General features: G+C 39.0%; 3 protein-coding genes and 1 non-coding gene across 15 annotated transcripts; 2 read left to right on the top strand and 2 right to left on the bottom strand.

Moving 5' to 3' along the window:
• The first annotated feature begins 276 nt into the window (after positions 1–276).
• Positions 277–33,559, top strand: SGCE (sarcoglycan epsilon). 9 transcript variants are annotated; one of them, XM_069006865.1, is made up of 12 exons: positions 277–460; positions 9,032–9,136; positions 12,957–13,079; positions 15,518–15,675; positions 18,615–18,687; positions 19,501–19,699; positions 21,346–21,508; positions 24,689–24,900; positions 25,638–25,664; positions 26,369–26,557; positions 28,176–28,219; positions 32,056–33,559. In XM_069006865.1, the coding sequence occupies exons 1-12, from the start codon at positions 352–354 to the stop codon at positions 32,109–32,111; spliced, it is 1,458 nt and encodes a 485-aa protein (XP_068862966.1). In that variant the 5' UTR covers positions 277–351; the 3' UTR covers positions 32,112–33,559. The 9 variants fall into 9 exon arrangements, with proteins under 9 accessions (XP_068862966.1, XP_068862959.1, XP_068862958.1 ...); XM_069006858.1 differs by lacking the exon at positions 9,032–9,136; XM_069006857.1 differs by lacking the exon at positions 9,032–9,136 and having other exon boundaries at positions 19,498–19,699.
• Positions 33,560–33,911: 352 nt separating this feature from the next.
• Positions 33,912–63,138, bottom strand: CASD1 (CAS1 domain containing 1). Of its 4 annotated transcripts, none has more exons than XM_069006852.1 (18): positions 62,794–63,138; positions 57,516–57,612; positions 56,919–57,039; positions 55,330–55,374; positions 53,051–53,113; positions 51,827–51,871; positions 49,017–49,140; positions 47,127–47,341; positions 45,734–46,159; positions 45,245–45,334; positions 44,559–44,678; positions 43,451–43,607; positions 41,846–41,925; positions 40,892–40,993; positions 39,505–39,645; positions 38,884–38,961; positions 37,805–37,897; positions 33,912–36,790 (listed from the first exon to the last, which is right to left on the bottom strand). In XM_069006852.1, exons 1-18 carry the CDS (start codon positions 62,924–62,926, stop codon positions 36,524–36,526), a joined length of 2,397 nt encoding a protein of 798 aa, XP_068862953.1. In that variant the 5' UTR covers positions 62,927–63,138; the 3' UTR covers positions 33,912–36,523. The 4 variants fall into 4 exon arrangements, with proteins under 4 accessions (XP_068862953.1, XP_068862956.1, XP_068862955.1 ...); XM_069006855.1 differs by lacking the exon at positions 62,794–63,138 and adding an exon at positions 62,416–62,436 and having other exon boundaries at positions 33,913–36,790; XM_069006854.1 differs by lacking the exon at positions 62,794–63,138 and adding an exon at positions 62,313–62,376 and having other exon boundaries at positions 33,913–36,790.
• Positions 63,139–69,563: 6,425 nt separating this feature from the next.
• Positions 69,564–69,637, top strand: TRNAN-GUU (transfer RNA asparagine (anticodon GUU)). Its single transcript has one exon. It is a non-coding gene; the product is annotated as a tRNA-Asn (tRNA).
• A 6,760-nt stretch (positions 69,638–76,397) lies between these two features.
• On the bottom strand, positions 76,398–115,472 carry COL1A2 (collagen type I alpha 2 chain). The gene is made up of 52 exons (XM_069006851.1): positions 115,286–115,472; positions 113,112–113,122; positions 112,461–112,478; positions 111,743–111,778; positions 109,995–110,078; positions 108,638–108,694; positions 106,471–106,515; positions 106,320–106,373; positions 105,979–106,032; positions 105,567–105,620; positions 104,984–105,037; positions 104,669–104,722; positions 102,914–102,958; positions 102,658–102,711; positions 102,507–102,551; positions 100,395–100,448; positions 98,888–98,986; positions 98,758–98,802; positions 98,551–98,649; positions 97,923–97,976; positions 97,716–97,823; positions 96,802–96,855; positions 96,602–96,700; positions 95,665–95,718; positions 95,194–95,292; positions 94,384–94,437; positions 93,685–93,738; positions 93,505–93,558; positions 93,352–93,405; positions 92,510–92,554; positions 90,291–90,389; positions 89,543–89,650; positions 88,668–88,721; positions 88,042–88,095; positions 87,440–87,493; positions 87,278–87,331; positions 87,069–87,176; positions 86,037–86,090; positions 85,890–85,943; positions 84,792–84,953; positions 83,974–84,081; positions 83,436–83,543; positions 82,464–82,517; positions 82,249–82,356; positions 81,985–82,038; positions 81,537–81,644; positions 80,810–80,863; positions 80,572–80,679; positions 79,916–80,162; positions 79,299–79,492; positions 77,403–77,645; positions 76,398–76,815 (listed from the first exon to the last, which is right to left on the bottom strand). Exons 1-52 carry the CDS (start codon positions 115,353–115,355, stop codon positions 76,669–76,671), a joined length of 4,095 nt encoding a protein of 1,364 aa, XP_068862952.1. The 5' UTR covers positions 115,356–115,472; the 3' UTR covers positions 76,398–76,668.
• Positions 115,473–121,896: the final 6,424 nt, after the last annotated feature.

Raw genomic sequence — 121,896 nt, 5'->3', positions numbered from 1 at the left:
CCGGGGCACCACGGCTTCGTCCCGCCACATCTGCACCACGGGGCAGGGCAGGGCAGCCCCCGCCAGGGGCCACAGCCGCTCTGCCCCCGCCCTCAGGGGAACCGTGTCCCGCGGAGCCCGCTCCCCACGGAGCCCGCACCGAGCAGCTCCGCTCCCCGCGCCCACCCTGCCATGGCGCGGAGAGGCTCCTCCCGGCATGCCCGGAATTTCCCGGCCGTGCTGCCTGGAGACGGCCGCCGGGGCGGGGCGGGGAGGAGCGGGGCGGGAAGGGGAGGATGCTGCGGCCGCCGCGGGGCGAGGCGGCGGTGGTGGCGGCAGCGGCAGGAGTAGCGGTATTTGGTGGCACAGAGGATGCGGCGGCGGTCGTGTCGGCAGCAGCAGGCGGAGGAGCGGGGAGCGATGCGGTGCTGCGCGGCGGGGCCGTGGCCGCACAGCGCCCTCACCACGCTCCTGCTGACAGGTTGGTCACAGCGCGGCTCCCCGCGGCGAGCGGTCGCGGGCCCCACCGGCAGCGGCCGGCCTGCGCCGCGGTACCCCCTCTGCTCGGGCTTCGCGTGCCCTCCCGGCGGCACCGGCCGCCGCCTCGCCCTCTGTCTGCGGCTCGCTGTGAGCCCCATTCCCGCTGCTCCGTGCCCCCTGTCAGGGCGGGGGCCGGGCTGTCCCAGCATCCCCCCATGCCGCGGCTCCGGCGGCTCCTGGAGGACGCTCCACAGGCGGCGCAGGGACGGCGGCCTGCGCGCCCCCGCCCTAGGACCGCCGCAGCCCCTCCCGGCACGACGGGCGCGCCCGAGCCCGGCGGGGCCCCGGGCTGAGGCAGTCCGGGGGCGGCGGGTGAGGCCGGGGCGAGACTGCCGGCGGGGCACGGGAGCCAGGCCTGGCTAAGAGCCGCTGGATGGCGCGGGAGGCTCCGCTCCCGGGGACTGGGCCGGGCCCGCTGCTCTTCTCTGCTCGCTCGACCTGGTGTCTGCCGCGAGAGACGGGCTGTTGTGAGTACGGAGGTGTCTTTTGCGTTGTCCTTTTTCTCCCTTCTCCCATCTTGACCACTTAATCCAACCGTGCCAGAATTAGGGGTTCAGAAAAATTCTTGATCCTGGTCCCAAATGCGTGAAAATAATAGCTTTCCTGCATTAGGCAGGCTTCACACCCGCAAGGTTCTTCACAGTGAAATACATCAAACAGCTAACACTTAACAGCAGCCCAGCCACAGGACTGCCTTTGTGAGACTTGTTGCACCAAGAGCAAGTTAAGAGCAAGAAATCTATTTAGGTTATTTTGAGTTCTGAGAGGTCAGTGGTATGTTATCTGCTAGCAGTTTGTTCTCTAGCCTCTTGAATAGTATCTAGGTACTCTGCTAAGACTTCTTTTACTTACGACCATACGACATGAGGCAGTGGATATATTAAAGATATGGTAAGAACTTAAGTGTGAAGTTGTTCAGTGTGACAATAAAACTTTGCATTTGTTAGATGCAAGACCCTGCTTTCCCCTTAAGTGGAAGTTTTTCCTGCCTCTTCTGCCTCTAACTCCATGACTGTTTGTGGAATAGCAACCAAGCAAGAACTAAGACAATTTAGAATAAGCTTTCAGTATCAACTGAAATAATGTATTTTAAAAAGGTCAACTAAAATGACATTCTAGAAGCTGAGTTGTGAGCTTACTCCACAAGTCCTTTCCAGGCTACATCGTAAGGGAAGAGGTCTTAAGGTTTTTTAGTGATAACTTTTCCACTTAAGGCTTTCTAAGGTTGGTTCAGTTAGATTTCATTGGTTAAAACAGAAGAATACATTGTTTGAAAGTGATGTAAAAAAGGAGAAATGAACTTTAATTCAATTACATTCTTTTAAGAGATATCTATACAAAATTTGTTCTTCGGCAAGGTAGAGATTTGTAGTATGTTCCTAATGTGAGTGAAACTGTCCCAGGAGCTCACCTGAGCTCCCCTCCATTCTCCCTAAGAAAAGAACTTCCAACCTCCAAGATGAGCCATAGCCCAGCATGAAGATCCATTTTTTTGAATCCTGATCGTAAGTAGACTTTACAGTACTGCAGCATTACTTAACAAGGGAAGAGACATCTTACAGACAAAAGGGCACGTGAGAAGTAGCATGGGATTTGTAAATAGATTTCTTTTAGTGTTCCTCAACTAATACAGATTAGTTTTTCCCATTTCTGTTGTAGCACTTGATCTACAGAAGAAAGCTGAGTTATGCTTTTTGCATTTCTTAAATTTGTATGAAAAAAGGCTTTTTGGAGAAGGACAGCTGCTGTCAGAAGGGTTGTCTGCCTCTCACTGTGCCTCTTACCCTGTCCTCCTTGAGGCAAAACATTATTTCAAAATCCAGGGATTTCAAGAGAATTAAGAATTTAAAGGGCGTAAGAGTGATTTCAGAAGTCCAACAGCTGCTCCTAGAGATCTAGTATAGTACTCAATTGAAGGTATTGACCCTCAAATGCAAGCTGATGATCTTCCACTGCTAGGAAAACATGGGACTTTGTTGTGAGAAGGGACATATAGGATTAAGCATTTCTAATACAAACTAGTTAGCTGTTCTCTGACTCTAGCTTCATAGTAACAGACTTCATAAAAGTTTGCTAAATTACACTAGTAGAGATGTCTCTCATATTAGTTTGACAAAGCAATGAATTGCCCCATATTGTGTATCTGCAGAGAGAGGGGTTATCAAAAGGTTATTTGAGTGACTGTGGCCAGTGGTTTTGCCATAAATTTCTGCACTTGAGGAGTTAGTTGTCAGTGTCCATGTTGTCCCTGAAACCCCTGTTTTATCACAAGAATAGGGAGTTGTAGAGCAATGGAGTCGTATTCTCCTTTCCCTATAAAGGGATCAAAATGGGGAAGAGCTCATTATTTCTCACTTTGCAAGCTGTGGTTATGTGGTCACATTAATTTGTGATAAGGCTGCACTGCTGCCAGAAAGCATTCTCCAGCCCTTGCACAGCTAGGGATTATTTGCTGCTTCCCTTGGTGATGAATAACTTGTACAGTGATGAATACAGGTACAGTGATACTGTGGATTGGGTCATCTGGCTGAAAACTAGTCCACCCACAGAAGTAGTTCACTGAAATATATGTGCTGACCAGGACTGGTATGGGATGGTTTCCACTGGTCTGTGCTAGGTGATGAAGAATGTGCTGGGAATGCCCCCTTTGAGCAGGGCTGCAGACATGCCTGTGTGAAACAGCTGTGAAATCACTGGCTGGAGCAGGGATCCAGGAGGCTGAACTAGATCCCTGCACTTGTCCTGCTGTTGACAGCAGAAGTGCTGTTGGCAACACTCCACTGCTAGGCCGCACCCTGCGCAGGGAGGCAGAACATTTCACAGATGGGCTGGTGTTTTCAGACTAACACCACAGCACACCTGCCCTTTTTCCTTTTGTGGGTGCAACCATAAGGGCGAAGAAGCAGGTTTCCTTCAGAGAGCCTCTGGATGTCTGTCTGCCTATGAAGATGCTGCCTGTACTAATCTGAGCCAGGTCAATACATAAAATCTACTGTCAACAGGTACTTACTTGAATAAGTAATTACATGAGGGGAAAAGCAACCATTCCATTAATATGCTTTTCATTACAGAAACATATTATTTATAGGCGGTACGTGGAGACATCTTAGAGGTCCTAAAGCCAGACAATAAGAAGTCAGCTTTATAGCAGAAGATGTAACTGTTCAATGTGTAGAGAGGCTTATTTTTGCTCCATGATGTTTTCAGATGTGGTTAGAAGTTCATTAAAGTACTTCAGGAGTTGCAGTCATGGAAGTAAAACCCTTTCTTTAGAAGAAAGATTATTTCCAATCAAACTAAGAAAAAATAATTTAAAATCTAGACAAGAGTATCTCTTTTTTCAGTATCTGAAGAGCTTTTGGACTCTTCCTGAATAGATAGGGATAAATTTATAGCAGTTACTATCAGTGTAGAGTGCCTTCCTTGGCAGACATCTAGAGGAAAGGAGGGAGTTGCTAGTTTTGATTACTTCCATAGGAATTTGAAAGACATGGAAGAGACTAGGAACCAGAGAATTCAAATATTAATTTCCCTCCTAATCAGCTGAACTGCTTTTGAAGCAACTAGTAGCAAGAAGTAGTAGAACTAAGAAGTGCTCTAACCTGAGAAGAGTTTTTGCATGAGTATCTTGCTGAAGTGTTTTCAATGTGAAACAAGGTGCTATGGATTGAGCTGAAGGCATGGATTTCAGTATTCACTGATGAGTATTGTTTGGTTGGAATTAACATGAACAAGTTACACAGGTTGAAATGATACATTGCTTTGTTAATAGCATGGTTATGGAGCTCATTATGTAATGACAAAAAGTATGGTTTATGTAAACATGGTCTGTGTCTAAATGTTGTTACATTAGCAGCACAAACAGCCAAAGTGTCTTTTAAATATAGCTTATTTTATTGACAGTCCAAGCCATGAAAATAAGAAGTTAGAACAACCTATTGAGCAGACAGAAATCTTAGCATCTTGAAATCAATGTCTTTTCTGAATTCTTTAGTCTTCCAGAACAATTTTCACCTCAGAAATTTGTAATGCAATTGCAGGGCTACCCTGATAATTCACATCAAAAGATGGTAGAAATGTAGGAGTCCTGGAATAGCAGGCTTACAGGGTGGCCTTCTCATGGGCCTTACGCTGGACCCACAGGAATTGACAATGTTTTCCTCACCTTCCTGGAAATGCTAACCTAATTTGGTTCTCTTTTCAGGCCTGCAGTAGGAGGGAGAATGGTGGCGGGTAAATGCTACTAGTAATAAATCATGAGGGTTTTTTTCTCCCAGTAGTTAATTTGTAGCATTCCCATGAATGCAAATGCTGAAGTTTAACAGTAAGACTGACAAATGTTTTATTTGGTTACTTTTCTTGAATGATTTAGGAGAAATGTTCAGATGTTACAGTAATTAATGGATAGCACAGGAACAGATGGAAAACCATTGCCTACTGAACAAGGATGAATAAGAACAGATCTGAGACACATTTCTGGGGTTGATTTGGACTTTTAAACAGTTTGAATGAATGGAATGTAGAGGAACCTGAGCAATCCGCGGTGGAGAACTAACACGAAATAATTCCTATTTCTTACGTAGTAGCTGTTGTTGTAGAGGGTTAGAAAATATCCAATCTCAATGTGAATTTCCACTGAGAGAATCCACTTTAATTCATAGTAAATTTCTGCCATGTACTACATAGTAGGTAAGAGGATGGTGCATGGAAGTTGGAAGAGGAGGGAGAGTAGGTGGGTGCTGCAACTTCTGCCTCCTTTAATGGATGATGTGACCAACTGGGCAAGTATCCAGTGCAGATACCAGTGGATCCTTAGTAACTGCCTGGCTACAAGCTCTGATTTCAGCTGTGGGCCAAGCACCTTGGTGCAGATGGTTCTCTCTTCACAGATGTTTTGTTTCAGCTTGCGGTGTCAGTTTCTAACTGTTCTGCTGTGTCATTCTCAGCAGCCCTTCAGAAAAATGTGCTGTGTATGGATCTGCACTTCCAGCTCTGAATTCAGGAAGGAGGACTGAGTCAGATGGGATATGCAGTAGAGGAGTGCAAGGGTAGCTTTTTGTAGCAGGGTTGTGCTGTAAGAGAGTAAGGGGCAGTGTAAGTGTGGCCCAAGGCCCTGGTCGGTGGCATCACAGTAACAAGCACGTGCTTATGTCAGGTCCCGGGGGAAGACAGAGCTGTAGGAGAGAGAGGAAGTGGTGGGGTTTGAGAGCTGGAGCTGTGGGCTCCTTTAATAGTGGGAGAGGTGGGCTTGAGATCCTACTTCAAAGGAGTAAGAGGATAGGTAAAGGTGCAGGATACTGTGTGGAGGTCAGAGTGCAGTAAAGGAATGGGGAAGGTGAAGTTGGCCCATGATACTTGGGTCCTTTTCTGATTGTTACATGGTCAGAAATTGTTGTGTGTGTCCTCTCTGTTAAACACTGAGTTGTTAAATATGATGCAAATGTACTTTAAAAAGGGAAAAAAAGTCTAAATTAATATAAAAATAATTTTTATTTATAAACCAACAAAATTGTAATTAAAGAATAATTAAAGGAAAATAGAATTGGAGTAAAGAAGAAAAAACTGTGATATGCTTCATCTGGGCATGTTTGAGTCCCAGGCACAGAGCTATGAATTGCTCCTGCTGTTGAAGGCAGTGGTGGGTTCTCCAGCAACTGTGGCAGCATGTGTAACAGACTGAAGAGCCTGACACTATTAACATTTTTTTCATCGTGAGTACAAGGCTGATTTAAATTAATTCTAAACTGTCTCTTTGATAAAATGCATGGTTTGAATCCCTGCATTCTGTAGTGTAAGGTCTCTTTTGTCATCCTTTAATCATATTCAGAGCTTCCAGGGCCTTCGTCATGTTGTCAGTGTGCTTGTTGAGGGCTCTGCTAGACAGAGCATTTGAACAGTGATCATATCCGTGTCAAGTACAAAAATAAAGTCTGCCTGTTCCTCCTTGATGTTGCTGTTTATGTATCAGCTGTTCTAGCCAGTGTTCTGGTGGAAACCTGCCTTACATCTCTAGGTTGTTACCCAAGCTGAGCATCCCTGAATTGTGTGCTCACAGTGTGTGTTTGGCATGCTGCTGCCTTTGTTCCTGGTGTGCAGCTTCATTTTATTCTATTGAACTGCACATCACTGATCATCTTTTCACCAGACAATGCAGACTGTTCTGTCATCTCTATTATTTGTCAGTCTCCTAGCCTTTGTTTTTACCTGCAAATTCTATCAGTAAATTTTATACATACAAGTCATTCTTTGCCTCCCTCCCCATCTCCCTCTCTGTCCCGCCTCTTCCCTCCACCCCAGTTGCATAAGGCTAATGCCAAAACTTTGTGAGACCCACTAGAAAGCTCATGTAAACAAATTAACTTTTTAGTAGCCCTATTCTCTTGCTTTTCATACCTGTCATTTGAAATCAAATCAATGGTGATATATATGAAAACATCACACGTAAACTCTAGGATCTGAAAACAGGCATACTGGTTGCTTTTCCCATTCCCTTGTGAAATGCAGCACAGCATGGAGAGGTGGACAGGTAACTTCTTCAATCCACACAGCTAAACCCAACACAATTTGGAACCCAAATCAAAGACACTTACTCGTCATTTATATTGAAAAACACATTGTGGAACTTGCCTTTTTTTTTTTTTAATGGATTTAAATATAAAATTTAGATAATTATGGATACTAAAATGATTTAGTATCTACTTTCTTGGTCAAAGTGTTAGGTGATAAGCTGTATAGCTAAGGGTGACATGTCATTATTACTGTCTTTATCAGAAAAATCTTGTGGGCTCACCAAAAGTGCCTAAAATGATGCATTAAATCCTTAATAAGGTTTAAATAAGGATTGTAATAAGTATAATAATTTTGACAAGAACTATGGTAACTCTAATACTATTCTCCATTTAATAATTCAGTAATCTAATCTTATATTAATTGTTTTGTCTGGTACTGGTGCTGGTTTGTAGCTGACAAGCCTCTGATTGCCCAGCTCATCCTGTTGAAATAATGGAGCAAGCTTGTTTGACTGTTTTAGGAATTTCTTGAGTTTTTCAAGAATTACTAAAATTTACATTTAAAGTCCTGTGCAGTACTAAATTTCATAATTGCTAGGATGGGTATTATAGTAAGACCTGCAATATAGGCAGGTCAGTTCAGCAGGGAAAAAAGTTGTTAGAAACACTATAGTGTTGGTATGGTAACTATTGCATTAACTAAATTATTAAATTTAAGTAATAAATTAAATTAAAAGTGCATTAAAAATGCAATTTTTTTTATTACACTTCATTCTCAATTCAGTTTTGGGTGTTTTCTGGTAATTATCAATAATAAATATCTGTCTTACATGCAAAGATTGAGTGTGGTGTATCTTTATTACTGCTTAAGTGAGATGTGTTTGGCCTCCTAAATTCTGTTTGGAAACTGTCTTGTCAGTAATTTAATAGCTGCCTGGTGTAACAGGTCAGAGGTTTCCACAGATGTTTAAGCTTCTTTCATGTACTGTGCATGTTTTCCAATAAGTGTTAATTTCTTCCTGCAAACTGGTGTATCTGTACACAAGTACTGCTACTTGATGTTACTGGTACTGCTGTTTTTACAAGGACATTAAGGTGCTAATCCAAAGCCATCTTTGATCCAGGGTTTGACATGAGTTCTCACTCCAAAACTATTTCAAAATAAAAATACATACTTATTATGGCCACTTACCCTTTCCTAGCGTCTGACTGCAGTGCCTTCCCTCTGCACTTTCAGTTGGCATGTAACTGTACAGACGGTATAGCTATTATTCATCACAGAAGAACAGGAACTAAAAGTGGGAAGTGAGGAGGGAGTTTTCTCAGGCACCTCTGCTGCTGGTGAGATGGAATCTTTCTGTCAGCTCCACAGCTGCTTTCTGTCTCCAGTAATCACTTGCTCCTCACTGCATTTAAAACTTCCACCTTCAGCTGCATGGATCCAGCTGATTTCAGGCTGTGTTCAAGTTGTGTGGGATGTAGACAGCCATTTTAATGGGTTCTTCTTTCAAAATTGATTATTGGTTATGCCTGCAAGGCATTCAGCCCCATGTGTCTTTATATAAGCATCATTATAAAAGCAGAGCTTGGTTATATTACTTTTCCTACTTTGACCGAAATACACTATTCTAGTGAAAGTGACTTTATATATGTTTTTGCCTGTTTGTGAGGTTCTGCCAGTGCAAATATACCTATTAGAGAATGCTCTTCCTCGTCTTTGTTATCTGTACAATTATGTTAGCAAAAGTGTCCACAGAGGTTTAAGCATTTAGCATGAACTTAGCTTATTTGGAAAAACGAGTGTCAAAGATGTTACTGTCAGAAAGATTATTATATGTTTATATATTCAAACCAAACACCTCTATTTTTTTAACCTGTGGTTCCTAAATTATGACTAAAACCAAAACATGGTGTAGAAGGCAGCTGATCCCATCTGATCAGATTGTTTGTGGAAGTCTGTTGATATGACTAATTTTTTTTTGCATTTGTTTTATTCTGGAAAGCTTTTTTGCTAAGCTCTGCTGATGGCAATAATGGAACTGTTAACTGGACGACTAAGCGAGCCCACAGTTATATTATCAGCAGAATAAAGGCTGTTCAGAAGAATGGTGAGTTTAGGTTGTAAATTTAAATCCCATGTTGGTTCAAGCAAACCTGCTTTTAATATTCTCTTGCTTTTCTAGTCATGTCCTTGTTTTAGGACTAGGGTGCTATTTTAAGGTAAGTAATTTGGAAAACTTTACATTTCTTCAATCTTCAAACATTCACAGACCTGTGTGTTCTTGTTAGTCTTCCCTGACTTTTCCTGTTCCTGTAGCTTTGCTTGAAATAATGGCTGTGTTTATACCTAATACTGCACATTTTCTTATCATGGCTGGTTCTTGAAGATCTTCTGCAGTTTGCTTAATACAGTAACTTCTCTGTAACAATTTGAAAAAGTCTTCTCACACATGAATGTAAAAAGACTATTTTACTGTCATTTATGCAAGTATACATCAAACATTGTAGCTAGTGCACACTGGCTGAGAAAAAGCTTTGCAGTGATTGCTCATCTAGGCAGGCAACTGGGATTGGCCTCCAGATCAAGTTTTTTCTGGGATTGTTCTTCATCTGGTAAATATAAGTGGGGAGAGAACCAACTGAAATTTCCAGAAACAAAAACTTCCGGGTGAATTCTTTCCTGAAGATCATCAACATACATGCTTCAACCAACATGGTGACTCTTCTAAAATTTATGGAGGTGGGGGTTTTCTGTTTCTGGTAACAGATGCACCTGGGATGCAGGCTGATAAAATCCTGTCTGAATTCCTGGCTGTGCCCATGTTCAAGACCTACAAGGAGATCTTGGGATCTATAGAAAGTCCTCTCAGTGATCTAGAAACAAGAAAGAGGAAAGCAGTGCTGTCAAGGTAGTTGATTCTAGCAGGAATCTGATGTGATCCTATGTAAGGAAGATTTTTAATTTCCCATGATTAGTTTTAAAGAAGCTTTTCACAGTCCCTGAGATTTTTATCTATCACAGGGAATTTGCTCAGATAATTCACAGCTGGCAGTCTGCTATTAGATTAGTATCAATTTGTTAAGTATATTCAGTTTCTTCCCTAGATCACCCAAGATGATGATTACACATTCATCTCCAGTCTCAGTCTTATGAAAATGATCGTGGGTTTTAAAAGCTTGCAAAGAAAGTAGCATTTCACTTATTTAATTTTTGAAAAGCTAGTGATAGCTGTAGTGGGCTGAAGACTCATAATTTTCCTTCTGATTCTGAAGAAACTTCATGGGGGAAAACAAGGAAGGCTTCTCTGACAAGGAGGGCAAGAACTTTTGAGTTCTTGATCGCCATACTTGTGTCATTATGATGTGTTTGTCATTACAAGATAAAACAGATTTCTGAGGTTTTTCCTTCTGAGAGATGTTTCTAGACTTCCACCAAGATCAGTGTTTATATCTGCATCAAATCCTTACTGGCATACATATTTCAGCAGCAGGGAATCTCATTGCTAGGAATGAGCAGGCATTTAGTGGTGGTAATAGGTTTCCTATAGCAGACAAAATAAGTATTACATGGTTTTTTTCGTAACTGCTGATTCTATTATGTTTTTTCTTTCTGAAAGAATTGCTTATGGAGAAAAAAATATGCATCACTTTTTCATTGTTTTTTGTGTTTGAAGTGGATTTTTGTTGTTGAGGAAAAGCATCAGAAATGGAAAACCAGACTTTTCTAGGTATTTAATATACTTCTAGCCAGCCACCATGTTTTTGTCAGCTCTTCTATTAATGTTATTGTACTTTCTCAGATTTTCTTGAAAATATTTTAAAGGAAATTAATTAACTTCCTTGTGCTGTTTCCAGTTCATTCATAGAATTGAGTGCAGAGGCTTTTTGGATAATTATTTGCTAATTTTAAGTAAATAAATCAACAATCTTACTGTGCCTAAGTCTACATAATGAAAATTACAGTAACTGGTTTATTAACCACACAGAACTGTAACAATTCAAATTTCAGGATAATTTTAGTTTTGTCACTAAGATAAAGTTATTAGAAAGGTATTCTGTTCAGTATTGTGTTAAAAGTGGTTTTCAAATATGGGAAAAAGCACATGCTGTGGAATGTGATCAATAGTATATCCAGAGCTATACATTCTGCAGTATCAAGCTTGAGGAGTGGGAAGTATCTAACTAAATGTGGAGGTCTACATTACAGATGTGTGCATCTCCTCTCAGCTGCCTCCTGCAGTCCATGGAGATCTAGTCAGTTTAGCCTGGAATCTAGGACATGATTCATCTCATTTTAAAGGAGAAATCAAATAAATCCACCCCTAGAAGAGTCTGTTTCTTCTTCACTGACTATAAAAGGAGCCTGACTAACTCAGTGGTGCATGTTGTTTCTGTAGGCATCTAAAATTAGGTGAGAGAGATTCCACTTAGAGTACGTGGTGCGAGGGCTGGAATGCCTGTGATTAATGCCTCATTAGTGGTGCCTTTTTAAGCAGATCTCAAGTAAGAAAGTTGGTATAATTATAAGCCTGGAGAAATTATACCAGGATTAAAAAATTACACCAGGATTAAAAAATTACATGAGCTTTATCCACATTTCAAATGTGTCCTGCTTATTGATCCAAGTGTTGAAGCCCCTCCAGGACCTACAAGCTTGTTCCTATGAGTTTGTTACAATGACTCTGAAGTGTCTTTTGGAGTCTGTCTTCCCAATGACAGCACCTCCATGCTGTATGGCCTATAATTCTTTTTGGAGATGTGATTTCTCATAAAGTTCCTTTCAGTTTGGCAAGCAAGGCTGGTAGCTGTGTGTGATTATCTGTGACTTACCATCTTTATCTACCACTTTTGTAAACCTCATCTCACTAACAAAATCTATTAGCAAAGATCAATTCTTTCAGGGCATTGACTTAAAATTCAGTTGTAATGAAATTAGTAATATGAGTGACTATCAGTCTTATTAAGACACCTGAGAAGCACCTATTAACTCAGTGTTCTCTGCTTATACTTACGTTTTGAAACTTGTTGATGAAGTGGTTTCTTATCCATCTAATTTATTGTAGTGATTTGTTTATTCTTCTAATTCATTAAAATATGTGTGTAGTTCTGCATCAGATGTGTTATACCTTAAAAAGATATGCTTATCAATTAATTTCGTGTTAAATAAAAAACAGCTTATTGCTTTCACGTGTGCTGATGGTTCTGAATTAAGTTTTCTTTAGGGTTTAATTCTTAGTCCTGTAAAACATGGCTTCATTTTTTTTTGTTTGGAATCAGTTTCACCTGACTGGCCTATAAATACCCATGTCCTTTTGTTTTATCCTTCAATACAAGCACAACATCTTCAGAAAAGAGCTCTCTAACCATAGCTTGAGATGTTTTTTTTCCTGAGCCTGGTGGTCTGAGAAAGCCTAGCTTTAAGAACTCATGAAAGTCAGCTGAAGTGCATTGCTATGTCCTTTTCTGCACAAAGCCTGAAACATCTGCCATTTCTGTTCAGTGGGGAATGAAAGCTGTCGATTGGTAAGGTTCCTCTGTATTCCTCTGTTGCTTTTTTAAGTGAAGTATCAGGAAAACATGATTGTATAATTCATTTAATGTATTTTTAATAATGTACCGTTTCAAATAAACCAACTATAAAATTACAATAGCCTTCCTCATTTTTTAAATTACAATTAAAATAAAGAGCTTATACAACTTTTGAAATCTTAGCATAGGCAGTTTTGTTTACTGCAGTCTTGGAAGGGATCCTGGACAAAGAAAGGGTTTGCTCTGTGTTCTGTTCTTAAATCTGTTAACCTTTTGTATCTAATATCTGTTGCTTCCTTCTCCCAGATGCCTGCATTGCTGTTGAAATGCATGAAGTTACCTACAGCATGTCTCATTTTTGCCTTTTTTCTGTCTCTTATCTCTCCTTCTGCTTTTCAGTGTACACAATTCTGTCTAAGGTGCACTCTGATCGGAATGTATACCCTTCTGCTGGAGTTCTGTTTGTTCATGTTTTGGAGAGAGAGTACTTTAAGGGGGAATTTCCTCCTTACCCAAAGCCTGGTATGAGATGCCAAGATCTTCCATATTATATAAAAATACAGAAAAAAATATTGTTTTAAAAAACTGAAGTCTATTTAGCATACCTTAGGTTCAATGTATAAGATAAACAGGACAAGTTTTAGTTTCTGTTGAAATATCTTCAAATTAAATAAAATGTGTAGTCCTACACTTTTAAAATATTCTAGTTTGTGATAATTTGTAAAAAGATGCATATAATTGTGTATTGTGACAAAATGTACTTAATTTGGGAAGGTGTAATAACACTATATATATCTGATATTAAGAAGTGTTTCTTTACTTTAGCATTAAATATGAAATAGTGGAAATTTAATAGTTGTCTGTTAAAAATGCTATTTATCTGATCACTGTTTCAGACATGGTATGTATCAGGCTATATGAAGGAGCAATTTGAAAGCATACAGTAAACATAAGACAAAACAGAAGATTCAATCAAATATGAGACTTCCTAATACTGGTTGTGACAGGTTAGGATATGTGTAAGCAATGTGGTAGGGGAAGAGAGAGAGCATTCAGCCACACATGCTTATTAACAATAAAAACAAATGAATGTATCCAATTTATGTGACTATTTTCCTATAAGAATAGGAAAAAACTGTGTACAGTGCACACATAATCTAAGCCTGTTTCATTATTTAACTTTTGAATTGATTTGAGAGTGCCATTATTAAGACTTCCTTTAAAGAAAAAATAAGCTTCTGTTAGCATTGGTTAAAATTTGAGTAAACATGAGTAAACCTAAATGTTTTAAAAATTTCTTCTCTTTGAAAAATGGATACCTGAGTTTTCATTTATGTTATATTGTGGTGATTGGCATAGTAAAGTTGGCCTTTGTCCCAGTTTTCTCCCAGTTTTGGCACATAGGTGAAAGGAATTTGGAAATTTTACTAATGATGGATTGTCTTTACAGCTGCAGCCTCTTGACATTTGTGTAATTCCAAGGCAATAGGAATCTGGCTTGAGATCCTGTTGAAATTGCTGTTCCCATAGACAATTGTGATTGTATGAGAAAGTCACTGTGAGGTCAGGTTTTGTCATGATCCTTTTATTTTTGTCTGCTGAGCTGGATCATTACCATGGCCTACCTTGACAAAGGAAGGGCAAACCAGAATGTCTCGCAGGTGGCTTTCAGAAGTTTGCCCAAATCATTTGTGCTGCTGGGAATTTGGTTTGAGCAGGGTGCTAATAATGCCAGGTTGTGGGTTCAAGCTCTGTACAAGCCATTCACTTAGGAGTTGGACTCCACGATCCTTGTGGGTCCCTTCCAACTCAGAATATTCTGTGATTCTGAATGCAATAGATTAGTTTACTGGGATGTCCTGAGAGAATTGTGAGGGAAGTTGTGTTACACCCAAGTACTGGTTTGGTGTGGTTCTGGTTCATTTTATCAGATGTGTAAATGCGTACCTGAAGAAAGACTTGTTACCCTTGGGCAACACGTCTCAGTCTCTTTGTCCCTCTCTGGAGGAGATGAGAGCTGTTCATTCTTCAGTGGGCTTGGTTTCTGCCTTCTGTGCCAGCCTGCCTGTTATCTTCTTTCATCACTTTTCCTACAATGCTGTTGCCATCTCAGAGCTGAGTTGAAGTGCAGGGCAGAGGCTTGGAATGGATTTGACTTGAGTTCTGTGCCTCAGATGCACACTGTCTTCGTGGTGAGGATTTGGTACTGGATCAGGCATGATTTCATTTACAAAAGCTAAAATAAACTGAAGTCAAATCCAGACATTTGTAAGAGTATCAATAAGAACCACGAGAACTGATGTACTGGTTTGACTTGAGGGGTTTTTACAGATTTCAGCTGGACCACTGTATTTGGTAGCCATCAGTGGATCCAGTTCACAGGAATGTCTGATCCTTTTTTGAAACAATTTGTTCTCTAAATTAAAATGACTGCCAGGCTGTTGGTGCCAAAGATCTGTATGTGTATCCTAATGCTAACAGAAGCTTTCAGGCATTATTGATTACACAGTCACTCTTTACAGTACACTGAGTACCTGAATCCATCATTAAAAACGTGAATAAAAGTAAGTTGGGAGGGGGAATTAAAGGACTGAAACCTTTGTGCTTTTGTCTGTAAGGAGGTTAGATGCTTCAATTTGAGGTGGAACTGAGCTCTAAAAATCAGACCCAGTAGTTACTGAACATGAGCACTCAGTTAGCCAAGATTCTAGGAAGTACCAGTACATTATCTCTGTAGTTGGTTACACTCTCCAGGTGTGAATTTCTTAATACCTATAAGTGCTAAGTAATAGTTCACCTATTTCTGATATGGTAAATGTTAGCAAATTTTAATTGTTTTTTTCTTTTTAGAAAGGTTCAGAAAACACGTGAAAGCAGAATTAGACTTCCTAGTTGAAAAATTAAAATCAAAGCATTTAGTGTTTTCTTGTAAATATTCTAATATAATTTTTCTTATCTAGGTGAAATAAGTAATGATCCTATAACATTTAATACCAATTTAATGGGTTACCCTGACAGACCTGGATGGCTACGCTATATACAAAGGACACCATACAGTGATGGAGTGCTGTATGGCTCACCAACTGTAGAAAATGTGGGCAAACCAACCATCATTGAGGTATTTTCTTTCAGAAGTTCAAAAATATGTATTTTGGTTTAGAGTGTAAGGTTCAGAACTGTCAGTAACTTCCCCCTTATTTTTGAATAGTTAATTGCAATATTAAAAAAGTTTATAAGCCATGGACACAGACTTGTGATATTAACATTTTCTCACAGGTAGCATTTTATCCTCCTTTGAGAGAAAGCCAGATTGTTTGACAGTTCATGTTTTACTTAAAAGGTACAGCTAATAAGAAGCAATAACTAGTTAAGCTGCATGCAGTACCTTTTCACTTTTGCCTTTGAACTTTCTAAGAGGCATTTCGTTTCAGTAAATTATGACTATACTGAAGTTTTACTCAAAATACAGAACAAAAAAAACCCCCTTTGTAAACAACTGTACTTGAAGAATAACTGAATTCGTAACTTCGTAACTTTCAACGTAAATATGGGCCAGACTTTTCCCCACTAAATTAGTGTTCAGTCAATAAGCAGTTGTGGGATTATTTTTCTTGTTTGTTTGTTGTTTGGTTGGGTTTTTTGATTTTGTTTGATTGGTTTGGGATTTTTTTCATTTTTTCTTCAAATATCCCCTTGTTCATTATTCATGTTTATTGGTAGGTTTCATTTTAGTTAGCAGTTTTGTGAATTTAGTTCTTATGAGTGTAACAGTGACCAAACTATATTTCTGAGAGTTAGTTATTCAAATGTTTAAAAACACTAATTATTCATTGAGCAGCAATTTAAAGGGAAAAGGGACAATATTTTCTATCATGTATTTCATAGACAGCAGACTGGATCAGACACTGTGTGGTTCACGGTGTTAAGAAATCTGCACATTAACTTGCTCCAACCATTTTGCTGCTTCAGCAGTGTATTTGTCTTAAACCCTTGATTTTTTTTTTCTAAATTGCATTTGATGTAGTTTTTCTTCCTCAAGAATGACAGCTCTGAATGTTAAGTTATACTGCAGATAGTTTCACCCATGCTTGATTTTGTATACATGATTCTGTTTTGATTTCTAATAACAATGGACAAATAACATTTGAGAATTGATCATGTGCAGAATTTCTTTCAGGCTTTGCTTAGTTTCATGTAGAGGAAACCATTATTTAAAATTGCCATGTTTTGCATGTGCTTTTAGATTCTAGGATCTATATCGAGACCTCCATTCTAAGCATGACCCCAAGCCATATTTGAAGTAAATCTTGCCTAGCATACAAATTAATTCCTTGCAGTTCCAGTCTTAGATGTGGCTTTTGAATTAATTCTATGGTACGTGAGGAGGGCAGATGGCATTTGATCCTCTTCTTAGTGCCCTCTGAGAGGAGTGATTGCATCTTCCTGGCCTGAATATAACTTCCATCATGGTATAATTCCTGAGGGGGTGTTGTGGGTAGGCCAGTTAACTGGAGGAGACCTGACCATTAGAATAGCCTAGCATTGTGCATAGCACTGCAGTAGAGCAGGTAACATTCTTGAGCTCAAGCTCCTTTGAAAGCTGTGCAAAGACAGTCTGTGTTTGAATGAATGTTCAGGACAGAGGCAATCTCTGCTATTCCTTGATGTGGTGCATGGGCTATGCTGGCAGCTCCCACTGCTGGAGTGGAGGCTCACAGTGAGTACTGCTCCTCTAGAGAGCCTGTACAACCAGGGGTTTGATTTTCTGAGTACTAGTGGTTCAACTGCTGTTGAAATGACCCTTTGAAAAATAACAGAATTGGGACTGGAGAAATCTCAAATTTATTTTCAGGTAATTTTATAATGAAATTGTAACATTAAATGAGATCTGATTATGTCGGTTAAGCTTTTCCCTCTCCACTTAAACAAACCTGCAGTAGATACTCCACAGCATTTTTCTTTTCATTCAAATCCTTTAAAAGAAGTGAACATCTGTTACTTTTATTTATTTAATAGTCAGTGTCACAGTGGTTTGTGGCTTGGTTTGCTGAGAAGCAACATAGTTCTGTCACTATTGTCACTCCTCTGCCTCTCTGTTCTTGAAATGAGTGAAGTCTAAAATTAGAAAGGAAATTAGTCTTTTTCAGTTTGTTTCATGAAAGATTTATCACCTTGCAGGGAAAAAAAAAGGTAGAGAAAATAATACATAATTATACTGCTATCCAACCTTGTTCTGTATTTCTTACGAATGAGCACTTAATTGTAGTACAACCTTGGAGTACAGTCACCACTGAGAAGTAGCCACTTGCATGCATTTCAAGTATCCTAGATATTTAAACTTTTAGATTAGTATCCTTGTATATTTTATTCATGAGGGTGTATGTTTCCAGAAATAAGAGTCACAAATGTTGCCTCTACCTCCTAATTTTCACTTCCCCTACAGTTACAGATTCTAGGATTTTTTAAAAACCAGTTGTGTTGGAGCATTATTTTGAATCCATTCATGGAGTGAGACTTCACTGTGGCTAAAGCTAGAACGAAACACCAGTTCCAAAGATGAGAATTTCTGGCATCCCACTTTTTCCTTTAAAAAACCTCTCCATGCAGTTTATTTCCCTAGGAGCTATTGATGAATTTAGATGTTACAGTATTGATGGAGGAGGATTGGAGGCTGCACAGGGAAACGGAGAAAACAATCTTTCCTTATGGTGGTTCTTAAAGGTAACAGAAGAGAAAAAATACACATGTGTAGCAGAACACTTCTATCAGGACCAAAATATATAATTTTCACATATATCCCTTTGGTAATTGTATTTGGCTATAGACTGGTCAAGAAAATTTCAATATTCTCTACTTGAAGGTAGTACTGCAATAAATAAATTGACTTTACCTTTTGAATTTTATATTAGTGAATAAATGTTCATACGCTTCAAAATAAGGGGCAAAGCACTTAAAAAACTGATAAGTATTTCTAAGTTATCAATTTAGCTTTCACTGATGTTTGATTTCTGTAATTTTCATTTTTCAATGTTTTGTAATCCTATCTTTTTCACTCAGATCACTGCGTATAACAGGCGTACCTTTGAAACAGCAAGACACAATTTGATCATTAATATAATGTCAGCAGAAGGTATGTGTTTTAAACTGAATAAGCAAAACCATCTTATGGGCTCCTGCTTTTGAAGATAAATACTGTAAAATAGTTGTCTGGTGTTCAAGCCAAACACAGGCACAGGGGAGAAGTAAGAGAATTTTTCCTGCTTTAATTAATTTTGGTTTTTAGTCCAGATTATTTCTGTCATTCAGGACTGTTTTTCTTCACTCACAGAAAGCTGTTTGCATCTTTGTTTTTCATTAAACTGTTTCTAATTTGAAATTTCCCCATCTTTTCAAATGGACCTTAGATAAAGGATTTCATTGTCTTTCTGCATATTGTTTCGTTTTCTTAGTCCTGCGTTTGCCTCATGCAACGAACAATTGTGTGGGCAGAATCAGAAAACAATAGGTTGTGGCAAATATGGACATATGGACCTTAAAATTAGTTATTTTTATCACATTTACCTATTTACATTCTGGAGTGTTGTGGGTTAGAATCCATTGTTGCTGCAGATCTGTTTTGACCCCCAAATTAGCATGAATATAATTATATCTGTTTAATGAAGTTTTACCAGCTGATACTCTTTTCCTCTAGTCTGCTTCTTCATCTCCCAGTTGTTTTATAAATAACTGAAGATTTTCAGCTCAAGTAGCAGCTAATGGTACTCACTATTGAATTAAACATAATCACATTAGGTTCAAAATGAGCTAATTCAAACACAAGATTTTTGGAAAAGTGTATCAGTCATAAAGTAGTATTGCATTAATCATTACTCCAGCTCTTTTGGAGATTTTTTTGATTTATGGAGCCTTTGTTTAATGCAGCACTCTTTTTCATCACAAGTAGATTTTCCTTTACCGTATCAAGCGGAATTCTTCATAAGGAATATGAATGTAGAAGAAATGTTAGCAAGTGAAGTTCTTGGTGACTTCCTCGGAGCAGTGAAAAATGTATGGCAGCCAGAACGCTTGAATGCTATAAACATTACTTCAGCCCTTGACAGGGGAGGGAGAGTTCCACTTCCCATTAATGACATGAAAGAGGGGTAAGCATGTGTCAGTATGATGTTTTTGCTTTACTTTTTGTTTTTTTCTTACTGAAAAGCCTAATATTTTTGCAGGTTTTCTAGAAACTTTGCAATTGCTGTTTCATATTTTGGAGTTAGTTTACCCATGTTTGGAAAAATTTACTCATGTTCGGAGCCCCAGTTATAATATGGATTTATTGTGTTAGATACCACTACAACAGGACACATCTCCTATATATTAATGTTATAATCCAAGAAATACTAATAAATTCCATTAATTATAAACCAGTTGGTAGTAAATACATTTTTTTTGTAATCCCAGTTTTACTTCTGAGCAGTCATTTGGCATGCTTTTCAAGTTTTTAACCATTCCCAATTCATGAAACTCAAAATTTTGAAGCAAAATATGATAGAGCTTCCAGAGACACTTCAATTTCTGAGAGCAGTTAGCATATAACATTGTAATTTTTAGCTGTACTCTTAGTGAGTTAGTTATGTGATTCAAGAGCACTGTTGACTTTCTTCTGAAAGTTGTAAGGTGTCTGGGGAGCTCAGGTTACTGAGTGTAGGAATGGACTGTTTCCAGTGGTGATTTGTAACCATAAATACTGTTCTGAAATACTGTACTTGGAAACTAGTAAGGATTTGGTTTTTTCAATGTGGTTCTGATAGTGCTTTTCCCTGGTGAAAGTAAAGATGCCTAGTTATGTTTAGATAATTTTAGATACTTCGGAGTCACATAGTATCTAAGAAAGGGGTGAAGGTTCAAAATACAAGTGGTGTGTGCAGAAAATACTGGTTTTTAGAGTCCTTTTGTGTCTCTGGAGTTTTTGAGTACATTTAAAGAAGGAAAGTGACTTCTGTACTAGCCAGAGTAATAGCAGAGTCACTTGTAGTAGGTGGCTACAGTTCAAATATTTAGTTAGATAATGCCTACTATGACAAGTGGCAACCAGGACCGAATTTCTGTTTCATTATTACCTGGTGCAGCAGACTGTATTTTACAGCAGTGTTCCATATATCTAAATATGCCAATGAATAATACAATTAGTGTAGTAGCTCTTATTGTATGTATGGTAATGCTAAATCAAGTATTAGGTTTACCTTCAGCTTTCAGTATTCTGAAGCAAATTTTGTTGGCAGTGCATAGCTACAGTTTGGAATCTTTCAGGAGAAGCTGGGGGTTTAGCATGTGCATATCTGTATTAGGTTTAGCAATAATCATTGTGAATTTAATTTGAAAACATGGGAAGAAACTCTTTTAAAATACTATGATGAGTAAGACTAAAGATTTTCTTAAGACAAAATGATGCTATTTTAGTACAATTCTCAAAAGTAGTACTGATTTACTTACATGAGGAAGCCACACTTGGAGCTCTCTGACTTTGTAGAAATTGACACCACTGATGGTAATGAAACATTTACACTAACAAGCAAACCAGAATATGTTGTAATAAAAAAATCCTTTTGATTTCAGTCTGTTACTTACATGCTTAAAAAGAGAAAAGTATACTATGAAGGAAAATATTTTTAAAAAGTAATTTCTATCTTTAAATAACAGCTGAATGCTACTGTGTACAGCAGTAATGTTTGGAAGAGTACATAATTGTCCTTTGGGGATTTTTGAGACATCCTGCTGGTCTGTCACTCATCTCTTTCTGCAGTGTGTATGTGATGGTTGGGGCAGATGTTCCTTTCTCTTCGTGTTTACGAGAAGTGGAAAACCCACAAAATCAGCTGAGGTGCAGTCAAGAAATGGAGCCTGTAATAACCTGTGATAAAAAATTTCGTACTCAATTCCATATTGACTGGTGTAAAATCTCTCTGGTGAGTTATTTTATTGTTGCATAAAGGCGATGTTTGTAGAAGTACAGCTGAGAGTTTTGCCAGTTTGGTCAGACAACGTTGCCAATTCCACTTTATTGTGACTGATTTTTTTTCACCTAGCAGACACTCTCAAGATTGTGAAAGGATTTTGCTATGTAGGCTAAATTCTATTAGAGTTGAGCCCCAGTGAAACCACTGTATTTGTTTTCACTAACAGGGTGTTCTATAAATGGCTAGAGAACTCCAGGGCTTAATGCTGATACTGCTGGTTGTGCTTGCTTCCCTATAAAGTGTGTGCATACATAACATATTTTCTCAGATACTGATTCTACACTGACCAGTTAATACTATGCTGTTAAAAAAATGTTTCTGAAAATTCTCTAAAACATATTTTGTATTAAAAATTAAATAGAAAAAGGAATGGAAGTAATGTTGATTAATGAAATAATAAATAGGAACGTTCTTCTCAGTCAAATGCAAGAAAAATGATAACTGAACACTAGAGTATTTGCCATGAAAGGAGACTAATTCCCAAAGAGGCTTTTTAAGGTGGTTTTTTTTTTTTAGTTCCTGCAAGGAAAATCAAGAAATAATACAGTATTGGAAGAGAATGTTGCATATAAATTTGAACAATGATGCTGAAGGTATAAAAAATAAATTTAGATGATTGTTGAGCTGCTTCAGACACTACCCAGGAGGAAGCTGAAAGGGAGATAATTAATGCTTTTTATAATGGAAAAAACATGTTGAGTATAAGGAAAGGTATTCATACACAAAATTGATTGGATAACTTCCAATCTTTTCTGCCTATACACTGTAAATTAGGAAAGCTTCTAGAAGGTTGGAAAATACTTGTTTCAAAAGAATACCCAGATTATTTGCTTTTTATTTGCTTTCTGTTGAGAAATTGTAAAAGGCACAAGTGTACACAGCAATACTCACCAGCACCTGAAAAATAGCAGAAGGCAGCTGGTCTTTGGCAAGAACATACTATGTCAAGTCTTCCATTTCCTTTTACAAGGAAGAAGTAGAAGCAAGGTGGAGCAGCAAATGTCATTCCTTTTCGGTGAGGTTTTTGATACTGTCTCACGAGCCCAGGAACATGGCCTTGATGAAGCTAGGACCTAGTGGAGAGCTGGTTGGTAGCCATAATCATAGCAGATTTAATAGTAATTCGTGGCTATTCCTCATTAATAGCTGGATGATGGGATGTGCTTATTAAATTAAATTTGTAGTTCCCCATGAAAGTGAAAGGATCTGCAGGTACATTGAAGGACACAACAGAATTCAGAAAGGTCTTCAGAAATTGGAGAAACAGTCTTGGAAAACAGGATGAATTTTAAAAGGAGCAGCAGAGGGATAGTGCACTAATGCAAGAACAGTCAGCAGTGCCCATGCAGAAAGAAAAGCAGCTGGTTAGGAGTACTTATTTAGAAAAAGATGCCTGATAGTGGCAGTGGCTCATAAACTAACCATAAAGCAGCATTGTCATGCTGGTTTGAGAAAAGCAGAGATCATCCTGGGATGTATAACAGGAACAGGCTTTTAGAGAAGTGTTATTTTCTGCAGCATCTGTAACACAGCCTTCTCCAATTCAGCACTTGTTTTGGCGGTGTGCCACAGTAACTGAATTTAAGCTGTCTTAGGGGTGTTCAGTGTTGCCAGCAGCATTTCTTCTGTAACCTGCTGCATCAAAGGGAAAAGGGAGCCAAGTTTCCCTCTATCTAATCACAGTCTGCTTTTCACAAGGCAAGCTGAGAGACAGAAATTCTCCCCAGATCTATGGGCTGGGAGGGAGTTGAGCTCTATTTCCCATATCCACAATGTAAACAAGTGATAGAAAATAGAGCCATCATATCCTTATCTTCCCACTGTTTATGAGGTGGCATTGGCAGTTAGCACCATATCAAAGAGTGGATTTAAGTTTGGGGGTCCCACACTCTGCAAGGATGGGCAATGTAATAAATACTCCACTTGAAGCTGCATTCTGACAGCTTGTTCTCACACTGACCTCTGTCAGTCACATCAGTAAGTACCTATTTTTTGTGCATTGTTAGGGTTTGAGATTCAGCTAAGCAGCCAGGTGGAACTCAGTGTACCTAACATAAAAGATACTGTGGAATTAATGAGCAGAGAATACATAAATTAATTTTTGTTTAACAAACACGTACATATATATATATAATGTGTGTGTGTGCATGTGTGTACATTTGAAGCTCAGAAGGATCTCTGGAAGTTCATAAAAATCTCTTCACCTATTGCCTAAGTTGTAATACAGCGTTTTATGACTTGAAGTGTAAATTATAAAGAAATTACCATCAGTTGCAAGATTTCTCAATGAACAGTCAGACAAAAGGTCAAGCATGTAAGGAAATATATTTTATTTGTATTAATGATCTGGAGATCAATGATCATAAAGCTAGCACTGATAAAAACTGACAGTAACATCTAACTGAAGATAAAAAAATGGATGCAGAAAATTAGGGCATCTGGGAATGGCAGTCAAAAGCAATAGGAAATTTAGCAGCAAAACAGGTTTGTATTTCTAGGATCATTGGGTACAGACACACACACACAAAAAATTGTGACCAGGAACGCAGCTTTTGGAAGCTAGTTGAATTTGTGTGAGGGAGACAATGAGCTGTCCTTGGCATCTCAGTTGATGCCTCTTGACCTTTTGAGCACTGGATGTAAAGCTCAATATGAAGGAGAAGGAGGAGGAAGAAAATTGTAGGTACGTGACTCTTCATTTTTGCCACCTTTATACAAGAGAGGACAGCATTATTATTTAGGAAGACTAAAGAAATGGATTAATTAATAAAAAAGAAATCAGAATCAGTTAATTAGTTTGCACTAAAGATGTTTACTGAACTTCTACTTAAATACTGTTTGTGTGAGATATACCTAAAATTAATCCGTAAAAGACATGTAGGCACAAAACAGAGTAGTAATATTACAACATTTACTTATCACACTGATCAGAAGCTTCATAAAATGTAAGCTTCTATTATTTAAAAAAAAGTGATTGGATGAAATTGTATAGAATTTATCAAATGTGTCATATGGATCTTTTTATATGTTATGGTTAGTTAAATACCCAACTGTTTTTACATTCTGTTGCTTTGTTATTTAATTGTCTTTTTTTTTTCTTCTTCTTCTTTTTTTTTCCCTGGGCATCAGGTTGACAATACAAAACAAGTTTCCACCTTTCAGGAAGTGATTCGTGGAGAGGGAATATTACCTGATGGTGGAGAATACAAGCCACCTTCTGATACACTGAAAAGCAGAGACTATTACTCGGATTTCCTAATTACACTGGCAGTGCCCTCGGCAATAGCACTGGTGCTTTTTCTAATACTTGCCTATATCATGTGCTGCCGACGGGAAGGAGTGTGAGTACTTTAACATGCTAATAAGTAACTAGACTTTTCTGAGATTATAATGCATAGAAGGTTATTTGTTAGACTATCTCCATTCAGTTCATTATAAACATTTAAAGCAGGCCAAAAGATATCTGCTTGTAATACTGAAATATTTCGCACTTAAGCATTAATTTCCAAGCAAGTGGATATAGGGCCTTTAGTTGTTCTAGAAAGGGTTAAAATACTCAACATATGCACAAAACTCCTCAAAATATCCACATGTGCACAGCTCTCCAAAATGACCCCCTAAAATACTAATAAAGGATCATTGGTTCAGGAGAATATTAAGTAATTTCTAAAATGCTAACTTTCATAACATAAACTGGGTTGAGGAGATTAACTGAATTTAGACATATTATAAAAGAAAAACACATAAAAGGAAAGCAGCAAGTAACGTGATTTCTGCCATTTCTTACACAAACTACAATTTCATTTTGTCACAGAATTTATTTTAGCCAGAAGCTTGTTCTTTAACCTGCATTTTTCATTTCCCTGTGTGTGTCTGTGTGTGTCTGTCACCACTATCACATCTCTCTACGTGCGTTCATCAAGGCCTCATCATAAACCCCATTGCAAATGCTGCCAAGTTGCATTTAGCAATAACCTTGTCAGCATTTCTACATCATATACTGTTTTCATCATCAGATAGATTAATGTTCCAACTATCAATGCTATTATTTAATTCATAAATTTTGTTTTGTTTTTAGGGAAAAGAGAAACATGCAAACACCAGAGTAAGTGTCTTCTTTCCTGTTATTTTTCTTTTACCATTTAATTTTCATTCTCAGTAGCTTGTCATGCTTCATACATGTGTGTCATAATCTTCTTTCATTCTCTCTAATTCATGGTTTAATTCATAAATGTGAAAGCTGCTTTTAAATCAGAGTCTTGGCAAGGATAGAAGAGCAGAATAAAAAGGGTTTGAAATTAAAGATTGTCAATTCAAAATAAAATAGTGCTGTTAGAATAAGTATGTTAATATGCAGTCAATACTCCTGGTTATTGGACTTTTCAGCCTGTCTTTTAAAGTGATTGAAATGATGAGAAGAAATATCCTGGAAAGTGTCCAGTGCCTATACTATGGAGCGTTTTAAAATTAATTTACAAGCTTTTATGAATCTACACAAGAATCAGGAGTTAACCAAAACTTTAACTGCAGCAAATAAATGGAACATCAGCCATAAGAATGCACAGTCTTGAATCCTATGAAAAATATCTATTCAGACAGAAAAATCTAATGGAATAATTACTACCTTAAAAATGGAATAAATCCAATATTTAGTAATTTAACTGTGCAAAGGTTGTAATTTTTGCACTGTAGTCTGTAGCATGCATCAGTCCTTGTACTTTAAGAATAATAATAATAATTGCAAAAGTCTCTCCATTTTGATAGAGCACTTAAAATAGATACTCACTGTTTTATTTCCTTCTGACACAGCATCCAGTTGGTCCACCACAGTGCTATCCAGAAATCAACCAAAGAGCTTCGTGACATGTCTAAGAACAGAGAGATCGCGTGGCCGCTTTCCACGCTGCCCGTGTTCCACCCTGTGACGGGCGAGATCGTCCCGCCCCTGCACACGGACAGCTACGACAACACCAGCATGCCTCTGATGCAGACACAGCAGTAAGTGCTCACACTTGGTTCTTAATGCTCACTGGGTTGCACAATCTAACTATAGATTCCAGTTTGTCCTCCGAAATGTGTTTCTTATGGAGGATTCAGTAGCTCTCTAGCTCAAGATTGCTCTGATGTTTGCATTTGCAGCAGAAAGAAAGGCCTTCTGTTATAAGATTAAATGGCTGGCTTTCAGTCTGAAGAAGCCAAGAAGCTTGGCGTGGAACAGCTAGATTTCTGCATGTTTTGGAGAAAAACTACATTTGACAGAGGAATCAATTAAAACTGTTCTATTTTAGACATCCTGTCTCTTGAGCCCTGTCTTTGGGGTTCTGGTATGAAACTACCACCAACTTGGTGGTAGTTTCATACCAGAAAATCCAGACTTTGTAAGTGGTTAATCATGTACCTGTCACACACGGTTTTGTGTTCGAAATGTTGACATTGAACAGAGGAACATATTCCATTACACAGATAATAAATTCAGACTTGCCAAGAAAAACGCTCATAGGTCTCTCCCATTTCCACTGTTGCCACTCTTTCCAAGACAGAAACCAGAAAAAGAATGAATTCTGGTTTTAGAGTTCATTTATCAGTAACTTAGTGAAACTAATTAGACAGACCCAGTGCTTTGCACATGTTCTAATTCAGACAAGTCCATAGAGCTGTAGCAAAGAGGCATTTCTGGAGAGGTTTGGTTGAAGTGCCTGAGGCTAAGCAGATCTGAGGCAGTGGTCTCAGAAGTGGCTGGCATTTTTCAGTGCTGTGCTGTAACACCAGCTCCAGCTGGTATCTCCTCTGATGGCAGGCCTGCATAGCTCCAGTGGTACTGGTCCCGTGCCAGCTCTAACTCAGCCCTAATTTACACATACTTGTCCTAAATTCCCTTCACTATGTAGATCCATGCTGCAGGCATGTTTTCTTCTCCCTGTCCCAAAGCTGAATTCTCCAGAAAGGACAGCTGTATAAATTATTCCTTATACAAGTGCTGCAAGGTGCCCTGCCCCATCTTTTACAGCTTCTCTATACAGAATAGCAGTTCTTATGACTGGGGTGCCAAATCTTGTACCAAAGGCTTTCTTGAATTGTACATAGGGTGGTATTTATCTGCTTCACCTACATTGTAACCCTTAATTCCTTTCTGTAAAAACACCTAAATATCTGGTAGCTGTTAAAATAGACACTTAAGCAGGGCACAAAATGCAGCTTTGCCTTGATGAATGTGTCAGACCAGTTCACTTAAGTGGCTGACTGTTCATTCATTCCACAGCCAATAATTAAGTTGCAAATGCTGTCACCTTTGCTGTATTCATGGAATATGGAATATTCATTTACAAAAACCAAACTTCGCTAAACATCAGAAACCCATGGTGATTCTTGTTATCTCTGGCATTTCACCAAGTCTGAGCCTTCTGAATGTAGCTGACAAGTGAAATAATAAGAACCACTTTAACACTAATTGTCTTTATTTCATGGTCTTTGCCAACCTTTGAATATCTGTATTTGCACAGTGAAAAAAGATTATTGCTTCATAAGCAAAAAATTGAAGTGTAAATACTGAGCTTTCATCATAATACACTTCAGACTTTGTATGGAAGCATTAAAGATATTAAATGATTTTTTATAGGAACCTGCCACATCAGACTCAGATTCCACAGCAGCAGAGTGCAGGTCAGTACTCAGAAAATACTGTAATTATTAAGTGACCAGTGTGGAGGAAATTCTAGTCAAATTGTATACAGTCTGAAGACAGTGGAAATTATTTTCAAATAAAGTGTTACAGCATTGTCATTCTAGATTTTTTTTTTTGATACATCAGTGAAAAATTTGGCATGGGATTGATTAGACAAGAAAGAAATGCTATGTTAGGACTCTGCATGAGAGGCTGGAATTTGGGTCAGCTAACTTAGAAACCTCATAGAAGTAATTTTCTGTTATGTGAAGCTACAGCCGGATTCCCAAATGTAGTTACATGGTTCGGATTCTGACACTTGATAGGAAATCCAAATTTCTAATTCCCACCAATATTAGTTAAGCTTTGAAGAATGAGCTCTTTATTGCAGTTACCAGACATAAAGAGTTGATACTGGGGAATCTGTGGTGAGGCACATCCATGTTTGAGGTTTCCTATGTCCTAAGTCATCACTTTTATATCATTCTCACAAATGCTCATGTACTGGCTGAGGTTAGGAATGACCCATCAGACTGTGGACCAAGGCTGACTCTACTTAGCATCTCAGGTTTGAGAAAAACCTACAGCCAAAGCCATGTGAGAGGGGATAAGGACCACACAGGGAAAAAGTAGAGGCCAAGTATAATTTTTAAATATTCAAAGAGGTATTTAATCAAAACTCTAGAGAGACACATATCTTTGGAACACAATGTGGGAAATACAGCTCCAAGTGGAAGATTTGTTTTAACTTAGGAGTTACATAAGCAACTCTTTCTTTTCATTGAAAATCCTTCTTCTTCATTACTGCTTTCGGGGATTAAAGGAGAATTTCGTATGACAACATTTCAAAGATTTGAGGCAAGTATATAATAGATGTTTCTGCCCATGTGGGTTGTTTTGTTATGTGGAAATTAAAAACATAGGTATAAAAAGTCTGACAGCAGTTCTGATAGCCTTGCTATTTGTGTGCTTCATTGTATGCTGGAAATGGTGGATGACCCTGGCAGTCAAAGCCTTGGTCCAGAGCCTCTAGCACTGGTTTGGGTTGACATTTAGCACAGCTCTTCACACTCAGTACTGCAGGAATTTAGAAGGCAGAATAAAAGTGTCACACTGCTGCTCTTCTGCTGTGACTGTTTCACGACAAGAATTTGAGTCTGTCTTGCAGCAAATAAGATGCAAAATCACCTGGTGATACTGTGACAGCAGTGAGGCATTTTTGCAAAGGTATGAAATACAAGCTAGCACAGGTCTGTCACTTGTGAGTCTCACTGAAAAACTGCCCTAAAATTAGATCTTAAGAATTCTCCCATGTCTGTTTTTTCTGTAGTACATTATTTTTGTAGAATACAACTGTTCTTTCTTATTCATCACAGACCCTGCCTGTGACAAGCTCTCAGAAATGCAGGGGGGCGGGAGGTGGAATGTATTTGGGACAGTGTTTCCTCCTCTTCCCTTAGTTTATAATGACACCTTGCTTTGTAGCTCAGATGTGCAGGTGATCCTGCAAGCACTTCCATGACATGATGGCATGTGCTTCGTGCAGCTTTTCTAAAAGGATATCCATAACTCTTGATCCCAGATTTTTAGAAAGTTACAATTTAAAACAAAATTCAGGCACTACTAAGAGTTTTTTAGGAGCATGAGTACAAGCTTAGCAATCGATTTTATTGATCTGTTCTGGTAAGAAATTTACAGAAATAGAACACCTAAGGCCAAAAAACCTGTAGAATGAGACATTCATTGTTAAATTTTCTTTCTTTCCTATAGAAAATACCCAGTAATATACTCAGGGAATTTAATATATTATCAGTCACAGCTATGAATAAGAAATTTCTATTTTAAATCTTCAGTAGACCATATTTAGTATTGAAGAGCAGACCATGGAGAATAACTGTTGTCCACTTTAGGAATTATCTGAATCCCCAGTAAGGAATAGTTTTATTTTAACCTTATATAAAAAAGCAGACTTAATAGCTCACATAATGCTTGACTATTTCACAAAGTTAAAAGTTAATTGGGAAAGAATTGTGTGAAAGGTGACCACTGGCATCTAATGTTTATTACACTGATGAAAATTGTTACTGCTCTCCAATATGAAAAGATACATTAGGTTTTATAATTGTCTCTCTGTCAATAGGCAGAATTCACGAGGACTGTTTAAATTGCTTAGATGGAAAACTTATAGGGTATTCCTGTAATGTGAAAAAGCAAATACTGCATGTACACCATGTCCCACCTTTTCTGTTTTGTGCCTCAGCCTCCCTATGAAGTCTCTTAGATCCCAAATAGAAAGATAAATTCCCCGTTAAACAACCTTTTCCCAGCGTTCTCCCTTCCCAGAAGAATGCTTTGTCATGTATATGGCATCTTTTGATCCAGGTTGTACTTGTAGTGTTTCTTGAATGTGGTTGGTGATAAAGGAATAATAAATACTATTTATGTGCTGTGCTTACATTTGACAGTTCAGTATTGTTGAAGTATCATCTGCCACTGATGGATTATATAAATTCTCATCTATTTGCAGGTAAATGGTATTCCTGAGGAAAGAAAACTAACAGAAGCAATGAATTTGTAATCTAAGAAGGCAGCAAATTGTCTCACTTCCTTATTTGTTCTGGTTGATGCATGAATCTTTCTGGTGTATATTGTGCATGCCCACAGTATTATGATGCTTTCAGTGCCAGGAGTACAATCACTTCCATATAACTGATGTACTGTATCCTTTTGTACTTTGGACATTTTTGACAATTTGTAAACACTGATAACTTTTTATATTTGTTACATTCAGAAAGTAATCTTTAATGTATATATATACATATATATATATGTATGTGTATATATATGTATTAATAAATATCAAGCTTTATTCTGTCTTGTGATCTCTCCTGAAAGTTTTAACAGGGAAATGAAAACTTCAGAGATTTCAGACTGTTAATGGGATGATATAATTGCCTAATATTTGCACAGAAAAAGCAGTAGTATACAAGCATGAAAACTTGCAACATGATGAGGCTGAGAAATAGTACTGCACATCTAATAGGTATTAATTTTTTAGAGATTACCAAATATAATGAGCAAAGTTATTTTTGAAAAATAAATAAAGAAATAACCCCCCCAAAGAAAATAACTAAAACTACTCATGATAAAATTCTTTTACCAGATATTTATGCTATTTGAAAGCTTGTAAGCAATAAAGCATTTAAAATCTGTCCATTCATTCATCTGGTTATGTTAGAAGAAACTGTTACAAACTATTGTAGGCAAAAATTAATGTCTGCAAATAAACAAGGGTTTAATTTGGTACAGTATACCTGGATTAACTCTTTAAAAACACTCTTTAACAGGTTTTTTTTGTGATATGCCAAATAAACAGCCCCAATGCTGTTTATTTTTTGTATCTTCTACATACTTTTTCTTTTTGGAGCAACAAACTGTTGCAGGAGAACTAGGTATCCAGTAAACCAGGGATTATATTTTCACATCTTTAACTAAGTTCTTTTTAAGGCATATTTTGCTGGGAGGTGGTTTCTTTGAGAGGCATTTGTCCATGCAGCTGAAAGCTTAATAATATATGGACTTTGCTAAAAGGATCTGAACTGGGGTTTCCATATTTTTCAATAGACAACTATAATTCATCTACTGACACTTTTCACCAGAGTTTAAATGAATTTCTGATGCTTCTTTAAATCTTCAAATGCAGCATAACACAGGACATCAGGGTCTGCAGCTGTGACAGCTGACACCAACAGTTGGGGTTTTACCTCAAAGCATCATATTGTTTTAAGCTGACACTTACGCTTTGTCTTTTTTTCTGTAATATTTTCTCTTTCAGAAGCTGTATGTTCATCAAGACATTGCATTGTAAGCAGAAAACTGCGTCTGCTTTAAAATTGCTAAATGCTGGCTACATTTCCTTAGCTGAGGTTCCTTCCTGAAGTCTCTGCTAAGAGAAATTTGAGTAATTTTGGAATTTAAGACTGAGGATAAGAGGAATCTGTAAAATGAGGCCATTTTGTAAAAAGATCGAAGTAGTTGCTCTCGGTTTTGTGGGTTTTGGTTTGCTTTTGTTTTTCTCTTTTTACAGTTATGACCCTGTTCTGTCACAACACTTTAATTTACATTCATTTTTAAGCATCAATGGAGTGTTTGTAGGCTCGGACCTGAATGCAGGATCTCCGCAGACAGAACGAGTCCTGAGCTGCTTTTTAGACTAATGCTGTGCAACAAGTGTGATAACTATGGCAGCAAAGTATATAAGCAGTGCTCAGTACATGGTACCTACTTGTATATTGTCAAACCTTCAGCATCAGTTTACAAAGCTGTCCAGCATGCTCAGCACAGCCCACAGAATGTGGCAGCAAATCCTGCTGGTGGTTGTTAGACCAGGAGAGGTGGCTCAAGGCACAGGCATTCAAGTTGAGAAATTAAAGGCAGTTCCTAAAACAGGTGGATTAAAGAGCCATTCCTACTCACTTTCCAAGTGGGATCCATCACGCCTTCCTACCTCATCCAAAAGATACCAGGGAAGAGACTTCACCAGTCAATCAGCCTCCTCAGACACCCCCCCCTTCTTTCCAGCAGCTTGGGTGGTTATCAGTGAAAAGTGAATTACAAAACTGCACACTGAGGTTTATAGTAAATTAAACATTTCATCTTTTACCCAAGCTGAAAAAAAATCAAGTACAATCAGCATTTGGCTTCTATTAGTTTATACTACTGTTTTCAAATGTATCAGCTGTCAGTGTTTTGAAACCAAAATGAATGGAATGGATTTTAAATAATGATTTTTAATGCAACTTAAGATTAAACTTTGTAAATAGTACTGGGTGTGGATCATAGCAATTTCTGATAACTCCAGGATGACATGACAATCAATGGATCTACCAGTTGAGCTGCTCCCACCTTATTTGTATTAAAGTAACAGTGCCAATATATTTAAAGAAATAAACTGTTACATACAGGCATAAAGAATCAGTTTGTAGCAGTGGAGGCTCCACCTATTTTGGAAAGAATCTAAGGATGTGGGGCACTCAGGTATTAAGAATACCTGAACTATTTTATGATTGAAAGCTTCATTTATCTGAGGTAAGTTTAATAACAAATTATTTATTTTTACTTATTAGAACAATTACTCTGAAAGCATAGATTTATAAAGCTGGTTGAAGAGACTTAATGGCTAAAGAATTAGTAATAACTAAGACAGTAAAGTCACAGCCTCTTTTAACATTATATGATGGCAATATGAATTGATAAAGTGTTAAGTTGCAACCAAATTAAACAGAAAGCCCTACAGCTGTCTTTGTACATACATGAAATGTATAATCTAATAAAATGGAAAACACAAAGTAGTGACATTGTTGCCTGGTTATTTTACAAAAGGGTGCCTGAACAACATTGTTACACCTTTTAACGTTGCAGACACAATACTGCATGGTCAGGTCTGAGAACTGGGGTGGAGCTAATGGTGCAGGGTTTAACTGGGGCCGATGCCTAAATAGATGTCCTAACTGGAAAGGATGGAGAGGATTTGCAGTACTTAATGTCTAATGTGGGCACTCCCTGATTCTAAAATCAGGATCACAATCACAGAATATGCTGATTTGGAAGGGACTCATCAAGGTCGCGTCCAGCTCCCAGCCCTGCAGAGGACCATCCCCAAGGGTCACACCATGTGCCTGAGAGCACTGTCCAAATGCTTCTTGAACTCTGGCAGCCTTGGTGCTGTTAGCACTTCCCCAGGGGAGCCTGTTCAACCACAATCTGGGTAAAGAACCTTTTCCTGATATTCAACATGAACCTCCTGACACAACTTTAAGCCATTTCCTTGTGTTTTGTCACTGGTCACAGGACTAAAGAGATTGGTACTTCCTTTGCTAAATGAGCCCCTTCTATTGAGAGTGGCATTTAAGTAGCTAAAGTAGAATCTAAATTCCTTAACTCAGGCAAGTCTTAAAGTTGGGTTTGGTTTCTTGATGTTGCCAGATCAAAGAAAAGCCAAGTCAGTTGCTCTGCTTTCCTGCAGAGCTCTGTTGCAGAGTTCCTGGCAGGGAAAGTATCCGACGCCTCCGCTGCGGAGTTCTGCTGAGGGCCCCCGAGCTCGCTTTGGCTACTGGAGCTGTAATTTCATCAGAGCAGGGACATGCAATTTACTGCAGAGCAATCTTCTGCATTTCATCTGCCTCGGTTTGTGATACAGTGAACTGCAGCGCAGCTGGAGTCAAGCAATAGAAAGTTTTTACTTAAATGATGCTGCTCCCATTACAAAAATAAGCATCCACAGCACATTTATTTAATGTTTAAATTACTTCATATTTTTACATAACCTGAAAAGAAAATATATTTATCCCACATACAGTAATAGTAAACAAGTGCATTATTTCAAACATTAAAAATAAATCTTTTAACCAAGTCTGTACAACAGATAAATAGAATTATATCTACAATACTTAAGTTGTGAAGAACATAACAAAAATAATCCCTCAAGCTCACAGTTCCCTGTTGCTCATAATACTGGCATAGATGAAGGTTATGCTTGCTATCCCCCACTACGGTGTCCACCTACACACTTTCCTTCAGTCAATCAAATTTATTGATCAAGGAGGTTAAATTCCCAAGCATTGGAAGTAATATGCACACAGAACAAACAGCTGAGTTTCTTTCCAGTATCTTGAAAACAGCTGGCAGGCTTAGTAAAACTGCTAAATTTGGGGCAAGTTAATGATTTCTTTTTTGTTTTTCATGATGAATGACTGGTCATTCTTTAACAGAAACTGTTCTCCACCACACAAAAAAATAGAAATTGAAGTCATTCTTTTCACAAATTTGTTTTGCATTCATTCATGGCTGTGAGATTGAATTCAATGTTTTACCTGGGATAAGAACAAAGACATGCATGTGACAGTATATATGGTACAAATTAGGATTCATGTTGCTTATAATCATACATAATTGCACATATGCTTGGAAAATAATATTGCGCTTATGTTTTTGACTGCTAACAAATAATAGCAGAAGAATAAAATGAAAAAGCAACTAGAGGTCGAACTATCACTTGGACCAAACCCACAACCAACCAAGAAATGTCCATAACTTCACTGATAAGTAGAACATAAATAACAGCTTGTCACTGCCACACTGAAGGACTATTTCTTTCAATTACAGGGTTTTTGCTAAAGGAAAGAATTAGTAAGAAAGACTGGGCACTACTAAAAAGGATGGGAAAAAAGTTTTCTCCAAACAGCTCCAATCTCATTTCACTTGTAATTCTGAGACTCAACCACTTGCATACAACAAAGCTGACCATCAATCCCTCCTCCTCATGATACCAACAGATTGACTTGCATCCTTTTAAATGTAAATATTATTACAGCATAGAGTATGGCACCAGTTCCACAATAAGACCTAATTCAAGGTCACCTACAAACACAGGGAGACGGTCAAAGATCACCGTTCCCCTAAGATCTGATGGAGTGGATATGACGGGATTCCATCTGACTGAAAAAGGTTGGAGGGACTTCCAAAAATTTTCCATCTTGAACTGAGTCTGAAAATTATTCGTTTGTTCACTGGGGTTGTATACAGAACTACATACAGTTAAATGAATTAGTGGAAAGTTTGTGAGAAAGCAAATAATTTAGGATAAAACCCCAAATTTTCTTTATAAAAAAATTTAATCTCAGAATTCGCCGTATTTGCTGAACACATCTTAAACTTCTAAAAAACCCTCCAAATATTATGTAAACTTGTATATAATCCTCAATCACTGAATTGATGATTACTTTTTACTTCCACATCTAAAGGGTTTCGTAGAACATGTACTACCACTTGCACCCAAAGCACTGATTCCTAAGCAGCCATTGCCGCTTTGTTCAGAGCAGTGCCCTGGTTTCGGTGGCTCAGCTCGGGCGCTGGCTCCGAAGGCTCCGCGTGTGCTGCGTTTGCTCCCTGCCGAGGATGGCAGCGCGTGCCCCGCGTCGCCGTGCGCTGGAACAGCCCCTCGCCGGCGGCTCCCCCAGTGCCAGCTGCAGCCTGTGACACGCCCGTGATACTGCTCAACGTGTCCCGTTTCAACAGATATGTAAACAGAAACAAACATCCAGTAGAAAAGACTCGTTTTCACATGCAATTCTGTACAGTGCACTCTTGTTTCTCAGATTATTTGAGAAGGCTATTTCCACACAAAATATGTACATTTCCACTATATACATTTTCCACACGCTTAATTTAAATGTCTTCTTGTACCTCCAGTTGAGAATTTTTGTTCAGGCAGACACAAAGTAAACCTGAAGAAAGTTTCCAAGTTAATGCCTTGACTGATCTTGCATTGCTGAGAAGAAGTGTAGTCCAGAAAAAAATCCAGCTATGCATAGCAACCTTTTCAGCAGAGTTGAGTTATCTTTAGGAACCACAATCTGTGCTAGATCATTAGTGATCTGAGAAATCTCATGTGCCACGCACACAAATATGAAAGTGCTGACAAGAACGTTAAACATTGGATATCCAGGAATGAGCACCAAGATCCCCTTTGTGTCTGCTGCCAGCCAAATATGGTATTGGCAAATGAAAAGCTGAAAAAAAAAAAAAAAGCTTAACAGTACTTATATATGTAAATATTTTTACTAATCCAAACCCATGCAATTACTATTGCATCAACTGACACACTTCTGCTTCAGTAAGAAGCTGTTTTCCACATGTCTTTGATACAAAACAAAACTATGAGCTTGTTAAATCACAAAGTGAAATGGGTTTGCTTGGCCCTTAACCAAATATGGCTCAGGGGAACACTGGATACATTCCATCAGAGCAGGGGAGAATCTGCCTCCCTCAGTTACTGTCTCTGGTGAGGATCTGAACTGATGTGCCTGCAAATAAGAGAGAATGCTTCACCTACTGATGAATGCACTCCAGCTCCCTGGAGCACCTAAAGTTCACCAGGAATTGGAAGAGTGAAATGTGACCCTTAAAAAAACCTCACAAAATCCTGTACTCCAGATACACTGTATTGCAATGAGTTTCTCCTATAAATATATTTTAGTAATACAATAAAATGTCACATTTAATATCACTAAACAGCAAATAAAATGGGAAGCAAGATAATTCCTACTGTTTCAAAATACACACTTAATGGAACAAGGTAACATTTGTATTAAGAAGGGGTTTATTTGTTATGGTACATTTCTTTATTAGTCACAAGAAGCTATCTAGGGCAAGCACATTTATAAGTGTACTTACACTAGTAAGTATAATTCATGCAAATTCTTCAACTGGCCTAAATTTTTATCTTCCAACTGCATACACCTCACAGCATTCTCCAGCATTTAATCCCCACTCTCACAACCTTAAATCACCCCATCCCCTAAAACAGCACAAGAATTAAGCTTGGTACTGTGATATTGCTATTACAGCCATGATTTTTAAGCGCAACAAAAACTGTAAAAACAAAATAGGTCAAACACAACAGCATGGTACTCATTAAGCCAATAAATGGTTTCTCTATTTATGTGTTATATTCCAATCTAGACAATTGCATCACTTTACATTTCCAAGTTTTAATTCACTGTACTTCTGGCCATTCTACTTACCTCTAAAGAAATTTTGCCAAACCATGCGAAGAATGAGCTATAAACAGATCGCACATATCCGGGAATGTTCCTGATGAGGATGAATGCTAAAATCTTTGTTTGTAAAAAAAAAAAAGGTAAAACAAAAAAAGTGACTGTGGATGACAAGCTGATTGATTGCAAACACATAAAAGGTGTATCCATTTTCACTGCACTAGGTGAAGTGCATCATGCATTAAAATTTATTTAAAAGCTAATAAAAATATAAACCAAACAGAAATCAATGCAGGTTATACTTAATAAAGTAGGTATTGAAAATAAAAATATTTTACACATATTCTTACAGAATAGCAAGTCACATTTATATCTCCAGTAAAATCATGGCCTTGATGCTGACAGATGTTACTATATGCTTACTAGGCACGGTCATAAACATGTTTCACCATGCCAGCATAAAATGAAGGTGGCCACAAATCTGAGTTAACCCTCAATTTTTAAAGAAAGGGTGCAAGATGGACAAATTAATATTAAAAAATCATGTCCCACGTGCTGCCCCTCAAGAGAGCAGGAAAAATTAATGAGAAAAGAAACAGGGCACAGAATGAGACAGCTGGGGTATAGTGGGGCAGGGGACACAGCAGGAGGAAAATCTAAATTTAAGAAAACCACATGGATGGCCCTGTGGCCCACCTCTTCCCTGCCTGAAAGCGACTAGAGGGTCCCATAGGCTGCTTCCTACACCAATACCTCCCAAACACTCATGCTTTTCTACACCTTTCTTCCCCTCCACAGCTTTCTTCTTTTCCACTGCCATGCAAATAGTCAAAAGTTGGGTTTGGACTTAAACAGTGCATATGAAACCTACACTAAGGACATCCAGATAAATCAAAAGCACAATCACAGTGTGCAATTTCAGTGCTTAAAGGCAAAGAAAAACTGACCAGTGTTGTTAAACTCTTTTTCACTTTCAGACATGGGAATGAAGCTTAATGTCTGACATTCCATGCTAAAGCACAAATATATTTTAAAGCAATTTTTAAAAAAGCCCAAGTAAGAACAGACTAGATTCTAGCACCGTACTCAAAAGCACTAATAATTACCTGCACCACAGAAACAGAAGGATGTAGCTCATTGCACTCTGTCTTGTTTTTACAGCTACTAGCCCAAATAGAGTAGGTCTAAAAGATATTAAAAAATTAGTCTGTGTAGCAATTATATGTAACATTTAAAAATGAAACAAGAGCATGCTGTTTTGAATTGCTTTAGTATTAGTTGGTTCACTGAGATGTGGGACACTAAGAAAAAAAAACTACATGACTTAAGTTTTGTGTTTCTCTCAAATTCTCCTTTGCAACTGATGAATACTTATCTGATGAATAATTATTAGTACAACTTTTTTTCATCAAAAATAGATAAGCAATCAAGTGTGGAGATAAGAGCTGTGTTATCTACCATGTTATTTTTATGATCCAATTTTCTTTTAAGCTTTGCAATGAACTGAAAGAGTAATGATGTTTTCATCTACATCTGACTGAACAGAAAAATATTTTAGTGACTAGATAGGTAGGGCTGTACAGAAAAAAATCAGCTGAAATATTTCCAGATAAAGGTTTGATTTTTCAAGGTTTGTATTAGATAATATTGACTAAACAAGAACATTGGAAAACTTATTTTTCAGATATTTACAAACCTGATTATACTAGGTTATAATAGACACTTACCAAAAAGGACACAATTGAAATAAATAATAAAACATTTGAAACTCTGTTGGAGAAAAGAGGATCTCCTTTTCCTTCTGATATCATCTGACGTTTCTGCAATGCCAGATAAATAAAAGCAAACAGCATCCCATGAAAAACCACCTGTAAAAGACAAACGGAATGCAATGAATATTACATGACTTTTACAAGTACTTCAGGTATAAACTCTTAATAGAAATACTACCAGAAAAAGTATTTTTAAAGCTATGTTTCAAAAGGTCCTTTCCCAGATTTGCTGAAGCAAACAAAACCAGATTTTCTATGTGAGATAGCCATAAACTGCATTTTTAACTCAACTCAAAACCTACAAATAAAGAACCTTTACTAAGCTTCAGAGAGCATTAAAGACAAGATGATAAAATTTCAAGAAGCTTTCAAGTACCTACTATTCCCTTTGCAATCTATGCCACCACTGAAAAAGGCTTTCTCTGGAGAAAAACCACGAGTCTCTGGCTTTCTCCCAAGCTGGCAGGTGAAAACATTCACGAAGCAGGACAAGTGCTTCCCTCTCTCACAGATACAATTCTTCAACAGAGTGTTTTACAATCTTATGCCAAGTTCTCATTAGCTGGCAACACAAGGCTGTTTCAGGCCCATGCAGTGCTTGTCCTCTGTATTTATTCTGAGCTTTGCTCTTAGCAGCACCACCCAACCCACACTGCTCACAGCAGCCAAGCTGCTGCTGGGGAGCCCCGGGTGTGACAATGCTCTGCATCCCAGATTTCACCTCCCAGAGACCCCAGCGGGAGATGTGTGCCCCTGACCCCACTAAGGGTAAGTTTAGCACATGAAGGCTTCCATCTTAGAAACTCCACTTACCTCTGCCAAGAAGGAAAGAAAAAAAGACCAATGTCTCCCTGTTCTATTCCCCCACACTGTAGGGTCAATAACTGGAAGGAAAGCACTTTCCCAGTGGAAAACCATTTAAAAATATGTACAATAGTCTGGTTTGGGAACCAAGACCCTGATTTTAATGTTTTAAATGTTACCTTAAAAGAAATATATCCTTAACTGATACAACTTCCAAGAAGTATTATTAAAAATGCTACTACAGTAATTTTCCTTGTATTTCAACAACTTGAAATGCTACAGGTGTCACATGTTCACAGTAAAATTTTTGAGAAAAGACAGATGTAGGATACTTTATACTTCAATTTTTAAATCCAGAAGCAAATAAATCAACCTCCATCTTGTAAGCAAGGCTTTGATAGACATTTGCAAGACTAAATTGGGCGCACTGAGGCAAACTCCTATTTTCTCTGGAGGAAAGGAAAACAACCCTCCCTCCTCCCACAAATCAAAACACGCACTTAAAAGACCAGTATAAATTTATGCAAATGTTACATACATAGCGATCCAGCTTCCACCTAAACCACCATTCATAGACATTCCCATTCAGTTCAAAACACTTGGACAATGGCCAAAATGAAAATATCTTCTCAAATGCACCCTGTGAAAGATAAACATGGCAAAAGCATTAACACTGATGTCAACTGTATTTACTAAATTTACATCAATAACATGTTTAATATTATTCTATCCTTATTTTGCTAGCTACAGGGCATTAGAAAAATAACAGGATTCCTTAGAAGCCTTTCCCTCACAAAAAAAAGAAAAAAAAAGAGAAAAAACTTCTTCACAGGAAAGAGTTTCAGTTTTGCCTCTCCTTAAGGTATTAGCATGCCTTCCATTTTGTACTGCTCTCAAAGGGAGAGATCCACTGAGATGTTGTGACAAGGAATATGCACTCCACAGTTCAAAGAAGACCACAGTTCAACAGGCTGAAAACCAGTGAGGGATTAAAACCACACAACCCCCCTGTAGGATCCTGGAGTGACAAACTCTGCCCTGACTTCTGTCAGCAGTACTTACAGCATGCAGGGAGTTGCTAATTTAGCCTGAGAACCAATCTTGTGATGACGTATCAAAGCCAAAGACACAGAACTTCATTATCACCATACCACCATAAGCATCACCATATGCTGGCAAAACCCAGTAGCTCTAAGCACATCAAAAAACCCCACCTCAAACCCAAAGCACAGCCCCTTGTATTTACTACATTCACTGCAGTACATTTAAAATATGTCAAACATAACAAACCAATGAGTAAGACACACAATTGTGGTTTTTTTCCAGCACCCACACCAATTCAAACATGAAAAGAAATCAAAAGTTTCTTTTTTTTTCTTCTGTATTTATGATACTGGAGCAAATGTACATATTGAGAGCACATTAAAATATAGAGACAGGTAATAATAAACTCTTAGGTCATTAAGGATAAATATAGCCAGGATTTACTAACCTGAGAATATGACAGAAAATATATACATGTCAGTAAGCAAATCAGTTTCAGCAGTAAACCAAAGTGCCATAGGCAGTTCCCTGAGGAAGAAATATCATTATACTGTCATTAATTTTTCAATAGCAAACCCCAGGACACATTAAATAATAAGTGCCAATTATTTAGTGTAGTTATGCTTTGTAATAGATCCGTTCATAAATAAATAAATATTAAAATATTACCAGCAATATTTTATCACTATCTACATTTAAATTTTACTTTAAGCCATTAAAATAAACATTCACAGCAATTAACAACCTATTAAGCCTAAACTAAGCCTCATGTCTAAGACAGGGACAACATACATAAAGAAGAGAATTCAGGTGCTCAAACAGAAACACTATTTTAAAACCTCTGCTTTCCCAAACACTCTGCACAGGCAGTCCTTACTCTAAGTGAATGTAAATAAATATATATATAAAAATGCCCGTTGTTTGTCATGTGAAACAAGTAGTGCAAATATTGTAAACTTTGGGATACTAGTTTTACTTCAAAGTTCAACTGCAGGTCATTAAGGGCAATTATCTTGTTAAAACAAGCCTGAGAAACTGCTCCTCAAAGCTGTAGACTGGTATTAAGCTCTACCCAAGCCTCAACACTGCAACAGAGATCATCTCCCCCTCCTGCCATATAAATTGGCAGCTGTGAACAGGCTCATAAACAACTGAAAGTTGTCATTGAAAGATTTTCTAGTTTCACAGTACACTATTGCTCCGAAGTACACAAGGGTAATTTCTCGGTTTCTGGAAGAGAAGTGCCTTCACAGAAAAATAAATTAAATTGAAGATACCTGCCCTTGAGGTACCTTGTAAAACTACTCTTTAAGTGCATTTTTGCAGCATCTATTCCTAGTATATTTTAGTATATTTCATTGTCATATCTTCAGGCTATAAAATGGGGATATTCCTCCATCAATAGGGAATGAGGACTTAAGGCTTTTAAGGTTTTAGTTCTAATTTAGGTGAATTAAATAATAAGCATTTATCACATGCTTTACAGCTTTTCAATGAACTGCAACACATAAACTGAGATTTCACTTCAGTTTTTATTGTAAATATTTGTATCACAAGACATACTTCTGATAGCTCACTTAATCTTAGATACTAGGATAGCCAGCCCCATGTTCTTATTTGGCCAGCTAAGGCAGAATTGGTGCTCAAGATGGACAGACACCTTGGCAACACAGAACAAGAAATCTAAACACGCCCTGTTCACACTGCACCCACGAGCATACGACAGACACCGCCTCAGCAAGCACAGACACTGCAACCTATGATTTTCATTTCCATTCAATACTAATATTACATTATTAATAAAACACATTTCTGATGATCAAAGCCTATTAAAAAGCATTCTAATCTGACTGTAACCAGAGGCAGAGTTCTGTTATCAGCTGTTAACATTTTTCAACTGACCTAATTCATCTATGACAGAGTATTTCTGTGAGCAGCTGTTTAATGTATTTTGACTAACAAAAAGACTGAGATCTACTAAGAATGCCATTTCTATAATTTTTATAATTTGCTATAATTTGCCATTATAGCAAAAAGGAAAAAAAAATCTTACCATTTGCTTTTTTCTGAACAATCTGAGGCCATACAGCTAAGGTGGCATAAATGATCATAAACCAGACAGTGACTAATGGCACAAAGTAGTAGAACTGGTAGGGTCGGTCCATCACTATGCACAGTACCACAACCAAGAAATTGAGACGAAATAAAACCTGGGGGGTGTCAGAGGACAAAAGACAGAGGATATATAAACTGGGAGGCAAAGCTGAGAAAGATGAGGGCATGTTCCTTTAACACTACACAAAAACATCTATGTATGTTATATCTCACATGCTGATTGTATTTCGATTGAAGCACGGATAAAGTAGTACAGGGAACATCAGCAGGGCAATGGAAGACTGCAGGTTGATTATGTGGTTCTGGACCTGTCCTACCCTGGCCTGCTTGCTTAGAGATTGCAATGAAAACAAGGTTAACCAGATCTGACTACTTCTCAGGCTAGGGACCAAGTATTCCAGTTGCTGGATGCTGTTAATGTCCCTGTTTTTTCACTCCCATAGCTACCAGGGCTAGCTCAGTTAAAGCCAGGGTAATGCCACTACCAGGCTGTAAACATATATTTAATAGGGACAGTGACCTGAGTTACAGGACAATGCAAGACTTCACAGCAATAGAAAATACACACTAGGAAAAAAAAGTAAACTGCTACAGTATATGCTGCAAAACCTGGAAGGGAAGCCACTAAACCAGGTATGTTCGACAGTATTGTTATGGTGTGAAAATTATTTTTCTTTATTAATAAATGTAGGCTTCAATACACTGTCTTTGGAAGCCCACCTGGCTTGTTACTCATGTATTGCTATATATTGTAAATTGCTAATGCAATGGAAATTCCATTGCTATTAGCAAATACTTGTCTTGATATTTCAGAGGGTACATACTTGCAATTTTACATTGTAAATATCATTTATATGGTTTAAGTTTGTATTAGATAAACACTACCAACTAAACAGATCAGATTACATAGACACAACAGCCATTTTTATTGTTTAAACCTTGGTTAACTGATCTGATATCACATTATTTAGAAAGTATGGACATATTATGGATATTTTGCTATCTGAACAAATTTATTTATAAAAATAGTAGGCAGATATTCTTACCTGACACACTCTGTATACACCAAAGTCCCCTTTTATCCAAAAATATGAGAAGTGCCCATAACCTGTTTGAAACAGATACGCAGCAACCAGAACTCGAATGTGCATGTACACAGGCAAAAACTGTTGAGAAAAATAAAGTACCTTTTATAAATGGCCATGTAAATGTTTGGGCTTTCCTTTCCCCCTCTATTTTAAGCTATTTCTGCATTGCAGTAAATCACATTGAACTAAGAAAAGAAACACTGTGGTACACTGCCCTATTTCTTACTAAGTTCTTTTGGTGTCCCAACCTCTGATGTTAAAATCAATTTCTTCTCTTTATTGCTCTACACTTGCCATATTCTATTACTAGTTACGAGAGACTGAAGACAGGCTCCTTGAAAGCTCACCTTCAGCAGGTTCAAGTTGCTAGCAATTAAAAATAAATTAATGTAATATTCCACACAGAGGAAACAAATGCATTTTTTCACTGGTCAAGTAACATATATGTTTTTATCAATCAAATCTACACTTAGAGAGAAAAACTAACTCTGCTAATGCCATGTTTAAAACTTCTGGAACAACAGCATTACTTATTCATTCTATTCAGTTCTAATGCCCATTTACACTATCTTTCTTTTGAAACAACATACCCAAATTGCATTCCCACTAAAAAAAAAAAAAAAAAAAAAATTCAAATCACTTACAGTGCTTGCTCCAGAGATATGATAAATCAAAATAACAAGTTGCATCCAGCCCTTCCATTCATCAGTCTGTTCTCTATTTAACACTTTAGTCTAATGCAAAACAAAACAAGAGTGTTGCTATTCCAAAAAGAACAACGAACATCTACAAAATGAGGAGAAAAGGTTCAAAACAATAAACCACTTTATGGGTAAATGATCTCAACTGTAAAAGTCTTGTCTAGTGGACACAGATTTAGCATGATTTACACTCTCTTACAGCTGAGCTCTGATCAATTCCAGTTTGAAAGAGTGTGAATGACTAAAGTGGTCACACCCATATGGCTTCAAAAGGCCTTTGCATCTAATTCTATGCAAACATTATACTGCTTGAGAAAGCATTTTTTGCAGATGAGTTATACTGACTTTGAAAAATTAAATACTTAGCAATTGGTTATTTCACATACAAATTGGGAAACAACATTTTAAGCAGGATGTCAAGGTGATCATTACCTCTTTGGTATTTTCAGTATAAAATACCCCCAAAACCAAGATATAGACGATTGGTATGAAGAAAGATGAATGTGTGTAAAATTTATTTTCCTTCATGAAAAGATTTGCTCTGTCACACAGATAAAAATAGGTCATGATTAGACCAAGTTTGCAAAAGCATTGTAAGAGCATCTCTAAAGTAGAAATGTTAGGTGTGCTGATGGCAGGTTTCTTCTCCTCTCCACTTTCCAAATCAGTGCATGATTTGTTCTTCCGATAATTATTCCGATGAATTAAGCTGATAATTAAATATCCAATAATGGACAAAGTAAAGAAACAGAAAGCTATCTTCTGTATCAGAGTGAGAGGAGGCTGAGGCTGGCAGCAGGAGCCATCAATGGGCTTCATTATTTTATTGCAGTAGACATTCATAAGTATCATTGCATTCTGTAAAAAAAAAAATAAGCAGTTTTGGTATTAAATTTCTAATAAAAAAGTTAACATTTCCATCAAAAGAAATTTTCTTCTGCATCACACACTGACATAAACCATGCAATTCTCCCTTATCATTACAAAGATAAAATCTTCCAGTCCCACTTTATACCCAGTTGCATTCAATAGTCCAGTCAAAACACCTCTTCCAAAAAAAAAAAAATACTTGAGCTTCTAGAGGTAAGCAAAAATGCCTAATCCTAGAACAGGAGGATTCTCTCTACTGGATGCAGAAGGTCTATAAATGAAAAATAGCTCACTAGCTATGGTCCTAAAGGGGCACAGTAAGACAAGTCTCTAAAACATGACAGTGAGACTGAAACATGTGGTAAGATGACATTTAGTTCATCCAGTACTTTCAAGCAATGGAAACCTGCAAAGGAGTGGAACCAAAAGTGACATGATGGGAGAGCTCTTTCAAATAAAGGGCAGACTGAAAAGCTCAGAGGGGCTCACTGCATGCATATATATATTGGTTAGTAAAAGAGAAGAAATAAAGTCAGAGGCACTCCATGCAACCAGGAAGGTCTATACTGTTTGTTATCTTCTTCATACTCCCTACCAAACCAAATTTTCTGGACACAAAGGGGAAAATTTAAGACTTACTTCTTAGCACTGCTTTACAAGTCATTACCACCTTAACTCATTCACACACATGAAAACATGAAGTTTGCACTCAGGTTCTAAAAGATCTAGTGGATTAACAGCTATTTTAAAATAGTTATGCACTATTGCATTTGCTATTTTTTTAAAAATGCCTATAAAACTGACTGCACTCCCACCCACTGGGATTTTCTGAACAAAATTCCCTGACAAATGCAGTTCTCATTACACCCATATTGTTTGCAATTTCAGAGCATTCGCTTCAGATCTTCTTTTACTATTAATACTTTTAATGTTGACCAGTGATAAAAACACTTACTGTATCTCTGCTTGATTCAGGGAGATGCAGGCCATCTGCAGACTTCATGATAGTTTCTTGTGCTATCAATTTTGATACACTGAACACTTTAACTTTAGCTTTGGAATTTCGGGAGCTGCTGTTCAGAATCCGAACAGCTGCTTCATTATAAGCATCTATTTTCTCATTAGTGATCATTTTCCGATTTTCACTCAGCATATCTTCATAAACAGGATCTGAATTTGCAAGGACAAAGAATGAACACATTAGTCTTCTACTTGTCAAAGAGGTTCCTTAGCTCAAGTTGCACAGGCTACTTTCATTTAAGAGGTCACAATTGTTTAATTGTACAGAAAAAATGTACAGGAATAAATGACTGCTACAGTTACTAGAGTTGCTTACAATGAAATGTTCTTATCACCATTCCCTATTAATGCATATGGACTTGTAGGTTAGAAAGCTCTGGCCAGACATGAATGCTTGCTTAATTATCTGAATCCAGGAAAAGCACATAATGCTGGAGTTCAGAGCTGCTTATGCTTTCTCTCAGCAACAGAACCTCCCAAGAGAAGACTCTAAAGGAAAGAGGGCAGAAGACAGGCACCAGAACAGACATACAAAAAAAAAAAAAACAAACAACTTTCTCAAACCCTCTAGTTTCTGGGGGAAAAAACCAGCTCATTTCTCCTAAGTGATAGGCCACAAACATATTCCACTTGCTCCTACTGATTCCAGTTTAACTGATGGCAGAATCTCAGTTTTACAGAAAAAAGGGTCGACTTAATTGCCTACAGGCTTCAGAAATCATGTAAAGCTTAAAATAAAGTGATACGGGGTTCTAGATCAAAAGGTCAGCTGGAGGTCATAAGGTTCCTGTGAAAAGCTGCTGCTGTGACACATTCTGTGAGATGCAGATTTACTTTAGCTACCTCACGCCTATGTTTGGATAACCAATGTCTAGACAACTCTGTGTACAGACTGCTTCTCTTCCCATTTGGGCCATTAAGACACTCAGAGATTACCTAAATGGACCAGATCCTTAGCAAGAGGATGGTGGGACATGTCTGACAGTCAATTGCTTCTGGTATAAATAAACATGGTTTTGAAAGGAATGGGAGAAGACTGATTTGTTTATTCAGATTTACCTCTAGAACCACCTTTGATAGGCACTTGGATGTGACTGTAAGGGTACAGCTGGGTATATTGCTCAAAATCTGCCTATGCTTCTAACTAAGGTGATGATAATCTAAAATGCCATGTTCTGTGACAGAGGAACCAGGAGAAAATTCTACCTATGAGCTCATTCTTCAGTTTCAGGGAAATAGTTTAGTTTTATTGAAGAAAAGCAAAACAATGTAAGCTTGGTGCCATAATAAAAATTTCACTGACTCATTGTGAGCCATGATTTCTCATCACAGGGTAGAGAAACAAGTTTCATTCTAGAGACTTAAATTCTCTATACTCTCAGGAGTGTGTCTATTCATTCCAGACACACACAGAGGACACACCTGTTCAACCTCTCCTATAATTAATATAATCTGAAAATTCAATTGAACAAAACCACAGGAATACTGCTGTTGCATGCACTTGTGTTCTTGACTCCCAGGAGGTATGTATGGAGCACAGCACAGGGAGAATAGACCTGGCATGTTGAGTCTGAGAGTAAGCTAACAAAGAATTAAGAGTTCATAGTGCAAGTTTTTCCTGCCAGAGCTTTGAAATCTCTATCACTAGTAACAGCTATTTAGGTATCAGCTTAGTTAAAACTGCAAGAAAGGACAGACTGAGGTTCAAACAACACCTTTTTCAGTCTGCAAGTAAGCAGTAGGGATTAAGTTTTCCATATCCTTCAACATCATGATTCAACAGACAGTGACGGCACAAATTGTTACCTACTGTTCACTACTTTACCTTGTAAGACCCAGTAAACATCACTACTTATTGCTAATTTTTCCAAAAGAGGTGCAATTGAAGTGATATTGATTTTATATTGTGCAAGGGCTTCGTTGCTGCCATTGTGAATCTTGATAGACCACTGGAGAAACAAAGAAATAGATTCAGAACCTGTATGTCTGAGGAGTCGTAATTGATTCCCTTGCTCCATTAGTAGCTATTTTTCATTATTTCTATACAGCTAGATTTCTTCAGTGTCCTATTCAAAAGTGCTAAAAAAAATTCTTTTGGACCAAGCAGCTATCCAGACAGATAATTACATTCAATCACATCATCTACAAACAGAGTATTTAACATTCAACTTATGTGTATATTTGGCTTTTCAGAAATTAAATGACACGAGATGTTTTAATTCAAAGTCTCTTGGTTTTATCCAACGATGAAGTCGCAAAGCCAGTCTTGTTACTGAAAAATCATGGCCAGCTCAGTCAATTCTACCCTAGAAAAACTGACCACAGCAAGAGGTGCATACAAACAAAACTTGATGGTGGTATCAAGTTCCAGTATTTCCATCTGTTTTGCAGATATCCACTGGGACAAAAAAAAGGGGCGGGGGGAAAGAAAGCCATTTTAATTTCTGGTTTAATCTTCTATAGGAAATGACAGGGAGAATGCTACAGCCACACAAGAATTCCTCCTAACTTTTGAAAATTATTTCCCACACTGTATGAAAAATGGATGTAGCATTTTTTTAAAGTTACTGTATCTATACTGATGTAGCAAAAACTAAAAAAAGCAAAACCAAAACAATTAGCCTAAATTTAGCGAACTCTAGTTAAATATCTACATAAAAATTTAATTGTAAGACAAGTACACTGATTAATGCACTTCCTGAAAATATTATTCAATATAAATTAATACTTCATGAAACCAAATAACAGACAGCTGCTCTGAGAACTCACACTGGAAAAAAAGAAGCAGTTTCTCCCAGCAGCTAAATACTTACTTTTGAAACACCAACAGAATTTAACAGACAGTTAGTTAAAGCAGTGTTCCATACAACAGGAAGTCAGGAATTAAGAATCAGAGCACTGTAGTGACATTCTCAGAGAAGCTCCTTTTCCCAAAATAAGCAAGCAACTGACTTTTGTATGAGCTGGAGGAACTCCAGCTTTTAAGACTTAACTTCTATTTATAAACTGTTATGCAGTTGACATCTTAAGGCAGACATGTCCAGGCCAAAGACAAACTCAAGAGCTAGGTTAAAGACAGGTAAATTTCAAAATGCTGTTAAGTCCAAGAGCACACACCAGTTTTAATCTACTGGCAGGTTACCACACCAGTGTCAGCTATGGTGAGGTTGCTGATGTGTCTGATTTTTGAAGCTTTTAGTTTTTTGGAAGTCCCTTAAAATAGGGGATGTTTATTTTTGTCCAACTTTGGATATCATATTAAATGTTTTGTATAAATATACAAGTGTTAAAAAGAGCAGAGCCTCCCCTGCATACTGTTACTTTGTATCTCCTGCTGTCCACAAAAGGCAACAAGCTACGGCTAATGTATACATATGAGTATGTATACTCACTACAAGTGTCCTGTAGTTTTGCAACCTGAGCTTCAGCATGCCAGAACATTATCCATATATAATGGTATTTTCTGTATGAAATACAATGACTCATCCTACATTCTAAGACTGAGAAAAGATATTCTAGGCTTACTACGATTCCTAAAACTCAAATATTTGTGTGGATTCTACAGAGGAAGGGAACTTAGGGGTTCAACTAAAGGAAAAGGAGAATTTTTGATCCCTCAGGAAATGTGTGGAGGTCTACATACATACATGGCCTCCCCTTAAAACTGAGGGAATTCCTCCTTAGATGGGCACGCCCAGAAATTTCCAGATTGGTAGAGTGCCTCAATGTCTCTGAACCAAACTGCTTTTGAAGGATTTTGTTTAAAATGCAACACATTACTCCCCCCCTTTTACATTTCAGCTGGTATGAAAATATAATAGCTAATTCCTTTCAAATTCCAATTCCCAAATATATGGAAGTAAGGGACATTAAATGTGGAAATAATGAGATGAGCATTTGTTTGACTTGACTGTATTACTAGAACAGACTACTTAGGGGAGGCTGTTGAATTCCATCCCTGGAAGTTCTGAAGAACTGGTTGACTCTTGTCAAGTGCAACACAGGTAGAAATTATCCTGCCTGGTGACAAACTGATGGGTTAGGACACCTCTTCTGGTCCTTGTCAGCCCTGTTTTCTGTGATGTTGCAGTGCACAGCCGTGGTGGAATCTTTCAGTGGAACAAGATTCCAGAACTCTGATCTGTTTGGTTGTTGAATTATCCATGTAAAATTATGAATTTTACCTCTCTCTCTCTCTCTCTCTCTATATATATACATATAAAAGAAATAAGTGCAGTCAAAGAGACCATCCCAGATCGGGCCATGCTCAAAAGTAGAATTTTGTGAGTGCAAAAGGTGTATTAAAAATACACCTCAGTTAGTATACAAATACTTTATTTAACTTTTGAAATTAATAATCTGCTTTTAATTAAAAACTTTATTAGCTTGGTTAAAGCAAATTAATGCTTATTAACCAGTATTGCTGACAAAAAGCAAGTACTGTACATCACACAGCTATAATAAAGTACACCTGATATTTTAAAACTACTTTTTGTAACAGCACATTCACTGAAAATACATATTTTATTATAAACTGGGTTTAACAACTTGATCATGTAACCAACTTGAGAATATTAAAGTTATCCTACAAGAACTTCCTTCTTTACTAAAATCCCCCATGCATGTATAACTTACCGTGGCAGCTCCTACTACAATTATATGAGGTTTTGCCACAGAACCCTAAGACACAAAAATAAAAAGGAATTAATTTGAAAATATTCGTAAATTATACTTATTATTAAGACTCATACCTTAATTAACTGTGACTCACTTGTCCATCAGCTAATGGTTACAAAAGAGTAGACTGCAGATATATTACAGAGAACAGATACCTGAATTTTCACATAATAGAATCTACAAAAGCCTGAAGTATCAATAAGCATCTACAATCACAATCAGTTTAGCAGCATAAGTTCTCTTTAAAAGCTCTTTAAACATCTACTCCTAAGGTCATCAAGTAAACACTATTGAACTTTTTATCTCAGTCTCAGCATTGTCAAACATCTGTTAGAGCTGTTGCACTGACCATTGTTACCCCAGGGGTCTGACAGTTCTATGTAGGACAAGGACAAGGGCCAGTGCACTCAAACACAAGAGCATACAGAAACAAACAGTCCTGAGCACCTCAGTACCAGTTTTACCCTGGCATAGCAAGGAAAACTAGAAGCTCTCAGTTTTTGTAGAAACCACAGAAAAAGAAATCCAAATGATAACTTCAGCTATCATGATGGAAAGTGTTATGCAAGAATGATCAATAGGCTAGCAAAAAAATAGTCCCACAAGAATCACAGTGCACTACTACTAAATAACTCCAGGCTATTGAAAGGTCAACTAAGGAAGAAACAAGAAAAAAATTATTTGCCAATCTGTAAACATATTACTTGTTGTCAGAGTTACATACAGAATAACATGACAAGCTGCATCATAACTGAACCATATAAAATAATTAGTAATTGAGGGAGATACTGAAAACAAATAAAATCAAGGAATTCTTGATTTTGCAAATTACCTTTGACCATCACTCTGAAACACTCAAATTATCATATAGACAAAATCATTGAATCATAGTATATCTCAAGCTGGAATAGACCCGTAAGGATCAAAATATTTGGCCACATTGAAGTGGAGTCATTGCAGCCACAGAGGAAGCAAAATGCCAAACCAGACTGAAATTCTTTTAGCTCTTAACAGGATAAATTAACTTGCTCCTAGGAAGTAGGTTTTTGTAGTTTGCTTAGGGTTTTTTTGGTCCGAGTGATACCATCTTTGGAAGACCAGGAGATACCCAGAAACATATACACCAGTAAACATCCCCTTTTCACTACTCTGAAGTCAAATTTTAGATCTCTTAAAACAAACCTCAGTCCAAGATTTGATACGCTGCCTCATAGAGCCATTAACTTCTGGATACCACAGAAAATCCTGTAAAATAAAGGAAGAGTTTCTCTGCAAGCTTAAAAGACAATCAGCAGACTAAAACAACAAATGCAAAAAACCAAACTAATTGCCATCAATTCAACTGTAAAGGAAAAACATTTGGCTCAGTGTGATCTCTTTATAGTTAGCATTAAAAGCCTGACATCTTACTCCAGCATGGAAAACAGAAAGCAAAGAAAAAAAAGGGGAGAAAAAGCCAACAAACCCTCAAAACTTTTCCCACATGAGAAACAAATTTTTATTTGTAGTTCAGGAGTTGGAATTTCACCAAGAAGGTAATCTTTTAATGTCTGCCAAATAGGATGTCCTTGGGTTTCCAATGCAATCAGGGATAAATCCAAGGTCACATCTATAACTTGCTAGAACTTGCTTTTTGCTCTATTTTCCACATTTTTACCAGCAGGTTTTCTTTGTTCCAAAGCTTAAAACAATTGATAGCATGAAAGAATAATTTTCAAACAAAACCCAAACCTAACAATTTACCTTACAACTTCATAAACTATCAGCTGTTTAAATCTAATAGTGTCATGGCTATTAAACACATTACCTACCAGCATTCTTTTAGATGCCCAGAGCAGTGCTCAGCTTTCATCTAGGACAGTCTAGACTAGTGCTATTATGTCTCCCAGCTAAAGCCATGACTTCCTAGCATTTAGTTACTCCTTAGGACAGCACTATTGGATAGTCTAAAAATACATGTTGAAATGAGATGGCAGGGACTACACGTGCACAAACTATTGTGAGGAAACTTTGTAACGCAGAATGCTGAAACACCATCAGCAGAAACACTCCTCTGGATGGTTACATTTTGGTAGTTCGCTTGAGTACTGTCAATTCCTGATTTGGCTGTGGAACCTGTGAGCAACCATGCAGTCCTCTGCAGTGGCTAAAGGACAGAAGAGTCACTGTGATGACTAGAAAGGGCAAAATTAAACTCTCCACTTGTTCCCAGTAATTTTTTCTTTTGTTGGTCAAGTATTTTCCACATATGGATTACTGGGTCACAGCCAGTCTGAATGTGGAAATTCAGCTACCATGCCAATAATGTCGAAGAGCAACACTTCATCAAAACAAGGAAGCAGCAGACTGGGAATATATTCTTAACTACCTAGACATCTCCCAAAAGCCCAGACCTGCCATCTCAAATCTTGGTGGTTAGGCACCTTCCAAGACTTAAGGAGTTTTGAAGACGTGATCCTGTCAGGCTAGCTCAATGCAAATCACACTGCATCAGTCCCTTTGTCCTGTGTTCTGTGTCATCTTTTCCATCATTCAGATAACCACATGATGAGCCACGTCAGACCTGAACAAAAAGTAACTTTTTGAATCCAACAAAGTAACTTTTTGGCTGACTGACTCCTGAAACAACCCACTCCACAGCTTACCAGTGCTAGTTACAGCACAAACACAGGAACATACTGTGAAGGCCAACAGAGTTGGTTAGCACATGCTTAAACTGCCATGGGCTTACACCCTAAAATGTTATTCTGTACCCAAAATCTTAAACATGTACACAAACAAATACTGAAAATTCACATTCAGACAGCTCAGCAAACACACTGCTTCTTTGGTTTGGTGAACAGAGAATGAGTTTTCTTCAGGGAATAAATAAATACATGACTAGCACAATCCCAGCACTGCTGATAGCTGTCATGGGAAGCAAAGAAAGCTATTGAGGACAGCATTTCCATTGCCAGGGCAGAGGAGAACAGAGCCCTTCAGAAAAACTAGCCTCAAATACTTTGTTTGTTTTCTTTTTTTAAATATCCACATTATAACCAACATTGTGCTTATTTCTCCATGAAAAAACAGTGTAAGGAATACTTGTTGAGATAGCACAGAAAACTCAATGGTAATTACAATTACCAATCCAAGGAAGACCCAGATACATATTCTTACAGCATGAAAAGAGTAAACTTCCTGGCAAAAGCTATTGTTGGAAAGGCCAAATTATGAGACCTGACAAAAAGAAAAATTATACACAGTTCCAGAGCTTATGCACAAAACTAAGCCACAATACAAGTACTCCATGCCAAATTCTCTCAAAATATAGTATGTTATGATACACTCTGAAATATCCATAAAATATTTACAAAGAATGTTGATGGTCTTAACCTTGACTTTACAGCTCTGACTGCAATTTCAATTACATTGTATGAAATAGTAACATGATTGCAGTTTAACACTAGATAAAAACTTACCACTTTAATTGCAGCAGATTTATCTTCAAATGGGATATTTCCATGCTGTCAAAAAACCCCAAAACAATAAAAACTAAGCAAAACTTTTAGAATGAAAAGAAAATATTTACATACCTATGCTAACTTGCTCTCACCCAAAGGTTTATCTTCAGTGGAAAGGATTTTTCTTGTATAAACATGTCAGTGTACTCACACAAAATATTTATGTTGCTTTCTTGATAAAACAAGCTACTCGAATAAACAGTTATTTTTCCTGGAAGAAATCTAGCCAACAAAGTCTGAAATGCTTTCTGGTCACTCTGTTGCAAAGGTATTGAATCTTTTCCTAAATTTAGCCTACCAACATAAGAAATACTTATGACTTTTCCCTTTTTCCTCTTTCTTTTCTTACACTGCCTTCCTCCAGCCTTCCTTTTCATCTGCCCATCTCCTTTACACAAGCAACACAGTTTTAGTTAAAGAATAAAAGAAAACAAACTCAGGCAGAAATAAAATCTAGAATGCATTATTAAATTTTCTGAGTGAAAACTGTAAGAAACCAGAAAGGAAGGGGTCAGATATGCATATACCATCCTCCTTTAAAATTACTAAATACAGTATTAATTTCAATCCAGGTCCATAAGAACAAGTGTACTTCTCTTCTTCAAATTGAGATCTTGATTTCAATAACACTTGACAAAAGATACTCTCAACTCAAAATCCATTATAACACTCTATCATCTCACCATTATTTTTGGGCAGCAAGAGTGACCTAACCAACTGACTAGGAAAAACAGAGTTCTGGGATCAATCAAACATCTTGTTTTGACAAGAGAAAGTGACTGCATGCTGAATGCCGCACAAGCTGCCAGCTTGCACTTCTAAGTGACAGGATTACTAAATAATTGACAAATCTGATGTACTGTTGAAAGTGAAAGGTGTTTTTCCATCACATATATACATACATCTATGAAGATATTGCCCAAGAAGGATGATATAGCAAAAGAAATCAACATTACGTTCAACAAATGATACAGCTATATCTTTTCTTCCTCCTTCCACCTGGCTGTTTACATACTTCACCTTATAAAACTCAGACAGCTCTTCATCAGTGATCAAGAAGAAGGTAAGACTTGAAGCTATTTTTAGTTTCAGCTTCAAGTTAGACCTGGAAATCTGTCATTGCCCCAAGGATTTTTACGAACAGATTAGATCAGCAATTTAACTGACATTTTAAATGACAAATTATAAGGCACAAATTACTACTATTTAAAGAAACACAAAGGAGCAATCATTTTCTCATCAAGAAACCAAATATGAAGCATAAATTGCCATGGGACAAGTCAGCTTCATTAATTTATTCCCAGGCTGCTGCAAGCTTTCTCCTGAGCTTCCTAGTTCTCTTCTCAGATTCATAATTATCTCATCTGTAACCAAACAATTATTTTGGTATAATCTTGTTCTTCTTCAAAAGACCTTTCTGTGCTTCTCCTTCCTGATGGCTAGGCCAGCAAACAGCATAATTTGTTTTTCTGAAGTTTAGACAAGAGTTATGAGGTAATTGGGAAGAAAGAAACAAAAAAATCAATCACCAAAATAAGCTATCTTACCTTAATTCCCTCTTCTTTGACTTGAGGATTTATGAGTTTTATAAATGAATAGAACAGCTGTCGAATTCTAGAATCTCCTATAAACACAACATGTTTGTCTACGAGGCAATTTTTTGCTTCACTGTAAAACAAAACAGTAACAGTAATGTTACAGAAAATATATATCTTAGAAAGAAGTATTCTGAAATTCTACAGAGCTATATAGATTATTCTGAACATTATATCCAGCTCTAAGGCGTGGTAATTTTTTTAAAAACATGCTGAGTTAATAAACAGTTTATTGCAATTTGCACAGAATTGAAAATGAACTCTCTTGCTAATGTGATTAGGCAAACAACTAAGCAGGTTTTTCCTATTATGTCTACTACAAATATAATAGTCTCAAAATGGTAATATACAGCATAATTCAAAAAAACCCCCAAAACTTCTCTTACTAGGAGGTGAAAAAAAGTGATCAGTAATTTTGTTTAGGATATTTTTACTTGCAATTTGACACGTATAAAATAAAGTGAGCAAGAAATGACACTACAATTACTACAGCTGCAGTCAAAAAATGACTCTTCTTTCCAGAGGAACAGAAGACATGAGTTTCCTTACCTATTTTTATACTTATGCATCATACAACTGTGAGGCTGCCATACTTTTTCTCCAAGAAATCTCCCACTGGACAGAAGATACTCACATGTATCACCACCTTTAAAATGTTATATTAAGATTAGAATTCAGACACATGAAATGTAAAACATAGCCCCATTGCTGTTATAAAAAACAATCTGACAATATTTGAAAAACAGAAATTGAAATAATCAACAGTAGTAAACAAATTTAACTGATTGTAAATACATCTTGTACAAGTTTCTGCAAGTTGCTTTTTCACTTATTATACAACACTGTGCTGTAAATCCCAGCCCCAGTCACAAAATGTTAGTGATCCCACTTCTGCTGTCAGAAAGATGTTATGACTTAGAATGGCATTTCCTTTAAAATTTGCCAATCCACCCTGCAATCTACTATCCAGAATATGCTAACATGAAATTAAAGAATACAACTGTTGAATAAAATAATCTTCTACACAGAATCACCATGCACAGCATCTTGTATAGAACACAAAACTCATCACAACATTTGGAAGAAAGTCTGTTACATCTCCCTGTTTAAGACATTTGGTCACGTGGTCACCTTAGAACAGGTGACATGGATTAATATGCAAAAAAAAATCCCAAAAATATTTACATGTCAATTTGCTGATCATTCTGAACTGCATTTATCTTTTCCAGTCAATAAGTTTTATGCTAATTAAGATTAATCACTTTACAGGTGCTGATGTTTCAGGTCATGTTAAGTTTCAAATATCTCAGTTGTGAAATCAGTGACTGTTATCTTCCCAACTCCATGTCAGATTCTGCTGCCTTATAACTAAACACAACTGAACACCATTCACTGCAAGAGAAGTTGCTCTCCAACATTTTTGTCATACTTGGCATTTCCAAGCACTGACAAACAGTGAAATGGCTGTGAATGAAACGGTAGGGACTTGTTCTAGCTCGTGCAGAAACAATGTACCACTGCCCTACCTCACAGTTTCTTCACTTCATTACACTCAACTCATACTTTGGTTTTCAAGCAACACACTTCCCTGATCCTCAAACTTGCAAACTCTACATGTAGCAAACTCTACATGTAAACTATCCTTTCAAGTAAGTTGCATAAAAAACGAAACTGTCAGGAATAATAAAAAAACCAATCTAATCAAAAGCAACATGAATTTGATAATGAGGTGACTTAGAGTTATTCCTGATATAAAGTCCTCCACTTTGCAGATGATGACAACTAGGAGATGTATCAAAGTGATGTAAGAGTGAACCATGTAGAAGAATACCTATGACTAATCAGACTCTCTCTGACATCCATTAACTTGCTGAGAAAGATGCATAAGAAAATAAGGACAGTTATTCATGGTCAGACCAATGGTCAGTCTAGCCTGGTATTCCACCTTCAACAGGGGCCATAAGCAGATGCTCAGAGATGAGTAAGAAGAGGGCAAGTAAACATCACGTTCTTGCCTAATATTGTCCCAACTGTGTTCATTTCAGGGACTTACTAAACTGGACGTGCAGTCTTCAAGTTTTTAGCACCCACAGCATCCTTCTACAAGAGTTTTCTACATCCACAGCTGATGCTTGAAGAATCATCTGCCTTTATTTGAAATATGGTTTCTACTAGATTTACTTGGCACTCCCTGGTTCTTCCATGGGACAAGGCAGCTTGGACTTATGTCTGTCATGATTTGTAGACCGCTATAACTTCTTTCTCAATCAAGTTTTCAAGACTGGAGGATGTCCTTATCTTGAGGTCATGACCCAAGCTTGGTGTCTCTGTACTCCATGGCACTCCCACCACAATAATTGCCCATAAATAGATCAATCCATCATACTACAGTATGCTCACTGAAGTAACATTCTAAACATCACACATGGTATATGTTTTAAACATAGAGACAATAATTCATGTCAAGGGATTATGCCTTCTTTCCCAACTCCAGGTACTGATTATCTCATTATTGCCCTGAGCAATAATTAGAAAGCTCCTGAGACTCATTAGGAGCATTACTGATGTTTGATATCTTCCTTTAAACATAACAGTAGAAAACAGGGGGAGAAGATGAGGGAGGGGAATAAAACAAAACTGAAACAGCAGCCAAGAAAGTAAACTGGAGGTTACAGACCAGACAGTGCCTCCAGGAATGCTCAACTCTGGCTTTAGCAGATGAAATAGCAGCCAAAGAACAATGCTCATTTTAATACACCACAACTTCATCTTAACCATCAATGAGATCTTAAAAGAAAAAAAACCAAAACAAAAACAAACAACAAAAAGCCCAACCCCCAAAAAACCCCAAAATCTGAGAAAAAGAATTCCAAGTGCCATTGTATACACAAAACACAGACCATTCTTTTTAAATTCTTTCGCTGTGTAAATTATCCTTCCAACACATTACCCTTTTATGCTCACTTAGATACACTACATTACAGGTATACAAAGTGCATAATTTCTCTGAAGTTTATTATGCTCATTATTCTAATTTATCATTCCTCAATATTGTGGTTATTCCATTGAAATTGTGAAATCTCAAAGTCTTCATTCAGCATCAGAGCAGACTAAGTTTCCCAAAGCTTTCTCTAAAAAGCATACTCTCTTTTTCAAAGAGCTGGAAATTCAATTGTTCTCTATTATTCAAAATAAAAAATGTCATTTTTAACAGAGTCTACTACTGTTGATTTTAAGAATGCAAACTTTTAAATAAAAGCTTATTTCCAAAAAGGTTTAGGACTGTACCTTTGAAATAGAACAACTGAAAAACATACAGCACTAACTTCATAGGATAGTATGTAAACATTCAATCCACTTAACTCTTCACAAGTTAAAGACAGTTTGTACCTTCTCTTAATTCACATTCTTTTGCAAAAAATTGTAGGTGACCCCTAGCACAGTCTTCCTGAACATGAATCTGACCTTTCACAACCCCAGTTCAACATTTTTTCAAACAAGCAAATTTTATAAAGGCAAGTTTGACTGGGAAGTACACTGGGCTGCTCCTATCTATTACATGTACTTGCATGGCTGAGGCCAAAATTAGATAAAACCTTAACATGTAATGACAATCAGACAAAAGGGAAAGGATAAAGGCACAACAAACACAGCAATCCCTTCAGTGGCATGGCCTGGCTTTCACAGCCTGCAACCTCAAACCTGTTTGCAGCCCCACCTCATCTGCCCTCTGGAAACTAGAATAACCCTTTTGGGGATATTTTTGGTATAAAATCTTGGTATAAAATATCTTGTGTGGAAAAGAAAGTGCTTTCTTGCTATCACTTTAACTGTATTGCCTGCTAATTTCATTTTTCAGTTGATACGTTTTCTGTTGCAGCACAGTAACAATCAATTTACCTTCCCCCAATAATTCCTAATATTTGAGATCATTAACAGGTTTCTGTCCAGGCTACAGAATTTTATTCAATTTCATTATTTCTCGTAGAGAAGCTGTTCTATTCTTCTGCCATTTGTGCTGCTCTTTTGTACACGCTTTCCAAGTTCTATTATCCCACTACTAAGAGTGGGTGACCAACACCACTGAGAATAAGTGAGGTGCCAGTCAGCTTTAGCTGTGCACTATCAGTGAAAACCTCTGTTTTTTTCATTAATTGTCAAAAGTACTGTGGCATTTGCTGAATTTCAACTGTTTGATATCACTGAAGGTTTGCAGAATGATCTCTTCGATAAAAGCACCTCTGCTTTTATCCATCCTAAAAGTTCTGTTGTAATTTTTCCACCCTCCTTTTCTAAACTTCTCTTTTGAACATTGTATGTTCACAGAAGCCCAAATTGGGAACTCTGTTTTCACTATGACTCCACATCCTCCTACCTTTTAAACAGTTACGGGAAAACCTCTCCCTTACCCTCTAATTGCTTCAAGAAACTAAAAGCCTTAGGCAAAAAAACTTGAAATGTTTGTAACAATTCATACAGACCATATCAATTTACATGAAGGCCAGCAGATTCTCACCATTTTGCAATCTGAGACTCACTCCCTTTCTTAGCTCTCCCAGAATATACTGAAATTATGCATATATTATTTTCCTTGTAACCTGCTTGATATGGCAGTCTCTATTTTCTTAGTCTTCCAACGCCTCTTTAAAAGTTTGCCACTCTCCTCCTGTCTAGTTTTGTGACTCTCTTGTGCCTTAAGGAACACTGCACAACAGGTAAGTTCAATTAACTCATGCTTGAGCTACTCTAGAATTCAGTAAAGGCTTCCATGTCTTCCAATTTAATACTAGTCGGTTTATCAGACTTACTGACATGCCAGCTAGAGGGTAAATCTAGGGAATTGTATACATAAAGATCCCTACTCCTTTTCCCATTTCTACAATGAACTGTCTCAGCCTTGTTTACCATGAATGCTGGCAGCAAGTGTTAGAACACGACACCAGTTGTCCTACAACAAAGCCTGGATGACCTCCCTACAGATCAACTTTTTAATTTACCCACAAAAACATACCACGTTTTTTAGCGTGACACAGAAACAAGTAAATATTTCCTTCAGCAGCTCCATTTGCATTTGCGGATCATGCCAAGACTCTCTGCTTCACGGCCAAAGCAGCCCTAGCGAGGAGGAACGAGCAGAGCTCCCAGCGCCCCGTAACCGAGGTGCACCCGGGCGCAGCCGGTCACGGCCACAGCTGCGCTCGCTCGGTCCCCAGAGCTTGTCCACAGCCACCGACAACACGTGAAACCAGACAGCTCTTTACTTCGCTTCATCCACCAAAGCGGCTGGTTTCTTTACGTTTGAGGCGATGGTTCAAAGAGTGAAACAACATATACCAAATCTCGTACCAATTAAGACTTTAACCACTAATTTCCAGGCAATTAGTCATTAATCATGCCGTGCGGGAACGAGTGACAGGGAAGAAGTCACCCTTTACCCCTGCAGCTTCACCTGCCGCAGGCCGGGTCCCCGGAGCTGCGGCGCGCTCTCAGTGCAAACACCGCATCGCCACAGCCCCGCCAGCCTCACTCGCCCCTTTCACTCCGCGGGGCCTCGCCCGACCGCCGGGGCCTGCGGCGACCCCCAAGCCGGGCCCGCAGGGCCCCGTGGGCCGGGTCCCCGCCGCTGTCCCCCAGGGTCGCGTCCCGCGGCAGCTGGCGAGCCGCCGCGCCACGCTGCCCACACCGCCGCGGCTGCCTCGGGCGGAGGGACCCACCGCTCTCCCTACACGGCCACGGTTCCCGAGCTCCGCCGGGGCTCTACCGGGGCTCCGCCTCCCCGGCCCGGCAGCAGCGGCCCCCCACGGAGCGCCCGCGGCCGCCCCCTCACCTCGGTAGCGGCGGGAGGCGGCGTGACAGGCGGTGAGGAGCAGGACGGCGCCCAGCGCCAGCGCCTTGGCGCTCCTCACGCTGAAGTAGTAGTTGATCTCCCGTTTGCCCCCGGTGTAGGCCAGCGCCGCCATCTTGGCTCCTCCATGACAACAGCGTGCGATGGGGCGGGCGGGCGCGGCGGGGCAGCACTGGGTCCCCGCCGGCGGCCAACGCGGACCCCGCCGCTGCCGCCGTCCCCGCCGCCGCGGCCGAGAGCAGCCCCACACCCCGCGACCGCCGGGGCGGGGCCGGCGCCCCTCTCCTAGCGCCGCCGCTTCCCCTCGGCCGCCAGCGGGCGGCCCCAGTGCTCGCCTCCCCGCCCCGCGGCGCCGGGGGGATGCGGTGGCTCCCGGTGGATCCCACCGGATTCCTCTGCGCTCAGCCCGAGCTCCGCGGCTGAGGGGGCGGCGGCGAGGCGGAGAGCCTGTGGGGACTGTGCTCCGTGAATGAGTAGCTGGGCGAGGGTCTGTGCCGCACACGGTCCGTAACTGGCACTGAACAGGGAGGGCTTCTTTCCAAATAATGCGATTTTTTAACACTTGTCACTCTTGTGTTGACAAGGAAATGGTCATTCCGGTCTGGGAGACGCTCACTCCCTCTGAACGCGGGTAACTGTACAAGCAAGCTGACACACTCACAGAATCACAGAATCAATTATGTTGGAAAAGACCCCTGGGATCGTCGGGTCCAACCTATGACCGAACACCCCCATGTCAATTAGACCATGTCACTAAGTTTAAGGAAAGACATCCAGGCTTTCCTTGAACACTTCCATGGTGACTCCACGACATCCCCGGGAAGCCCTTAATCACCTTTTCCCTGAAGAAATTCTTCCCAATGTTCAACCTAAACTCACCGTGGTGCATCTTAAGACTGCGTCCTCTCATCCTATAGCTATTTGCCTGGATTAAGAGGCCGACCCCCACAGATTTACCTGGGCTTGGGGGATGGATGAAATGATTGCTGAAATCAAACTTTGCTAAGATTTGCAAAAGGGAAATTCTGCTGCTCCACAAGCAGCTACCTGAGCTGGGCAGGAAATCTGGGCTCTGAATCCAATCCCTCACCAGTGATGGGGCTGGGAAGCTGCCACCAAGCCCGGCAGGCCTGGAGCAGGGCAGGTTGTCACGGGAAAGACATTTCCACAGAATAAAGTAACCATATATAAACTGCATAAACAAATCTAAAACTTAGGAAATGTGTGCAGTATATAGTCACATGAAGATGGGAAATGAATATGGGAAATAAAGAGTGAGCATTCATCAAGCCTTGGGTGCATGATGAAGTACATACTGTACTAGACAGGTTCCCTCAGATCCAGCAGAACTCTTTTCATTAGGACTGGCAAAAAAAAAAAAAAAAAAAAACAACAAACCAACAACAGAAAGAGTGTCATCGTCGTCCCCCCCTTTTCTTTTTAAATTTTTTTAACTGAATGAGTAAATAATAATAATTAATTGTCTGGGTTTTGAACACATAAAAAGTCCAATTTTCATTTCACTAACCGTTCATTTCCCTGTCATCCAAAAAAACCCTAATCTGAAAGTTCTGCAAATCATTGAGTTTGATTATTCATTTAATAATACATGAAAAAATAATTTTGTGGAGAAAAAAGAGAAGAGAAACATTTGAAAAAAACCCAGGAAGTCTACACATTGCAAACAAAGCTTTATTTTGAAACGTTATCTGAAAAACTGATGAACTTAAAGCATTATGCAAACATCATGTAATGTACGTACAAAATGCAAGTTCTAAGTATTATTCTGCTGTGTGCTGTTACTATATATATAATGTATATCCCATTTCTATCCAACCAATGTCTTTACTATCTGCCAACATATAGCCCATACTTATTTTCTATTCAAGTCTGTCTGTTGATTTGTTCACTTTCTCAGTATTCTTTTTAAATAATAAAAGCACTATTTTAAAGTGCTCAGGTTTATTCTCTCAGGGAGAGAGAGAGAAAAGGTACCAAGTATACAGATGGGTAGTTACTTGGTTATGTTTTTCCAGAAAAACCCCAACAAAACCAAACTAAAACAATGACAACAACAAAAATCCGAACAAACCACCCCCCCCCCCCCCCCCCCGCAGTTCTGGTTGTAGTAGGGATTATTTTGCTCCATAAATGAAAAGTTCTCATGGATGCATTATTTTTTGCTCATGCCTCATTCAAAAATACAAGAATTTTCATAGCCTTCTTTCTGTGAACAAATCTTCTCATTTGTTAAAATATTCCTGTTAGTGCTTCAGTTTCTTTGTGTTCATTTCACGTGCATTTTACATTTGAAGAAGCAACTCAAACATTTTTTAACATCTTCTCTAGCTAGAATATTTTTGTCACTTCTTGCACTGTTGCTCATTAATAATTCTTAATCTTATGAAATATATCTTTCTTGCAGTCATTGAAGACCACAGATACTCTTCTTCATCTGTTTATTTGTTGATGAAAAAGTGAGATTTTTCATCCAACTGAAACATATTTACTTCAGCTTGTCTCATTCTGCAGTGTAACTATGTTAAGTTTGAGGGCTACCTGGCAAGTCTGCAAGGTGCATTTATGACCATGAGTGCAGCTCAGAACTTACCCAAATTACTGCTATTACTATAAGCAGTGTAGATGCAGAAACCATGGGGTTCTGCCACAGCTCCTGTGTTGACTCAGCTTCTCAGGGTGGCTGCAATGCTTAAGCAGGGAAATTTAATTTTTAATTTTTATTCTCAAAATCATGAAATGAATTCAACTCTCCACAACAAGGTGGAGAATTTCAGGGATCTTCAACTAAATCAGCTTCTTTCTCTGAAAGAGCAGCAGGAAGTAAAATGCTATCAAAACAACCATTCCTCTGTTTATAGATATCTCAGAAAATTACAACCCTTAGAAATAGTAATTCTGTCCTTCAGCCTTTGGAGGGCTCTTTTGGATCTGCTGCCTACTGCTGGAAGTCCCTGGGCGTTCCTCATTTGCCATGATGACCTAACACCAGCCTTCAGTAATGCCTGAAAACTCCATGTGTGGATTTCACTTGTGTTATTTTAGGACTGTACAAATACATGCTGATACTGTTACAGGTTGAGCATCTTAATTAAGATAATTCCCCTGTGTATATTAAATATTTATATGGATGTGAGCAAGACATCTGCTTTTGCTTCCTTGCTTCTTTGCAGACATTGCTTAGGTGTTCGATAATTGAGATCCCCTTTATTCACTCAGAAGCTTTTGTCTGAAGTGCCATGAGTTAGGAAGTGGTTTGCATGCATGTAGTCTTGCTTCTAACAGGTTCCTCCCTGTTTTTCACAAGCTAATTGAATTTGGCATCATGACATATACCTAAGTAATTCACACCAAAACCACTATATATAAAAGGCCTGATATAAAAGGCTAATTGGGGATTGCTAAGTACCCTATAAAACCAACTCCAGCCATGAACTAGTATTAGCTAGAAGCAGCTTTGTAAATTGTGTACCTACTTTTTTTTTGTCTACTGATCAACTAAGTGTGCTGGAAGCAAACCAGAAGTCTGCTAGCTGTTCTGATCAGTCAAACCTCAGCTTTTGGTTTGCAAATGCTTCAGCTTCCTGTTGGCTTTCTGCTTGCTCTGCCAGAAGCATCAAGGGCCATCAGTGGGAACACCTAGAGCAGCCACAGAGAGAAGATCCAGAGAAAAGTGTTTCCTTTGAGAGGCAGAGGAGACGTGACACTGTTGTGCATGTGGGATAATGCCTATGAATATTAAAAGTCAAATGCCTCTGGAAGGATTTCACATTTCTTTTTTCTACAAGTGTAGCCTTGGCTTAACTGGATTAATGATTTTCATAAGAGACTGTGGTGTTTTGTATGGTCACTCATGACTGATGCTGTCATTACTGTGGTTTTTGGCTGCTTTATTTCCTCTATGAGTCAGTTTAATAGCAGTCAGGAATAAAGGGGTTCATCCCACCTAATTCCATTCACTCATAGAGAACCAATCTATTTTAAACTAATCATCACCCTCCCTCTGTAGAACTGGAGCAAGTAAGGTGGTAATTTACTCGTAAGTTAGAATAAGGTGAACGACTTACCATGAAGAATGGTGACTTTCTGTTCAGTTTAGGAAATGAATTTAAATTGGACAGACGTCATTTACATGGGTATAATTTAGATGAGGTAATTCTTCTTTTAATGCTTCCTGACGTTGCCTGGCAGGCTCAGCATAAATGGAAGGAGAACTTTGTTTCACGGGTCAAACCTGGCATGTACGTACGAGTTTGCTGATAAACTGAGTTCACAGGAGATGTCCTTTCTCCTGTTTACAACATTACAGCCGTATGTAGCTTCTGGAGTTGGACCTACTGTGTCCTCAGGCAAAGGCACAATGTAATCAGAAGGACTGGGAGCATGTAAAAAGATAAAATGACTGCTGTATATAAAGTCAGCTATAACAGAAAGCTGGTATTTAAATATTCTCAGTCAGAGGAGTAGTGGGGCATTCTCATGTGATATTTTCCATTTTGAGTTTTTGTGTGGTTATAAAAGTATAATTTTTCACAAGTATATATAGGAAGGAATATAAGCACCAGAGCTGGAAGACAAATTATCACTTACTTTTAATCTTTAAGTTTCATAAGGAAAATGATCATGTGTTCATAAGGAACATACTGTTTGTTAAATGATAAGTAGAATATTCCCTACATTAACTAACAGGTTAAGTGTTGAATAATTAATTAGTAGATCTGCCATACCCCAAACCATATCACTTCTTAGTTTAAATGGTGCAGCATTGCCAGATTGCTCTGGTCATATTGTAGTTCCAGAAATAAAGCTACATTTCCAATGGATTCCTGGACAGTGTACTATTTTCAGTATATACTTTTTGTCTGGGGAACTTTTAGGTACCTGCCAAATGATGGCATCAGACATTTTAATTGCTGGGTTTTCAGCCTCATAATGGTAATAAATTTTTCCCTAAGAATCAAGTTTCCCTGTTGCATGTGTATGCCTGGTAGCCAATACTGTAAATATTTGATTGCATTAATGAAGAGGGATTACAAAGTGTAAGAAGTCTTTTTCTCAGTGGACTTGTTCAATCAAGTAGTGTGGCCTGAGTACTGCCACATCCAAATGATGAAACAAGTATGCCCTCAAACCTGTAAGATCTTGGAATTCTATCACAAATTATTGCTTTTACAGTTTCCTAATTTTGTAACACTTATAAAAATGGTTTCTCAATTGTCTGTACTAAAATCAGACTGATATTAAATGAAGTAATTAGGAAATCACATGTACAAATGCCATATTTAGCTTTATCACTAAGAGATAAATACATCTGCTGTTCTATAACATGAGGCTTAATAGTGTTTTCATTTCAGGCTCTGTGGGTCTGAAATAAAAATGGATCGGGTGAAGACAGGGAAGGGAAATGGGCAGATAGCAAATATTTAAGTCATCTGTCCTCTTTCATTAAGGACAGTCAAGGGGCCTCACCTTTCTGCATCATGGGAAGTGTCATTGCTGTGCAGCTGCCCAGTCCTGAGAAAGGGGCTGGGAGCCAGCTCAGCTCACTAGCACTGTCTTGGGGTGACCTTATGATGTGTATCCCATATTGCTGCCTATGCCCAGAAATTAATTTCTGTGTCTTTCTATGCCTCTAAACTGAGCCTGAGAGGGGAAAGGAAAAAACTGAGCAAAACTTTTTCAGGGAAGTGTGCAGCTTGTTCAAGGTCACACAGGGATAGGAGGGGTTTTTTTTCCCAGCTGCGGCAGGGGAGCGAGGAAGCACCCGGCTTGCTGTGTTCCAGTCAGTTTTGGCCAGTTGTTTCAGTTTCTTGTTCTCCGGAGAGAGAGACTGAGAGTTGGACTTTGCTTTTCCTTCTCTGGAATTCTGGATTTTCTCCCTTTGCTACTGGACTGCTTTTCAACCTCAGAGCACACTGGGAGGACTTTTCATCGGGCACAGAGGGCCTGGCCCTGGCCCAAGCCCCAGCGCCGAGGAGACCAAAGGGAGGACTCTTAACACTTTCCCAGGTTTTTCCTCCACAGCAAAACATTTTATTATTTAGCCTTATTTTCCTTTTCCCGTGTGTTTGGTAAATAAATAGTTTTATCTCCTTCACTTTCCTTCGAGGAAAATTCATTTTTTCCCGAACGTGGGGGGGAAGGGGTGCTTGTGCCTTCTCTCAGAGGATATATTTCTAAATTTGGCCAAACCGGAACAAGCACAAATTATTTTTCTTTCATCTGCTTACACTTTATCCTCAAAGCTTTGTATCCATCAAAGTAAAGGGTTAAGAATGTTTGATTTAGATGAGTTTTTTGGTATGCAGGTATAAGTTTTTTCTATTTCCCCTCCCCTCTCTTTTCTTGACTCCTGGTTGAGGGAAACTGGCAGTCACTGTTAGTCCCTTGTCAAACTGAGTTATTCTTTTTTCATGAACATTTTGTTTCATATTGTTCCTCTTTCTGCTTCTCCCTTGTGCTCCCAGTTGTGCCTTCTTAAAATTCAGAATTCTTATATTTACAAGACAGCATTTGGAAGCCTACACAGCCACAGTCCAAGCTTTGCTGTGTTTGTGCAGCTTTATAAGCCTTTTCTTCTGCCTGCCAGCAATACAGATGCCATGTGATGACCGTGTTCTCTTTCAGCATCTCTGCACTAAATCCCTGCTACTTGAAATCAATGTTTTTAGGAACATAAATTTATTTTGGGCAGGAAAATTATTTTTTCTTATGAAGATTCCAGTGCCAAGGCAGTCTCTGTGGCGCAATCGGTAAGCGCGTTCGGCTGTTAACCGAAAGGTTGGTGGTTCAAGCCCACCCAGGGACGTGTTTTTCCTTTTCCTCTGCCATGGCAGGGGATTGGAACCAGATGACCTTAAGGTCTCTTCCAAACCTAGCCATTCTTTAAATTTTAGAAACTTGGAATTCTCTGTTTAGCCTCAGGTTCACTTAAACACTAGTTTGCTGAAGGATCAGCAATGGAACAGACTAAAATATTTCTATACATTGTTATTAAAAAATGAAATTGTGTAGAAATAGTTTCATTTTAGCAGGATATTGCAACCTTCCCCATTCTGTCATTTTCGTTTGTTTCTCTGTTTTGTTTCTCTGTTGTGTTGCTTGTGAGCTCTAAAGGATCTGTGTTATTTTATGATGTTGAAAAGTAAATGCGTATCTACAAAATATCAACAGGGGCTACTGTGCACCTCAGGCTTAGAAAAGATTTTTCATTTAGGAATTAACAGGTAACTCAGTAGTTGTGCCATTTCCAGCAATTTTGTGTAAGAGCCTGTTGAGTTGGAATCTACAGGAGAGCTATTGTTTTTTGCTTCTAGCTTTAAATCTCCAGTGCATGGCACACTTTAATAATTGCTCAGATGGCAGGCAGGTAGATCTAATTCTTTGATGTGTTGTTTTTTCTTACGCTTTAAAAACACTTGAACTGAAAGGTTTAACTAACAGTGTATGATTTTCTGTAAAGCATAAAACCAAAACAAATCTGTATGCAGTGAAACCACTGGAGCCCATTATCCTTCAGCAGCTTTCTTGTGGACTCTTTTTCAGGAACTGTAGTGATAGGGCAAGTAATAATGGGTATAAATTGAAAGAGGGAGAATTTAGCTTAGATATAAGGAAGAAATATTTTACTGTGAGGGTGGTTAGGCACTGGAACATGTTGCTCAGGAATATTGTGGATACCCCGACTCCAGCCATGTTCAAAGCCAGGTTGGACAAGGTCTTGAGCAATCTGGTCTAGTGGGAGGTGTCCTTGCCAGGGGCAGTCAGGACTAGATGGACTTTAAGGTCCATGCATACCCTTTAAAATTCAATTGTTCTATGATTCTATTTTATGAACTTGCCCTTCTCTCACAGAGCTCTCTGTCTCCACAGATCTGTTTTCATGGTACATGCAAAGCAATTTGGAAATGGAATCCAAATCCCAGTTGGTTTTCAACACACTAAATCCAGATCATACCAGATAAGGAGTTTAAAACTGCTATTTTTTTAGAAGTCATGCTGTCCTAAATTTTAGAGCTTCAGGTTGTAGAAAGCTGTGAGTTTAACAAAAAGAAAACTATTAAACTTTGTAATCATGCTAAGAAACAGATGAAGGAGTCAGTAGAAATCAAAGCAAGTAGTCTTCATATTGTGTCTGGGCAGTGCATTGTCCATATGGGTGGCAAAGAGGTGAAGGAGTTGTCCAGGCAAAGCCCACAGAAAAGAGCTACTGAGTTGTTGCATATGAAATTTCCACGGTGTTTATGTAGAGTTAACATAGAGAATGGATTTTTAGCCTAATCTGCAGCAGAGAGTAAGTAGAAAGTAAGAACATTGCTGTAGACCTAGAAAGAAGGTGTGAGACAAACTCAATTAATCCAAAGGTCAGACCACCAGCTTGTCTTGCACAGGGAAGGAATTCTTAACCTTAACTCTAAATCCCTCCAGAAAATTGGAGACTACTAACTAAAGCAATAGTTTCAAAAGTTACAGGAACTTTATGGAATAAAGTATTTGAAACTGTACTCCAAAATCACATATGGAACTGAAAAAGTTCAAAGAACCTCTTGTATCTGTCTGTATCTATTGTACCTATTGTTCAAAGAACCTCTTGTATCTATATGCTAATTAAAGTAGATGAGAGAAATGAAGCAAAACTGTAATTCTGCTTTTTGTCTACTGTGAGGCAGGTGCTCTTCATGGGTGTGGTTTGCTATCTTTGCTATTCCTGAGAAGAATAAGCAGAGGTCCTTTGGATCTCATTGCAGAATCTGGGGAACAAATAATTTTGGCAAAATGGGCCGCTTCTGTAGGAATTGAAATTTTAGATGACTGTGGTAAAGCAAATGTGGTATAGAGGCAGGTACAGACAGCCATAATAGCAATGGATGTTCTTTCAAACTGAGGAATTAGAGTGGTCTTATTCCCTGTTAAATGCTGAAAGATGAAAATAAATGAGAAGGTAGCTCATTATTAACTAGAAACAGTAATGGAAAGCATTTTTCCCAAATTAAGTCAGGCTGTGTTTGAGTGACTCCTCTTGTCACACATTCTAGGCACTGTTGTAGAGAATATACTGGGATATATTGGGATCCGTGACTTACACCTCGAGGTGTTAAATACCTTAACCAAAAAGTAGTGGTAAATCCCTTTGAATAAAATTTCCCAGAAAAAACTTAATGCCATTATGGAGGAAGGATTTAATGAAGAAAAAATCCTGCCCTTTATACCACTACACAGAGAAGATAATTTCAGATTCATAGAACCTGACAACTAAAAGACTAAATTTAATTATTGTCTTTTTTTCTGCCCTGAGTGAGCCTGCAGTTTGCTGCCAAGAGCTTTCCTGTTTGGATGAGTGTTCTTCTCATATGTTATGCATATTTAGGGTGAGTTCTGATGCTGATGTTTTGAAGAAATAGCCTTTAGGATATTCTTGGTACAGAAGATCTTGACAATAACAACCCTGAGATTAGCTCAGTTGGCTAGAGCATAGATCTAATAACACCATGGTTGTGGGTTTGATACCTCTGTGGGCCATTTCCTTAAGAGTTGGACTAGATGAGCTTTGTAAATCCCTTCCAACGCAGAGTATTTTGTGGTTCTGTGAATGACATTGAATTCAGGAACAAAAGCCCTAGAAAAACAGGGGCTGGTAATTAGTGTGTGAGTCAGTAGGTGGTGCACAACGCCTATGGGAATTCTGGAGAACTGCTCTGCTGTTTCACTGTCTTCCGAACTGGCAATTGGGAAAAGTTTCATTTCACCTCAAGGTCCAATTTCTGTAGCTTGAACACAGTAAGATATTGATAATAGTTATTGGAATTTATTATATATATATATATATTTCAAATGCTTGTGTTCAAAATAATATTCAAATGTTGTATTTGTTTGTTTTGATAGTTATATTTGCCTTAATGAGAACCATCATTTCCTGAGTAGCTGGAGTGTATACATAAGCATGGAATCATGTATAGGAAATTTTGCTCATGTAATATTCAACCACATGTTTTCCAGGAAAGGATAAATTTATTCCAGCCTTAGAATATAGACATGCAGGAATTTCTTTGGTTTTGCACTGAAGATTGCATTCATTAAGCATCTGAGATTCATGGGAGAGTCCTACAGAAAATTAGTGGATTTCTAAGGAGCTCAGAATGAGGCATGAGTAAAGCTAAATGAATTAGGGATTACTTCTGTTTGCATGTATAATAGCTTTAGTTAAGCTTGCTGGTATCTCATTGGAATTGGGTACACGATTTTAATACTGTAAAACACTGTATCAAATGGATGGTAGGAAGGCAGATTCTGGGAGATCCTGTCTGAAACCACTACAAGAAAACTATTCAAAAGTCACGTCAAAAGCTGCAACTTAAACATGAGTGGTGGAAGTGTAGATATTATCTGGTAATGTTGTTTTATCACTCACCTGTATTAAAGGGCATTTGTCTGTAGCACAGTATTCATGTTTTAGACTGACAAACTCAGATCCTGAAGACAATTGGCAGTGGCTCGTGTTTCTCCCCACAGGGCTGCGCGGTTCCAACTGCCCCTTCTAGAATCGCGCTGCATGATTGGAGTTTCTTTTTGCTCCATGTTGGTCACATGGATGGTGCTCTCCTTGCCTTTAGTTTTTACTTACTATGGCCATATTAGTGCAAAAGCACATACTACAGAGAGCCCAATGTGCTGCCAGCTGAGCCTGCTGCAACAGGAGACAGTGTGCATGCATACAATAAGGCATATTTGAACTGGAGACATCAGAAGTCCATTTAGATACAATTTGAAGCACTTACTGACAGGAGCCTTTTAATCTCTTTGGCTCCTGGGGGGATGGCATAAGAGAAGCTGATAGAGAGAACGTATTTATAAATCACCCAAGTGAGGGTCATCAGTCACACAGATTCCAGGGAGGAAAATGGTCTGAATGCTGCAGTACTTTGGTTTATACAATTGTATCACAAGCGAGCCCTACACGTCAGTTGTCTCTCTACCCAGCTTTACAGAGCTTCTCCAGCAATTCTGTTCCAGTGTGGTACAGTCAGGGCTTGCTGCAAACTTTGCCTTTCACTTAGTTACTCCAGCTGTCTTCCTTTTCTTCCAAGATTCTTTAAAAAACTTTAATCTCTTGTTTTAGCTAATTTATGCTAATGCTCTAGATGTGTTGCTGCTGATAATGAAATTCTCCAAAGATAATAGTTACAGGGAGGCAGACCACTCCCAGAAACAATTAAGATCACTTTACCAGAAGTTTATTCAACATCTTGTATTCCTAAAGCTAGACAATATGAAGGCTCCCTGCCCTGTCTGCCATTTATCTCTCTTATTTTCAGCTATGATCTTTGAAAGACAGTTTCTTCAATATTGTACATAACATAAGCAAAATACTTGATCATGCAGTAAGTTCTGATGAGCTCAAAACCTGCAAAGCAGAAGGAGTATCTTTTCGGTGCTAATGAGCCTGGAATTTGTGAGGTATACACTATGTATTTTTTCAGGCTTAATTTCCAAATGAGGCTGCTTTTCAGGCAAAAATCTGAAAACACATAATTTGGATGTTAGCAGTGAGCTGATAGAAAGAAAGTATTCTCTGCCTGGGAGGACATGCCATGGAATAGATCACAGAGAGCAAAGGAGAAATCAGAAGATGACAAAAAGAGACAGTGTTTGTTATGTGTAGTTTCCTTTCTAAACTCAAGTGTCCCTCCTTTAACTGTGGTTTGGGGTTTTTTTTCTCCCCAGGTAACAAAGGTTCACCTCCCTATCCTAGCATTAACCTTTGCATACCTTCTAGTGGATTGCATATCCTGAGGGATGAAATTTTAACTTTTCAGTCCTTGTACGAAGTTCCTGTCTTGTAGTTAATCTATACAAGGAAATAAAGTCTTTCCCATTTTCAAATATCGAATTACTGTTTTTACAACAACAAATTTATTTTGAAATTGTGAAACAATGCTTAAAATACTAATATTTTAAGAATCATCATGTTCCAATGAGTAAATGCAGGTATTTTAAAAACAGACCTACAGTATGTTTTACTCAGTGAAGAAAAAATGGGGTATGTTTCATCATGGAAATTCTCATTTTACTAGTTCAGCACACAGCTGCAGACACACAGCAGCTGCACTTAAGATCATGTTTTAATATTTGCCCTATTTTCCTTAATCAATTAATTGCAAGCAAGAACAAAAAAACTGTCTTTAGAAACAGATTTTAGTGCTTATTTCCCCTTGCACCATTTAGAGCTGCCTTCAGACTCTCAGCTGCTAATCTTTGGAGTGGTGCTTTCTTCAGGTTACAGGGACTTGATTCTGGATATTTTCATCATGTCTCCCTTTGGGGGTTCCAGCTGACAGAACACATCTCACCTCTGGCCTTACCTGCTTTTGCTGTTGTCTTTGTGGTCCTCTGGGGTTCTCCCAAGCACCTTCCCAATAACAAAAACATGGCTGTTGGAATTGTAGTTCATTTACAGTTTTCAGCAGTCTTCTAAAAGGTCTCAGAGAAGAAGTCTTTGCTTCTCATGGTGGTTTGTGTGACAGTAAATTATTAAAGTCAGTAACAAAGGTTCAGCATATGGTTCTGTGTCTCATACACAACTGAACAAAGTGTTAGGGCCTAACAAACACTGAGTTTCCTGACAAAACAACTAAATTTGAGATTCTTGGAATAGACTTCTGCACATCCTTTTTAAAGCACACAGGGACAGTTCTGCTGAGTACAGCACAGCATCAGCCAGCACAGCTCTATCAACAGCCAGGAGCTTTCTGTCCCTCCTTTAAGGGAAATGATGACCCTTCTTTCAGCCATTAATCCTATTTAGTATTTGGAAAAAAGGAAGGAATTATTTCTGCTCCTGAACTTCTCATACTAAGAGGCACAGAGATACTGAGTGAGTTTCTTGACAACTTTTCAAACGTTAGTGTTGAAATGAAAAGTAGACAATCACACCCTTAAGGCAGTTGTAGGCAGCTTTACGAGGCTTTAACAAAATGTTTTATAGCAATGTGCTAACAAAGTATTGTAAAATCTGAGTGTGAGTATCTCCAATGCATCTAAGCAAGTAACTTAACTCGTTAAATAGTTTCTTTTGGAACACTTGACATGCTTTATTTCATTTTTTTTTCACAATTTATTTAAACATCTCACATATACAAAATACATTTTCTTTCTTTTTTTGAGAAATGATGGGGGGTTTTTTTTACCCATAGTAGAAGATGGAAATGAAATTTGAAAGCAGGAACACCTGATTTTGGAGGAAGAAGACAAAGAGGAAGAAAAATTATCCACATGCTTAAGCTGTGGGTGAGACAGGACATCCTAAGTTTTAAGACAGACTTCAAAGAAACAGAGAAGCAATATTTTAAATGCTACTAGCACCATCAAAGTTCAAGTATTGGAAAGATACTCTGTAAGTATGCAATTAGCACCACTGTATTTTGAGTGGAACTGAAAGTACCTCAGATCATATGGAGAAGTTCCTACAAAAGATGTGGATCACTCTTGATTTAGTGTATGAGGTAGTTTAAACCTTTGGAAGTCATGGATTTAAACTTCCTCTGTGGAAGATATTCAAAGGCCACAAGTGGTGCAAACTTTCATGACTTTTTATTTTGTTTTTTTTTCTTTACAAAGGTTGACATTTCCCAAAACAAGGTGTTAAATCTTGAAAGACTTCCAAGTCCATGTGGGGCTGTATTAAATTTCATTGCACAATGCTCCAATCAATTCTTCTCCTTCTCTTTCGCCCAGAGTTTAAGCAAGTAGATGAACAGAAGAAATGGAAGGAGTCAGCTTTCATTATAAAAAGAAATGACAAGAGAATAATTTGGGAGAGGCTTTAAGTTAATTTTAGTTCATTCATTTAAAACAGACTGGGCCAATGTCCAAACCGAATTCTTGGTCAGCGCCGCCAATATCCAAAGGTGCAATGTCAAGGATGGGCAAGCGGGATGGCTTATTTGTTCTGTATTCAATGATTGTTTTGCCCCATTCGTTGTTCTTTCTCTGTAAGAGAAGATTCATTGCAATTGTTATTGCATTGTTCACAGTACTGAGAATTGTTTCACCTGAATGGATAATTTCTGGAAGAATTTCATATTAATTTTGCTTCTATTGTTTGCAAATCAGATACCCACATCCAACTATTCAGATCTCCAATACAGAGAAAATCTTTACTTGAATCTTCTGTAGTCCTATGTGTGATGCTGTATACAAGCTACTGTATTATTCACACTGATGTTAGATCCTAAGAGAACCCTGCCTGAGTGTTTCAGGACTTAAAGATCCTGCCCCTCCTATAGCCTATGAGCTGTTTTCTTATCAGTCTTCTGTTTACATAGAGTTTGGATCTGGACCCTCTGAAAACTTTTTTTTTGCCACATTGCACAGTACAAGGTAGGATTTGTTTGTAACCTCTTCCCTCCTACTTGTTAGTGACCTTGCATGGTTGGGTTTGTAGCCTATGTATTTTCACCAGGCAAAATTTTGCTGGTCTGACAGATAATCTAATTCTAAACTAAAGCACAACTCTGTCTCTAATCACGTCCTTAGGCCTGGGCAGTCATCGCAGCCATGGTTTCTGCATTACTTACAGAGCAGCCATCCTCAAGAACACTGAAAGTGAATCTGCTGTTGCCTTCAGCTCGTAGTTCAACATCGTTGGATCCCTGCAGTACAACAGCCTTTTTAAGGTTGCCAGTTTCTGCATCCATGTAGGCAATGCTGTTCTTGCAGTGGTAGGTGATGTTCTGAGAGGCATGGTTGGCCAGCAGACGCATGAAGGCTAGTTGGGTGGCCATATCCTTTGAGGTCACTCCTTCACTATTGTACTCAAACTGAAAAACAGAGAGGAACCCAGTCAGTTGTACTGCTAGGGAAAGGAGGATGTTTGTTATGGAAATGTGTGATAGCTGCTCTAGTGTCCTGGTTTCAGCTAGGGTAGAGTTAATTTCTCAGTTGCTGATACAGTGCTGTGTTTTGGATAGAGGAGAATGAGAATGGTGTTGCTAACACACTGATGTTCACTTATGTCTTGGTGTTTTGCTAAGTCGTGCTTATCCTAAGTCCTTTTTTTTTTGGTCTCATGCTCTGCCAGTGAGAAAGAAGTAGCAATAGAAACTGGGAGGGAGCATAGCTGGGACAGGTGACCTGGGCTGACCAAATGGATATTCCACACCATAAAACATCATGCCCAGTATATAAACTGGAGTGAAATAACCCTAAGGAGTGGCCTCTCTGGGTTCAGAAAAGCGGGCCTCTGCACCAGTCAGCAAGTGGCGAGCAATTACACTGTGCATCACTTGGTGTCTCACTTTTTATTATCATTATTATTTACCATTTTTACAATACTTTATTTTCAATTATTAAACTGTTCTTATCTCAACATACCATGATTCTCCTCCCCATTCCATTAGGGTAGATTGGGGGGAAGAGAGAGGGAACTGAGCAAGTGGTAACTCATTTCCATCTGCGTTTAACCCACAACAGCTAGGAACTTTTTAAAGAAAATGAATCAGAAGTCTTCAATCACTTTTCTATTGTCACTCCAGAACTAAAGAGCATGAAATAAAACTAGTAGGAGGTAGACTGACAACCAGACATGAGTGGATGTAGTTAAATTCTAGAGTTCTTGGTTAACACCAAGAAATGGTGTTAACAGTTTATGTGGGTTCTGAGACAAGATCAGATAAGTTCAAGGAAGACAATCTACAGTTTCCACAGCTACACACAAAAAATGCCTGTTTCAATAAAACTCTGGAAATTTTCTTTGAGTCTAATAGAGTGGTGTCTGTGCATAATACAAATCTTTACTTCACTCTTATATTCTTTTTACAGCATCTACTTTTAGCTATGGTAAGAAACAGGACCCTAAATTGTTCTGACCCCATGTAATCAAATCTTATCTTGGACATTTCATCACAATATCAACTCAATTTCAATTAAGAATGATGTAATTAAATCTCCTTAGCTGTACAAATGTAGTTTACTTGCAATTTGCTGGGACAGTGTCTAACATGCAAGTAGACATGGTTCTTGCTTTTCCTTTTGCCAACAATTCTGAATGTTATGGTGGCATGCACTCAGAATGTGTGATGTGTAATGTAAGTATCTTTCCAGGAATACTGTTGTATGTATTGTATGTAAAAAATATCAATTAAAAAGACTGATGTTTTTCTTACTCTTTTAGACATTTTCTGGACTGTCTTTATATGTTTTATATTCCAGTCCAGGCTTCCCTTAGCAATACCCATTATTCAGGCTGAATCGATCATTTGCAGATATCGAGAAAAGTTAGAAAAATAATGAGAAGTACTTTAAACAAATGGATCTAAACCAGAACCAGAGTTCTATGTCCATGAGGTAAAAGGTAGTTGGCTTTTTTGTATTTCTCCCCTAAGAATTTATCTGCTTGCTTGCTGAGAGTCAATGAATTGGGAACTCTTCAGACAGTGCTGTAGGAAACAATCACCCTGCCATACATCACTTACCTGGCTGCCACCATTGATAGTTTCACCAAACCATATGTGCTGCTTCTTGTCCTTGGGGTTCTTGTTGATATACCAGTTCTTAACAGGAATATTGTCAGGGTTGGCATAGATGCAAGTCTCACCAGTGGCAAAATCACAGTATGCTCTAATGGCATCTGCAGTGCAGCCTTGGTTGGGATCAATCCAGTAGAAGCCTGCCATTATGGGAAGAAATGGGAACAATGGTTCGTTCACTCAGCCTAAACTTTGCATTCAGTTCATATTCACTTATCTGATACAGGAACTCAGGCCATAAACATCATGACTAGGTACAATATTAAGGTGATAAGTGGGATACATACATATTTTGGATTGTTAATGTAGGAAAAACTGTATTTGAAAACAAGGGTTAAATATTTTTGTATTATTCTGGAAAGTTGTTGGAATAATGCGCAACATTATCTATAAAGAGCTTTTCAGAATGTACTTGCATCTATTTTCAGTGGAGGCAGAAAGAACTTCTTCATTGGTCATTTAATATTTTTGCCATGTGGCCAAAGATACCATTCACTGAAGAAATCTAATGACCTGGAAGTGCTCCCCGAGCCAGAAAGGGCAAACATCTGGCAGTAACATACCACTGCTCCATTCTGGGTGGCTAAGTCTGAGGTCACGACAGGTGCGAGCTGGGTTCTTTTTGGAGCCTTCTGGGGTCAGCAGGGTCTCAATTTGGTTGTTCAGTGTTTTCAGAGTGGCATCAACTTCATAATCCTTGGGTCTGAGAGAAGGCTGATCAGCCCGGTAATATTCTGCATCAAAGCCAACTTCATATCCACCACCGTTGGGACCAGGGGGGCCAGGGGGACCAGGAGGACCAGGAGGACCCTAAAGTTTTTCAAAAGCAGAAGACAAGAAGGATTCTGTCAGATATATGGTGCTTTTAATGAAATGATTCCACACATGGACATTCCTGCTTAACTCCTGGCACCCTCAGCTCTGATTGGAAACAGCACACATGGACTCGCCCTGTGGTGACTGCTATGGGTTGAAGCAGTGGAAGATGCACAGTGTAGGACTACCACATCTCCTTTGTGTATTTGCTCTCTGGTCACAAGGAGTGAACAAAACCTCTTAGTTTAGGTCTATTAAACATTTCCCTAATATTAAATATATTTTTAAAGAAAAAAACCACATACCTTATTAAAGTGCTAGGCTTCTGGAGTGACATAACTGCTAGGCTTATAGTGTAACATAAATGTGTTAAATCAACAACAAAAAAAAAGGTTATACTCACAGCAGGACCTTGGCTACCGTGAGAGCCACGCACACCAGCAGGGCCAATAGGTCCAGGGAGACCATTGCGACCATCTTTACCAGGAGGACCAGAAGGACCAGGTGGACCCTAAAAGGACATTTGAACAGTTTAATGGCAGTAAAAATGCTACAAATAGAGATTCATATGAATAGGAGCATACATATATATTGCACAAACAGAATGGGAGTTATCTGAATATATTCTGAAATTCACATACCCTTGGGCCAGCAGGGCCGGTGTTACCAGGAGGACCTTGATCACCATGTTGGCCCTATGGGGAAAGATACATAATCATCAAAAAAAGAGCAGTGGAACATGTTTGTGTTTGCTTCATTCAAGTGGGAACTATAGGCAACATGTATTTGGGCTCAGAGAATGGGAATCTAGGGCTAATGACATTTATTAGTGGAGTTGGGTATAAAATGCTTGTTTTGGGAAGAGCAGAGAGAGGGAGTAAAGATGTATTTAAACATCTTTAGACCTGTAAAATTCTTTATATTGTTTCTTCTGAGCTTCAGAGAAGGCTTTAAAATAAAAGTTGTAATTCCTAAAGTTGATACCCAAATACCCAAATTTAAAGGGAAGAAGATCCACGGCTTACTTTGGCTTTTCTGAGATAAAGGTTTTACAATTTGTGGCCAAAATAAGAAATAATACTGAAACAAAGGCAGAGGATTTTTTTAAATCTTTGCTAGCCAAATGCAATTGAGCTTCAAGGCAACTAATGGTACTCACAGTTCTAATGCCAATACCAGAATTTGCCATTTTGTACAAAAACACTGAATGTTAAAGAGACTATTTATGACTCTTGATTTGAAGGGTGCTGCACAGTGAAGTAAGTGGTATTAACATGCTCTATTGTGCATATGTAATTCCTTGCTAGGGTGACCTTATTTTGGTTTTTTTGCTCTTTATACTCAACCCCCTGAAAACCATTTACTTACAGCAAGACCAGGAAGACCCTGCAATCCATTGTGTCCCTTCAAGCCAGGCAGACCTCTAGGTCCCTTATCACCAGGTAGACCTTTCTCACCACGTGGACCTTGTGGGCCCTAGGAAGGGATATAGGTGTCAGAGGAATAAATTAGAAGGCTTCAAGAACATACTACTGTCAAGGCAAAAATTCAGTATTCTGTGTTAAGCCATATCCCAATGTATATAATGGACATCCCCTTAATACGCTCAGGAAGAGTGCCAATCCCAAAAGCTTCAGGACTGATCTCACAAAGGAGAATGCTAATGTTGAGATTCTAAGTCCCTAAATATTTTCAGGTCCTTAAGCATTATGTTTTGGGCCCCTTGATCACTTGATCAGTTCCATGAGTCCTTATCGATAAAGCATGCTTTCTCTTCTTGCATCAATGTGGTAATGTATTTAAAAATCAGACTTACAGCAAGACCTCTTGGACCAAAAGCACCAGCAGGACCAACAACACCAGCAGGACCCTGAAACAAGAATAGAAAATACATGTAACTGCTGTACATTGTTCTAATGAAGGTTCCGTGCTCAACATATCTCTGGAGAAAGTGAAGTAACTATCTACACATTGTAGAGGTGTGATGTATTTTGTATATATGTATATATGATAGACAAGTCTTAGTCCTCTTAGACCTTAATCCAAAAAGTTAAGGTATATAATTATCTCGTCAACTTACAGGTTCACCACGGTTTCCAGGCTTTCCAGAAGGACCAACTTGGCCATGAGGACCAGGAGCACCCAGAGCACCACTGGGACCAGGACTACCAGGAGCACCACGCTCACCCTGGGAACAAAGGAATGCAACAAGAGAGACATTGTGTTATTACTGACTTACACATACTGGAATATTTCTTCCATAACAATGAAATAAAAGAAAAAGAAACAAGTTACCTTGAAACCAGGAGCACCATCTCGGCCTGGAGGACCATCATTTCCAGGATTGCCCTATTAAAATACCATGAAAAAAATTACTAAATTCAATCACCTTTCATCTCACACAGAACTGTCTCAGTCTAATTGCTTACAGTGAGAAGATATTGAGATAGGATAGTATAAACCTTGAAGAGAAAAACCTCTTCCTTACACACACCGTTCTTAAATCCCTTAAATATACTAATGTTGTCAGAAAACTAAAATGGTCTTCAAATATTTTAGTTTTAAAAAGTTCAGTAAAGAAAAAAATTACTGGGCTTTGCAACACTTCTGTAAATGAAAAGGCTAAGGCAATTGTGGTTTTCATCTAGCTTGCAGTCTTTTAAAACTGAGACTTTCTTTTTAGGTGAAAAATGCCAGTGGAGGGAAAAGGACCTAAACAATAGCCACAACTAAATTATTTTGTTGTGGTACTTCACAAGATTAAATGGTTTCCTTTGTGAATGTTAATTTCACTTCAGCTCTTAGACTGTGTCCAAACAAAACCCTTTTCCTTCAGAAAATTCCAATGAAACAAACTTTGGGATTTTAAAATTAATATTCTCTGTTCTCTTTGCAAGATTTGTATTAACAATATATTAACAATGCTTCAGGTTATCAAATAATCTTCCCTGATAAGGCTTCAATTTTTATACCTTCCTGAAAGTTATCTTTTTTCCCTGCTCCATCTTTCTTGGCATTAACATAAAAAGTCAAAAGATTCTGAGAGTGATTTCAGGATGTATTTCAGACACAACTTGTGCTTTAAAAATTTGTCACCTAGTTGGGCATAGGAATCCACGTCTATAAAAATCCTGATAAAACTTTCTCTGAAGACATTGTACAAGTTTGCTAGCAGAACAGCTTCCAGTTCCATGCACTTTTTTTGAGTATTTGTCTTTGGCTCAGAATAAAAGAAAAGCAACATGAAGAGGATAAAAGACAGCTTACATCACGTCCAGCTTCACCAGGAGCACCATTTGGACCAGGAGAACCCACAGGACCAGAGGGACCACGGGCACCAGGAGGACCAGAAACACCCAGGGGACCAGGTTCACCCTAATACAGGAACAGTGGTAACAAAATGTGACATTATAATACAACACAAACCAACCTGACAGAACTTTTGGCCTTCATCTAAGAGAAACATATCTCTGCAATCAGTTTGGGAAGGAAAAAACAATCAGGACATAAGAAACCTACCTATCTATATCAAATATTATCTTCATTCTAGATGTTACTATTAGAAATCTCTAACATTTCTGACATTCAGAAATATGCTCACTTGCTAATAATTCTCTGCAACAAGCCATAATTTCTTCCATTTCTCTAAGTCTGGTAGGTCCATATCCTCTGTTTCCAACAGCAATGGAAACAACAGAATCTACATCTCCCTGGGATTTGGGAACCTCAAATGTGTGTGGGTTTTTTCAATTTTCTTTGTTTTACATGGTATCAGTTTAAAGCAGTTAACTAATCATATACTCACTGTTGCTCCAGAGATGCCTGGAAGACCACGTTCTCCCCGGGAGCCAGGCAGACCAAGGATACCAGGAGCACCAAGAATACCCTGAGGACCTGGGGTACCAGGAGGACCCTATGACATGAAGAGAATAATATTTATATTAATAGACAAAAATAAATGTAACATACACATCTGACAATGACACTGAACATTTCATTCTCAGCTGCAATTTCTGCAGATCACAGAAGTTTCTATAATTTTTTCTTGAATAACAATTGTGATATTTCACACAAGTGCTTACTTCAATAAGACAAACATGTTTGACTGTAAAAAAAGCCAGTAATTCTGGATGTGAAAGCTTAAAGATACTCAAAATGAATTAATTTATTTGGATAATTCTAAGTCAACCTGGGAGCAGACAACTTTAAGCTTGTGATCCCCCCAAATCAGAGTTTCTGTTGCAGCTGTGAATTGAGATTGTTCTAAATGGACATTCACATGTTCTTTCCTTTTCTGTCCATGAGTATTAATTTCAGAGCAGAAGTGCTTAGTTTTCTCAGACTAAATATCAATTTATTATGTAGTTAGAGAAAGCTGCAACTCTCCACAAGAGAAAAAGAGAAAGAAAACCCTGACCCAGGGATCAGGTTCACTTTTTATGGCATGTTTGTCAAACAGGCCTATAAACAATCTCTTGTGTCTCAGTGGAACTTCTACATAAAGGCTTTGGTAAATTTGTGGATAAAGTAAAAAAGCCCTTCACAAACACCAGAAATATCTCAGAAGCCATAACATCTACAGGAAAAGAAATGTTTTATGAGATATGATACTCAGTAACTTACAGCAGCACCAGCCTCTCCAGATGGACCTTTCTCACCAGCAAAACCAGGCGGGCCAGCAATACCTTGCTCACCAGTGCGGCCAACTGGTCCAACATCACCACGCAGACCTCGAGGACCATCTTTGCCAGCTGGGCCAGGAGGACCAGGGGGACCAGTGATGCCCTAGGATTGAGTATGAATATGATACCATTATAATATAGACCTGGGGACAACATAGATAAATTTCATTTTAAGTCCATGTAAAAAAATAGTCCCTTGCAATAAACAGGTTATCAGCTGCTCCAAAGCAGCAACTTCTATTGCTTTGTTAGCAGTGGATAGCTGGAAGCAGTAGAATTATTGAAGTGATTTTTTTTTCTTTTTTTTTTTTTTTTTACTCTGGGCAGGTGAAAGTGGCAAAATTTGGTGGGAAAACATAGCTCTGTCTCTCTTTGGAGACATTAATTGCAACTATAACATCTACGAGAAAAAAAGAAAACCAGTATCTTCCAGTTCAAGAGAATTATTTGCTTTGGATATTGAGATTTTAAATTTATTTAAATCTTGGGCATCTAAGAAAAGAAGTGCCTGAAAATGGTTGGAAACACCTTTGAAAATAAAAATTACAAATTTCAATCTGGAATGAGAATTTATTACTGAAAAATAAAAAATATTCACATTCTAAAACATAATGAGAGTTTACCCTGCTCAAGACAGGGGCTAGAACTGCAGGTACTTTAGAAAATGTGGACGTACAATAACCTTAACATTCTTCTGCAGATTGGACATAACCTTCTTATTCCACTCCATCATGAGAAATTGCATAGCCATTGATTTGAGGAAAAGCAAATAAACAGAGATTTTTGGAAATGGTTGGGTACTTCAAGATACATAGGGATGCTTCATGGATTATAAAAAACTCACAAATTAAATGTATAGGTCATACTCTGGGAATTCGAACAGTTAGATTTTTTCTTACCCAATCCTATAAGGATCTGAGATTATTCCAGTGCAATTATGATTCATATAAACAAAACAAAAGTTAGGATTATCCCTAAGCAAAGTAACTTCTGACTTCTCTCCCCTTAGAACTTCTTCATTAGTTACTTCATTACTTACAGCAGGGCCTGGAGGACCAACTCTTCCAGCAGCACCAGGGAAACCAGTCATGCCCTAAAAACAAAATTGAAAACGAAGATTAGGTTTAAAGGAAACAATAACTTCATGAAAAGCAACAATGTCAGTACTAAAAGCCTGAAGACTTACAGGGGGACCGGCATCACCACGAGGGCCAGCAGGACCAGCAGCACCAGCAGGACCCTAAGTAGGAAGGATTGAAAAAGAGAGATGGATCAAACAAAGGCAATTAATGCTCCCTATTTAGAGTAAGGGCTCAGTCTCACTACTGTGAAAGCTAAGGGTGATTTTTACACCAGTGGAAGGAGGACTGGGCCCAAAAACCATGCTGCCTATCCTGATAATAGGGTATTAAATTCTCACAGACAAATTGGTATCATAAGACCTGAGAAAAGTTGCATAAGGCATTTGTGATCCAAATTAATTTCCTAGCAAATGTTACAAGCATCTAAACAAATCTGGAAGTCAAAATGTGGAAGCAGGACGAAATCATCAAGTCCTCTGTTTGCACTTTGTGACTAATTCAGCCACATAGTGCAAGACCCTGGTATTGGTCTATTAAAATCATACAGTAAGTAACCCAAGCTATGTTTTCCTGCAACATTTTGTGGTATTTGAAGTATGTAGGTCTGACTTTCTGCATCATCATGAACTTTCAACCAGTTCCCCAATAATGGGCTATGTGCATGTGAAGCAGTATACAGCTTTGGGCTATAAAGGTATCAGCACATGAAAAGCCTGTCTGCAAATGGGTGCATGGAAAAATTTGCACACATGCATATGGATGACTAAGTCTGAAAATCAGACTGGGAAAGCACAGCCCATCCTTGAGAGAAAAGTGTCAACATCCTCAGGTCAGAACTTACCCACAATCACCCCCTGAATGGTCCAAGATAGAGTGATTTTGCTGATCTTCAGAGCAAGTTGAAAATTAGTTATTATTTTCTTTTCATTTCAGTTCCAGACTCATGATCTGAGCCCACATAAATAGATTGATAAAATTTATGTAATGTGTGAAAATCAGCATGGTAACTTTTCTCACAGCCTAGTTTGAAGTTTTGCTTTTTTTTTTCATTACCTTTTCAGGATTCAAGGCTTTCAGGCTAATGTATTGCTTGCATGTTAAGAACTATGCATTTCACAAAGACACAATTCACTTACTGGTGGTCCAGAAGCACCGACTGGGCCAATGGCACCTGTTGGTCCACTTTCACCCTTAGGTCCTTTGGGCCCACGCTCGCCTTTAGCACCAGGCTGACCAGCTGCACCCTATGGGCAGAAAAACAGACAAAGTGAGAAACTGAAAATCTTACAAAGGAAATAGAGGAAGGTTATGGCATCAATAACAGGAAAGTACAAAGAAAACTCACAGGGGGTCCAGCAAATCCATTGGGACCTACAGGACCAGGCTCACCACGTTCACCCTAGAGAGAGGACAAAGAAAAGAGGACTGGTTGGAATGGTCTTTAAAAGGGCAATTTTCTCAACATCATATTTTCAACACAGGAATAATTGTAGAAATCGTTACTTACAGGGATACCACGGGCACCAGCAGGACCAGCAGGACCAGCAGGACCTCCTTCTCCCTAAAAGACAGCCAAAACCGTTTTGACACTGGGAAATGGCCTTGCTGTAGTCAGAACAGGAATGATCTTGTGGTACAGATATATATAGTGAGTCTCCTCGGGTCTCTCAGATGCTACTGAAAATGCTTCTAGTTCTGATCCACCTTAATAATTTCTAATGATATGAGACAGCATAAAGAATCATTCTGAGCTAATGTGTGGTTATTCATGGCTGTATCAAAATCTCCTCTCACAGTATGAGGAGGATGATGGAGTTTAACCTCAACTGGGAAAAATTCATTCGAATTCTGAATCAGAATCTTTTCCACACATAACCCGCTGCCATGTAGATGTGCATCCTCTTCCTTGCCCTCTCAGAAAAAGGTGTGGGGTCCTATGGCAAGCTTCATTGAATAGTCCCATCAGCCCTTGCTCCCTGAATCCGAAAAACTTTAAAAATTTGTGCACACTGGAAAGGTGGAACTGGTTCTTATGGAACTTATCTTTAATATTCATGTGTGAGTAAACTGTATCAACTAGACATTTTTTCATTCAAAGAGTAGACTTACCCGATCACCAGCACCACCAGCAGGGCCAGGAGCACCAATGGCACCAGGGAGACCCTACAGGTCAAGAGACAGGACACTGTTTCAAATAAAATGTAAGTAGGACCAACTACTTTAAATAAGCTTTCTCTTTCCTCTTGGAGAAAGGTGTGTAACTTTCTTTCAGATGTTCTCAATATAAAGGACACATGATTTTATAAAATAAAATCTATTCTGTTATTTTCCTTCCCAAAGTATGAATTCTAAGAAAGGCACCTGGAATCTCAAACTAAGGATAGTTTTGTGTAAGTTTGCAGGCTGCCTTTAAAATTAGCTGTCTGGGCTGAGCCCATAAAATTAAAGAGGATACTGTCACACTGAACAGCTGTGCAATGTCTGTGCAATACTCTGCTCATGTAATTTCTCTGCTTGGATGCATGAGAAGTGATCACTTTTCTCTCTCTCTCCCCCTGAATTCAATCATTTTTGGACAAGGGGCAACAAAATTAAATTGATTTGTATCAAAAATGAGCAGATATAAGCAGTAATGCAATACAGTGGGAAATGCAAGTCCTGAACATTCTTCTCAGATAATTTAAGTTCTGAGGTGTAGCAAGGCAAAAAATCAAGTAGAACTATAAGATACTTACACGAGCACCATCTCTTCCTGTTGCACCCGTATCACCTCTCAGACCTGGGGCACCCTGGAACACACAGTGGGAAAAATTGTATTGCTAATGAACACAGTAGTTTGTATGAAAGAAGTCTTGAGCTGTTTACTGAGAATATGTGCATTACTTAGACATCACAAAAAAAGCTTATCATGCTAGGTTTTCTGCATAAATGAACTTTGATTATTATTTCATTCTTATTGCTGAGTAGGTATGGATTTTCAAAGGGAAGGCTTGCAAAGAGGACTGACATGCTTTTCAGAATAAACCTGCTTCTTTCATGGGAAACCTGCTTGGTTTCTCCCAGGTCTCAAGAATTTTGAATGGAATTAGAAATTGAAAACCATGTCCATGTGTATTAGAAATAAAGAATATGAATTCCCTTCAAAATGTCTTTTCTTTTGGTCAAGAGATATCCATCTGTAAAAATTCTTCTGGGTATTCATATTATACTTTCTGTATGAAGCAAGAAAACAGCTATTAATGACATCATATGGGCGGACACAAAAAATGTCAATATGCTTCATATAACAAAAATTTCTTTTCAGGCCATCACTGGAGTAAAGAAACCAGATCAGCACTCTGTTCTCTCTCTTTTCTTCATTAATACAGCCTAATGTTCTGGATTAATCTGCATGTCAATACATAGTGGTTTTTAAAAAGTTTTAGGATAGTACCTTAGGAAAGACTGCCAGTCTGCTAGACCAACAAAACCTCTACTTGCTGACTATTGAGTAATACAGTTTCACAGTAGATAAAAGTCATAATGGGATAACCTGCAGGTTTTTCCAAGTTAATGACATTTAGGCATCTCAAACCTGTGCATGCAGTAACAAGGCAGTTGTCCACCTCACCTTTTCACCCTTGCCTCCTGGAACACCAGCAACACCTCTCTCTCCTGGGATTCCACCAGGGCCAGCAGGACCAGGAGCACCAGCAGCACCAACATTGCCAGGCTCACCCTAGCAGCAATAACATCATGTAAGTCAGGATCAAGTCACTCACAATTTGGAACAAAATCATTACTTTCTGCCCATCATTCTGCTTGGTTGTAAACAGTGTGAGTAGTAACATTTTTGTCTTGAGCTATTGTACATGTTTTACTTTTCCAGCTAGTGAAGTGCTACGTGTGAACACTGTCTCTGATTCTGTAGGCTCCTGAGGTTTAAGGTCCATGTTCCAAACTAAGCTTCTATAGAAAGACTACCCATGAAACTCCAGAAAACTAAGACCCAGATTCACTTAGCATCAAGCCAACATCATCATCTGTTAGATGATCACTTACTATTGCCCTAATGTTTGAGGAAAAATACTGCTTACTAGACAAGAAGTTCCTGTGTACAAGTAGGTGTGGGTATAAATAGAAGTCAGCATGAATTTTGGTCAGAATCTCAGATCCTATCTCCAAAGAGAGTAACAGCACACCCAGCTGACAACCTGTATTCAAACTGACTTCCCCTACCATCATCTATGGCACTAAACATAAACCATTCATTATTAATGTGGACTAGCTGGAATGGAACTTTACCACTTGGAGAGAGGTTTTGGATTGCACTCATCAGGAATTCAACAGTAAGGCAGTGGCAGCTGGGAATGACATACCTTGTTACCATCAGGGCCTGGGGGGCCAGAGGGACCACGGCTTCCAATGGCACCAGCAGGACCAACGGCACCGCTCTCACCGGGAGGACCACGTTCACCCTACAGGAGACAGTCTGGTCTCAGTGCTTCCTTGAATTGTTCTGTAGCTGAAAGCACTGGCTAGGAACAATGCCAGTGTGATGCATTTTTATCTGAACAAACCTTTAATTAGAATTGTGCAGCTATTAACTAAATTGGTCATAAGAACCGGCTCCAGTTTTTGACACAAAAATATTAAAATGAAGTAATAAAGTCTTGCATCATGGTAACAGCTGACAACTAAAGTATGAATACTTCTTGAACATGGATTTTGGCTACTGTGCTTTTTCTGTTAACAGTGTCTGGCATTCTACTGTCAAATGGAGATTCTGTTTTAGGACAAATATGGATTCTAGTGAAATTAAAGGGATAGTAACTGGAAAACAATTATTTTTACAGTGGCAAATGCCTGGTGAATACTGGAGAATAAAGGTAACACCTAAAGCCTACAAATGTGACCTGTACATTAATACAGGTATAAGGATAAATTCTGATCCATAGATATGATATGGAAGACATGGAAGTAGCCAGAAACTTGATTTAAATACACAGTAGATCTATCAAAGATAGAAACACCAGTTTTACTAAATTTTTCTCAAATTATCTCAGTGTGATTAAGCTGGACATTGGTGAATAATCTGATAAGGTATAACGGAGATTTTTAGTTATGCTGGAAAATCTGGAATTTTGTATAAGAATTATAATGTGGTCAAAGAGCTGACTCAAGGGGAGATAGCACACTACCAGAAAGCACCAGTGATGAAAAAGATTAACTTTTATTGTAGAGCTGTTCCTCAACTGATATTTTTTTCAAACATTTTGTTAATTACAGAGAGGCAGAAAAAGAAGAAATATGCAGATATCACAAAGGTGGAAGCATTCTTCAACAGGAAGAAGGATTGGCATACTACACAGGAAGAAGTGAATAACCTGCTAGAAGGCTGCCACAGCAAAGGGATAAAATTCAAGAGTGCTAGTACCAGGTCATTTGTTTAGGCACAAAACTGAGAATTCTGCTGTAAACTGAGGTTTCAATGGTGAAAATGACCGAAAGGGAAAGGTAATAGCCAACAATATGATGCAGACATGATAAGGAAAATGTGATCTGGCACAAGCAGTGGGGTATTTTTAGGAAGTGCTAGTTTTGTGTATAAAGCATCAGTAAGACCTACTTTGGAATACTGGATGAAATACACCCTGGGCTGGGGATGTGATGCTTAGGGCAAGCTGGAGCAGAGGCAAATAACTGCTACTGCTATGACAAAGGGAACTTGGCTTGGATACACTGGCAAAATGAGAGTTTAGCTCAGACATGATTATTGATACAGCCTCGGCACTAAAACATAGGGAGCAAAAGTGCTACTTAAACTGATTGACATAACTTACAAGAATGAATGGGAATATTTGTCATTGGACACATTTAGTCTGGAAGTCAGAAGAAAAGAAGAAGCAACAGAAGTAGGTTAAATATCAATCTCTTTATAGGTGGAGTTGGAAATCAAATAATTAATTGAGCATTTTATAAACTACTCCTTACTCTACATAAATGGGATCTTCCTGCCGTGCAGGAAGGCTTCCAGAGAAAGCTCTTTGAAGATGTTTATTGACAGTTCAGGATTAAAGGGAAGTGGGAGGCAATACCTTCTAATGACTATTCCAGGTTCTGAATTCAGCCCACTATTTATTCAAAGACAGTACTGGGGAGGTAGGGGCTGCCTAGCAAGGGATAGTAAAAGATAGTAAAACTGAAATGGTCAGGCTAAGAAGGTCTGCACACAAGCACTGCAGATGAAAATTCTCACATTCATCAGGCCTCAGTGTAACACTGTAGGATCAGTCCTTTATCATCCACAGTCTCATTGGAAGAGACATTAATACAGGACATCATTATTTGGGTAATATTCATACTGCTTATACAGAAATTTACTGACATGGCAACCATGTTAACCCTAACTCAAATACCCTGACACCTGCAAAGAGCAGAGAATATTATCCTTCCTTCCTGGGAGTCTGCTGCAATGCACTATTCTGTAACAGAGAAGAGCTTTTTGCCTTGAGGAACACGGAAATGTGAATAGCTACTATTATTATTGAACATATTATTAAGACAGTCTGTACCAGATTTCCAGTTAGTTACTCACTCTTGGGCCAGCAGGACCGGGGACACCAAATTCACCATGAAGACCCTAGAAGAGAGCAGATATAGTGGTATATTTCTAAGGGAAACTTACTTGCTTAAATTGTACTTTGTTTCTTAGCCACAAATGGAAATTCTCAAATTGTAGCAGCAAATTGAAAAGTTTCAGAAAAAATTTCAGACAGTCTATTACATACATGGAAATAACCCCTTTTCATCCAGCTGCACAGGATCTCAAGGTACACATTAGATAGTACTTTTTCATCTGAAGAGTTAGTTACCAAATTACAAGCTCTTTTTTTCAGTCATATACAACATAAACTCTTTTACAGGGACACAGATGTAACTATACATGGTAAAGGTGATTATGACACATAGGATGCTCGATTTGCAGATTATATCACACACTAACTCTGCAGCAGCTAGAGCACAGATTACAACTGAACTACCTCAGTTGGATGCCATTGTAAATTCACTGAAGTCAAACTGAGGTGCAAGAACATAATTGGAGTAATGCAGGTTAGATTGAACCTTGAAGATCTTGAAAGCAATGTGAAGTAAAATATTTTTTATGTACTGCCTCTTCTGGGGGAATAACCATATTTTTTTTCTACTTAAGGCCCAAAAAGCAAAGAGCTGTCTTTGCTCTGTTTCATACCAAAACTTTGAAAAGGAAAGTGTGATACAAGTTCCAATGCAAAAGGGACTATTAAAGTTTGCATGTTACCCTGATTGCTTTGTTTTGGCAAATAGATTCAAGAGGCTCTTGCTTCACCACGTGCCATTGCAAACACAGCCCTCATGCAATGCCTGCCCCATCTGTGGAATGCTGTGTCTGTCACTCACCCTCTCGCCTGGTTTACCAGCCTCTCCAGCAGGACCCGAGGGACCTGGCAGACCCTGAGTGTAAAGAAATGAGAATACAAATTTAGTTGAGGCAGAAGCTCTTCACACTTTGGGAACCATAGATAAGATTGAACAGAGCACATTGTTACTTACCTGGAAGCCAGGAGGACCAGCAGGACCTGTTTCACCCTTTCCACCTTGGTTGCCCTGAATGGAATGAAAAATAAGTGATTAACTTGGAAGAAGAAATACAGGAAAGTGGATTTAAAAATGGGAAATCCCTTTAATGAAAAGTAAATCACAAATTGGATTTGTGTGGAGGCTGTTACTTACAGTGACTCCAGGAGGACCTTGAGCACCGTTGTTTCCCTCTGGACCAGGAGCACCCTATATATGTTCAAGTAGAAAGCTGTTATCAAACTTTTGATTTGATATAAATAATATCTCTAAATGATTATGTGCTGAAACCAAAGGTTTCTGACTGTGTATTTTGAACTTAACCATTTACTTGCAAGAACTTCACAGCCAGAAGTACTAAAGATTCTTAAAGTTTTAAATTCTCATTGTTTTAGTTATTGCAGCACATTCATCCTTAAAGAAACTTCTTTTGGAATTACAGAGTATAGAAATCTTGCTGATAGCATTTTCCCCACAGCAGACTGGTTTTTGGGTCCCTTAAATGGAAGTATTAGTAAGTTTCAACTATCAGTAAAAAGGTGGAAATTTACAGGGTTAATTAGAAACCATACACTGTGCTCTAAGAATTAAGGACAGGGAGTGCTGTTTTTTACCTCTTTGTAAGATAATACCCCATGATTAATTACCCAATTAAGACCCAAGAAGGGGAGCTTTCATTTATCCATTAAATAATAGCCCTCACTGATATGAAGCTAAAATGAATGCATTCCCAAGGGCTTTGCTAATTTCATCATCTATTCCTGCCTGCACAAGCCAATGCTATCTTATTATAGAGGTTTGGAAAATCTACTTTTTTTTCTCTCTGGTAGATGATAAAGAAAACTATCTACATACCCGTGGGCCAGCAAGACCAACATTGCCTTTTTCACCAGGTTTGCCAGGTTCACCCTGAAGTTGAAAGAAAAACATATAAAAGTTAACCAAGACTTCATATTAGATTCAGTTTAAACTATCAAGCACAGACTTACACTCTCATTGCCAGAAGATTTACTGTAATATTTCTTTAACCCCAATTAAAACACCCATGAGCTCCATCTGTCATTTTGGATCACTTAGATTAGCTCAAAAATACATGTCTTTTCAAAACTCTATGCCTTTATGTTTTGAGATTATAATTCATGGCACTCCATACAGTATCCTATGCAATACACTTTCTATATGTTGGCATGTGTGTATGTACAGCAACACCCAAATCCAGGACATGATTGTTATCTGTGGCCTCTGTGGGACATGTAAATAACCCCACTGAAGTCACTGGTAGCTTTTCTTCAAAGCTGAGTGAGCTTTGGATACTGCTCCATAAATAACTGGTTTAATGGCCAAATTTGACAGAATTTTTACTGATGTGAATATACAGAAGTGGTAAAATGGACACGCTGAAATCATAAAATAGACATATATTATTCTAATCACTTAAATGTCAAAATATCCCTAACCTAAGAAAATTGCTTTTTCATTTCTTTAATCATATTTTAGATAGATGGAAAATAATTTAAAACAACTATTGAATGTAAGGGAATGCCATCCAATGAGCAGCACAGGAGGATACAGGGAGATGTGTTGGATTAATGATAAGAGTTGGGAACCTACAGGTTCGTCTGGAAATACCTTCATAGAAATAGAAAGTTTCTGTACTGTACTTACAGTGGGACCTTTTGGTCCAGGGAATCCAATGTTGCCAGGCTCACCTCTATTACCAGCTGGACCAATTGGCCCAACTCTACCATCTGCTCCAGGGAAACCCTAGAAAAAGAAATTGTATTATTAAATGGCTGAGGCAATTTAATTAGAATTCAGCTTTAGGAGAACTATGTCAGGAAGCAAATGTCATTTAACTTTTCACCATTGTTGATACATCACATCCTTATGCATCCCTCCCTTTTACTCCTTTTTGTAGAACTCTGTATTTCTGCTTCCCCTTCCAGGACACAAGCCTGATCTGAGACCCACAGAAATGAATGGAAAGGTTCAAGCTGATCTTGAGTACTGCAGTAGAAAATCTTGCTGTTTTTACAGAGCTGTGTTAGAGCTCAGTGCTGAGATGTCTGCTTTGTACAACTGTACTTGATTCTTTCACATGCAATGGGAGAACAGAATAAAAAGCAAGGTACTTACAACAGGACCTTCCTTGCCAGCAGGGCCTGGGCTTCCAGGCTGACCTGGGAGACCCTGAGAAAAGAAAAGTTTCATGTTTTTAGAAGGAAACCAACTCACCCAATACAACCAGAATTTTTTCTACATGCATGCATGCATACACACAGAGGTGCCAAGTTATCGATATACACTGTTTAAACAGGACTGTAAGTGCTATCACATTTCCACATGAAGCACACTGACTGTCAATTTGGTGCTGTGAGCTCCCATGCCAGTTGAAAATCAGTGTAGGGAAAACCTGTTTTACTCAGAGAAACTAATTTAGGCTCTGCTTTGGACAATAGTGAGTTTCAACATTTGCAGATGCCTAACATTCACATGTGCATTGCAAACTTTCACTTCACAGGGTAGGGTAGGGAGAGAAAGAATAAGGAGTATAAATGTAATGACATGAATATAATCTGGCTGCAGCCAACACCACTAAAAGTGAATGGCTGTTTTCAGTGAAATAATTTGCAAAATAAAAGAAAAATAATTGAGATCAGCCAACTCACATCATTTTAGTAGGGTTTGCTTTCCTTTGAGTTCATTAAAGAGGACACACACACCTCAATTGTGATCCCAATGATCACATTTTGTAAATAATCACAAGTGGAAGCCCCTTACAGAAGTCAATGCAGTATCCAGTACAAGAGGACAGTGCTCCATCACAAGGCAATCAAGTGCTACCATAACAAAAGTAACTAATTTCAGTAAACATTTTAATGCTTCTTAACCATTCCTAATGGGATGTTTTCAATTGAGTGGTGGAAATGCCCTAATTGTGGTTAGCACATGCAGTTTGAATTCCTGAATAATACTGCAGTTTGCAGTTGAATTCCTGAATAATTTTGTCCATTAATTGTAAGTAATTTTCTTTTTATGTAGTTCAAACTTATTCCACAGAGTTCAAACTTACTCTTGGACCCATAAGACCAGGCTCACCAGGACGGCCAGCATCACCATTAGGACCCTTAGCACCAACAGGACCACTAGCACCACGGTTACCAGCAGGTCCCTACAAAAGAAATAAATAAAATGTTTGCAGAGATAGCAAAAAGCATCACAAATCTGTATATAAAAGGTGGTTCAGAAATAGTGACCCAGACAAAGTCTTACCATGACACCAGCTCTGCCATCAGCTCCAGGAAGACCACGAGATCCAGGTACACCCTGCAAGCCAACACAAAACAAATCAAGAAAGGGAAAGAAATAAATCTGTTCCTCTGAGGTGGATAGTGCTTACTAGACTTCAGCCTTCCAAGCAGGTCTGCTGAATTTGAGGTAAGTGCACCTTTAAGCATACACACCTCAGTGTAAACAGGTATGGTGAAAAATCTCTCTCACTTCCTGTAGATTTCTTTAAATTCTAATCTGCTTGTATCATTTTCAGTGTTCATTGTAACTAACAGTGGCTCTAGCCAGCAGCTAGGATCCCACAGCCTGGCCCACACAGTTCCACATTCCCTGTAGAGAGTTACTGACTGACTCTGTACACCCTACCCAAGATGCAACACTGAATCTTTATCTCTGCCAAAAAAATATCTAGGGGGAAACACTGCAATTTTTCATATTATTTTCCTGTGAATTCTTTTTCCTTCATGAAGCTACATGCCTCCTGAAGTTCATGGAGTGGCTTTCTCACCCAATGAAAAGTTTACTAGGCATCCTTAAAGACACTGAAATGAAGGCTTCTGCCCTCCATTATGTGAGCCCATTGTCTGTTTTAAGCAGTTAAATCCCATCACAAACTTTTAAGAGTAATCAAAAGATAACTCACTAAATATTACACAGTGGATAAATCAAAGCAATCTCTAAATATTTCAGGGATAAGATAGTAAATAAGCATTTATGCAAAGCAAAAATTGTTTTGGTCCCAACTAACCAAAAGGCTCAGAATTTAAAATTATCACTGCTTAGCAGTATTAATGCAAATTTAATTACTCATAATTATTTAATTTGCCTGTGGGACTCTAGATTGATTTCCACTTCTCTTTTTGCTTCTACTTCTGGAACATGAAAAGAAAACCTACTCTCAGACCAGCAGGGCCTGGGGGACCAGCAGAGCCAGGTTCACCAGGGCTGCCTCTCTTGCCTTCCTCACCACTAGGGCCAGGAGGGCCAGCAGGTCCAGCAGCACCCTATTTAGGACAAACAGAGAAAAAGAAGAAATCAGATGCTGTGTTGCAAATATTATCAGGCTTTTGATTGAAAAAACCTTCATATTTTGCCATACTTACAGGCTCACCCTTCATACCACTTTCTCCCTTGGCACCAGCAGGGCCTGGTTCACCCTAGAGTCCAAAACAAAAAGAGATGACAGAATTAGGCATCATTCCAAAAATCTCTCTTCTACCTGGAGAACTTACTCATGAATCAAAAAATTCTTTTATCATCTAATGCCATGCCTCCCTCTATTGTGAAAATGGTCAATGAGCACAACTGTATTTTTGGCTTAAAAGGCACAAAACCAAACATGTTAAAGATGCTTAAAAATGACAGTATTTATCTATGACACATTTAGGGCTGGTTCCTCTGCTGAGGATACCCATTGAGGGCCTAGTTGGGAGATTGCTGCCACATCTCTCAATACTATCAGCATGGACAGAGCCTCACAGTGACATAATATTCTGAGTTGGAAGGGACCCACAAGGATCATCGAGTCCAACTACTCCTTGCACTCGAAGGGAGTGCAAAGTGAACCTTTTCAGTCTCAGCATCTAAAGCAAGTAATGAGACACAAACTATAGTGTAACAAGAAAAAAATGTCTGCATTATAACAAAAATGTATCCAGAGGAGATCTTTTACAACTGTGGACACTGTGTCCAGTTTTCAAATGAAGACATGCAATATAGGAGGTCACTTACAACAAGTCCTCTAGCACCACTAGGACCAGCAGGACCAGGAGGACCAAGAATACCACGGGGACCAGGCAGACCAGGAGCACCAGCAACACCAGGAAGACCCTGTTCAACAGAGGGGAAAAAAAGGTATTATGAACCCATTGTCTTTTCTGCTGCATTAACCGAATTGGGTTTTTTTAGATAAGAAAGTGTGAGTGTAGTTGTACTTACAGCTGCACCTTTAGCCCCTGGAAGACCATTAGCACCAGGGTTGCCCTATTAAAAAAGATAACAATACTGGTTAATTCAGTATCAAAAGTGCACACATCTGACAATAGATAAAGTCTGGCAAGTTACTCACTGGAGGGCCAACAGGACCACTGGAACCAGGAAGTCCAATCTCTCCTCTTGGACCAGCAGGACCACTAGGACCAACATTACCAGCAGGTCCGATTTCACCCTGTTGGGGAGAAGGAAGAACCCTCTATCAGTGTACACAGTGTTATGGCAATAGTGAAGCAATCCTATATCAGCCTGGCATGAAGATAATCATATTTGTATATTCTCACTTCAGAGGCCAGAAAGCCAAGCAGCTGAGAGCTTTTAATGAATTTTAAAATCACTCAAGTTGAGATGTTTAGTTAGGCTTCATCTAAGCTAATGGCTAAGACAGGAAAAACAGATGTTTATCCAGAAGGTTCACCAAAAAAATCAGAATTAGAATTCCAGTCTCATTTACATCCATGTGCCTCCAGAACTGGCCTGAGGTGCCACAGTATGAGACCTAATTGACCATTATCTTGCAGTTTCAGATGCCATTTGCACAGATACAAAATGAAAAATTATGCCTGATCAGAGTGCTGTGTGATAGTGCTCAAAGTGGAGTAAATGACAGAAAAAAGGTTCTTGCTATTATTTTCAGAAGGTTGTACTCCCTAAGTCCACTACAAGAACCTGAATATAATGACAAGTTCTCTTCAGCAGTTCAGAGTTCACCCTGGACACATAGACAGTCTTCTCTTGAAACTACATGCTATAACCATGCTTACACCTGCATTAGAGAAGACGTGATGGTTTTCAAAAGTCTTGCCTTTTGACAATAATAACCCGAATGGGATCTCAATTTTTTCTCATCTTCCCTGCAGTTAAAAATAAATTTCTAGTCCAAATTATTGGTCTAGAAAACAATACTTTATTTTCTTCTAAAAGTGGACTAAGTTTTGTCTGTAACACAGAATAACATGGATTTTGTGGAAATAGCAAAATTTGGAAATGCAGTATATGCAATATACTTTCCTTAAATTCTCTGTCCTTCCTTGGACACTCAAAATATTGAGGCTCTTAGCCACGTAAAAAATGGTAAGATAAAGCAATAAAGTCAATAATATAAATTATAGCCCACAAGAGCAAAATGCTACTGCCCTAAACCTGAAAAATTGAAATGCAATTTCTGCCTTGTAATTTCAAGAACTTCGACTGGAAATAGCCCAATACTCAAGTGCAGCTTCTTGGTCCTCCACTATCTCTGTAAAGTGATATTAACTGCTGCTTTGCTTATTTATCATGATTTGTGTCACCCTTGGAAGGTATATATAAGTGCACCTCATAGGAAGCAGTAAAAGGATTATATGTCTTCTTAAACCTGCCCAGCATCAATCTTCAGCTGTGAAGTAAATGCTGTATTTTAAACTAGCATTCATATCTGAAGTTGTCCAAATACAGATAAGGATGAGGATGAATCTCCAGAGTAACTGATAAGAAAGTACTCTCAGTTCATAGGGAGTGGGGGGTTTTTTGCTGCCTAGAAACTCTGGTTAGTACATTTCACCTTCACTGTCAAATGTACCAGGAGGTGCAGATGTTCCTACCTTAGCACCAGGAGCGCCTGGGAAGCCTGGAGGACCAGCAGCACCAATAGGGCCCTGGGAAATGAAAGGGAAGCAGTTGTGTAAAGGTATTCAGTGACAAAAGAAATAGCTTGCTTGTTGAAGTAAACAGATTTAAAAAATGCACATTTATTTATTCCACACATTACCACCTCAGAATACGAGTTTGTCTTTTGCAGTTCCAAACTGACAGATTTGGTTCACTACAAACAGTTAAAGCCAGGTCAACGCTTAAACAACATTTGCAGTGCAAATTAAGCAAGAATTGGTAAAACCTTGCCTTGAGGCCAAACACCTGAGAAAGAACAAACAGGATGAGCAGAGGCAGGCATCTGCAAGGCAAGATGACTGATTCTACTATGTCTACTTGTTGCTGTGAGATTTATAATTACATTTGGACAAAGTTCCAACGTACCAGACATTACAAGAGAAGATACACTGACGGATTCATAGCCTTTATTTTTTAATGCATACAAATAAAAAGGGATCGTTTTTCTTCAATTATTAATTAAATATCCAACTCATTAATTGATACTGGGAATTGATATCTACTTTTTTGTGAGCTAACATCTTTCAATTAGAAATATTTATAATAAAACTGCCTCACAAATCCAAGGTAATAAAACGGGCCAGCTGGTATAACAAAGAGGAATGAGCTTCAGACATTCTGTAGCCTACTGTATTATAAAGGGGGTATCTGGAATTGTTGCTGGTTTTGCATAAGCAAAAAAAAAAAAAAAAAAAGACCAAATGCTCTTTAGGATATGTTTGAAAGCATAAACTTCCAGAATTTTCATTGCAATGACTTTTTTACATTTTAAATTCCAAGTGGAAAGAAGGATAAAACATTATTTCCATCTTAGTTTTAAAAAATGAGTGTTAATAACTGCTTTGCATAATATTTATGGTATCATAACCTAAGTATGTGTAAAATAACTTCAGCCTGGCACAGACATTGGGACATAATGCAACGCTGTGCCCATTGTGAATAACAACCTATGCAATCAGCAACTTCAGAATATTTTTCCTATAGCAACTCAGTTTCTTTCATTCAAAATGTCTTCAGCTAAAATGTTTTGGTTCTACTACATCAGATCTTAGCTGTAAGATCTCTATTTGCCTGCAAATTAAATGCCCAATCACATATTTTTTAAACACTCCACATGGAAGAACTGAAGAGAAATTCACAGCCATCCTCACATTCTACTCTGTTAAAGCACAACAGGTGTTTGAAGTGACAAGGGGTATAAAAATCAACTTTGGCAAAACAGAACCAAGTACAGCTTCATCATAGACTCAGTTTTTGAAGGTAGGAAGAAAAACACTATTAACTATTATTACTATTGTTCTGGTGTATTCCTGATTTGTTTCACAGTGTCAAAACAATATCCTTGTATTTATGTGGCTGAGATAAATGAGGTTTCCTGAAGTCAGGGGTATATTATGGCAGCACTAACTCCTTTTAAATGGACAAACCTCCATTGGATTAGCTCTTACTAGGATAGTTACTGTTGACCTGTCAGATCAGGAGAGTTGGATCTTGCAGGCCTTTCACACTAGCTCACAACTCATGTATCAGTGGTGAATGAAAAAGGTTAGTGCCTGTTAGCCTGACAGGAAAATGCTGCAGGCACAAAGCTATGTCCTGTTGTGCATATATGATTTACAGGATGTATATAATTATAGCCATCTGTAACATGTGCATGGTGTCTATCTGTTAAAAAGTAGAAAGTCTCTTTAGTTTTGGGATGAGAACTATTCTGTTAGACTGTTGGAAATGAGAATTCTGTGCATTGGGTGTTTCCCAGTGAAATGTGCTGGGAAACCTCACAAAATCACCAGTGCCAACAAGAGAATATTTGGCTCCTTTGAAATGGATGTGTTTAATATAAATCCTGAGGCTCTCATGATATTGTCTGCAAAGGGTTTATCTTTCACTAATTCTCTTTGTGATGGTCTGATAAGCAACAAAGAACTGTGTTAAAAACATCAACACAATCAACTTCTTACAAGTCCAAGAAATCCTCTAAAAACAGGAAGAGAAGCACAAAGCCTAATGGAACCACACTGTCAAAAAGCAAGACTGAAACTTACAGCAGGTCCAGTGGGGCCAGTGCTACCATCACTTCCACGAGCACCCTGTGAGGAAAGAACATGAGAAATAGTTTGCAAAGAGAGCTGAATATCAGAGAAAGCCACAGTAAGTGGCTGGTTCATGACGACAGACAGGTGGAAAGCCACTTACAGCTGGTCCAGGGGCACCTATTCTTCCTCTCTCACCAGGGAGACCACGAGCACCCTGAAAGAAAAATTAAATTAACTCATTGGTATCTTTTCACTGAACATAGATATATAGGTTTTTTTTCCTCTGCTAAGTCATATTTCTATTACATTAGAGTATCTGGGTATCTGAAGTGTCAGTAATGACAAATATTGAAGAAAATACTGGTGTAACTAAATCTATCAGATTGTAATTTCCCACAGCAGCAGTGAATACTTACAGGTTGTCCTGGGGTACCATTTTCACCAGGGGCACCAGGCTCTCCCTATGAAGAAGAAAGTTTGGAGGCTTAAGTTACTTAAAGGATGCTTTGGACAGGTAGCATAACACTATCAGAGAGATTTTCAGCTTCTGAATCCCACTGTCTGTGTTTTCTGTAGCACTTTATAACATAGCACTGTCTGTGTTTCTGCATCACAGCATACAACAATAGCACATCAAGTCCTGAGGGTGCAGAGACTGCCGTTGTTCCTGCATGTACTGGAACACAGCCAGATGGAATCCTTTTAGAAGGGGAGGGCCAGAGAAAGTTGTTTCACTTGCTCTGCTTTCTTTACCCCCTTCCTTTATGCTGACATCCACTCTGTAGTACACACTGAAGAGATTGGACCTGGATACTCAACTACCAATACAGATCAATCAGCAGCTGTTTTTTAGCTAGAGCAGCAGCAGAATGATGCTTTCTTTTGCCTTAGATTAAGGTGACAAAGTCCTCTCAAATGGCTTAAAATAAAGATCTGCCTCAGCTATTTTTAACTTAAGACCAATAATACTGAGTATTTGAGTAACAGCCATTAATACATGGCTCCTCTCCCTTTAGTAGTGTATTCTCAACAGCCTTCTCAACAGGTCTAGGCTGGTCTACAGTGACAAGACTCATCCTAGAGCACTGGTATCCTGGATATACCTGAATGCACCCAGTCTTAAATGCGGCAGAGTGCAAGTTTTTGCCTTCATCACTGCTTTCAGCACAGTTATATCATGAACAACCCTGATTAAATATGCTGGTGTTTTCCAGCACTCTTACTTGTAACTGTTCTATCCTTTACTTAATTGCTTTATCTGCTTTAAATGTCCAACGACTGGACAAACTTTGCCATCTAAACTTTTTCTGAAGGTTAACAACTAGCAGTGATATTGAAGAATACTAGGATACAATTAAAAATCCTATAACCACGTAGTGCTAAGCTCTTAGAAACAAGCAAGATGGAGAATTAGTATTTGAGTTTTTCGTTGTTATATTAGAAGTTTGTGAATAAAGGTCTCCTGTGAATCAGTCAGGATTTCCTGTAACACAATGCTGCAATATAGTGAATTTTTCAAGAACACTATTAGGCACTGAGGTGGAATGGAAGAAGAAAAAAAACTAAAAGAGAAAGAGTTTACCAGAGATGTTTCTAGACTAGATTTCAGAATATATCTTTAAGAATGGGGTTTTTTTAAGGCTAGTGTTCAAATGTGCACTAATATGAAAATGATAAAAAGAAACAAGACTGTGAGGATCAAACAGCCTTAACTCAGCACTGCATCTATCCAGATTTTTAGCAGAAAGCCTTACACTGACCATGTGTCTCACACAATAGTTTTGTAGAAAAATGAAATGTTGTCATTTTAACGTGCTTTAAAAAAATCCCACCCACATGCAGGATACAATCCAGAGAAGAGGAGAGATAGCAAAATCATTCTGAAGTGCTGCTGAATAGTCAATCATTAAGAGCCCAGTTCTGCAGCCTTTATTCACTGAAAACAGTAACTTGCTTATTACAGCTGGACTGAGGGCTCAAGAATAGGGCCCCAGGAATGTTTTCTCGTGACAAGGGGCGTGTATTTGTTCTACATGGATCCACTGACTTCTAGATTATTGCAGTTGGGCAATGTTCAGTGGCAACCTGGAAGACTGATTGGATGGGAATTCACATGTCTTTTGCTAGAAAGAGCTACAAATGCATTCTACATTTTCAGATTTCATCTTTACCTTGCTGCCAGGAGTACCAGGTTGTCCCTTTTGACCATCCAGACCATTGTGTCCCTATATTGAGTAGAGAAATAAATATTGATACGTATATGATTTTCTCTCAAATGGCTATATGCAAATCCTTCCTTTCACACAAAATTATTTCCTAATGTAGTGTTCTGATTTTTCAGAAATAGTTAGTCTTTCATATCATGCAATATTAAAAACTTCAAAGAGGTTCATGCACTCTTCACTTTCAGAGGATTTCCAGGGGTTTTCAGTATGCTGCAGCATTGCTAGTCTTAAATATTCAGGGAAAAGTATGTATGTACTCACCCTAATTCCCTTAAAGCCAGGCAGACCAGGAGTTCCAGGGAAACCACGAGCACCCTAAAAACACACAGTGCATGAATGATTGTCTCTCGTATTATACAGTGGAGTTAAAAGGAAAGATGATGAATGAGTCTTTCAACACAATTAACAAGTAGATTTGGGTCATTATCATTCAAATAAGGAACAGAATCTAGATCCTAACCTCTCAGAACCAGACTTATTTCAAGACTAACAGTAATCCACCTGATTTTTCCAGTTCTGAACCTCAGAAATTTCATGCATTACCATGTGATAGGACAGCTTTTTAAACTTTCTCTGCCAAGGTGCCTGCTTACCTGCTCCTGTGTAACTCCTCACTATGCCACTTCTGTTACTCATTGCATTATATATACTCATTTAGTGGGAATAGGGCAGGGAAACAAAACAAAAATACAACTATATGATATCCCTGCAGGTAAGGACTGAAATTGTATTAATCCATATAAGGAATATTATTAGATCATTAATGTGGTGAAATTCAGAAAGGTTGTTAGGTTTCATTGATTAGTGAACTGGTTTGTACCATATTCAGTGGATCACTACATACCTGAGGGCCAGCAACACCCCTCTCACCAGGTCTTCCAGGTTTGCCAGGGTGACCCTAAAAAATGCAATAAAGATGCACTAAGGAGGATATCAACACAAACCATTAGGAAAAAAGAAAATACATTGGCAAGGCTTCTCTTTTTCCATAAATACTGGGAGACCATTAACTTTCAAGTTTTCTTCTCCCTGTATTCAGGAAGTTTAATATATTTGGAGTGGTTTGGAAGTTATCTGATTTTCTGTACATTCCCAACCTACTGCATCTCTTGTACCATAAAATAATTAATTCAGGGACTTATTTATTTAACAATGTAAAAAATATGGTCAATAGAATTCTTAGCTTAACAATAACGTGGTTGCTAGACTTGAATCACCACCCCAAAAGAGATGAGAGACATTTAATAACAACTTACATCTTCACCAGCCTTTCCTGGAGGACCAGGGGGACCACGAGGACCCTGGGGACCCTGTTAAAAATAGATTGAGGATTACTTAAAGCATCATTCTTCACATATATCTTCCCACTGTTTTCTGACTTGAGTTGGGGTGTAGTTGGAGACTAACTGACTTTGCAGTTTATGATTCCAATTGGAGAGAGCCTGAATCTTAGTGTTTAGCTCTGTTTCTGTAACAGGATCAAGCAGGAGTTTCCAAACATTCAAAGAAGTGCACATGGATAGGAGAAAGGGGCCTAAGCATTACAAGCCTACTTTGGTGTGCTATTCCAGTGTCTGTACATGAAAGCTGTACTTACTGTTTGACCAGGTTCACCAGGCTCACCAGGAAGGCCTTGGAAACCAGGAGGACCCTAGAAAATAAGGGAGATATTTTTAGTTTCCAAACAAGATAATTTGTAATTTTACAGGTATGTCAATGTCAGTAGGAGAGATAAGACTGGTACTCACAGGGGGTCCAGATGCTCCAGGTGGGCCTCTGGGTCCCATTAAACCCTAGGGAAGAAAAATTACAAAACCTTTTTAAAAAGGTGACAATTATATAAAACTTATCTATAACACCAATTCTCAGCATTCCTAGAATACTGGTTAGCATCACAGTGCAATGTTCAAATGAAGTCAGAGGAAGTTAAGAGATCTGCATGAATTTGCTCAGGCAGTCCAAGTGCAAACATCTTCCAATGGCAACAAACCAGTGCCAGAATCCAGTGCAATGGTTAGGAATGTACCATTATGGCTGTGAACTTTATGATTAGGTTTCTTAATCTATTCTGGCTTGTTAGCAAGTGAACTGGTTCATTCTTTAGTGAATTCTTCCTTCTACCCTTCCTGTGCAGAAACATCCAGAGTTTAAAGATGAGGGTCATAATGCATTATGAAAGCCTCTTACACATATTGTGTACACATCTATTTCCAATAATGATCTATTTCTATCTAAATATTTCATTGTTTTCTGGTTTTGATTAAATTTCCTTCATTTCACTTGCAAAATAAGTCACTAATATACTCTCCTTGACATTATTTAGAATTTACATACATCTTGAAAAAACAGGGTCAGAAAATCACTCCTAAAAAGGAAATTTCTGCAGATTAGTGCTCTCTCTTAACAGCTTATGATTTTAAGATTTACTAAGCAAGCAAACAATTGCGAACCAAAATTTAACTTGGACTTGTACAGTCCAAACAAATGATTTAGGAGATGTTTCAACAGAAATCATTATGTTTTTAATTGGTTTTAAAACTTTCTTGGAAAGTCTTTTAGATTTTCTCATTACAAGATTAAAATCATATGCCAACTTTTCAATGGCTTATGTAGCTTTCCCATAAGACTGAATACCTTTTATAAAGAGGAATAAATGCATACTAATTCCAGGCATTTACTCATGAAAGTTAAAGCAATGTTGTGGATATGAACACATGCAGTAGTTCTAGGAAAAGTAACTGTTTCTAGTCTGAATCGTATGTGCTGCATAAATCCTGTTAATTTCTTCACAACTTATATTCCATAAATATTTTTCCCTTCACAATCTTTTACATATTCTTTGTGAAACTTAAAATTTCCTCAAAATAGGTATATTCTACTGCTGTTTCTGTCAAATGAACCTAACTGGCTCAAAAATTGGAACTTGGAAATCGTGACACCTCAAATAAACCCTCATCCACGTTTTCTGAATAATCATCAGACACTGAGGGCAGAACTTGATTAAAGGTACTCCTATTTTCCTATATTTCATAACTAAATGGATGCCAAAGTATTTTCCAAAATCCCTGTAATATTAGAGTATTTTTGGAAGTGGAGACAAGCACTTGACCAAGAATAACCCTGGTCATCCTTCATCCTGCTGCTCACCCATCAGATGCACTGTCTGTGACGTCAGCATGTGTGGTGAATTTAACCCATATTCTGCTATCTATGTACACTGAAAATATTTGCTAACATATGGAAGGGTTAGAAATTCCTATGGAGAGGCAAGAGAGCCCTTAAATTCCATTTGTTCATAGTATAACAGTGAGCTATATTCTTAGTAGTCCTCAGAATAGCCTTATAGTACCAAGTACTAACATTCAGATATTGAGAACCAAATGTGGTAGCCCATTTCCTAAAAAATCTGTGCAATCCAAGGATATCAAGAGAGTTGTACAGCCATGGAGGAAAAGTTATCACCAAATGGAGACAAGGTACTGAGTTACTTTTTAGGCCTGTGTCTGTTTTAGAGAGCAGCTTTACAGTTAATCTCATTCATAAAACATAATTTTCTGTCTCAATATGGGTAAAGTAATACTATATCAAAGTAGATGTGTTATCTAACATCAGATTGTGAGACTGATTAATTGACTCATAGAAGTGTGGTCAACAAACAGAGTTAAAGACAAGACCCAGCAGTGCTATACTGGAGATGAATATACAGATCCAAGACCATACTTCAAGTCCTAAGACTATTTAAAACACTTTACATCATCATAAATTAAAGGATCAGTTTCCAGTCTGAGTCAACAGATGATCAAATCACTAATTTTAACACTATTTTTTTCATTAATACAGCTGAATTAGTGTCAAAGGAAAATCCTAAACACATTATTCATGCGAGTTATCAAGTGTGCTATGTCATATACCTACCATAGGTCCTGGGCCAAAATCTGCTGCTTTAGATGGATCATATTGAGCAGCGAAGTTCTGTAGGTAATAGAAAGGTTGAAATGAAAATACTAAAAATTTTACTTTAAAAAGTATTTTTAATCAACATTCTACATGTAAATATAATCTGATTTGTTATACTTGCTATGGAGTTCGTTAAAGCAGCATATATATAACTCAGTAAATACAACCCTATTATAAATACATTTCTATTCACTTGTTTCCAAAAAGACTTGATTTTATTGGGAAGGCCCTTTCAAACCTAAATATCTCTGCACAAGTGACAGAGAGGCATTGCAATAGTGTGAACTGAAAATGAGGAATGTAAATTCAGTGCTCATTTAAAATTGAAAGCTTTCTTGAAACTCTCAAATTATTCTGCCTAATTTCCAATAAGGGAAGTTAAGCAAAGCAGTGAAAAAATATGTGTAAGTAAAATTCATGTACCAGCCCTGAGTAACTATTGCATGAAGTGGGCCCTTCAGAAACATCTGAGGAACATGCAGCCTCAGAAATACTGCAATGGATTTTTGATATTTTATCAAAATGGAAAAAGCTTCTCCACAACACAATCAAAACCCCTTTTCTTGCTTGTTCTATTAACGTAATTAAAATAAGAAAAATTAATGAAAACAGTTTGATATTTGGAACCAGCAAAATAAACTATTGCTGTTCACATTGAAGTCAAAAGAGCATTCTTCCATGCAGAAGGACTTAATAAACTTGATCAATACAGCACTGTCTATGTCTTCATGCTCCCTGTGCAAGCTAATGTCAAGCAAAGAGTTAAATCCAGCATTCTGCAGAGAGTGCATGATGGACACTTGTGCACAAAGTGTGTACACAACAGCCCATTTACAGTTCTGCAGTATGAATACAGAGAAAAAGAAAAAATTCTAACGTACAATAGTCTAAAATTCTGCAGAACTTTCAATTGATTTTTTGCTTAAGGAATTGTCTTCTTCAGCTTATTCCAATGCAGTTGCTGTCTCTTGAATCAAACCACAAAGCTTTCTTTTCCCCCATCTACTTAACAGCACTGGTTTCATTTAGTTGATTCCCAACCCATACACATTATCACTGTGTAAATTTAATGCTAAATAACAGGGTTGATTTGCTCTTCTCCCTAAGTCCCTGTTGAATACAGAATCCAAATTTTCCATGGAGTATATACACCCCAAGGACAGTTCCACTGGAACTGGGACCATCTTACGGCTCGCAAGAGAATGTTTCTTCCACTCTTCAATTCAACAACAGTGTTTTTCAGAAGATATAAATTTCATCTTGGTCACAAAGCACAGCTTATGAGTTCTGGTAATAGAAAGTTTGGATGCCTTACTCCGCCAAGACCTGGAGGACCAGGGGGCCCTGGAGGACCTGGTAGACCATCTTCACCATCTCTGCCTGGTGGACCTGGTGGACCCTAGAGTTAAAAAGAGAATTATCCAGTGAAAATTAGAAGTGGCTGAAGAAATCTCTGATGTGGTAACTTCACTAACAACCAGGCACCCACAGCACACCCCACAGCAGCGCTATATATGCACGGTTAAGGATTTCAATAAATATTGAGAGAATAAGCATAGTCTGATTTTATGTTACCTTGCTACACCTTGTATCAGATACATACTGGAGCTTCATATTTGAGATTTTTGGGAGCAATATTGGATTTATGCTACCAAAACGTTATCTCCAAACTGGGGAGTTTCACTTTAAGTGACAAACTTTGGACTTAGGAACCCCAAGTGATCCATGTGGACCCACACAGCCTGTTAGATCCTGAGAGCCTAAAATTTGACCAGCTGAGGATTTGAAAAGGTCAGCCCTACTGATATGAATTAACATGAATCCAGAGTTAGTCCAAGGTCAGTTTTTAATCAGTATAGACTGTTTGCTGGTACAATTGCAAATCCAATTAAAATTAAGCAGTGCTCTTCTACAGAATTTTGATACTGTCCCTCTGCTACCACTGTCAGAACTTCTTTTACAACAGGTTGAAATCATCTGTGTTCAGTCTGGTAACATTTGTCCTTACATTCTTTCATCCTCAATACACAAAGGTGGTCAAGTTTTGGCATCATGGTAATTGATGAGAGGTATTTAATTTGTTGAGTATTTTGGACCCAGTTCAGTACTAAATTAAATCCATAATAAATGGATTTCAAAAAAGGCAAAATTAGGCTTGTTGCCTTCAGAACAAAGAAAACATCTAGTTTCATTAAACAAATTTAGTTAGTGGCAGCCCAAAGCAAATATCCAGCTGACCACACAGATATAGTCCTCCTAATAGCTTCCATTACATTTTTCAGCATACCATGATCTCAGAAATCTTCAAGAGCTCCCTCATCAGTACTACAGCATTTTCATTTTCAAAAGATACAAAAAAAGACATGTAACTACACACAACCCAGATAAGTATGTGAATTTCAGAATACCACTTTACAAAAAGCAGCAATGATGCAGAAGCAAACCAAAAAAGCAGATATCAGCAATATGAACAAAAATTACAATTAAATTATTCAACTGTCCTTATTTATGGTTACTTTTACAGTAGAGCCTTTAGCAGTATACTTTAGCAGCATCCACTTTGACTGGCAGAAGCTAGATAACAAATGCCCAGCTGCCAAGAAAAGAGCTTTTCCAAAACATCATTGGAGGCACAGGTAATGAACGATCTTCAAAACTGGCTTAGTCTATTCAGGTTTTATGTAGAGAGCTTAACCATACACCATATTGTTCAAAGATTGCATCTTTACATGTCAACTTTTCCCTCTGCATTTCTATGCATTATTTCTACTGTGAGCAGCTGGAAAAATGTTTTTCAAATCATCACTTGAAGAGCTAGGCTGTGCTATGATTTCAATCACATCTGTTCAGGCACAATGACCACAATTAGGCTGATGAAGTATTGCCACGGCAGAATTTGGTACATAGGTAATTTGTTTTTTCTTTTTAATGAAATTGTACATGCAAGCTTCTACGGGTAGAATCATTTAATCTCACAGCAATGCTTGAACTTAGTTTTTTCCTACTGGTCTTCCAACAACTACTGTTCAAGGATCACAAGTAAATGTCAATCGAATTCCTTACCCTTTCTCCCTGTGGCCCTTTGTCTCCTCTAGGGCCCTGCCGAAAGAAAGTAACACTTAATGAGTTACCATGGACATTTTCCAGGACAATACAGGGAAACAGATACATTAAGAATAATTACTGTACATTAAAAGGAAAAGAAGGCTGCACATAGAGGTTCAACAGCTATTTTCCACAGACAGCATATTTTTGTCTGCAATAATCTACTGGAAATAGATTAGCCACTGCCACTATTGTGTGAATTAAACTGTCACTGCACAGACCACTGAAGTACTTGCAAAACTGGTTTTTTTTCTACTAAATAACTAGTTCTAGTTTAACTGCAGTAACTTTTAGAAATAATATAGAATCTATTTTGCCTTTTAGACCTGTGTGGATACTGTTGTACTATTCAATTCATGTAAGTCTTTCCAAAGGAACTCTAATTTAAATAAGAATGATACTTTGATGCCATTCAGGTCTTGGTAGGCTTAGTTCTGCTCATAGGTAAAGCACCTTTAATTCAATATTTGAATTTACCCTGGTGTTAAGATGCAACATTGACTGTTCTCTCCTTTTTACTACCTATTCATCTCAGCACTACAGCTATTTTCAGAGAACACTGAAAATAATCAACATAGTCAATTTTACTTTCATCCAATATTCAACAAAATATTAATCTGCTGAAGACTACCTGATATCATGTTCATTTACACACAAGAAAAAGAAAAATGCTTACCTTCCGCCCTGCAGGTGCCTGGAAAAAAAATAAAGAAGAGAATTAAAAAAAAAAAAGTTAGTTTCTGCCAGTATTTTAAACTAAAATAATGCATATACTTAGACTCATCTTCTTACAGAAGTATACTTTTTGTCAATACAGTATATTTAACTATGCTCTGTGATTTAAAATTATTTAAAATTAGCCTTTGAAGGCTAGTTATATATAGGAAAGATGCACGTAACGGTATTAAAATGTTGTGTTGAAGACTGACAACTTTATAACTGGTACAGCCTAAAATACTGGAATTTAAAAAAAAAAAAGTCACACCTGAGCTCTTTCATAATCCTACTGTGCAATGAAATTTAGACTGTAAAACTGGCTTTAAAGTAGAGCTATCTCCAATCCAAACTGCCAGGTACAATGTCCAAACAGCACTGCTCCGTTACTTTCCCCTCATGGTCTCTACACCTATGAAGGCAGTCTCTTAAAAAGGCCATCCCACTTGTGAAATTGGGGTGGGTACCTTTCCAGGCAGTGCCTTCAGGATTTAATCACCACTTTTCCATGACCATCTTGGGAGTAAATGTTAGAAAATAATACTGCCACAAGAAGCAAAGCCTAGCCTGTTAATTGGAACGTTACATATTAGATTTAAAAAATTATACTGACCTCGCTCACATCTGCAAACAGAAGGGAAAGAAAAAAAGAGATAATTAGATATCAAATATTTTATAAGTTTAAAATTTTAAACTTGCTTTAAATTAAAAATTAAATTTGCTGCTTTTTATTCAAGATGAAATTTTGCTGATTTTCTTAATGCAATAAACATTTTCTTAATGTAAGTTCTTATTTTAAGATGATTATCTTAGATTGGAAGGACTCACGGGTGAAATCGCCCTGTATTTCAAATTCAAAATGAACTTGCTAATGAAATCAAGACAAGTAATATGGCTGATACAGTAAAAAGGCAGATATCAACTATAAACCTGCTCTAAACATGTTTAAACATAGCTCCATAGAAAAACCCCCACACCTATGTATTATCATATATGTGTTCATGCAAGAGATTAATAAACCCCATGCAGACTGTCATGTGTGAAGATATTAAATTGTAGGAGTAACCTGAAACTTTATAATATAAATGACCCAATCCCACTTTTTATGGGGAATGGTTCTAGCCAAAATCCCTATTTCCACAATTTCCTGTAAAACTGTGTAACAGGGAACAGTTTGAAGCTATTTAACGCCAAATTACAAATAACTATCTCTGTATGTTATGTACTACTAAGTGTGAGTAAGCTCTTTTTTCACTAGCTGGAGATACAATTTTTCTGAGTTCCTTAATTTCAAGAAATTAAAAATCTATTTTGTCTCAAACTCACTATAAAAAGAGTCTCACATCACACTTAACTGCCAGCAATTTAATAGCACCACTAACTAATAGGCTGTTGGATGTTTTTCCACGACGTGTCACTTTGGCAATGTATGAGCACACTAAATTCCGATGATTCGTGCAGTCCAGAAAAAGGTAACAGTGCTGAAATGCTGAAAGCACTGGAATTCCGCCGCAGTACACACAGACTGCCTGTGCTAACCCAACATAAAGCCGTTACTGCCCCCAGGTGCCGGTGACAATGGCGCCCACCCAAATTCCGTGCAGGAAGCGCGGGGCGGCCGTGTTCGGGGACCCCTACACGAACCGCTCCGTCTCCTTTGCCAAGGCCGGGGTTGGGCGGATGTCCCCAGAACGCCCCTCCAGAACGGCCCCGCCGCTGCCCCCCGCCCCGACGAGGCCGACCCGGGGCACCTTTCGGGGGGGAGCATCTTCCTGGGGGCTCCCAGAGCCAGGAGCGGGCAGCAGCGCACGGCTGCTCCCTCCCGCCTCCGCCCTGGAACGCGGCCAAACCCTGGATCAAAGCCACGGTGGCCAGGGGCTCGGAGGATCCTTCACAGGGCGCTACCTCGCAGGAAGGCTCCGCTTCGCCCCCAGCCGAGTGGCGGGGCGCGTTTCCCTCCCAACTCAGTGTGTGGGGTGTGTGTGCGGATGGGGGGGGTGCGCTTCGCTCACTGCGATGACGGAGCACTACATCCTCATCCAGCGAGAGGCGGAGAGCTGCACTCGCTCCTTTTTCGCACTAGCGCGGAGCACTGCTCCTTCCCTGACTCCCTCCTCCCGCCCCATACGGTCCTCCCCTCCCCGGAGCCCGGCGGGCTCAGCGTGTGGGAGCGTCCCGGGCCGCGGGCAGCTCCGCCCGCCGCGCCGGCTCCGAGCGCGCCCCGAGCGGCCCGCAGGGGGCGCCCCGCGCGCGGAGCGGGAGCGGGCCCCGCTGGGAGCCCCTCGGAGGGAGGGCAGGGATGGATGAGCCGCTGCTCTCCCGCTTCCCCCGGCTCCCTGCTTCGGAAAGCGCGCCTGAAGTCTCACAGAAGTGCAGCCTGGGTTCTTCCGCTCGCCGCAAGCACTCTCCTCCCAGCCCGCATTTGTATGTCCTCCCAGCATCTGCGCTGGAGATGAGGCTTTGCGTCCTCCTATGAGCCCGGCTGGGGCGGGGCGGGGGGGAGGTTGTCCCTTTTTTTTAATTTTTCTTTTTTTTTTTTTTTTTTTTCCGTAGATGGAGATCTCGTTGGTCATTTGCCATCTTTTTCTGAGGGAAAGAAAGAATCTAGATTCTGATCTGGGAGGGAGGTGGCAGTTTATGAGCTGGTCTCTACCGCTTGGGAAGCGGCAACTCCCCGCAGACTGCCGTGCGTGGGGCGGGCGTCGGGACAAAGCACAGAGGGTCGGGACAAAGCCGGACAGCCACCCCTGCCACCACCCCTGTCACAAACAAGCAGAAAGCACTTACGTTGGCCTGTTGCTAGGTATGAAGTTACTGCGAGCAGCAACCAAATCCGTGTATCCACAAAGCTGAGCATGTCTAGTTGCAAGACATGCAGACTCCTTGTGGTGCCGAGTCGGTTGGTTAGCTATCGCCTGTGGGACGCAGGCATACAGTCTCGAGGAGTAACTCCAACCTTAGCAGAAACCTGCTGCCCGGGACGCTAAATTAACCCAGCCCCGGTCCGCCCTACTTATACCGCAGGAGGGTCCCGGCACCGCCCCGGCTGTCACGTGCCCCGTGTCTCCAGCCCTCCACAGCAGCCTTGGCAGCGGCAGCGGCGGGGGGGCGGCGACGCTAAATTGGTTCCATGCTTTGAGGACGTGGACACTGAGGCTTTCGGAAGGAAAATCTGACTCGTCGTCTCTTTTTTTTTTTTTTTTTTTTCCTTTTCTTCCCTTTTTTTTCCCTTCCCCTCAGCCGTCCCACGCCCCTCTCGCCCCGCTTTTCTGGGAGTGCGGCCGGGAGCCTCGCCGGGCAGCCGGCTGGCAGCGCCCCGACGGCGTTCAAAGCAGGAGCTGTCCAGGGCCTGCGGCACCTCCCGCCCCGCGGGGAAGCGGCCGGGGCAGCTGGGACGCGGCTGGATCCCAGCTCAGCCTCTCTCCGCAGTCCCACTGCAACCAAAGGCAAAAGGCGACGCTCTCCCCATCTCCTAGCACGACCCCTCTAGCACGGTCACTCCGGTCCCGCGCCCTTGGCGTTTTCCCGCGGACAGCGGGTGCCGGGGACACCGACAGCCCCTCAGCCCGCCCGCAGCCCGCCCGCAGCCCGCCCGCAGCCCGCCCGCAGCCCGCGGCGGAGCCCGTTCGCGTCCCGGCGGTTCGCTCTCCCCGGGGAAGCATCTCCCGCCAGAGCCCTGCCAGTCTCCCCTCCCGGCTTCGCGGCCGCTCAGGCAGTGTGTGTGTGCGAGGGGAGCCCGGGGCGCCCCGCAGCCACCGCCCCGAGCGCTCCCCGCCTCCCGGCCCGCTGAACGGGACTCTCCGGGTGCAGGGAGGAGGATGGGCACTCCCGGCAGCTCCCCTTCGCGACGGCCATCCGCCCACCCAGCTAGGGAAAGCTGGCGGGCTTGCCTGCCACGTCTGCCCGGCAGACGGCTTCTCCCTTCCCGGGGGAGGGGGCCGGGGTGGGTGTGAGAGGAGCTGCCCGCGCTGTGCCCCCGAGGGCCGGCGGCGCCGGGCCGCCCCTTGCGGCGGGCAGCGCCGCCCCATCGCTCCTCTGCCCCGGGACCGGGGTCAGGGCTGCAGTCACTTGGGGTCGCCCATCGCGGCCCCCGCGGCTGTGGGGAGCTGACGTGGTGCCTCCGACCAGGCCAAGCAGCAGCCGCGGCCAGCCCCCCTCCCCGCCCAGGGGCTCTTCCAAGGAGGGCAGCCGTCCCCTCCCAGGCCCCCTCCTCTCGCCGAACGGAGTCCCGGGCAGAGGTAATGGCGAAGGCAAATAGCAGCCCCGCCTCAGGGTGGGGGGGACCTCTCCGGGGCGGAAAAGCCAGGGGGAGCGCCCGTCCTCTCTCCCCTTCCCTCCCCCAGCCGGGGGCCGCCGAGCAGGCGGATCCTGCCCAGGCACAGGAGCGAGCAGCCACAGCCCCCGGGAAAGCCGCGGCGGAGGGCGGGGGAGGGCTCCCGACAGCAGGTTGGCACCGCCTCCTGACCACCCCGCAGCCAAGAGGGTCGTCTCGCCCTCAGCCTGTCTTAGGGGAGGTGCCGGGGGTGTATCCAGCCCCTATTTATCAGCTGCTTTCGGGGGGACGTGTACAGAAAGCAGAAAGCATGGGTCATGGATGTGCACCTGAGCGAGGACCCCACGGAGGTTGTGTCTCAGGGGCACTGCCAGCACCGAAAGCAGCATCCCTGTGCCATGCATCCGCGAGTGTCCGGGCAAGCCAGTCGTTCCCAGCTGGACAGCCTGCCTGAAGTTGCCTCCGTGGACAGGACAGTTCCTCGCTGTCAAGAATCCGGATGAAATGGAAAAGCCTGCAGTTTGGATAGGAAAATCCACAGCATTAGGAAAAGGTGATCCAATGAAGTGTGTCTGACCACAAAATGGTAGCACAACAAATGATGTGATTGAAACATTGTAATAAAAGTATATGGCATAAACGGTACTTGAGTATTCTTTCAGATTATCTTTCATGTGAATGGTATCAAATTAGACCAAGAAGGATTTAAAATTAACCTGGACAGTGAAGATAACTGCTTTTAAGTTTATACCAGCATAAACCTAAAGTAGCTCAGTGAGCTTCAAACAAGTTAAAATAATAAATAAATTAGACCCAAAGCACTGTGGCTCAAGTCCAGGTATTTCCTGACATCACTTTCAGTGAACAGTTTGGTTTTATCCAAACTTGTTCCTTGAAATCAGTTATTGACTCTATAGCCAGTTTTTCTTCATTTTGACTCTGCTGCATCAGCAGAACAGTTATTGACTGATTATAATAGTAATTAGAGACTTCTGAGACAAACCTGTCCAAACTGCATATGTATAAACCTATTTTATGCACATTTTCAATAAATTATAGCCCTTTTCTATTAGTGAAGTACTTGGAAGGTGCAAGGATGCAGACACATGTATCCTGACCAAATCAAACTAAGCCACTATTCCCATCCATCCTACCCATGAAGTTTCATGCAGGAAGGACAAGCCCCCACCCCAAAGAATGGAAAACCTCTGCAAAGATGTGGATTTTCAATTACCATGTCTCCCATAAAGCAGGTGGCTGAGGGAGACATGGAGCCAGAAGCTGAGCAACACACAAAAGCAGTTGAGATGGTATGAGACTCCTCTGGCTTCCAAAGAGATAAATTCTTGGTATGCTCCAGCCATTTCAGGATTGGTGCATGTGGATAGAAAAAAAGAGATGCAGAAGAATAATTCATTGATATGGCTCTTTTCTCATGTTAGTCTCTTTTCAGCAACCCACCTTGCTGAAAAATCCATAACTGAAATTGTGTAGGACCGACAGCTTTGACGCAACAGTCCCAGATACGTTACCTGACCTTCAGAACCTATGGAGGAGTCCTTGGCTCTTTTCTTCACTTTGAGCTGTCTGTTGTCTTTGTATTTCAAGGAAAGATGAGGAAGGAAAAAGAAGAATCTCTTTTCCCTCTAGCATCAGCAGTAACTCAAGCCACACCAAATGATTTTAGGGTAAGTGACAAAGTCCTATTAAGCTGACCTTCCTGCAGGGAATCCCTTTCATACAGACACCGTCACAGTTTCTGTTGTGAAGACAGGCTACAATGCTCATCTTCTCTACCTAAGCATGCAAAAATAATCTTAGAAACCTGGGGGAAAGAAGAAAAAGTATTTCCTTAAAAAGGTAGTGTCTAGTGACTTTGGTTCTATAGTGTGAAGTCAGCAATACTTTTTCCATAAAGTACAATTATTGCAAATGTTTGCTAGCATGCAAATATCATTATTAGTACAAGTAATTCTGAAGTAACAGAAGTAACATGAAAGCTTTTGGAGCCATTAGCATGCCAGAATTGATTTGATCAGCCAGCTTAAACAAGTAAGCATCTAAGAATTCTTTTTCCCTTTGGATCATAGCTGTTTAAAGGAATTATTTCACACTAAAGCCAGCAATGCCTATGGCACAATTTAAATTGAAATTTTCATGATAATAAAAAAAATCCTCTGCAAATTTTGCTGTTAGGGCAGGCTTTAAAAGAGAGGAGTTTCCAGGTGATGTCAACCCAGATTTATTTCTCATTATTTTGAAAAATCATTAGAATACAGACAAAAAAAAAGATGAAAACTGTAACATTTGTTCAACAATGGATGCATGCCCAACCATACAGCAATAATGGGTGAACAGAAAAGGTGCCTGAGGGAAGTAGTTTCCCAGGGGGACTACTTCTAGTACTGGGGCTGGTTCAGTGACATGGTCTGGCTTCAGTCTTCCTTTTGTGGTAAAATGGATATATGAGGGTCTCTATGATTTAATGCAGCAGTAAGTGGAACCTTGGATAGTTTTGCTTGTGTCGGCTGGGCAGACATATCATCTTCCTTAGAGCCATCTTTAACAGAATTTTTTATGATTCTGAACTCCACATCTCAGCTTGGTTAGTCAGTATCTTGCATCAGCAAGGAGACTAGTACTTTGTCAGTGGAGAAAATATGGAAGTGGTACCATGTATCTCCCTCACCACAACTCATTGTGTCATGCTTGCTGTTTCCTTCTTGACTGCGTAGTTAAAAAAAAAAAAAAAGAAAAAACCAAAACCAAACCCAAACAAACAAACCAAAACTAAACAAAACAACAAAAAAAAGAAAAACAAAAAAGGTTGTGCTATGCTCTTACAGAAAAATCATGAGGAGAGACAAGATACTGCAAGTAACTTCCAGCAGTCCTCTGTACCCTGTGTTGAAGGGTGGGATATGCTAAGGCTCCTGTGGCCAGTCCTACTGTTCCCATATAGGACTAAAGGCACCCATAGATCTAAGAATGTGGCACAGGTACACAGAGCCATGACTTGGCTGCTCCGTGGATCATAATTTAGATGGAGTCCATAGGGTGCCAGTAAATGGTAAGGAAGCACGAATGTTGGGCAAACAGCTCATAGCCATTGACTTCTAATACTTCTTTGATATTTTCAGACAGTTCTTTTAGAATCATTTAAATTGGCTTTTGAGAGGTACTCCAACAAACTGACTTTTGATGGGAAATAAACAGGTTCTATGTGAACAGCTATGGTAGCTGCTTCATTTTGTTTCTCTTCCCCAGTGACTGTCTAGTGTCTGAAATAAATCATCATCCATTAGTCTCAGCAGGATTAATGGTTGTGAATTCTCAAAAAGGAGCAACTGATAGGCAGCCCTTGGGGGAGTGCTCTTAGAGGGATCAGTAGACAAATTTAATGGAAATTTTTCCTCAATTATACTTAAGCAAAAGCAAACAAGGATGACTCAAGGCTGCCTTACTGAAACTGAGATGTCTAGTTATTCTTCTCAAAAGGGGTAAACCTCCACAGCAGCAGTCAATGAGCTTTCTGGGTGGTGTTTAACTTATTTAAAGTATATATCTTTTTTTCCTCTTTTTTTTCTTTTCTTATTTTTTTCCTCAAAGGTTACACATTTAGGGATTGAGGAGGTCAAAACAAAGGCCTAGTTCACCTGTTGATAGAAGGCTCAGTTGGTTGTTACTGGAGCCAAACCACTTCATCATGTTTAAATACACTCAGGACACATTGACCTCTTTTCATGTTATTATCAACTCAATCTATTGCTCTGTTACACTGAAAGTCATCCAATAAAATAATGAAATTATTAATATTCTAACTTATTTACATCTGAAAGCTAATTTTAAAACCTTATTTTTTTAAGATCATTTGGACTTCACCTCTAATTCATTTAGTAAAGCTCTAAACCTGCATGTCTGTTATAAACATCCTTCCACCCAGTCTCTGATTCTGTTCTCACTCAGATAATACAATGAAAACTCACACTGACTTCAGTAACAGCAGAGCCAGGCCAATATTTACTATAGTTGTGTATCTCACAAGTATTTAAACCATAGAACACAATTTTTAACTTAAAAAAAATCAGCTTTAACCATCTAATTGTTTTTTTTCCCCTGTTCTATCTGCCAGACTTACAATTTTGACTTGAGGAAATCAAAATTCTCCATTAAAAGAGAAGGTGAGATGAAATGAAGCCAGGTGGTCCTTCGAGATGCTCATCAATCTCAGTGAATTCCAGTAAAGCAAATTAACATAATGCTGGTGAGAATATTTTTTTTATATGAACACACATTAATGGATGTGTGTAGACAGACTCTAAATAAGTTGGTGATGTGGCAATGAAATCTGGTATACCAAGCAAGAATATTGCTGAAATAGGGATCAAATCACAGTATTAAAAGGTTGCATTCCATCTTTAGGGAATTGACATCTAGAGAGCCTCGGCTCCTGGGGACTTCCAGGATTTTCTGTATGAGAGAAAACAAAAATGCAGTGAACATCACTTGTAGAGGATCAGTTTAGATCCATTCCTTTACGTTCTCAACAGGCTTGGGAATGATAAGAATTCAGAAGTGCATGCATCAAGACTGCACTGGAAAATGTAAGAGGTAGAGATCGGTGGAGTAATTGAAAGCAAGCAAACATGATCATGGGTTGTATGTGGTCCATGTGAAGATGTCTTTGTTATGGACAGTATCATATAGAGCTCTAATTATTGCTTGATACAATTACTGTTGCAATTGAAACCACACAGGAAATATTAGAGGAAGCTGCCAAATTATTGGTATCTTGCCTTGAAATTAACCACTGAAAAAGTTTGCTCCACAATTAGAATTAAAAAATCCAAACCAAAACCATCAAAAGAACCCTCAACTATAACTGTTTACAGCAGGTGGGAAAAGAATCAGTCTTTTTGTTATCTTCAGATCCTGAGTTTCAATTATCATAATAATAAATGGTAGTTTTCCATATCAAGTGATAATTTTCAGCTACAGCAAAGAGCATATAACCCATAATTAATGGAAAGAAATCTATCTCAGTAAAGGAAGCACCTTCAGCCTGATCCTTCATTATATGGATACCACTTGGTATGCACACTGACAGTGAAAAATAAGCAGCAGT

This window comes from Aphelocoma coerulescens, chromosome 2 (assembly GCF_041296385.1).
Source record: "Aphelocoma coerulescens isolate FSJ_1873_10779 chromosome 2, UR_Acoe_1.0, whole genome shotgun sequence".
Lineage (NCBI taxonomy): Eukaryota > Metazoa > Chordata > Aves > Passeriformes > Corvidae > Aphelocoma > Aphelocoma coerulescens.
Note: the sequence above shows the minus strand (reverse complement) of the source record. Positions and strands in the feature narration are given on the sequence as shown.

Coding starts and splice junctions, on each gene's coding strand:
- CASD1 (XM_069006852.1), bottom strand. CDS start 62,926: ATGGCGGCGCTGGCCTACACCGGGGGCAAACGGGAGATCAACTACTAC. Junction 57,040..57,515: donor ATGCATAAGTATAAAAATAG/GTAAGGAAACTC, acceptor TTTGTTTTACAG/TGAAGCAAAAAATTGCCTCG. Junction 46,160..47,126: donor CTGAATCAAGCAGAGATACA/GTAAGTGTTTTT, acceptor TTTTTTTTACAG/AATGCAATGATACTTATGAA.
- COL1A2 (XM_069006851.1), bottom strand. CDS start 115,355: ATGCTCAGCTTTGTGGATACACGGATTTGGTTGCTGCTCGCAGTAACT. Junction 85,944..86,036: donor GTGGTGATGCCGGTCCCCCT/GTAAGTCTTCAG, acceptor TTTTGTTTTTAG/GGCATGACTGGTTTCCCTGG. Junction 79,493..79,915: donor CCACCCAGAATGGAGCAGTG/GTATGTTACTGC, acceptor CCATAATGGCAG/GCTTCTACTGGATTGATCCC.
- SGCE (XM_069006865.1), top strand. CDS start 352: ATGCGGCGGCGGTCGTGTCGGCAGCAGCAGGCGGAGGAGCGGGGAGCG. Junction 461..9,031: donor CACCACGCTCCTGCTGACAG/GTTGGTCACAGC, acceptor TATTCTGGAAAG/CTTTTTTGCTAAGCTCTGCT. Junction 28,220..32,055: donor TCCACAGCAGCAGAGTGCAG/GTCAGTACTCAG, acceptor TTTCTCTTTCAG/AAGCTGTATGTTCATCAAGA.